This window comes from Moschus berezovskii, chromosome 22 (genome assembly GCF_049115385.1).
Source record: "Moschus berezovskii isolate FMDL1 chromosome 22, NW_MosBer_1.0, whole genome shotgun sequence".
Taxonomy (NCBI): Eukaryota; Metazoa; Chordata; class Mammalia; order Artiodactyla; family Moschidae; genus Moschus; species Moschus berezovskii.
Window position 1 is genome coordinate 12,026,570 of NC_142481.1, and position 139,969 is coordinate 12,166,538.

Consider the following 139,969-nt stretch of genomic DNA (forward strand, 5'->3'; position numbering starts at 1 on the left):
AAGAAGAGACAGGATGTGGGTAGTGAGAGAGCCAGAGGAGCCAGACGAGGCTCCCGCTTCTCTGGCATGGGCGACCGACGGGCACATGGCAACTGTCACCAAAAAGCAGGACCTAGAGCAGGGGGTCAGCCTGAGAAGGTCATCCGCTGGTTGGGATGCCAGCTTTGCCGTGACTGTGGGATACACAAGGAACAGTATCCAAGGGACAGATAGGGATTGGGCCTGGAGCCGGAGACAGAGCTGTAGGAGCTGTCAGCACAGAGACAGGCCCTGGAGACTTGAGAGTGGCTGGATTCAGTTGTTCCTTCACTCAGGGCAGCACCTTCTGTAGGCCCAGCGCTGTTGCAGGCACACAGTGCAGCGGACATCACAAGACAAACATATCAGACCTGTGGAGATTTTCTATTGGCGAGGAAAGACCGACAGATCAGTAAGTCAAATGTACGTCAGATGACGAGTGCTGGGGAGGAAATTACACAGTCGGGAGCGATGAGGAATGCGTCCAGTGGGAGAGGAGACAGTGGCAGGGGTTTTTTTTTACTTTTAAAAAGAAAAAAAATTATTTATTTATTTGGCTGAGTTGGGTCTTAGAGGTCGCATGCAGTATCCTTTAGCTGTGGGATGTGGGATCTAGTTCCCTGACCAGGGATGGAACTTGGGTCTCCAAGTGGAGTTGGTAGTGTGGAATCTCAGCCCCTGGACCGCCAGGGAGGTCCCAAGATGTTGAGGGTTTACCACAAGGATTGAAATTGTGGAGCTAGAGAGAACTGTTGGCTTGTAGTCAGTCAATTGGGTCTGAATTTCTCTGCCAATCATTACCTATGTGTGACATGTGAGCCATTGATTTTCGTGTCTGCATCTCGGTTTCCCCATCTGTCAAGCTGGGGGAGTTAACTGACCCTTTCTCCCAGTGTGATTGGGAGGATTCAGTGATGCCCGGCACAGAAAGAGCTTTGCTCAGCGTGGTAGACAGAATAACGGCCCCCTAAAAGTGTCACAGTCTTCCCTGGTGACTCAGTGGTAAAAAATCTGCCTGCTGATGCAGGAAACACAGGTTTCATCCCTGGGTTGAAAAGATCCCCTGGAGAAGGAAAGGGCCACCCACTCCAGTATTCTTGCCAGGGACATTGCATGGACAGAGGGGCCCAGTGGGCTACAGTCCATGGGGTCGTGAAGAGCTGGATGTGACTGGCCAGCTGAGTGCATGCACACACACAAAAGTTGTCTGCATCCTAATCCCCAGAACCTGTTCATGTGTCCTTTGCATGGAGAAAGGGACTTTGTGAGGGTTTTTAAAAATATTTCCTTATTTGGCGGTATTGTCTCTTAGTTGGTACATGCGATCTTCCGTCTTCCCTGAGGTGTGTGGGATCCTTTGGCTGTAGCATGTGAACTCTTAGCTGCAGCTTGTGAGATCTGGTTCCCTGACTCAGGTTCAAACCCAAACCCTCTGCATTGGGAGGGCGGAATCTTAGCCACTGGACCCCAGGGAAGTCCCTGTAAGGATCTCGAGGAGGGGAGATGGGCCTGGATGGTTTGGGGGAAGGTAGGGTCATCACAAGTTTCCTTATCTGGGAAGGAGGGAGACAGGAGCTGTGGGGATGGAACCAGAGGCCTGAGCGATGCCACTACTGGCTTTGGAGACGGAGGAAGGGGCCATCGCCGAGGAGGGTAGGGGGCTCAAGAAACTCAGACAAGACGAGGGAACGATTCTCCCCCAGAACATCTAGAAGGAGCGCAGCCCAGCTGACACTGGTTTTAGCCCAGCCTCGTGACCTCTGGGAAGTTACACAGCAGCTTCCTGTTCCAATGGCTCGCCTGTGAAATGGAGATGAAAATAGTTCCTGGCTCCCAAAGGAGTCAGCGGTCTTATAGGTATCACAGGTCTGCCACACCGTTTACACTTAGGTGCCGCCAAAGTGGCTGTGCATGGCGATAGTTGGCATTCTGTGTCCCGTCAGCTCCTTTCAGAAGTGGGGAGCCCCCCTTGCCTCATGAGGAAACTGCGGCTCAGAGAGGTTTTATGTGACCCAGGACTGCACAGCTTGGCAGTGGCAGGGCTCGATTTGAAGGCGGGCTGCCCTCCCCATAAGCCCAGGCTCCTTCCTCCTCTGTCGGGACAGTTCCCATGTGTAGCAGTGTGCCAGCAGTGTCTCCAGGCCACCTCCTGGCTGGGAGATAACATTGCAGATCGGGCCATCGGATGTTCCTTGCTGTGTGGGGTGGTGGACTAGGAACCTTTCTGGGTCACAGTCACTTTTCATTCTGTGAGCCAAAAAAAAGAGTCCTAGGGCATTTTCCAGGTGGTCCAATGGTTAAGAATCCTTCTTGCAATGCAGGGGACACGGATTTTATCCCTGGTCAGGGAACTAAGATTCCACATGCCCGGGGTCAACTAAGCTCAGTCACCCAAATGAAAAATCCTGCAACAAAGATCCCAAGTGTTGCAACTGAGATCCAAGGCAGCCAAATGAATAAATTAAAAAAATGGCCCCAGAGCGCTTCAGCCCCTGTAACTGCCTTCCGCCCCCATGTGGCCTGCTGCGCCTTTCTGTCAGACAGAATGCAGAGGCTTTGGCAGAAGCCTTGCTGCAGGCATCTCTTCACGTACTTTTGTCTGCCCTGGGTCTTCATCACTGTTATATGGGCTTTCTCTAGTTGCAGGGCATGGGGGCAGCTCTCTAGTTGCAGGGCATGGGGGCTGCTCTCTCGTTGCAGGGCATGGGGGCAGCTCTCTAGTTGCAGGCCGTGGGCTTCTCGCTGCAGGCATGGGACGTGGTCTTCAGTGGTTATGGCATGTGCACTCAGCCGTCGCAGCTCAAGGGCTCTAGGGAACAAGCGCAATAGTTTTGGCTCATGGGCTGAGTTGCTCTGTAGCGTGTGGAATCTTCCCAGACCAGGGATCAAAGCCCTGTCCCCTGCACTGGCAGGTACATTCTAACCCACCTTGCCATCAGGGGAGTCTGGCTCTTTTCTTCTTTCAGCACAGTCATTGAGCAGCCACATCCTGACTGGCAGTGACAGGGTGCCCACTATGAGCTGTGCCCTGTGGCCGTGGTATTTATGTGCATAAATCCTACATAGGGTGATCATCCCCAATTACAGATGAGGAATCTGAGCTTCCAAAAGCTGAGCTGACAAGGTGCTATAGCTAGTGTGGAGCAGAGCTGGGCTCAAGCTCACAAATCAGTAGTGAACAAAACCAAACCAGGCCCCGACCCTCAGGGAGCATCCACAGAATCCTATATGATTGCAGGCAGGGGTGACAGTTACACAGTTTGTCATAGCGCCATCAAGGAGAGCTTGTGCTGCCAGGTTAGAAGCCCTTCCAGCAGAGTTTGGTGGAGCCAGGAACATGGGGTCTAACATGTTGTGTGTATGTTAGCGGTCTGCTCCACCTTCCTGCTGAGAAGGTTCACTGGGAGCGCAGACCTCAGCTTGTTCATCCGTTCTCTTGTTGACGGGCCTCTGGACTGGTGCCACTATTTGGTGGTTGTATTTGTCCTTATCTCGCGGCTTTCAGGATCTTAGTTCTCCAAGCAGGAATTGAACCCAGACCCCAGCAGTCAAAGTGAAAAGCCCTCAACACTAGACGGCCAGGGACCTCCCCACCACTTTTTGACTACTGTGAGCACAGCTGCTGTGAACCCTCTTGTAGCAGCCTCTGTGTAGAACTCTCTTTGGGGTAACTATCTAAAAGAGTCAATTGCAGGGTCTTCAGTTAGATCTAGGACTTTCCTGTTGGCTCAGTGGTAAAGAATCTGCCTGCAATGCAGGAGACATAGGAGAGGCTAGTTCAACCCCTGGTTTGGGCAGATGCCCTGGAGGAGGGCATGGCAACCCACTCCAGAGAGTCTCATGGACAGAAGAGCCTGGTGGGCCGCAATCCACAGGGTCACAAAGAGTCGGACATGGCTGAAGTGACTTAACATGCAGGCAGATTTGTTTTATCTATTGAAATGGACTGGTTTCCAAAGTGGGTGTTCCACTTTCCATCTCCTCAGCAGTGTGTGAGCTTCACACCTTCACTGATACTTCATATTGCCAGTCTTCATTCATTTATTTCGCTGGGCCAGGTCTTAGTTGCAGCTGCTCATGGCAGCGGGATCTAGTTCACTGACCAGGGATCGGAGCCGGGCCCCCTACATTGGAAGTGCGGAGTCCTAGCCACTGGACCACCAGGGAAGTCCCACTAGTCTTTTAACTGACAGGCGTTCAATTTGAACCAGCACTTTTTCCACCTTACAGAGTACATTCTAACCAAGGAGGTTTTCCTTGAACTCACATTCTTATCCTAAAGGTGCTAGGGAATTCTCTGGCGGTGCAGTGGTTAGGACGTCACTCTCTCATTGCCAGGGGCCCAGATTCAATCAGTCCCTGGTTGGGGAACTAAAATCCCACAAGCTGTGCAATGTGACCAGAAAGAATGATAATAATAATAAAATAAAGGTCCTATCGGTTGTAAAAAGTTATTCTGTAGCACGTTATTGTTTGAAAAGTTCATTTAAGCAGACAATTCAAATCAGACAGCCAAAACTGAAAAATAATTAGAGGTGCTTTGTGGGTAGGCAGGAAAGAGGTTTTTAGAGAGAAAACATAGCAATTATTTAATTGGCTTGAGCTTGAACTTTTTAAAGTCAGCAGTTTTATTAGGGTATCGTTCCTTTACAATATTGCGATACTTTCCAATGAGCGGCAAAGTGAATCACCTATGCGTATGTTATACCCCTCACTGCTGGATTCCTCCCCATTGAGGTCTGCACTGAGCCCTGAGCGCAGTGCCCTGTGCTGCACAGTAGGTTCTCATCAGCCGTCTCTGCTGTTCAGAGTATTAGGGGTATACAGATGCCAGCCCAGTGTCCCAGTCCACCCCACCTCCCTGGAGCTTAAACGATTGCCTTACTTCAGAAAATCGAGGGACTTCGCTCTTCACGATTAGTTGATTTCATTTTCTTAGATGTGAGTTCATCAACTCTGGCTTAAATTTTGATTGGTTTACTGAAGCTTCCTTAGACTTTAGAGTCACCCAGTCTAATGGCCTCCTTGATTAAAATTTTACATAAAATCAACTGTCTTTGGGGCAGTTAAAAAAAAGAAAACAACTTCTTGGCAAACAGATTCAGATCAGAATTCCAGCTTTTAATTATGAGAAGACTCAATGCATTTTTGGCTGAAACTGTATCTAATCTGGTATGTGGATCTTTATTATTCCTGTCTTATCTACCTGGAAAACGGAATGGTCCGCTCAGGGCTTTATGTTTTCAGAGTCTGGAAACTCTTATGTGAGTAGTCTCCCATTCTCTTTAGCTTTTAAAAATTATTATTATGACAATTTCTGTGCCAGGTGTGACTGCAGCAGGTCGTCCTTGCCGTGCGTGCGCCCTCTCTGGTGTCGGCGGGTGGAGTTCACTCTCCTTGCGGGGTGTGGGTTTCTCATCAGGAAGGCGGTGCTTACTGCGGAGCACAGGCTTTTGGTGCCAGGAGTCAGCAGTTGTGGTGCCCGGCTCAGCTGCCCTGAGGCATGTGGAATCTTCCCAGACCTGGGATGGAAACTGAGAGCCCTGCACTGGCAGGTGGATCCTTACCCACGTACTTTTATATTGTGTGTCTCATAATACCAATTTGTTGTTGTTCAGTACCTTAGTTGTGTCTGACTCTCTGCAACCCCATGGACCGCAGGCTTCCCTGTCCTTCACCGGCTCCTGGTATTGCTCAAACTCATGTCTATTGAGTCAGTGAGTCCACAATGCCATCTAAAAATCTCACCCTCTGCTGCCCTGTTCTCCTTTTGCCTTCACTCTTTCCCAGCATCAGTGAAAATGGAAGTCGCTCATTTGTGTCTGATTCTTTGCAACCCCGTTGACTGTTCGTGGAATTCTCCAGGCCAGAATACTGTAGTGGACAGCCATTCTCTTCTCCATGGGATCTTCCCACCCTCGGGATCGAACCCAGGTCTCGGATTCTTTACGATCTGAGCCACAAATGAAGCCCTCCTAATGTCAAGGTCTTTCCCAGTGAGTCAACTCTGCACATCAGGTGGCCATAGTACTGGCGCTTCAGCATCAGTCCTTCCAGTGAACATTCAACCTAACGTCCTAACATTTACTTTAGGATTGACTGGATTGATCTCCTTGCTGTCCAAGGGACTCTCAATAGTCTTCCCCAGCACCACTGTTTGAAAGCATCAACTCTTTGGTGCTTAGCCTTCTTTATGGTCCAAAGCTCACGTCCATACATGATTGCTGCAAAAACCACAGCTTTCACTGTACGGCCTTTGTCAGCAGAGTGCTGTCTCTGCTTCTGAATACGATGTGCAGGTTTGTCATAGCTTTTCTTCCAAGAAGCAAGCGTCTTTTAATTCATGGCTGCAGTCACCGTCCCAGCAATTTTGGAGCCCAAGAAAATAGTCTGTCCCTCTTTGCAGTTTTCCCCCATCAATATATGCAATTGGGTGTCTGAGTCTGCAGTTTGTGGTTTCTACCGACCCTTAATCATCGCAGTCTGTTTCCTGATGCCTTATGGTGTGTGTGAGTGTGTGTGTGTATGTGTGTGTTAATTCCACTCTTGGGTAATATATGGGCGGAAATTCTTTAGGGGCTGGTCTGAAGTACGTTCCTCCAAAGAGGATCTGCCCTGGCACCGGATAATACTACATACATGGCTCCACTTAGAGTTTCAAGTTGGGTCTTTCCACACAGATCACTAGTTAGGATTTTGCTCCACATCGTTGACAGTAGAGATCATAGATGAGAATACTGCAGTGGTTGCCAGTCCCACCTCCAGGGGGTCTTCCCGACCTAGGCATCAAATCCAGGTCTCTTGCATTGCAGGCGGAGTCTTTACCATCAGAGAACCAAGGAAAGCCATTATTGGCTAGGCATCTGCAGAGAGAAGTTTTCATGTTCTCTCAAGGTCCGACTAGTCAAAGCTATGGTTTTTCCAGTGGTCATGTATGGATGTGAGAGTTGGACTGTAAAGAAAGCTGATCGCTGAAGAATTGATGCTTTTGAACTGTGGTGTTGGAAAAGACTCTCGAGAGTCCCTTGGACTGCAAGGAGATCCAACCAGTCCATTCTAAAGGAGATCAGTCCTGGGTGTTCATTGGAAGGACTGATGCTAAAGCTGAAACTCCAATACTTTGGCCACCTCTTGCGAAGAGTTGACTCACTGGAAAAGACTCTGATGCTGGGAGGGATTGGGGACAGGAGGAGAAGGGGACGACAGAGAATGGGATGGCTGGATGGCATTACCGACTCGATGGACACGAGTTTGAGTGAACTCTGGGAGTTGGTGATGGACAGGGAGGCTTGGCATGCTGTGATTCATGGGGTCGCAAAGAGTCAGACACGACTGAGCGACTGAACTGAACTAAACTGAACTCCTGTCCCCCCAGAGCTAAGGCCTCCCACTGGCTCCGCCCACAAGGCAGATTTCTCCTTCATTTCCCCACGCAGGAGAGCTCAGCTCTCTGCACTCCTGAGAGCTCAGGGACTTTCCTGAGGTGGAGCTCATGTTTTGTTTCCCTTTCTCTCCTGCCCCCACCACATTGTTGTTCAGTGACTAAGTCCTGTCCGACTCTTTGAGACCCATGGACTGCAGCACAACAGGCTTCCCTCCTCTTCACTATATCCCAGAGTCCACTCAGATTCATGTCTGTTGAGTAGGTGATGCCATCCAACCATCTCTTCCTCTGTCACCCCCTTCTCCTCCTGCCCTCCACCTTTCCCAGCATCAGGAACTTTCCCAGTGACTCAGCTCTTCACATCCGATGGCCAAAGTATTCCCACCACTGAGAGCCCTTTGAAAATCAATCTCTGTGCCACCTGGAGTCAGTGACAAGGCAGACACCAACATCAGTGCCACCCATTGTATGTCAGGGTCCCACCAGGAGGCTGAAATCACAGCAGTTAGTTTATCAGAGAGTTAATACAAAGAATGAGTAAGGAGGTGGCTCAGTCAGTAAAGAATCTGCCTTCAATGCAGGGGACACAAGTTGGATTCCTGGCGTGTGAAGATCTAGAGGAGGAAAGGGCAGCCCAGTCCAGTATTCTAATTCCATGGACTGAGGAGCCTGGCGGGCTACATTCCTTGGGGTCGGAAAGAGTCCGACTTCCTTTAGAAACCACTACCATTGAACTAAAGAGGTCGGAGACGCAGGTAGAACACAGAAGCAGGTGCTGGGAGCAGCCAAAACCCTTAGGGTTGGAGGAACAAAAGGAAGATGTTGGAATTATTGAAATGTGGGTGTTTTGAAGCTTGGAGGTGAACCCTTGAGGCTGAAACTCAGATCCTGAGGAGGGGGGGATCCCCAGCTGGTTCTCGTCTTACCCTGAGAATGTGCAGTGAGGCTAGTTATGTAGGTCCAAGGACGCTGCAAACTGGTTTCACCTGAGCGACCGTGTCCAGATCCTAGCTGCCAAAGACGCAGCAAAGCACACCTGGGGTACTGCTCACGTGTCCTTCAAGATCCCGCCTCCCTCCGCCAGCCTCCACCGCGCGCGCTCTCGCTCTCTTGCTCTCTCTCGCTCCCCCTGCTGGCGGAGCCTGACGAGGAGCAGCTGGAGATTAAGAGTTGTGCCCAGCATCCCAAGGCATCCAGGGCGCGCGGCGCCGTCCTGCTGCAGGCCCTGGACGAGATGCGCGCGGACACCGAGGCACTGCTGCAGCCGCAGGTGGCCGCGCAGTGAGAACTGGGCTGAGGGCCGGGGCTTCCGGGTGTGCCCAGGGTCCCAGCTGCCTGGCTCTGCCAGGGGCGGAGGCCTCAAGACCCGGTGAGAGGGAGAGGGCACCGGGTCCAGACTCTAGCATGGGATGTCTGGGCCTGGATCATGGAGCGAGGGGTCGGCCAGTCAGAATCCTGGGTGCTTGAAGGGAATGAGGGCTCCGACTAGGGGTTGGAGTGGGTGACGTCTGGTCACCAGGATTCCTGGGTCTTGAAGGGAAATAGAGTTCTAGGGTCGGGATATCTGATTTCTCTGGGGACCATCAGACTGTGCAACTCCTCAAGGGAGTGGAGGGTTTGGACTCCTGGAATGGGGCTATCTTGGTCTCTCAAGAGTAGAAACTAGTTCTAATTGGTGTCTAGTCCCCCTGTGGAGGAGGAGGTGGAAGTCTTGATTGTTGATGAAGACGGTCTCTTTCACAGTGGGGATTCTGACTTGAAGGAGGGATCTCTGAGTTCCGCACAGAGCTGAACTCCTTGGGCTTCTGAGCCACAAAGGGTATAAGATGTAGGTTTCTGGGGTTGGGGGATAGGCCTGCATCCAAAGTGGGCTTTAAATCTTCACTGGGGGAAAGACGGTTCTCTGGAGTCTCAGAACTCCTGTCTCTGCAGAGGGCTGTGGTCCTTGCTTCTTAATTCATGGCTGGTGGAAGGTCTCCATGGAGAGGAGGGAACTGGGATCTGTGTGAGAGAACTGGAGACCCATTGGTCCCTCTTGGGGAATAGGAATTCCATCTGTGTTGCCCTAGGGCCAGACAGCTCTTTGCCAATTGGGGTGGCCTTTCACAAGTGGCTCAGCCAGTGGCATCTCCCTGCAGAGTTACCGTGAGCATTCCAGGTAGGCACGCTTGTACCTGTATTCTCTCTCCTACACAGTAATAGACTTGCAACCCCTCCTGGACGCCTGGAACACGGGACACTTAAACTTCAGTCTCCCCCTTTGCCTTTGCTCAGGGTGCCCTCCTCTCTGACACCATCTCTGACTTGGCCCTGTCTCACCCTGCGCTTCCGTGTTCCAAATTCCATCTACCCTCCTGCCAAGAGGCCTCCAGCCTGGATCAAATCTCAGCAAGACCCGGGTTTGTTTTCATGTGTCACTGTCCATTGTGCTGATCTCATTCACATAGCTGCATATCGGCACCCTTGGGTGTCACGACTATCTTTTGGAATCAGTTCAGTTCAGTCCATTCTAAAGGAGATCTTTTGGAATGGTTGCCTTTTAAATCATGACTTTTAAAAGGATTGAATTTTAAGCTCTGGAGGCAGCAAGTTGGTAGCGAGGCATCTGTCTCTGGGAGCATCCAAACAGAAAAGACTGAAGACTCCCATGTGGAGGGATCACTTGCTGCCCTCAGGGTGAGTTCACGGAGCACCTGCATGCCGGCAGGCCCTTGAAGGCAGAAATTCAAGGAAAGAAATTCAGTGTTGCCACTGGCGGAGGCAGAGGAGGTCCAAAAACCTTATCAGCTTCTCTGAATATCCTGTGTGTCTGGATAACGATACATTTGTGTCCATTGAGGTAAGGAACCATGAAGCCCGGAGTATCAAGGGTGGGTTTGCCTGTGGTGTTTTTTGGAGGAGTGAATATAAAGTAGAAATTCTGTTCTGGGTCTGTTCTTTGGGGTTTCGGCGGGGTGGAAGATGCTTGGGATTCCTGGGTCTGAGGAAGGAGGGATCCAGGATGAGGACTCCAGGGTCCCTGGAGAGGAGGGATGGTGGGGTTGTGTGTCCTGCACACCCCCAAACTGCCGCAGGGACCTTAGGTGCACTTGGGTTCTGTGCCCCTGAAATCTGCCATGAGAAGGACATTAACCAGGGAGTCACAGATCCCAGAAGGCTCTGGAACACCACGAAGGAGAACTAGAGTCCACCTCCCAAACTGGAGCCAACCCCACCAGCTCCAGCGCACAGCCAGAAACAGAGCCGCCCCAGATACCTACAAACACTTGGGAAGAAGAATGTTTCTTTTTACAGGTTTCAATTTGGGCGTTGTTTGTTACACACATTACTACAGCATGAACAGACTAATACAACTTTGTTGTTTTAAATCACTGAGTTTAGGGACTTGTTACTGTAGCATAATCCAGACTATCCTGATAGACGCCAAGGTCTAGCAGCTGCCAAACCTGGCTACTGAGGAAGTAGTAGCTATTAGGATGGTAACTATCCAGACACATTGTATCCAGAAGCCACACTGTCCTAAGGAGCTAGTGCAGTGTGCTCAGCCACTGAGTAGGGTCTGACTCTTCGTGACTCCATGAACTGTAGCCTGTCAGACTCCTCTGTCCAAGGGATTCTCCAGGCAAAACTAGTGGAGTGGGTTTCCAAGACCTTCTCCAGAGGATTTTACAGACCGAGGCATCGAACCCATGTCTCCCACATTGGCAGGCAGATTCTTTCCCGTCTGAGTCACAAGGGAAGCCCCTTAAAGGTGCTAGGCACTGCACTAAGTCCTGTTTTCATTTTCTTTCATTTGACTCTTAAAGACAGCCCTTTAAGGTTATAGGTATTAGATCCTCATTTTACAAACATGAACTCTGGGGAAAAAGCAGGTTAACTAGGAGAGGTGATCATGGACTCTGGAGTCGGACCCTCCCAGCTGTTTGACCGACGGCAAGTGACGCCACAATCCGTGTCTCAGTGTGTTCCTCTGTAAAATGGGGGCAATACTTCCAACTTCCCAGAGCTGTGATTATGAAATGAGGTACTGCATGGAAAACACTTAGCATGGGGACCAGGTAGGAAGGAATCCCTTAAGAAAAGGTAGCATGTTCCCTTTGTTTCTTCCAAAGAGAGGGTTCCCAAGGGTTCAGACCCCTTCTTTTTTGCATCCGATCTCCCCGAAATGCATCACATCACAAAGACTCAGGATTGTTCTGTTAACTTGTTTACTTTATAGACACATGGGAAACGTAGAAATTTCTAGAACCGTAGCTGAGAACGAATGGAGACCAAACACCACACGGGCCTCAGTTCTTCACTCAGCCTTGCCAGCAGCCTGGGGGCTTGGGAGACAGCCGGCCTTCTTGATGGTGAACAAACGAGCGCCTGAGGGCACCAGGGTCCCAGGCTTCGTGTGGCAGGCGGTCTCCGTACCACAGCCCCGGGCAGCAAACTTGTCACCTGCTGGAGGGGATTTCAGACTACAGTCAGGATCGCCAGTGCCTCCCCCCTGCCAATGCGGGGGTCATAGGCCCAGCCACCTTCTCCCCCAGATCTCTGGAGCCACTCTCTCCCTTAGAATCTGGAAGAATGAGGCTCCAGTTCTGGGACTCTCTGGAGCCCCTGTGCCTGCCTCCCGAATTCCAGGTGCCCCTTACCAGGCTGCACGATGCCAGACACAGCGACACAGCGGGTTTCCTTGCCAACGCAGAGCGCCTCCTCAGTCGGGGTGCACGTCTCCGTAAAGGCAGCGATGCAGGAAGGACACCGAAGGCCGTTCTCTGTATGGTTTCTCACGAACGCTGAAGAGCAGGGTGGAGGGTACGGGAATCCGAGACGTTAGTCCCCTTCCCAGTTAGTCCCTTTCCCAACCTCACAACCACTCAGGGGACAGCAGTTGCTAACCGACACTGCATTTTCAGAAAACAATGTTTATTTGGCTGCATTGGATCTTAATTGCGGCCCATGGAATCTAGTTCCCTGACCAGGGATCCAACCCCCGCATAGGGACATGGAGATTTAGTCAGTGGACCACCAGGGAAGTCCCTGGACACTGCGGTTTACAGGAGAAGAAACCAAGGCTGAGCGCAAGGAAGAGCTCGCCCCTGGCTACAGCGCAGCTCAGTGGCAGCTGCGCACAGCGGCTCTGGCGGGGGAGGGGCGGGCAGGGAGGGACTCCCGCGTGGGGCTCGGCTGGGGCTTACCGGGCAGGGGGTCCTGGTTGCAGCCATCCTTCTGGCAGCAGCGCCTCTTGGAGCCCATGTAGTTCTCAGGGTTCGAGGTGATGCCAAAGAATCCTGAGCCACACTCGCTGGATTTCGCACAGCCCTTGTAGCTGGTCACCGTCAAGGAGCCCTCTGCAGGATGGCTGCGGGCAGGGGACTCAGTGGCCCCTGGTCTGGACCCTTGCCCTGGGGTGTCTCCCCCACCTTATAGTTGCCCCAGCCCACTGCTATCTAGAGAGGTCTCTTCCAGCTCCCCAAATTCAGACCCCTTTTCTGCCTGGGGCATGGTCTGAATGGTTCATTATGTATGCAGCCATCCTCCCCCTGCCCCCAGGCTGTGCTGGACTCTCCAGGGTGGCCCTTTCAGCCCCAGGGCCACCCCACTGCCATCCTGCAGGGGTTGCCCCTAGAGTGGTCTTTTCCAGACCACCTGTGACTACCCCCATGCCTGTGTGAATAGTCTCTTCCAGTCTTCAGCCTTCTCCTGACCCCTGGAATGCCTTCCATCAAATGCTAGGATGGGGCTGCCATCCCCACCCACTGTAACACCCATTTCCTTCTCCATCTAAGGTAGACGCTTCCAGATTTCCCAGGGTCTCTCCCCAGACTTCCTACCTATGATCTCTTGCTGTCCTGCTTGGCTACTCTCAGGTCTTGCCTGAAGTGGTCTCTTCCAGTCTCCCTGGCCTTCCCCTTCCCCACCAGAGAAAGGGTGGTCTCCTCCAGGCCTGGGCTTTCTGCTCTTACCCCTAGTGCTTGGGTGTGTGGGTGCTCTGGTGTGCCTGATTCTTTGCGACGTCATGGACTGCACCCAGGGATCACCTGTCCTTATAGGTCTCTCTCTTTATGACAATATTGGGACTTCCAAGGTGGTGCAGTGGTAAACAACCCCCCTGCCAATGTAGTAAATGCAAGAACGTGGGTTCCATCCCTGGGTGGGGAAGATCCCCTGGAGGAGGAAATGGCAAGCCTCTCCAGTATTCTTGCCTGGAAAATCCCAAGGACAGAGGAGCCTGGTGGGCTACAGTCCATGGGGTCGCAAAGAGTCAGACACAACCGAGCTCACACCCAACTCAACCAGCCCCAGTATCTCCCTCTTTCTCTTGTCAGAACAGTCACTTGCAGCCCGCATCTCTGGGAGACCCCTCGCTGCCCCAGTGAATCCACCTGACCACATTCTTTGCAATTCACCCAAGTCTGCTGTACACCCACCCCTTCACCTTTCACGTCTTAGATTTCCCCTTTCTCTGGATGTCACTCTTCCCCCATGTCCTTGGCTTCCCTCATTCCTTCTTTGGTGAGAAGGCCTGTATCTGCACTTCCACATCCTCTCTTTGACGTTTCATCTTCAGAAATCCTTGGCAACAGTGGTTTCTGTCATTCCACCGGATTCTCTGTTCACCACCCACCTAGAGATCGCCTTTCCCTCTTTCCTGACATCATCATCACGCAAAGGTTCCTCCCAGCGCATGGCGGTATCTGCCACCGAGAAGGCACACCCCACCTCCCCAGGATCTGATACCAGCCCCTGTCCACTTACTTCTGTTGGTCTCAGTCATGACAACTATGCAGGAGTCTTCATCCGGGGCACAAGTCTGCAGTTTTCCACTGCAATTGGGACCATCACTGACACACACCTCACAGCTTAGTGGGTACCCTGCAGTTAGAGAATGGGGCTCTGCTGAAAGATGCCATAGTCTGTGGGCCATGACTCCCGAATCCAGACGGGGACGGGGTGGGGGGGTCTGAAGGAAGAATGGCTGGTGTTTCCCTGGCTCTTCAGGGGTGGGACACTGGCCGCTGAACAGGGATCTGTCGAAGCTCGGCAGGGATGCCACGGTGCTGTGAGCAAAGCTGCTTTCTGGGGCAGGGCTGAAAGCAACTCCGATCAGGGAGCAAGTTTAATTACAAGGCTGGGCACTTTGGATGCTAGACCCCCTGATAAAGCTTGGGCACCCTGAGTGGACTTGTTGAAGCTATCCATGGATTTAAATTTTATTTTTAAATGTTTTTCTTTTTTCAATTGTTGACTGTGCTGGGTTCCTGCTTCCTGTTGGTTTTCTCTGGATGCAGTGAATAGAGGCGACGCCCTAGTTGCCGTTGTGGGTTTCTCATTGGTGCTGGTTTCTCCGGTTGCAGAGCACAGGCTCTAGAGCATGGGCTTAGCAGTTGTGGTGAAGGGTCTTAGTTGCCCCAATGTATGTGGAAGCTTCCTGGTCCAGGGATTACACTCATGTCCCCCATTTTGGCAGGCAGATTCTGCACTGAACCACTGGGAAAGTCCTTCATGGACTTTTGTGAACCTTCAGGTCCAGCTGGTTCTCGGAAGTGAGATCACCTTCCTTGTGGGTACCAGGCTGTGTAAGTCTGGTAGGCGGTGGGAGCTCAGGCAGGGATACTTGAAAGGAGATCTGTATCCCAGCTCAAGAAGAAAGATCGAGGACTAAGAGGATAAGGGTCTGGACTCCTTCCTCTGAGAGAGGAGGCAGCTGGAGGCCCAGACACAAGTCATCTGGGTCCTGGGGAAAGTGGAGCTGCCTGAACTCCTCCATCTAAGGGAGGAGGACACTGGGGACCTGAACTGCTTAGAGTCCTGGGAGAAAGGAAATCTCTCACCCTCGCCTCACTTTTTTTCATACTAATGAAAAACAGTTATCACACTAATCATAGTCTTATCTGATTTTCTAGAATTCAGGTGTCTTATTTTAAGACACACCTAGGACACAGGGAGCAGAACCCATCCAAACCCCTCCTTTCTCAGAGATTTAAAGCCACATGTTTTTTTAGCTCCTCCTCCCTTGGGGACCCAGGCTTTCTCTCCTTTACCCTCTGCCTTCTCCATGAACTTCGATTCCCAGGACACCTCCTCTTTCCCTTCTCCCTCCAGGACCTGGCAGAATGTTCTCTCATAGTCCTGGTTTTGAGGGTCCCAGGAGTCCAGAGCCCTAGTCACTTACCCAGACCCAGGAGGGTGCAGAGCAGGGCAGAGGCCAGCAGGAAGGTCTCGGGTTTCATGGAAGGCTTCATGATGGATGGATGAGTGACCCTGCAGGCCCAGGTCCCCAGCTGTTCTTATAGGAAGCTGAGAAGGGGCGGGTCTGGACCTACCTTACCCCTAGGCTAAGAAATGATGATGTAAGTCCTGGGGGTAGGTCTCTGCAGCTCTGAGTGGGAGAGATGGAACCAGAGTCTACAAGGAGCAGTGGCATCTCGTGCCCAGCCCCCTCCTCCATGCAGCCCCAGGCATCTGGGTTTCCAACCCTCTCTTCCATCACATCCCACTGTCCCGGCCCTCACCCCGTTTTTGTCTAACCTGAAGCCCACGATCAGAATCAGTTGTTTCCTGTAGGGTAGATCAGCTGCTAGGACCCAGGTATCCTCCCCCTTCTCTCCTTCCCCAAGGAGGTGCCCAGTGTGGGTGAGGCCCTACCTGTGAGCGCCCAAAAATCCAGGCTTGTTCTGCCAGGGCATGCTTGGCTCATACTCCCTTTCCTGTGTTTGGTCTGTCTCCATTTCTGACCCCACCCCAGTATGTACATGGGTCTCTAGGAAACTGAACAGAGGGGTGCTTGTTCAGGGCATGGGGATGGTAGGGGACAGAGGCCCAGAGTTCACATTGGAAAATGAAGGCTGGGTGTGTGTCTGGTTCGGGCACATACTTTGTGTTTTATTGAGGTCCTTTACATACTCTCTCTGCCTCAGGCCTGATCTTCAGGCATCAGAGATTTTCTCATGTGTGTGTGTGTGGGTGGGTGTATGTGTGTGTGTGTGTTGGACGTTGGGAGGGTAGCCAGCCAGCCAACCAGCCGTGGAGGGGATCCTGTTGCGGTAGGCTCCCGACTTCCTGAAAGAATCCACTCATGTTTGCTGGCCTCTTGATTTCCCAGATTCATTTGGGGCGCCGAGGATGGCGCATTTCTGCTGGGGACCAATCCTGCAGGCCAAGCCCGTTGCTAGGATAGCCTGGTGGGAAAGTGACCGGGAGGAGGGGCTAGAGAGCGGTTTGGCCAGAGCTAGGCGGGAAAAGCTCGTTGCTAGGGAACTCGGCGCCTCTCGCAGCTCTCCGGAGAGACGCACTAGGCATGCGCAGTGGTGACGTAACCGCCGGCGCGCCGCGGTTTGAAAGGCCCGAGCCTCGTGCGCTTGCGCAGTGAAGGCCGCACGGGCCGCACCCCCTGTGAGCCCCCTAAACTCAGACCTTCGTGCATCGTTTGGGTCAGGCGAAGCCCACACGACGTTGACATGCCGGAGATCCGCCTCCGCCATGTGGTGTCCTGCAGTAGCCAGGACTCGGTGAGGGACTGGCGTGGGGGAGGGCGGAAGAAGTAAAGGAATTCGTCAGCGGGTTGTAGGAGAACTTTTGGAGTCTCAAAGGTGTTGAAAAAGAATCCGTATGCGGGATTCCAAGAAAGAGCTTTACTGGGGTTCTTAAGAATTGCAGTTTGAGAGACACAGATTCCGGTAAACGGAGTGTTGGCAGAAGGAATCAGTGGCTTATGAGGACAGAGGTCAGCAGGTTGTTAAAGTGGTGTGAAGAGAATTCTAATTGACTTTGATAGACGTAAAGAACTATTTGGCTTAAAGAAGAAGCTGTCCTGAGTTACTGGAGGGTAAGGGTCTGATAAGTCCCTTGAGTTTCTGGCACATATTCTGGATGCCTGTGTGAATACAATAAGTGGTCAAAAGGTCAGATTCCACTGTAGCTGCGACCCGCTGGGTCAGAATTCCTCAGTGGTCACCCAGTCAGTCTTAGAGAAGACTTTTAGCAATAGGGACTTCATTTTGGTTTTCCTTTCAGCAAGGGGACTTTGTGGAATTCTAAGGAGGGTCATGGGAGAATTTCTGGGCGGCCATAGGGAAATCTGGAGAGATGTGGGATAGAGGAATTTGCTGAGAGAAAAGGAGGGTGTTTTGCTTCCTGGGAAGGACCAGAGGTGAATTTCCAGGGGACACTGTTGAAGGGGACTCCAGGTAGAGTGTGGGGGGATTTATTATTTTAACACTAGAAGGTTTTGTTTGTGGCATAGCGAGATAACAGTGCTGGGATAGTTTCAGTGAACAGCAAGGGACTCAGACATGCATATACATGTATCCATTCTTCCCCAAACCCCAGTGTGGGGGGATTAGTAAGGAAACTTAAACCTGGGTGATGTCAGAGGGCTTGAGAGAACTCTCAGGGTAATCTGAGAGCTGGGAACATAGCTCTCATCTCTGAACCCTAACCTTCCCTTTTCTACTCTTCTCTCCAGACCTACTGTGCGGAAAACCTTCTCAAGGCAGACACTTACCGTAAATGGCGGGCAGCCAAGGCGGGTGAGAAGACCATCTCTGTAGTGCTCCAGGTGATTCTGCCAGCTGCACCCCCCCCCACCGTCTTTTCTTTTTCCCCCTCTCTGCTGGGTGGCGTGAGGGATCTTAGTTCTCTGATCAGAAACAGAGCTGGAGACACCTGCTCTGAAAGCTCAGAGTCTTAACCAGTGGACCCCCAGAGAAGTCTCCCTTCTTCCATCCCCTTAATAGAAATCTGTAGGTCCAGGGTCCAGACTCTACTCTGGAGTTAACTGGCAGTGAGCTGAGGCCCTTTCTCTTCGGTCCTCACCACCTCACCTGGATAATGAACAGTGTGTTCCCTGTGCCCTTAGCAGAGGAGATAGGTGATCCAAGGACTAGGCCAGGAATGAATCCATGTGTGGTCCAGGTAGGTTGCTGCTCTTTTCTGAGCTAATCATCCTCATTTGGAACAGAGTAAACCATTGCCACGCATTCTGCCTTCTAAAGGCCCTGGGCTTCAGACTGGAGTTGTCTCATATCATCTAAACCAATCAACCTCATTTTACAGATGGGTAAACTGAGGCCTAGGAAGGGCCAAAGTGAAGTGGCCAGTCTTAGTGATCATTGTGGAGGGCAGAGTGCTTTGGTACATGCCTGGTGAAGTTGGAGGGAGCAAAGGGAAAAGTGGAGTTTGACCCAGGATGGTGAGAGAATTCCCAACGGGCTTTTCCCATCAGGCCTAGGAAACTAGTGGGAGAAGCGAGCTAGTGTGGTCCCAGGTGCTGCCTGGATGTTCCCCTGTGTGATCTGGCTCTCCAGGGAGTTGGATGGTGTTGGAGCTGTTTTCACCCCTCATCCATGGCCGTGCTGAGACCTGAACCCAATGTGGGTGCTCTAGCCACGTTTTCTTGCTTCTTTGTGTCCGTATGTTGACTTCCTTTCCTTTTTTATTTATTCATATTTGGCTGCGTTGGGTCTTAGTTACAGCATGTGGGATCTCGTTAGCTGGCCAGGGTTGGGAACCTGGGCCCCTGCATTGGGAGTTGGAGTCGTAGCTACTGGATCACCTGGGAAGTCTCTGTCTTTAAGGAAAAAAAAAAATTTTTTTTTTTTTTTTAAATTTTTTGGCACAGCACATGACACTTTAGAGCCTTAGTTCTTCAGCCAGGGATTGAACCTGCCCCCCAGTCCCGTGCCCCGTTGGAGGCATGGATTCTTAACCACTGCACCACTTGGGAAGTCCTCAACTTCTTGATTTTGGCCACATTCATTCCTCCAATGTAAGGGTGTTTGTGGAGGGATTTGGGGGCCAAGGCCTCACGGATTGTGTTAAATATATTATTGTCTGTCTTACCCAGTGGTTCTGAAAATGTTTTGGTTCATAGACCTTTTTGCAAATTAGGGAGAAACTGAGAATTCTCTTCCCAGGGATTATACACAAAGCCACAAGATTTTGTGACTGATTTTTGGACTTTAAGTATCTCATAGTTTCTAATGTAGTACAGTCAGAATAGTGAGAGCTAACTATTTATTCACAGTTACAAGTGTTTGGGAATACCCTGGTGGGCCAGCGGTTAGGATTCCACTCCATGCCATGAGGCCCAGGTTCAATGCCCAACTTGAGAAAATGCCCCCCACCTGAGAAAAAAAAACCCTGCCAGTTACCATTCTAAATGACTCGTATAGGTTAGTTCATTGAATTCTCATAGAAATCCCATCACCTCATATCTGTCATTATCCCCTTGTATGATGAAGAATCTTAGCCCAGAGAGATTATACAGTTTGCCTGGAGCCAGTATTTTAAACAGAGAGATGCAGGTGACTGACAAGTTAATCTCAGGTGGAATTTAAGTCCCCATCTCTCCCTCTTACTGTCCCTGTGACCTCAGGCAAATGGTTTCATTTCTCAGAAGCTGTTTTCTCATCTGTCCATGGAAGATAATGTGATCCGAGCCCAGGGTTACCGTGAAAATCCGGTGACATAATGTTTGCAAAGCTGCCTTGTCACCACGCAGGTGTTTGTGTAAAGGGGGGGATTCATGTGTGTATTACTGGGTGATCCTGCTGGGCTCTTTTATGATCAGGAGCATCCTGTTTAATTCTGCACTGCTGTTTGAGTGGGAGTAAGAAGAGACAGGAAGTGGGACGTGAGAGAGCCAGAGGAGCCTGACCAGGCTCATATGGTCCATAACTCAAAAAAGCACAAAAGGGAGGTATACACTGAAAAGGGAGTCCTCACCACAGGCCACCTGCTTCAGTCCCCTCCTGCCCCATCCCTCCCATTCCTGCTAGCTAGGTCTTCCTTCCTGTGGCAGTCAGTGTGAGCAGGTTCTCACGTGGTTCCCCAGGTCACTCTGGCCACATGCAAGCATATGTATTCACCCAAACCCCCTTTTTTAAACTATGTATGGCAACCCACTCCAGTGTTCTTGCCTGGAGAATCCCAGGGACGGGGGAGCCTGGTGGGCTTCCGTCTATGGGGTCACACAGAGTCGGACACGACTGAAGTGACTTAGCAGCAGCAGCAGCAGCAGCAATATGTACATGGTCATCACCCTTGCTTTTTCAAAGAAACCGTATCTTAGAGGTCCATTGTCATGGCATCAAGTTCTACCTTATTCTTCTGAATGGTGCATAACATTGCCTTTCATGGATGTGGAACCTTGTTTTAAAATTTTAATTTAATTTTTAAATTTTTTGGCCACAGTGGGCAGCATGCAGTTTCTTAGTTCCCCAACCAGGGATCAAACCTGTGCCTCCGGCAGTGGAAGCTCGGAGTCTTAACCACTGGATCACCAGGGAAGTCCTTTCTCCTAACAGCTGATACTTACCAAACACTCTCTTCTTGAGATAAGATTCATGTAATGTAAGTTCATTATTTTAACCATTGAAAGTGTGTAATTCAGGGGAATTGGTATTTTCACAGCGTGCAGCATTCATTACAGCGTCTAATGCAGAACATTTTCATCACCCCCCCAAAAAAAAACCCAGAACCATTAAGTGGTCATTCCCTATTACCCTCTTCCCACAGTTGCCCTTAGCAACTGCTGATGTATGTTTTTAAATAGCAAAAACCATGAAATTCAGTTGTTTATTTTTTAATTTTTTCACTCATGAATTTATGGAATTAATCTGAATTTAACATTGCTGCTGTATATTTCAATCTATACTTGATATTAACCTTTTTAACCTTTTAAATAGCAAAACCCATGAAATTCAGTTGTTTATTTTTTAATTTTTCACTCAAATGAATTTATGGAATTAATCTGAATTTAACATTGCTGCTGTATGTATCAATCTATACTTGATATTAACCTTTTTAACCTTTTTAATATTTAAATCATAATACTTATATCCTATATTTAAAAAACTATATGGTTATTTTAGTTTAAACTTCTATTTCTGATTTTTTTAAAAACTTGAAGTAGAGTTGATTTACAGTGTCATGTTACTTTCAGGTGTATAGCAGTGATTTATTTATACATGTGTGTGTATCTATATTGTTTTTCAGATTCTCTTCCCTTATAGGTTATTACAAAATATTGTGTGTCATTCTCTGTGATACGCAGTAGGTCCTTTTGGTTATCTACTTTATACTAGTGTGTATGTGTACCACTGATGTACTTTCTGTCTCTCCGAATTTGTCTGTCCTGAACGTTTCATATAAATAAGATCATGCGATATACCACCTTTTGTGTCTGGCTCCTTTCACGTAGTTTTTGGGTTTCCTCCATGTTGAAACTTGCATCAGACCTTCATTCCTGTTTATAGCAGAATACTGTTTCATCAGCTCAGATGGTGAAGAATCTGCTTGCAATGCAGGAGACCAGGGTTCATTCCCTGGGTCAGGAAGGTTCCCCTGGGCAAGGGAATAGCAACCCACTCCAGTATTCTTGCCTGGAGAATCCCATGAGTGGAGGAACCTGGAGGGGTACAGTCCATAGGGGTCACAAAGAGTGGGACCTGACTGAGTGACTCATACTTACATTTTCATTGTTCCATTGTAGGGAATCATACCATATATATCCATTCATATGGACATTTGGGTTGTTTTCATATTTTTTTAATTAGAAATTTTTTGTTTTTCATAAGAAAGAAAAGGGAGCATCTGTGTGTGTTTAAAGTAGAGCTAGTGGCCACCTCATGTGACGAGTTGACTCACTGGAAAAGACTCTGATGCTGGGAAAGGTTGGGGGCGGGAGGAGAAGGGGACGACGGAGAATGAGATGGCTGGATGGCATCACCGACTCTGTGGACATGGGTTTGAGTGAACTCTGGGAGTTGGTGATGGACAGGGAGGCCTGGCGTGCTGTGATTCATGGGGTCGCGGAGAGTCGGACACGACTGAGCGACTGAACTGAACTGAACTGAGTCGTATGTGAAATAAGAATTAGTCTTTAAAATACAAAGGTGTGTGTCCTACTGGATGGAGGGTCCCATGCTTTTATTGTGGGCGAGGCAGAGGTATTGAGTCTTGGTTTCTTTTTTGTACGTGCCATGTGGCAGTGGGATCTTAGTTCCCTGACCAGGGATTGAACCCAGGCCCCCTGCGGTGGAAGCTGGGAGTCCTAACCCCTGGACCACCAGGGAAGTCCCAACATGTTGAGGTTTTACCACAGGATTGAAATTGTGGAGTTGGAAAGCACCGTTGGCTTGTAGTCAGGCAGTTGGGTCTGACTTTCTCTGCCAGTCATTACCTGTGTGTGACATGTGAGCCATTGATTTTCCTGTCTGCATCTCGGTTCCCCCATCTGTCAAGCTGGGGACCCTTCCTCCCAATGTGGGCGTGAGGATTCAGTGATGCTCAGCACAGGAAGAGCTTTGCTCAGCGTGGTAGACAGAAAAACGGCCCCCTAAAGGTGTTGGTCTTCGATGGTGACTCACTGCTGATGCAGGAAACACAGGTTCCATCCCCGGGTTGGAAAGATCCCTGGAGAGAGAAAGGGCAACCCACTCCAGTATTCTTGCCAGGGACATCGCATTGACAGAGTAGCCCAGTGGGCTACAGTCTGTGGGGTCACGAAGAGCTGGACGTGACTGGCCAGCTGAGTGCGCGCGCACACACAAAAGTTGTCTGCATCCTAATCCCCAGAACCTGTCCATGAGTCCTTTACTGGGAGAAAGGGACTTTGTGAGGGTTTTTAAAATATTTGCTTATTTGGCGGCATTGCATCTTCGTTGGGGCATGCGGGATCTTCCGTCTTCCTTGTGGTGTGCAGAGTCCTTTGGCTATAGCGTGTGAACTCTTAGCTGCAACTTGTGGGATCTGGTTCCCCGACCAGGATTCAAACCCAAATCCTTTGCATTGGGAGGGCAGAGTCCTAGCCACTGGACTCCAGGGAAGTCCCTGTAAGGATCTCGAGGAGGGGAGATGGGCCTAGATGGTTTGGGGGGAGGCAGTGTCATCACAAGGGTCCTTATCAGGGAAGGAGGGAGACAGGAGAACCAGTCAGAGGAGCTGTGGGGATGGAACCAGAGGCCGGAGCGATGCCACTGCTGGCTCTGGAGATGGAGGAAGGGGCCGCCGCCCGAGGAGGGCAGGGGGCTCAAGAAGCTCAGACAAGACGAGGGAACGATTCTCCCCCAGAACGTCTAGAAGGAACGCAGCCCAGCTGACACTGGATTTAGCCCAACCTCGTGACCTCTGGGAAGTTACACAGCAGCTTCCTGTTCCAATGGCTCGCCTGTGAAATGCAGATGAAAATAGTTCGTGGCTCCGAGAGGAGTCAGCGGTCTTACAGGTATCACAGGTCTGCCATGCCGTTTACACTCAGGTGCCACCACAGTGGCTGTGCGTGGCGATGTTTGGCATTCTGTGTCCCGTCAGCTCCTTTCAGAAGTGGGGAGCCCCCCTTCCCTCATGAGGAAATTGCAGCTCAGAGAGGTTTTATGTCACCCAGGGCTGCACAGCTTGCAGTGGCAGGGCTCGATTTGAAGGCGGGCTGCCCTCCCCACAACCCAGGCTCCTTCCTCCGCTGTCGGGATGTTCCTGTCTGTAGCAGTGTGCCAGCAGTGTCTCCATTCCAGCTCCCAACTGGGAGGTGACATTGCAGATCTAGCCATCGGATGTTCCTGGCTGTGTGGGGTGGCGGACTAGGAACCTTTGGGGGTCATAGTCACTTGTCATTCTGTGAGCCAAATAAAACAGCCCCAGAAACTTTCCTGGTGGTCCAGTGGTTAAGAATTCTTCTTTCCATGCAGGGGATACAGGTGTGGTCCCTGGTCAGGAAACTAAGATCCCATGTGCCTTGGAGTAACTAAGCTCGGTCATCCAAACAAAGGATCCTGCAATGAAGATCCCCAGTGTCACAACTGAGATCCGAGTTAGCCAAATAAATAATAATTATAAAAGCCCTAGGATGGAAAGTAGGAGATTGCTTCAGCTCCTGTAGCTGCCTTCCACCCCTGCATGACTTTCTATGCGTTTACGTCAGGCGGGACTGTCAGAAACTTTGGGGGAAGACTTCCTACAGTCAGCTCTTATTTTTGGCTGTGCCGGGTCTTCATTGCTTTTGCGTGGGCTTCCTCTAGTTGTATTGAGCAGGGGCTCCTCTCTAATTACAGTTTGTGGGCTTCTCTTTGCAGTGGCTTTTCTTGATTTGGAGCACGGGACACAGGCTTCAGTAGTTATGGCACATGGGCTCAGTATTTGCAGCTTAAGGGCTCTAGAGCACAGGCTCAGTAGTTTTGGCTCATGGGCTTAGTTGCTCTGTGGCATGTGGAATCTTCCCAAACCAGGGGTCAAACCCCTGTCTCCTGCACTGGCGGGCGGATTCTTATCCCCCGAGCCACCCGGGAAATCCAGCTCTTTTCATCTTTCAACAAATAGTCATCGAGCAGTGATTAATAACACTTCCTGACTGGCAGCCACAGGGTACCTGCTACATGCCATGCCCTGTGAATGTGGTTTTTATGTGCATAATCCTACATAGGGTGATCATCCCCACTTTACAGTTGAGGAAACTGAGGCTCCAAGAGCTGAGCTGACAAGGCCCTATAGCTAGGGTGTGGCAGAGATGGGACTCAAACCCAGAGTCCATGGTGATCCAAACCAGACCAGGCCCCTACCCTCAGGGAGCATCCATGGGATCCTGTGTGATTGTGGGCAGGAGCAACTGGTGTGCCCTTTTTCTGCAGAGCTCCACCAAGGTGAACTCTGTGGTGCCGGCTTGGAAGCCGGTCAGGCAGAGTCTGGTGGAGCCGGGAACGTGGGTGCCAGGGCATAGGCAATCGGTCAGTGTCTATTTTCCAACTCTGACTCTACATCTTGTGCTGTGTGCAGGGGACACTGTGGCAGCCTGCAGCCCTGCCCCCTCTGTCACCGAGTTGACTTGGCAATGAGACGAGGTGGCCCGGATGGGGGTTGTCTGTCTTCTGAAGTCCCATGGGGAAGCCCGGTGGGGCACGGGGCAGAGCAGCACTGACCTGGGCCTTGCCTCTCCTGCAGTTAGAGAAGGAGGAACAGATCCACAGCGTGGACATCGGGAATGACGGCTCGGCCTTCGTGGAGGTGCTGGTGGGCAGCTCGGCCGGAGGCGCCGGGGAGCAGGACTATGAGGTAAGCTGGCCTTGAGGTGCGCCCCCAGCTGATCTCTGCCCCAGATGCCTCCGTTGCTGCCCCAGGGTTTCCCAGGCCCAGGGCCACCTCAGCCCTTGAGAGGAGCTCAGGGCTCAAAGAGATAAAGAGCTGACCCAGGTGATAAGCTGTGTGCCGAAACGGCATCACGGTTGCGGAAAGAACCAAAGGCATTGTGTGTTTTACTGCTCGGGCATCTTAGTGGCTTAGCTGGTAAAGAACCTCCCTGCAGTGCAGGAGACCCAGGTTCAGTCCCTGGGTCAGGAGGATCCCCTGGAGGAGAGCATGGCAACCCACTCCAGTATTCTTGGGCTTCCCAGGGGGCTCAGTGGTAAAGAATCTGCCTGCAATGCAGGAGACCCAGGTTCAGTCCCTGGGTGAGGAAGATCCCCTGGAGAAGGGAATGGCAACCCACTCCAGTATTCTTGCCTGGAGAATCCCATGGACAGAGGAGCCTGGCGGGTTACAGTCCATGGGGTCGCAGAGAGTCGGACGGGACCGAGAAACTAACACTTTCCCTTTCCCTGCTTGAGAGCAAAACTACTTTTATGTCCCAGAACTTCTCCAAGATGTCCCGGCAAATTGACATTTCAAATTGCTTGAGGCGCCTCTGTGAGCTACTGGATTCGTGACAAATGTGCACGAGTCTTTTGCTGTATTACGAATATTTTAAATGTTGACCCAATCCCTTTTTTTAAAAACCAGTTGAATTAATTCAAGCAGGACTGGGGAGATCATAGTGAGCCAGCTGGTGAGTCAGCCAAACGTTTTGGGGAAAAATAAACATATTGTGAAAAAGAGAGTTTATAATTTTAAGTGAACGAATCTGTTTTCTCCAAGGAATGGTTTTTTCCTTGCAGTGAGAAATTGTTTTTAATTGAGGTATATTTTGTGTATAATAAAATGCACAGGTCATCGTTCTGACAGATGTACATACCTGGGTAACCATCCCCCAGATCGAGACATAGAACACTGGACTTCCCTGGTGTTCCAGTGGTTCAGACTGCCTTCCAACGCAGAAGTCCTGGGTTCAATCCCTGGTCAGGGAACTAAGGCCCCACATACTTTGGAGTGTGGCCAAAAAAAAAAAAAAAAATGACATAGAGCATCACGGGCCTACCTGAAAGCTCCCTTATGTCACTTTGGGGTCACTTCTCCCACCCTCAGCTCAGGCCACCACTACCTCTTTTCTGTCACTACAGACTAGTTTTGCCTTTCCTAGAATTTCATATAAATGGTGTTACAATATGCAGTTTTCAGGTATTTTTTTGTGTGTGGCTGACTTCTTTTACTCTATACTGTTTTTTGAGGTTCTGACATATTGTGTGTGTGTCAGCAGTGTGCTCCACCTTACTGCTGTGAAGTTTCACTGGAAGTGTAGACCTCAGCTTGTTCATCCGTTCTCTTTTGACGGGCCTCTGGACTGGTGCCACTTTTTGGTGGTGGTTTTTGTCCGCACCTCACAGCTTTCAGGATCTTAGTTCTCCAAGCAGGGATTGAACCCAGACCCCAAGATTGCAAAGTGCAAAAGAGTGAAAGTGCAAAGTCTTCTCAACACTAGACCGCCAGGGAACTCCCTGCCACTTTTTGATTATTATGAACACAACTGCTGTGAACCTTCTTGTACAAGCCTCTGTATAGAGGTCTCTTTGGGGTAAATACTTAAGAGTTGAATTGCAGTGTCTTCAGGTAGATCTCTGTTTTAACCTTATTAGAAGTGGATAGTTTTCCGGAGTAGTTTTTTCCATTTTCCATTCCCTTCAGCAGTATATGAGCTCCACACCCTTGTTTATACTTGATATTGCCGATCTTTGTTTATTTTGCTGGGCCAGGTCTTAGTTGTGGTCATATGCAGCATGCAGGATCTAGTTCCTTGACCAGGGATCAAATCCGGGCTTCTTGCATTGGAAGTGCAGAGTCCTAGCCACTGGGCCACCAGTGAGGTCCGGCCAGTCTTTTCAATGAATATGTGTGTTGAATTTTATCAAGTACTTTAACATCATACAAGGTACATTCCAACCAATGAGGTTTTCCTTGAACACACATTCTTATTCTAAAGGTTCTAGGGGACTCCCTGGTGGTCCAGTGGTTAGGATAGGAGGGCATGGCAACCCACTCCAGTATTCTTGCCTGGAGAGTCCCATGGACAGAGGAGCCTGGAAGGCTACGGTCCATAGGGTCGTGAAGAGCTGGACATGACTGAAGTGACTTAGCTAGCACGCACACATGGCGGTCCAGTGCTTACGATGCCACTGTCATTGCCGGGGCCCAGATTCAATCGATCTCTGGTTGGGGAACTGAAATCCCACAGGTTGTGCAGTGTGATGAAAAATAATAAAATAAAGGTTTTGTAAGTTGCAAAAAGGCAAATTGATGGCACGTTATGTTTTAAAGAGTTTATTTAAGCAGACAACTTGAATCCAAAACTAGGTAGCCAAAACTCAAAAATGATTAGAGGTGCTTTGTGGGTGGGCTAGGACAGAGGTTTTTAGAGAGAAAACAGGAAAGCAGAGCAGAGCAATTATTTAATGGACTAGAGTTTGAACTTTTTTTCCACTAATTTTTTTTGGAGTATAGTTGCTTTCCAATATTGCGTTAGTTTCCACTGAGCAGCAAAGTGAATCACCTGTGTGTATGCACATACCCCTCACTGCTGGATTCCTCCCCGTTTAGGTCCCCACTGAGCCCTGAGCGCAGGGACCCCTGTGCTGCACAGTAGGTTCCCATCAGCCGTCTTTGCTGTACAGGGTATCAGGGGTATATGTCTGTCAGCCCAGTATCCCAGTCCACCCCACCTCCCTGGAGCTGAAACGATTTTCTTACTTGGGAAAATCGAGGGACTTGGCTGTTCACAATTAGTTGATTTCATTTTCTTAGATTTGAGTTCATCAACTCTGGCTTAAATTTTCATCGGTTTACTGAAGCTACCTAAGGCTTTAGAGTCACCCAGTCTAATGGCCTCCGTGTTTAAAAGTTTACATAAAATCAACCATCTTTGGGGCAATTAAAAAAAGTTCTCTCTTCTTCTTGGCAAACAGATTCAGATCAACATTCCACTTTTTAATTATGAGAAGAGCCAGTGCATTTTTTTGCTAAAACTGCATCTAATCTGGCATGTGGATCTTTATTATTCCTCTCTTATCTACCTAGAAAAGTGGAATGGTCAGCTCAGGGCTTTACGTTTGCAGAGTCTGGAAACCCTTATGTCAGTAGTCTCCCATCCCCTTGAGGTTTTTTTAAATTTTATAATTTATTCATCATTTTTGGCTGCCCCGTGTCTTCATCTCTGTGCGCGGGCCTTCTCTAGTTGCACTGAATGGGGTTTACTCTACTTGTGGTGCACGGGCTCAGTAATTGCGCTCCTGTGGCTCAGTTGCCCCGAGACGTGTGAATCTTCCCAGACCTGGGATCGAAACCTTGACCCCTGCACTGGCAGGTAGATTCTTAACCACTGGGAAGTTGCACACTTACTTTTATGTTGTGTGTTTGATAATATCAATTTGTTGTTGTTCAGTCGCTAAGTCCTGTCCGGCTCTTTGCGACCCCATGGACTGCAGTACACCAGGCTTCCCTGTCCTTCACTGTCTCCCAGAGTTTGCTCAAACTCATGTCCATTGAGTAGGTGATGCCATCCAACCATCTCATCCTCTGTTGCCTCCTTCTCCTCCTGCCCTCAGTCTTTCCCAGCATCAGGGTCTCTTCCCATCAGGTGGCCAAAGTATTGGAGCTTTAGCTTCATCCTCAGTCCTTCCGGTGAGTAGTCAGGGATGGTTTCCTTTAGGATTGACTGGTTTGATTTCCTTGCTATCCAAGGGACTCTCAAGAGTCTTCTCCAGCACCACAATTTGAAAGCATCAATTCTTTGGCTGAGCACCTTCATTTTGGTCCAGCACTCACATCCATTAATGACTACTGGAAAAACCATAGCTTTGACTAGACGGACCTTTGTCAGCAAAGTAATATCTGCTTTTGAATACGATGTGTAGGTTTCTCATAGCTTTTCTTCCAAGGAGCAAGTGTCTTTTAATTTCATGGCTTCAGTCACCATCTACAGTGATTTTGGAGCCAAAGAAAATAAAGTCTGTCACTGTGTCCAGTTTTTCCCCATCAATATATGCAATCTTTGTGTGTCTGAGTCTGCAGTTTGTGGTTTTTGCTGACCTTAAATCATGGCAGCCTATTTCCTCATGCCTGCACTCATCTCACACTCTAGTAAAGTCATGCTCAAAATTCTCCAAGCCAGGCTTCAGCAATATGTGAACCGTGAACTCCCAGATGTTCAAGCAGGTTTTAGAAAAGGCAGAGGAACCAGAGATCAAATTGCCAACATCCGCTGGATCATGGAGAAAGCAAGAGAGTTCCAGAAAAACATCTATTTCTGCTTCATTGACTATGCCAAAGCCTTTGACTGTGTGGATCACAAGAAACTGTGGAACATTCTGAAAGAGATGGGAATCCCAGACCACCTGACCTGCCTCTTGAGAAACCTGTATGCAGGTCAGGAAGCAACAGAACTGGACATGGAACAACAGACTGGTTTCAAATAGGAAAGGAGTACGTCAAGGCTGTATATTGTCACCCTGCTTATTTAACGTATATGCAGAGTACATCATGAGAAACGCTGGGCTGGAACAAGCACAAGCTGGAATCAAGATTGCTGGGAGAAATATCAATAACCTCAGATATGCAGATGACACCACCCTTATGGCAGAAAGTGAAGAGGAACTAAAAAGCCTCTTGGTGAAAGTGAAAGAGGAGAGTGAAAAGTTTGGCTTGAAGCTCAACATTCAGAAAACGAAGATCATGGCATCTGGTCCCATCACATCATGGGAAATAGATGGGGAAACAGTGGAAACAGTGTCAGACTTTATTTTTTTGGGCTCCAAAATCACTGCAGATGCTGATTGCAGCCATGAAATTAAAAGACGCTTACTCCTTGGAAGGAAAGTTATGACCAACCTAGATAGCATATTAAAAAGCAGAGACATTACTTTGCCAAGAGAGGTCCATCTAGTCAAGGCTGTGGTTTTTCCAGTGGTCATGTATGGATGTGAGAGTTGAACTGTGAAGAAAGCTGATCACCGAAGAATTGATGCTTTTGAACTGTGGTGCTGGAGAAGACTCTTGAGAGTCCCTTGGACTGCAAGGGGATCCAACCAGTCCATTCTAAAAGAGATCAGTCCTGGGTGTTCATTGGAAGGACTGATGCTAAAGCTGAAACTCCAGTATTTTGGCCACCTCAAGTGACGAGTTGACTCACTGGAAAAGACTCTGATGCTGGGAGGGATTGGGGGCAGGAGGAGAAGGGGACGAGAGAGAATGAGATGGCTGGATGGCATCATCGACTCGATGGACATGAGTTTTGGTGAACTTCGGGAGTTGATGATGGACAGGGAGGCCTGGCGTGCTGTGATTCATGGGGTCGCAAAGAGTCAGACCCGACTGAGCGACTGAACTGAACTGAATGGTGTGTGTGCGTGTGTGTGTTAATTCCACTCTTGGGTAATATATAGGTGGAAGTTCTATGAGGGCCTGGTTTGAATACATTCCTCCAAAGAGGATTTGCCCCACCCAGCACCTGGTGATACTACATACATGGGGCCACTTACATTTTAAACTTGGGTTTTCCCACTCTGATAACTAGTGTGGACTTTTGCTCCAAATCCTTGAGAGTAGAGCTCTCAGGCAAGAATAATACTGTGGTGGGTTGCCATTCTGTTCTCCAGGGCGTCTTCCCAACCTGGGGATCGAACCCAGGCCTCTTACATTACAGGCAGATTGTTTACCATCAGAGCTACCAGGGAAACCCATCTGGGGATAGGAGTCTGCAGAGAGAATTTTTCATCTTTTCTCTTCTGGGAGAGAGCTCTGGCCAGAGCTAAGGGCTCCCACTGACTCTCCCCACAAGACACGTTTCTCCCTAATTTACTCATGGAAGGAAGGTTCAGCTCTCTGCACAGGGGTGTTTCCTGAGATGCCTTTCTTCCTGAGTTGGAGCTCACACTTTGAACTCCCCGTTCTCCTTGCTTACATTACTAAATGTTGTTGTCAGTCACTAAATCCTGTCTGACTCTTTTCGACCCCATGGACTGCAGCACGCCAGGCTTCCCTGTTCTTCACTGTCTCCCAGAGATTGCTCAAACACATATCCATTGAGTCGGTGATGCCATCCAACCGTCTCATCCTCTGTCACCCACTTTTCCACTTGCCCTCAGTCTTTCCCGGCATCAGGGTCTTTTCCACTGAGTTGGCTCTTTCTATCAGGTGGCTGAAGTATTCCTACCACATAGAACCCTTTGATTCAGTCAGGTTCTGTGCCACCTGAAGTTGGTAACAAGGCAGACACCAACATCTGTGCCACCCACTGTATCAGTCAGGGTCCCACCAGGAGGCTGAAATCACACAGGTTAGTTTAACAGAGAGAATTAATATAAACAATTAGTAACAAAGTATTGAACTAAAGAGGCCAGAAGACACAGGTAGGGCACAGAAACAACTGCTGGGAGCAGCCACCGCCGTTAGGGTTGGAGGAACAAAAGGAAGAGGTTGGAATTGTTGAAATGCGGGTGTTTTGAAGCTTGGAGGTGAACCCTTGGGGCTGAAACTCAGATCCTGAGGAATGGGTGATCCCCAGCTGGTTCTGGTCTTACCCTGAGAATGTGTGGTGAGGCTAGTTCTGCAGGTCCTGGCATGCTGCAAACTGGATTCACCTGTGCAACTCGCCCCACCCCACCCCCACCCCCAACCCCCCTGGAAGAACTGCTGCACAAGTGGCAGCAAAGCACACCTGAGGTGCTGTTCACCTGACCTGCAAGAATCCACCTCCCTTCTCCAGCCTCGCAGCCTCTCTCTCTAGCTCCCCCTGCTGGTGGAGCCTGCCAAGTAGCAGCTGGCAATTAGAAATGTCCCCAGCATTCCACGGAGAAGGCGATGGCACCCGACTCCAGTACTTTTGCCTGGAGAATCCCATGGACGGAGGGGCCTTATAGGCTGCAGTCCATGGGGTCGTGAAGAGTCGGACACGACTGAGCGACTTCACTTTCACTGTTCACTTTCATGCATTGGAGAAGGAAATGGCAACCCATTCTAGTGTTCTTGCCTGGAGAATCCCGTCTATGGGGGATTCTGCTGTCTATGGGGTCACACAGAGTTGGACACGGCTGAAGTGACTTAGCAGCAGCAGCAGCAGCCAGCATCCCAGAGCTGAGGCACCAGTGTGGAATTTTTTTTTTTTTTCTTAAAAAAAAAGTTTAAAAATATTTTTTCTTCTTTTTTATTTTTTCCATTATATTACTTTATTTTTTATTTATTTGCTTTTTTATTTTTCAAAGATGGATCTGAACTGAGAAACGGTCAAAAATTTTTTTAAATTAATTATTTATTTGGCTGTGCCAGGTCTTAATCGTGACACACTAAGATCTTCAATCTTCATTACAGTATGTGGAATCCAGTTCCCTGATCAGGGATCAAACCCAGGCCCCCTGCACTGGTAATGCAGTCTTAACCACTGGGCCGCCAGGGAAATCCAGAGACAGTCAATTAATAGTGGGTGTATCGCCCCTGTCTCTTTGGTTTCTGGGCTGTTCCTTCGGGCCCTAACACTTCCCTTCTGCTCCCTCAGTCATGCATTTCTGAAAGGTCATTGTGAATATCCTCTGCTGGGAGCCCACCGATCTGGGAGGGTTCCCAAGGCTGTGCAGTCCTCTGCATGTCCAGATATGGAAGACTCTGGAAGAATTTAGAGAAGGGTGGTTTAGATCTGGGAGTAGAAGGATCCCTCTGGGGCCTGTGTCAGGGAAGGACTGACAGGACACCAGGAAGAAGAGAAACGTCTAGAAGCCTCGAGGAACACTGAGATAGAGCTGGATCTGGAGACCCCCTAGTCTCTGCTCAAGTCCCTGCGCTCTTCCTGTCCCTAGGAGGTGTCATTGCCACCAGCCAGGCCTGGTCCTTAGCCACTCTGCCTTTTCCCAGGTCCTTCTGGTCACCTCGTCTTTCATGTCCCCTGCCGAGAGTCGCAGTGGCTCGAACTCCAACCGCGTTCGTATCTTTGGGCCTGACAAACTGGTCCGGGCAGCAGCAGAGAAGCGCTGGGACCGAGTCAAAATTGTCTGCAGCCAGCCCTACAGCAAGGTACCCAGGGCAGGAGTGGGGTCCTTGGTCCCGCGCCACGGGAGAGGCGAGAGGCTGATATTGAGTCCCCGAGGGCTGGGAGGGCCGGACAGTCCACCTCCCCCTGCGTTCTCTGAAATTGGTTTTTCGTCCTCCCCATATAGGAATCTTGGTTTCCTGGAGGAAGATTGGGAAGGGTGACCCGCAAGATCTCACGGGAATTGGGAGGGGGAGCTGCTGACTTGTGGGAGACATGTGGCTTCTTAGAGCGGGGCCTCAGAGTTGGCATCACGAGATCTGGAGTCAGAACGCTGGTTTAAAACCTGGCTGCTCCACTCCTTAGCTCTGTGATCTCGGGCTAGTGACTTAACCTTTCTGGCCATCCTGGGACCCAGGTTCCTTCCATCTCATGGCTCCATATCCACCCAGCAGAGGAGGAAAGAGCCGGGAGCATTTCTGAGTCACGGAAGTGGCACACGGCCCTCCTTCCCATTCCATGGGCAGAAAATTGGCAGGCAGAGTGGCTTTGCCTAGACACCCTGCAGCCTTTGCCAGTTGCTCTGAGGCTCAAGGGCTGAGCACGTAAAGGGCTTTGGGCTGAGCCTGACCCCAAGTTAGGGCTCAGTAACAGCTTGCGGTTATCATCCTTGGTGTGATCAACCGGGCAGCTCCTCAGATGTGTGTATCCATTGGAGGGAAAGAATCAGGAAGGGGTTTCTCTAAACGAAAGGGATGGGGGCCAGGCCTTTGTCCTTGGCCAGACTCCCTGACTCCCACCCTTCCTCTCCCAGGATGCCCCCTATGGCCTGAGTTTTGTACGGTTTCACAGCCCCCCAGACAAAGACGAGGCCGAGGCCTCACCCCAGGTAAGCTCTGCCTGCCCCTGCCCAGAGCCTTCTCCCCACCTCTTCATCACCTGCCAACAGCCCTCCCACTGCACTGACCTTGTGGGACCTTAGAAGGTGACCAAGCTTGGCCAGTTCCGTGTGAAGGAGGAGGATGAGAGTGCCAGCTCCCTGAAACCTGGGGCTCTATTCTTCAGTCGTATCAACAAGACACCCCCAGGTGAGAACGGAAAGCCTGGGTCCTGAGCAAGTAAAGGCTGGGGGCCTGGATCTTGGGCCTGAGGGAATGGGGCTGGACCCCTGGGTCACTGCTGGGTCTTGGGAACAACACTTTGTGACCCATGGATAGGAGGGAGCCAGAAGGCCTGAGGGTCCAGCCCCCTCAGCTGGGACCCACTTTCTTCCTCTGCAGTGGCAGCCAGTGACCCGGCAGGACCCAGCTATGCAGCAGCTACACTACAGGCCTCCAGTGCCGGCTCCTCAGCCTCCCCGGTCTCCAGGGCAGTAGGCAGCACCTTCAAGGTGAGATCACCAGACCCTGGGGGGTGGAAAAGGAGGAGAGGAGCTGGAAGCCTCAGCAAAATCCACCCGCTCAGCCTCAGGAGTCCCCCAAAGGCAAGAGGAAGCTGGATTTGAACCAAGAAGAAAAGAAGACCCCCAGCAAACCACCAGCTCAGCCCTCACCACCTGCCCTCAAAAGACCCAAATGTGAGCAAACTGGATTCCTTGTTCCCACAGAGGGTCTGAGGGTGGAGGGGTGGGGATCCTGGGTCTGAGGGAAGAGGGCCTGGGGGTCTGAACTCTGGGTCTGAGAGAGGAGAGGTGGGGGTGTAGCCCTACATTTTCTAACTGAATCCACTCTCTGACTTCCCCAGTGCCAGCTCCAACCAGAACCCCAGCCACTCCCCCCACCCCTGCCCCAGCACGAGGGGCAGCACCAGGGAGGCCCCGAGGAGAAGGCGCTGAGCCCAAGGCCCCCCGCGCAGGCCCGCAGGAGCTGGGGAAGATCCTCCAGGGTGTGGTGGTGGTGCTGAGCGGCTTCCAGAACCCCTTCCGCTCGGAGCTCCGGGACAAGGCCCTTGAGCTGGGGGCCAAGTATCGACCGGACTGGACTGCAGACAGCACGCACCTCATGTAGGCCCGCATCCCCTCCCTCACTCCCCGCGGCCCCTTCTCCGGCTTCTGCCATCTGCTCCGTCTCGCTCGCTCTCTGTCACTTCACCTCTCTGTATCCTCTGCCCCTTGTTCTCTTTTCTTCCCTCCGCCCCTCTGTCTCTCTCCCATGTCCCTTGTCTCTTTGCTGTTGCCGCTCAGACCACCCTCGATTTTGCTCCCCACCAGCTGCGCCTTTGCCAACACCCCCAAGTACAGCCAGGTCCTAGGCCTTGGAGGCCGAATTGTGCGCAAAGAGTGGGTGCTGGATTGTCACCGCATGCGGCGGCGGCTGCCCTCGCGGAGGTGAGGGTCTCTGCACATGTGTGGTTTACACACACACACCCCTACCCTGCCCCTCATCCCCGTGCCGGGTAGCGCCAGGGAGGGATCTGGGGAGAAATCAGGCTGTGGCCTGCCAGCCCAGGGTCAGCCGACTTCCCAGAGGAGGAGGGGCAGGGCTGGGAGATGGGGAGGAGAGGGAGGGCATCCCCGGGGGTCCCAGGAGGGCTCTGGGAAGTCTACTTAGCAAAGGAAAAGGCTGCAGGCTGGAGAAACAGTGTTCACAAAGGCTCAGGGCGGAGAATGAAGTGTTGGAACCTATTGACATTCATTCATCTGAAACCCCTGCTTGGTGTCAGGCTGGGCTGCCCACTGCTGGACCCCAGACATCAGTCCCTCCTTTCGAGAGCCTCTGGCTTTGATGAGGGGCCAGACTTACTGTGAAATACTTTGGAGGAGGGCCCACAGGGAGAACTGCAGTGAGCAAGGGTTCTTCAAGGAGGAGAAGAGGTTCGCCAGGCTGAGCAGAGGCAGAGGAGCCGAGGCTGGGTCATCCTGGTGTCTGTTGGGAGGAGGGGCTCCTTTAGCAGTCTGAGCCCCTGGACCACCAGGGAAGGCCCTGCCACTTTAAGTCTTCTGAGTTTCCCAAGAGCCATGGTTCTACAGTGAGGGTAATGTAATGTTAGTCGCTCAGTCATGTCTGACTCTTTGCAACCCCATGGACTGTAGCCCGCCAGGCTCCTCTTGTCCGTGGAATTCTCCAGGCAACAATACTGGAGTGGGTGGCCATTTCCTTCCTCAACAGTGAGGGTAACTTACCCGAAAAAGGCGTCACCAGTTGGAAGCGACCATATCACATGCAAAAGGGTCTTAGTGTGGGGACCAGGGCAGCGTCGCCAACAGGTTCACTTGCTTCTGCTGCGTACACACTCTGCCCTGTGATTTGGGGCCACTTGATTCATCTCTCTGGGCCTCCATTTCCTCATCTGTAAAGTGGGGCTAAAAATAGCACCCGCCTCAGGATTCAGCGACTCTGAACCTGTCAAATGTTCAGAACAGGGCCTGGCACATAGGAAATTTGCTTTTGAGATTTTTCCCTTAATCAGTAGGCGTTCTCCTAATGAGAAACTGATGCATGAAGGAGAGAATTATTTCTGATTTTTTTTTGTTTGTTTCATTTCTGAAATGAGACATTTCTTCCCTCAGAGGGAGGGGAAGCCAGGGATTGCCATGGTCTATGGTGTGGGTGGCTGAAGGTCCACGGGGCCCTTCTGGAGCTGGGAGAAGGGGCAAGCCAGGAGGGAGACCACGACTGCACCCTGAGGATTTATTTATTGATAGTAAATGCCAGCGCCTGCTGCTTCTTAAGCCCCCCTCCCCACCTCCCCTGGAGGACACATCTGCTGTTGGTCTGAGGCCCGATCCCTCCCCCAGGTACCTCATGGCTGGGTCAGGCTCGAGCAGCGAGGACGAGGGGGGCTCTCACAGCGGCGGCAGTGGGAATGAAGCCCCCAAGGCTCCCCGAAAGGTCCATGCCCCCTGCCCAGCACGGGGGAGGGTGGAGTCGGGGAGCACATGGTACCCCAAACTCTCCTGTCTCCTGCGGGCACACACACCCTCATTGCCCCTTCCCTCTTCCCTGACCCACCCTCCCTCCTCAGCGCCCCCAGACCAAAGCCAAGCCCCCTCAGGCAGCAGGACCTAGCTCTCCCCAGAGACCCCCAACCCCAGAAGAGACCAAACCAGCCTCACCAGGGGCCCAGGAAGATAATGACGACACTGAGGCGGAGCAGTCAGGTCAGAGTCTGAGGGAGGAGGGGCTGGAGACCCAGACTCCCTCATCTAGAAGGGGAAGGAGTTCCAAGTCTGAGCTCCTGGGTCCAGCGAGATGGGGCTGGATCCCAGACAGTGGATCTGGGGGGCGGGGAGGCTGCCCCCTCACCTGCAACTGGATCTGGGGAGCGATTGAGCTGGGGGTTGGGACACCCCATCTGTGCTAGGTGTGAGACTGGGAGGTAGGGGCCTTGAGCTGACTAAAGTCTACTCACAGAAGGACAGGACAACGGGGCAGAAGACTCTGGGGACACTGAGGATGAGCTGAGAAGGTAGGGTGGGGCTGGGTGGTCAGGGTGGCCGTGGCTGTGGGTGGAGGGGGAGCCGGTCTGCACACTCCTCCCCCACCCTTCTTGGCCTCCCCAGGGTGGCCGAGCAGAAGGAAGAAAGGCAGACCCCTGGTCAGGAGGAGAATGGCGAGGACCCGTACGCGGGATCCACAGATGAGAACACGGACCACGAGGGCCCCCCGGAGTCTCCCGATCTGCCAATTCCCGAGCTCCCAGGTGGGAACCCCTCCCTCCCGATGGGAGGTTTGGCCCTGTCACTTCTCTAAGGTGACTTGCCCCAGGCCCCCTGGGATGGCTGCTGCCCACTCTGACTTGTCTCCCAGGCTCCTCACCCTCCTCCCTGACTTTTGCCACTTCCGTATCCTCTTAGGCCTGTTCCCTTCCGGTCAGCGTACTTTCCTGTCTGTCCCGTCCTGACTTCCGCTGTGACCACCTCCCTCACAGTCCAGCCCCCCGCCAGACCCCCTTTAGCTTCTCACCCCCTGATGACAGGGACCTCCCACTCCCTCAGCTTCAAGACCAACTTGGGGGCTTTAAGAATCTGCAGGTACCCCGGCTACACCCATGGGTTCAGCTTTGTCGGTGGGGTGGGGCTCAGGGAACACAGATGCACTGATCCCTGTTGGGACCCGCCTCGCTATTCATCACCAGACGTGGGGGCAGGCGTCGGAGCCTCTTCTGGTCAAGAATGAAAAGAGAGGGGCTCCCCGGGTGGTCCAGTGGTTAAGACTCCAAGCTTCCTGTGCAGGGGGCTCAGGTTTGATCCCTGGTCAAGGAACTAAGATCCCACGTGTGGCGCGGCGCAGCCAGAAAGGAGAGAGAATGAAAGGAGAGCTGGGCAGTCAGAGGCTCTGAGTGGAGGTGAGGGTCAGTGGCCACTGGAAAAAGCCGTTTCCACCTGGTTCCTCACAATGATGGGCAGGAGCATACTCTGATCCTCCTCCAAAGCCCCAAAGTTGTTGGCAACTTAACAGAAAGTCATGTTAAACTGGAACAATCGAAGTGGCAGGGTGTGAAATTTCCAACCTGGACCAAGTTATGGAACTGATTGACCTGGTGTAAGAAACACGTTGCCACTAATAGTAATTGTATCTTTTACCATTAATATAAAACCCCATTAGGCCTGCCTGGAGCCACTGCTTGTCAGGGATGGCTTCTGAGTCAGGGTGTCCACGGACATTCCTCACCCCATCCAGCTGCAGCGCCGGCCTTCCTGTCCTGTCTGCAAGTGTCCCGTGGCTCCTGGCTGGCACCCCTGGACTCCAGGGGTTCACGTTGGCTCTCCCCGCCCCATCTCTCCCCTGCAGACTTCTTCCAGGGCAAACGCTTCTTCCTTTACGGGGAGTTCCCAGGGGACGAACGGCGGACGCTCAGCCGTTATGTCACAGCCTTCAACGGGTCAGTCTCCAGGGGCAGGGGGTTGGGAGGTGGAAGGTCGTGGGGAGGATGGAGAAGGGATGTATCCTGAGGGTCGACACAGGCTGTGGAGCTCCGTGCCAGCCCTGCTCACTGTGCTGGGCCCTGGATGCATAGCTTCCCTCACCGCACCCCCAAACTCCCCATCCCCGACCCTTCACCTCCACTTCCTCGTCTCTAAAGTGAGGCTCCTCACCGCCCTTCTGAAAGGATTGGTGCTGGCAGGAGCTGGTGATTTCAGGGATACGGCGAGCCTGGCACGTGGAGAGTGGGAGACCCACGGGTGGCCCCCAGGGACACGGGTGGGCATGGAGAGAGGACGGCCTCTGAGGGTGGTTGGGGAGGAGGGCGTCAAGAGAGCGGACGCCGATTCCCCACCAGGGAGCTGGAGGACTACATGAGTGAGCGGGTCCAGTTTGTGATCACTGCGCAGGAGTGGGACCCCAGCTTTGAGGAGGTGAGCCCCGGAGGGGCAGGGAGAGGGAGGCCCAGCCTGCGCCAGCACATCCCCCCACCCGCTTCCTGCTCACACGTTCCTGCCGGTACCCTTCCCGCTGCCCCCGCCCCTTTCAGGCCCTGACTGACAACCCCTCCCTGGTGTTCGTCCGCCCCCGCTGGATCTACAGCTGCAACGAGAAGCAGAAGTTACTGCCCCACCAGCTCTACGGCGTGGTGCCCCAGGCGTGAAATGTGTGTGCACACACACGGACGCATGCCCGCACACACACACCCCCACACGAGTTTAATAAAGGAGACTTGGCTTGGAGCAGCTGCCCCTCCCGCTCGCGTCTCTAACCCCCAGCAGGCGCCCTGCTTTCTGGCTCACGCTTGGTTCCACTCGCTTCCGAAGGCCGGGTCTTTGGGCCACCTGCTAACTCCTGTCCGGGGCCTGCAAACGACGGGGCCTGATTGGGAAGGAGCTCCTTGTTACTCTCCCTGGTGCCGCCCCACCTTGGCAGCAGGTGGCAGGGGACTGGGAGTCTGACACTCAGCACCACCCCTCAGCTGGTTCGGATTCCCGGAACCATTCCCGTATCTCAGTTGTCCCTCTGGGGGTGCTGGGCTGCAGGCTGGGATGCTCATGGGGAAGCCTCCCTCAAAGTCTCAGCTCCCCTGGGCCAAGACGTCTCCCTTTCTCCAGGGCTCTCAGAAGTATCTGTGAAACCATCCCCAGCCCGGTTTGACACCTCATTTGGGAGAGAGAACTAGGGAAGGGGCATTTAAATCACCTTCCACAAATCCCAGACCCCCTTTAAGGCTCCACCATATTTAAGGTGGGAACTGACTTGGATGTTAGAGAATCAGGGTAGAAGGTGGGGGTGGAATGGGGGACTTATCTGGTGGTCCAGTGGTTAAGACTCCGTGCTCCCGATGGAGGGGCATGGGTTCAATCCCTGGTTGGGGGAGATCCTGCATGTCATGTAGCACAGCCAAAAAAATACTAAACAGAATCAACACAACCACCTTTAGGATTTCCCTGGTGGTCCAGTGGTTAGGACTGTGCAATTCCATTGCAGGGAAGATGGGTTCAATCCCTGGTCAGGGAACTAAGATCCTGCATGCCATTCGGTGTGGCAAAAACAAAGCAAAAACAGCAGCAGTGAAATGAACAATTCACTTCCTCAGTCACCCCGGCCACAGTTCCAGTGCCCACTGGCTGCTGGTCTGGACAGTGCTGATGGAGAGCCTTCCCTCACTGTAGAAAGCAGAAGGACAGGGCAGCCCTGCAGTGCAGTGCATGGGAGCCTAGAAACTCGAACTTCATCCTAGGGAGGGCAAAGGGCAGGATCAGAGCTGGGGAGCAAATGACCACAAACTTCGTGTCTTGAAAGGTTACAACCTAGATTTGGGGTCCGAAATGGCTCTCACCAGGCTAACCATCAAGGCGCAGGCAGGGCTCTGCTCCTCCTAGGGCTCTGGGAGAGAATCTGTGTCCTTATCTTTCCTAACTTCCAGCCCACAACCCATGCCCCTTCCATCTTCAAAGCCAGCAACGGCCAGTGGAGTCTTTCTCATGCTGCCTCACTGACACTGACTTCTTGGGATTATGCTGAGCCCACCTGGATAACCTGGGATAATCTCCCAGTTTTAAAGTCAGCCCGTTAGCAACCTTCCTTCCTTATGCTGTCTTTGAATGTTTTATTCATTTCTGACTGTGCTCGGTCCTCGTTGCTGTGTGGGCTTTTCTCTTGCTGCACCAAGTAGGGACTCCTCTCTCGTTGAGTTGCCTGGGCTTCTCGTCGCGGTGGCTTCTCACTGCTGAGCACAGGCTCTGGGGTGGGCGGGCTTCAATAGTTGGGGCACATGGGCTTGATAGTTGCGGTGCCCAGGCTTAGTTGCTCTGAGGCCTGTGGGATCTTCCCAGGTCAGGGGTCGAACCTGTGTCTCCTGCATTGGCAGGTGGATTCTTTACCACTGAGCCATCAGGGAAGTCCCCTTCAGTTGAGTTCAGTCGCTCAGTCATGTCCGACTTTTTGCGACCCTAATTCACCTTCACCTGTCCATAGGTTCCAGGCATTAGGCTTTGGGCTTTTTTGGGGGGTCATTACTCTGCCAACCACACCCACCATGTGTAAGACACTGGGGCTCTGGTGCACCAAACGAGACATGAGTCCCTGCTCTCATGGGGCTGACATTCTGCTGGGGGTCAGAGACGGCGAGTATCTTGCAGCGTGGTGATAAACCCTGTGTGAGCAGAAAAAGCTGGGTGGGGTTATCCAGCAATGAGAGTGACAGGGTCATGGGGAAGGCATCTCAGAGCACTCACCCATCAGCAGGGACTCGGAAGAAGTAAGGGAGGGTCTGGGGGAACCATTCCAGGCAGAGGAAAAGTAAGGCAGGAACACATGCAAGGAGCAGCAGGGCATTGGGATGTCAGAAAAACGGGACCCACCCAGACCCAACGCTGTCCCCTTGTTTGTGTCCGTGCTCAGTCCTGTCTGAGAGTTAGGCCTCGAGGAGCTATTGTTTGAGCTCAGATCTGAAAGGTGGGGAGGATGGAATGCGAGGTGGTTTGTGGAATCTCCAGCATCAGGGGCACGATGCGTGTGCGTGCTCAGTCCTGTCCGACTCTGCGATCCCATGGACTGTAGCCCGCCAGGCTCCTCTGTCTATAGGAATTCGCAGGCAAGAATACTGGAGTGGGTTGCCATGCCCTCCAGGGGATCTTCCCCACCCAGGGATCAAACCTGCTTATCGTGCGTCTCCTGAATTGGCAGGCCGGGTTCTTCACCAATAGCGCCACCTGGGAAGCCCTGTCCTCTTGTTTGGGTGTGACCAAATCCCATCTCTCCAGGAGTCAACTTTCTGGTCTAGACAAGCTAAGGTTGGACCAGATGGACACATCCCAAATGAGTATGTGTCCTTGAGATTTGGATAGCGGTGTGGTTGCTTCCAAGAAGATCTGCCAAGACAGACTCCATGGTAAACATGGACACAGGCCATACTGCCGGCTTCAGAGGAGAGATCCTGCCCCTTGGCTGTCCTTCCCCCAGGGCCTTGCTGAGCAGCCTGCCATCCTGCGGCCCGTGGTTTTCATTTGTCTGGAGCCTGATGCTGGAGATTCCACAAACCACCTCACATTCCATCCTCCCCACCTTTCAAATCTGAGCTCAAATAGTAGCTCCTCAAGAAGACCTTTCCTAACACTCTATCTAACAGCATATGCCAGGTATACACTCATAACGAGCTTCTCTGGTAGCTCAGCTGGTAAAGAATCCACCTGCAATGCAGGAGACATAGAGATGCGGGTTTGATCCCTGGGAAGATCCTCTGGAGGAGGGCATGGCAACCCACTCCAGTATTCTTGCCTGGAGACTCCTATGGACAGTGGAGCCAGGCAAGCAACAATCCATAGGGTTGCAAAGAGTCAGACACGACTGAAGTGACTTAGCATGCAAACACTCATAATACTGTATCTTTGGACTTCCCTTGTGGTCCAGCAGTTATGACTGCATCACCAAAGCAGGGGGCATGGGTTTGATCCCTGGACAGGGAACTAAAACTTTTGGTGGGGCCAAAGAGAAAAAAAAAACCAGCCCTTATGTATCTTTATCATAGTTGTAACTTGGTTTGCTTATGATTAGATTCACCAGTCTTTTCCTTTACAATTTATACTTTTTGTGTCTTAAAGTTTCTCTGTCTCTGAGGTTACTAAGATATTCTCTTTTATTCCCATCTAAATGCTCCAGAGTCTTGTGTCTCAAACTTAGATCTTAAATCACTAGCAACTTCATTTTTGTGTATGCTGTAAGGTGGAGAGCTGTATTCATTTCTACACTGCTGTAACAAATTACCAAGATCACAGGATTTAAACAATACAACTTTATTTTCTTTTTTAAGTTATTTTTTATTGGAGGCAAATTATTTTACAATATTATATTGGTTGGTTTTGCCATATATTGACATGAATTCGCCCCGGGTTTACATAAGTTCCCCCTCCTGAACCCCCCTGCCACCTCCCTCCTCCCTTTATCCTCCCTGTGGGTCATCCCCACACGCCATCCCCGAGCATCCTATAACATGCATCGACCCTGAACTAGTGATTCGTTTCACATATGACAACATATGTGTTTCAATGCCATTCTCCCAAATCATCCCACCCTCACCCTCTCCCACAGAGTCCCAAAGACTGTTCTATACATCTGTGTCTCTTTTGCTGTCTTGTATACAGGGTTATCATTTGCATCTTTCTAAATTCCATATATATGCGTTAGTATACTGTATTGGTGTTTTTCTTTCTGGCTTACTTCACTCTGTATAATAGGCTCCAGTTTCATCCACCTCATTAGAACTGATTCAAATGTATTCTTTTTAATGGCTGAATAATACTCCATTGTGTATATGTACCAAAGCTTTCTTATCCATTCGTCTGCAGATGGACATCTAGGTTGCTTCCATGTCCTGGCTATTATAAACAGTGCTGCGATGAACATTGGAGTACATGTGTCTCTTTCACTTCTGGTTTCCTCCGTGTGTATGCCCAGGAGTGCGATTGCTGGATCATATGGCAGTTCTATTTCCAGTTTTTTGAGGAATTTCCACACTGTTCTCCATAGTGGCTGTACTAGTTTGCATTCCCACCAACAGTGTAAGAGGGTTCCTTTCTCTCCACATCCTCTCCAGCATTTATTGCAATGTGGACTTTTGGATAGCAGCCATTCTGACTGGTGTGAAATGGTATCTCTTTGTGGTTTTGATTTGCATTTCTCTGATTATGAGGGATGTTGAGCATTTTTTCATGTGTTTGTTAGCCATCTTTATGTCTTCTTTGGAGAAATGTCTGTTTAGTTCTTTGGCCCATTTTTTGATTGGGTCATTTATTTTTCTGGAAACAACTTTATTTTCTTACAGTTCTGGAGGTCAGTAAACCAAAATCAATCTAAGTTGGGGTAAAACTTGGTGATGTCTGGGCTGTGTTCCTTCTGTCTTTTAAAATTTATTTTTATTTATGTATTTAAATTTTTATTTTGCTGTGTTTCTTCTGGAAGTTCTAGGGGACAATCCATATCCTTGCCTCTTCTAGCCTCAAGAAGCTGCCTGCATTCCTTGACTCGTGGCCCCCCATCACTCCAGTCTGTGCTTCCACTGTCACATCTCTGGCTCCTCTGCCTCCCTCTTTCCCATGTAAGGACCCTTGTGATTATATTGGGCCCACTGGAATAATCAGGATAATTTCCCATCTCAAGATGAGATCCTTTGTCATGTATGCAAAGTCCCCTCTGCCGTGTAGAAGCCAACACAAACTCAGGTTCCAGGGATTAGGACGTGGACGTCTTTGGGGGACCATTATTCTGCCGACCACAGGGTCTCATTTAATTTTCTTATCTCTCAGCTCATTTGCCGATTAGCTATCCTTCCCTGGCTTGTCTATGGCTGGGACTGGCAAACTACAGTCCACGGGCAGAATCTGCCCACCAGCTGTTTGTAAATAAAGTTTTATTGGAACACGGCCACGCTCATCCTTATATCCTGTGTTTGTCTGCCTTTATGGCACAGCAGCAGAGCTGGGTAGTGGTGGAAGAAGACGCTGTATGGCCTGCAAAACCTAATAAGATCTACTGCCAGGCCCTTTACAGAAAACATCTGCCAACCTTTGAGTATACAGGTGGGGAGCATCTCCTGACAGGACCTTGTAAGCACAGGTCTGTTTCTGAGCTCTGAGTGCCCTCCCTCCAGCCTCATTACAGCTGTGTAATCATTCTTCGTGGTGTTGGAGAAGACTTTTGAGAGTCCCTTGGACTGCAAGGAGATCCAACCAGTCCATTCTAAAGGAGATCAGTCCTGGGTGTTCATTGGAAGGACTGATGCTAAAGCTGAAACTCCAATACTTTGGCCATCTCACACGAAAAGTTGACTCACTGGAAAAGACTCTGATGCTGGGAGGGATTGGGGGCAGGAGGAGAAGGGGACGACAGAGAATGAGATGGCTGGATGGCATCACCAACTCGATGGACATGAGTTTGAGTGAACTCTGGGAGTTGGTGATGGACAGGGAGGCCTAGTGTGCTGTGATTCATGGGGTTGCAAAGAGTCAGACACGACTGAGCGACTGAACTGAACTGAATCATTCTTTGGAGGGGGGGAGGTGAGGCTCCCCTACTTGTTCAAAGTGGACTTGGCTTCTTTACCTTTTTTTTTTTTTTAAACCTATATGTTGTACAGTGCTATTTCTAGACAATATTTGGCTACACCAGAAGATAGTGGAGGACAGGGAAGCCTAGTGTGCTGCAGTCCATGGGGTCGCAAAGAGTAGGATACGACTTAGCCACTGAATGACAACCAGGTCCTAGTTGCAGCACGTGGGCTCTTTGATCTTCATTGCAGCTTGTGGGATCTAGTTCTCTGACCAGGGATCAAACCTGGGCACTCTGCATTGGACACATGGAGTCTTAGCCACTGGACCACCAGAGAAGTTCCTTGGCTTCTTTCTCTTGTTTTTGCAGCTCTGGCTGGTGTCCACCCCCCTCACTAGACCAGGTCTGTCTTGTTCACTGCCCTGTTCCTAACACCCTGTGCAGGGCCCAGCTCACAGTACCTGCCTAATACATGTCTGGAGAATGAAGAGCAGTCCATTGTTAGCTCAGTCATCCTTGTTTTATAGCAGGAGAAACAGACTCCAAAAGGGGAACCATCTTTGCCCAAAAAGGTGCTTGTAAAGGCCTTATAATACTCCCATTTGGAAACTCCCTGGCAGTCCAGTGGTTAGGACTCAGCACTTTCACTCCAGCAGTCCCTGGTTGGGTAACTAAGGTTGCGAAAGTTGTGCAGTGTGGCCAAAATTTAAAAAAAAAAAAATTCCCATTTTATAGATAAGGCATCTGAGTCCAGAGAAATCACACAGCTTGTCTGAGGCCCTGAGGCTTTTAAGTAGCAGGTAAAAGATGGCTCCAAATCTTGGGCTTAAAATTTTTTTATACTACTGGTAGTACACCCTTTGCGCTTGCCTTTATGATTTAGTATACCTTGGGAATTCTACATGTCAGTACACGCAGAGCTGACTGTCCCCCCTGCAGCCACGTCTTCCATCGTGTGGCTGCACTGTAATTCCTCAGCTGGTCCCCTATCAATGGGCACTCAGGTTATTTCTCATCTTTGGTACTGCCTTTGTACTGCAGTGAACATCCTTAATCTTATACCCTTCCCCCCCCGCACCAAGTGCTAGGATATATTCTTAGACGTGGAATAGCTGACATGAACATAGACGCATTCAAAGTTCTTTATACCTATAGTCGGGGGTTCCCTGGTGGCTCAGACGGTAAAGAATCTGCCCACAGTGCAGGAGACCCGGGTTCAATCCCTGGGTCAAGAAGATCCCCTAGAGAAAGGAATGGCTACCCACTCCAGGATTCTTGCCCGGAGAATTCCATAGACAGAGGAGCTTGGTGGGCTACGGGAATCCATGGGGTCGAAAAGAGTCGGACACGACTGACACACACACACACACACACACAGTCAGTGGCCAAAGTGGAGGCACTAATTTAAACTCACAACAAGAAGGAAAGCTTGTCTCCACACTCCTCAGCAGCACACAATGCTAGCAGCAGTTTACCTTTTGCCGTACAAATAGGTGGGGCGGAAGCCAGAGCCAAGAGCTTTCTAACCACACCTCCAGGTCCATGGTTTGGGACTCAGTGCAAACTCTTACGGATGTCACTTTGCTTTCCCCCAAACAAGGGATTCCTCCGCCTCTAAGTTTGAACCCAGTGCGGGGCAACTTCCCCTCCCTCCACCTGGAAGAGGCAAGTCCATACAGCCTGGCTTAGAGATGCCACTTCTTTATTGACCGGGGCTGGCAACAGAGGGAGCCAGTGAGCCAAGAGAAGAGCTCACTCCCGCTCCCCGGGGCTCTCCGCCTGGTGGTGGCTGCGCTGGTGAACCAGTAGGAGGCGTCTCTGGCCAAACGCCTGGTCGCAGCTGGAGCAGCGGTGCCGCGCGGTGGCCTGGCTGCCCGGCGCGGTCGGGGGGTCGTGGCACAGGCGATGGGCCGCCAGTTTGGAGGGGAATGAAAAAGCCTTGGGGCAGTGTGGGCAAGGATAGGGGCGGGCGTCAGTGGCATGGTGCGTGTGGCGGTGGGCCGCCAGCTTGGAGGGGTAGCAGAAGGACTTGGGGCAGTCGGGGCATGGGTAGGGGCGGGCAGGCGCGTGGGTCCAGAGGTGGGCTGCCAGCTTGGAGCGGTGGCCGAAGGCCTTTGGGCAGTGCGGGCACGGGTGCGGGCGGGCGCCGCTGTGCGTGAGGCGGTGGGCGGCCAGCTTGGAGGGGTAGGAGAAGGCTTTGGGGCAGTCGGGGCACGGGTGGGGGCGGGCGCCGCCGTGTGCCAACCGGTGCGTGGCCAGCTTGGACGGGTACGAGAAGGCCTTGTCACAGTCGGGGCAGCGGTGCGGGCGCTGGGGCGGGGGTCGCCGGCGGGGTCGGGAAGGCGCCCGCGTGGAGGCAGCGGGCTCTGGAACAGACTGGCTGGGCTTCTGCGGCGGGCCCTGGTCGGGAGCTAGGGGACAGGAGGGTTGGTGGGCTCCAGAAAGCAGCAAACGCCCTGAATCTAGACCTGACTCACCGTAGACCTTGACATTCTAGTGTATCTGGACACCTCCAGGGTCATATTGAGGTTCCCCAAATGGCTTGATCCTGTTCCTCACCCACTGCCATGCATCCTCCTAAGGCACGCTCCAGAGTTACGTCGCTGGAACCCCAGACCTAAGCTTTCCCAAAGCCACCAAAGTGTCCGTTTCCAGTATCCTCCCGAGTGATAACCCTGAAATCCCTACAGAGGATCACTGAGGTCCCCCAAAGACAACCTGGAGGATCCCCCAGAACGTTGCGTTCTGGGGATCTGAAACAGTTATCACCCTGGGCCCTCAAACTGTCACCCTAAGGTTCCCACAATACGTGACTCTCTTGGCCCCAATTCCTGAAGAACGCCCCCTACCCCGGGTGGAGACGCCCTCACCTTCTCCTTTGGTCACAGGCTCCTTGTCAGTGGGACTAGGCTCCACGCCCCCGGCCGCAGACTCCGCCTCTCGCTCCAGCATCCTGCTGGCCCAGAAACCTAGAGGGAGGACCTAGGGCGGAAGACGGGGCGACGCCTGGGGTTATCAGGCTGTTGGGGATAGGACTGAGAGCCCATATTCTGGGGTGAGTTTGTTCAGGAGCAGGGGCTTTCACGTCGGGTCCTAGAAGGCGAGGGTGGGTGGAGCCTAAGGGCGCAGTGGGCGGGGTTACGCAACCCCGACCCAGAAGCAGTCCGTTTGGAACCTAGTCCCTGCGATTGAGCCTTTCAGTGGAGTGGGCGGGGCCTCTACAACTTTGACTCCCAGCCGCCCCGGGCGCGGAACAGGCGGGGCCTAAGCCCAGGGTGGGCGGGACCGGCTGCGGATGGGTGGAGCTATACAATTACGACCCGAAGTCGGTTGCTTAGCAACTCTGTCCCAGGGGAGGGGCCTACGCGCTCAGTGTGCGGGAATTCACACCCAATAGGTACCTGTACCAGCTCTTGGCTCAGTCTCAGCCCATTGACGCCGCGTGCACCGCGTTTCAACCCCGGAGTGGAGCTGGAGACGTGGAGAGGAGAGGAGAGACCTGAAGGAAGACACAGAAAGAGCGTGGCTCGTGTGTTGCGATCCAGAGACCCATAATGGACTTCTCCTTCGAGATCGCAAGCGTCCGAGCCTACACGCACCCCTTGGGGTCATGGCATTCGGGCATCAATGCACCCTCCCAAGGCTCAGGCGCCTATGCAGCCCCTCCGGAACCTATGCATCAGGACCCCAATGGGTCCTTCTCCGGGAACCGTGGCGTCCAGGCCCCACTCCACTTCCCGAAGACCCAGGTGTCTGGGCCCGAACCCCTGCCCCCTCACCTGCGGACGGCCCCTCCCTGGGGGCGGGGCTCCGGGCCCCTCCTTTGGCAGCCGTGGCCACTGCTGCGCTGCCTTCGGATGCTGGGGAGCTGCACCACCCGGCGACGGGAGGGAAAAGGAGGGAGCGCGCGCGAGCTGCTGGGCCCAGCCTCATTTCCATCCCCTCCTCCCACGTCGGGCCGGTGGGGGCGTCAGTTCGCATGCGCAGTCGCGGCCCGCGGGGGCTGCTGCGGAGGAGATGGAATGGAAGGAGTGGGTGGGTGCGCCAGGCCAGCGAGTTGGCGAGCAGGCGCAGAGCTAACAGGCCGAAGGACCGGAGGAAAGTGTCCTGCGGCTTGTGGGGCCTACGGTGGCTGACTGGAGTCAAGCACGTGCAGGAGTTAACGCGGGGAAACCTAACTCGGAGATCACTGAGACAGCCTTCTCTTTTTATGTTCCCCTTCTTTTCGAGAATTCCGCTGGGAGCTTGAGTTCCGTCTCGCGAATCAGTTTCGAGAACCCGCCTCCTGTTTTCCCCTGCAAGGCACTGGCAAGGAAAGGGTAGCCATTTCCTCGAGAGAGGACGGAAGCAGGACTCCGGGCTCAGAGGGAGCTGGTGCCCAGTGAAAATCACGTTATTTGCACAGCGCCCGGCACTTTTCGCCGTTGGGTGATTCAGGATTCTCAGCCCCTCGCATCCCAATGCTAAGGCCCTGGGGCAGGGAGGGCGGCAGTGTCCACGTTTCCCGGGCCCCCACGTTCCTGGCTGGAGCTCCTGATGCTAGGCCCAGGGTGGCTTGCTTGGCACCGTTACGTGACGGTGCACCTTCCCGCCCCGCACAGGAATGATGGTGAAGTGCCCATAAACTACCCCCGCATGGGTGGGTCTTCAGTTTGATAATCCACAAGATCTGGCAAACCCTGGCAGTCATGGGAGTTATAAGGAAGGATTATTTGGGCTCATTTCCCCACCCACTCCTCCCAGGTGATTTCTGAAGCTATATACCAGGCCTCCTATTCCATAAAAATCTTTTTATTATGCTTGGTTTGTTTGAATCAGTAAACAAGATCCACACGTTGGATTTGTTTGCTGCGAGTCTTTAGTCTCTTTAACATTTTAAAAGGTTCATTTAAAAGGTTTAAAAGGTTACTGCATGGAAAATGGATCATCGGGAGGCAGAGTGGAAGACAAGTCAGTGAGCCGGCTGTTATATATTAATTATATTATTAACTATTAAAAATAATATAATTTTGTAATACTTGTATTATCATTACAACATCTGATCTTTTGTATCAGAAATTGTCCTGAGTGCTTTATAGATGTTCATTCATTTAATCCTGACAGCAATTTTCTCAAGAGGAGGCGCTACTACAATAAAAATGATGCACAGTGGGACTTCCCTGGTCTAGTGGCCTAGTGGTTAAAAATCTGCCTGCCAATCCAGAGGACCTGGTTTCCATCCCTGGTCCAGGAAGAGCTCACATCTTTCTTAACTTGCTGTGAGACAGCTAAGGCAATGTGCTGCAGCTAGTGAGCCAGCCCTCTAGCGCCTGCGCACTGGCGACTAGAGAGTAGCCTCCACTGGCTGCAACTACAGAAAGCCCATGCGGAGGAACGAGGACGTCATGTGCCCCAAGGAAGACACAGCACAGCCAAAAATAAAAATAAATACATTCTTTTTAAAAAATGAGGCACTGGGATTTCCCTGGTGATCCCCTGGCTTAAACACCATGCTCCCAATGCAGGAGGCTCAGGTTCAAACCCTGGTCAGGGAACTAGATCCCACATGCTGCAACTAAGAGCCTGCACGCCACAACTGAAGATACTGTATACTGCAACTAAGACCCAGAACAGCCAAAAAAAAAAAAAAGGCACTAAGACTTATTCAAGCAGAAAGAAGCAGCGCCAGGATTTGAACCCTTGCAGCCTAACCCTGGAATCCATGTCATTTACCTTCTTGCTTTGCTGCCTCTGTGACTGGGGCAGAGGGCATGATGATGGGAAAGTGATCTGATTGGAGAGGTTAATTCAACAGGGCTTAGTAATGAATGGAGAGGAAGTAGTAAAAGGAGGAAGGAGTCAAGGATGATGATGAAATAAGGAGAGCCACCTCCCTGGGAGCACAACACCTAGAAATTGTTCTGTGCCAGGTGATCTGCCAAACTTTGGCAAGCGTGCACTCATTTGATTTTTTTCTAAATTGAAATATAGGTGCTGACAATAGTATATAAATCACAAGTTTATAGTGATTCAGTTTATTGAATATAAAAGTTATATTCCATTCATCATTATGAATATTGGCTATATTCCCCATTTGTATAGTATATCCTTGTAACCTATCTTACACCTAATAGTTTATGCCTCTTAATCCTCTACCCATGTAATGCCCCTCCCCACTTCTTGCTCCCCACTGGTTTGTACTTATCTGTGAGTCTGCTGCTGCTTCTTTTTTTTGTTGTTGTTGTTACATTCAGTAGCTTGTTGTATTTTTTAGATTCCACATATAAGTGATATCATGCAGTATTTACCCTTTTCTGTCTGATTTATTTCACTTAGCAGAATGCCCTTCAAGTCCATCCATGTCGCTGCACACAGCAAAATTTTCATTCTTTTTTTATGGCTGAGCAGTGTTCCATTGTATATATACACCACATCTTCCTTATCCATTCCTCTGTGGCTGTATATTTAGGTGGCTCCCGTATCTTGGCAATTGTAAATAATGCTGCTGTGAACATTGGGATGCTTGTTATCCTCACAGGGAGGGAGGAACTATTTTCAGCCACAATTTACAGATGAGAAAACAGAAGCCCAGAAGAGGTTAAGTTTTGAGCCTGTTGTCAGCAGTTGGGAAGAGTGATGCTAGTTTCTAATGCTTAGGATGCCTCACAGCTAACTTTATAAAACCCCCAGAGTGCATGCATTCCTTCAAGGGACAGGTAACAGTCTAGAGATTCTGCAAGAACAGTTAATGGGCCCCAGGGCTGAGGAGGTTTTATTTGGTGCATTCTCACAGTAAAGTGCCTGAGGGTCTGTGCTTCTCCCAATGTGCCTCCCTTGACCTTTGAGTATTTCCCTGTGTTTTGTTTTTCTGATTTTTAAAAAAATTAAGGAGGCAAGAATATAAAATGGACAAAAGACAGTCTCTTTAACAAGTGGTGCTGGGAAAACTGGTCAGCCACTTGTAAAAGAATGAAACTAGAACACTTCCTAACACCATACACCAAAATAAACTCAAAATGGATTAGAGAGCTAAATGTAAGACCAGATACTATAAAACTCCTAGAGGAGAATGTAGGCAAAACACTCTCTGACATAAATCACAGCAGGATCCTCCAAGACCCACCTCCCAGAATATTGGAAATAAAAGCAAAAATAAACAAATGGGACCTAATTAAAATCAAAAGCTTCTGCACAGCAAAGGAAACTCTAAGCAAGGTGAAAAGACAGCCTTCAGAATGGGAGAAAATAACAGCAAATGAAGCAACTGATAAAGGATTAATCTCCAAAATATACAAGCAGCTCCTGCAGCTCAATTCCAGAAAACTAAGTGACCCAATCAAAAAATGGGCCAAAGAACTAAACAGACATTTCTCCAAAGAAGACATAAAGATGGCTAACAAACACATGAAAAAATGCTCAACATCCCTCATCATCAGAGAAATGCAAATCAAAACCACAATGAGATACCATTTCACACCAGTCAGAATGGCTGCTATCCAAAAGTCTACATGCAATAAATGCTGGAGAGGGTGTGGAGAAAAGGGAACCTTCTTACACTGTTGGTGGGAATGCAAACTAGTACAGCCACTATGGAGAACAGTGTGGAGATTCCTCAAAAAAACTGGAAATAGAACTGCCATATGATCCAGCAATCGCACTCCTCGGCATACACATGGAGGAAACCAGAATTGAAAGAGACACATGTACTCCAATGTTCATTGCAGCACTGTTTATAATAGCCAGGACATGGAAGCAACCTAGATGTCCATCTGCAGACGAATGGATAAGAAAGCTTTGGTACATATACACAATGGAGTATTTTTCAGCCATCAAAAAGAATGCATTTGAATCAGTTTTAATGAGGTGGATGAAATTGGAGCCAATTATACAGAGTGAAGTAAGCCAGAAAGAAAAACATCAATACAGTATACTAACGCATATATATGGAATTTAGAAAGATGGTAACCTGAACCGTTGGGAAATAGATGGAAAAACAGTGGAAACAGTGTCAGACTTTATTTTTTTGGGCTCCAAAATCACTGCAGATGCTGATTGAAGCCATGAAATTAAAAGACGCTTGCTCCTTGGAAGGAAAGTTATGACCAACCTTGATAGTATATTAAAAAGCAGAGACATTACTTTGCCAACCAAGGTCCGTCTAGTCAAGGCAATGGTTTTTCCCGTGGTCATGTATGGATGTGAGAGTTGGACTGTGAAGAAAGCTGATCGCCGAAGAATTGATGTTTTTGAACTGTGGTGTTGGAGAAGACTCTTGAGAGTCCCTTATACTGCAAGGAGATCCAACCAGTCCATTCTAAAGGAGATCAATCCTGGATGTTCATTGGAGGGACTGATGCTGAGGCTGAAACTGCAATACTTTGGCCACCTCATGCGAAGAGTTGACTCACTGGAAAAGACTCTGATGCTGGGAAAGGTTGGGGGCAGGGGGAGAAGGGGACGACGGAGAATGAGATGGCTGGATGGCATCACCGACTCTGTGGACATGAGTTTGAGTGTACTCCGGGAGTTGGTGATGGACAGGGAGGCCTAGCGTGCTGTGATTCATGGGGTCGCGGAGAGTCGGACACGACTGAGCGACTGAACTGAACTGAACGTGAACCCTGTATACGAGACTGCAAAAGAGACATAGGCATATAGAACAGTCTTTGGGACTCTGTGGGAGAGGGTGAAGGTGGGATGATTGGGGAGAACGGCATTGTAGCATGTATATTATCATAAGTGACCAGTCCAGGTTCGACGCATGATACAGGATGCTTGGGGCTGGTGCACGGGGATGACATGGAGGGAGGATATGGGGAGGAGGGAGGTGGGAGGGGGGTTCAAGAAAGGGAACACATGTACACCCGGGGCGGATTCATGTCAATGTATAGCAAAACCAACCAATATATTAATGTAAGGTAATTTGCCTCCAATAAAATAAATTAAAAAAATTAATTTGTAGTTTATACTGGAGTACAGTTGATTTACAATGTTGTGTCAGTTTCAGGTACACAGCAGAGTGATTCATTTATCCGTATACACATATCCATTCATCTCAGATTCTTCTCTTACATAGGTTATTATAGAGTACTGAGTAGAGTTCCCTGTGCTATACAGTAGGGCCTTGTTGTTGACCTATTTTATATGTAGCAGTGTGTGTATGTTAATCCCTTATTTATCCCTCCCCTCAACCTTTCCCCTTTGGTAAGTATACATTTGTTTTCAAAGTCTGTGAGTCTGTTTCTGTTTTGTGAATAAGTTCATTTGTATCATTTTTTAAGATTCTACATATAAGTGATAGCATGTAATATTTGTCTTTCTCTCTGACTTACTTTAGGTAGTACGATAATCTCTAGATCTATTCACGTTGCTGCAAATTGCATTATTTCCTTTTCTATGTCTGAGTAATATTCCGTTTTATTTATGTACCTCATTTTCTTTATCCATTCCCCCAGCTGATGGACATTTAGATTACTTCCTGTCTTGGCTGTTGTAAATAGTGCTGCAGGGTACATTGGAGTACATGTATCTTTTCAAATTGTGATTTTTCTCTGGATGTATGCCCCCGGAGGGGGATTGCTGGATCATGTGGTAGTTCTATTTTTATTTATTTATTTATTTTTGTAGTGAAGTGAAGTTGCTCAGTCGTGTCCGATTCTTTGTGACCCCATGGACTGTAGCCTACCAGGCTCCTCGGTTCACGGGATTTTCCATGCAAGAGTACTGGAGTGGGTTGCCATTTCCTTCTCCAGGGGATCTTCCGGACCCAGGGATTGAATCCAGGTCTCCCGAATTGTAGGCAGACGCTGTTTTAAAAAAGGAACCTTTATAATGTTCTCCACATAGTAGTTCTAACTCTTCCAACAGTGTAGGAAGGTTCCCTTTTCTCCCCACCTTCTCTATCATTTATTGTTCATAGACTTTTTGATGATGGCCATTGAGGCCAGTGTGAGGTGACTGTTCTTTGTTTCTCTGGGTCTTACTGTCTCCTCTCTTCAGTCTTTCCAAACTCGCCAGCCTGGCTCTGCTCAGCGCCGCCCTCGGTCCGGGCAGGCAGCCGCGGCTCCTTTAAGGCGGGCCCCGCCCCGGCCCTGCCCCTCCGGGGTCAGCCAGCGGAGCACCCGGCTTCCGCGGGCATTCGTCCTCCGCTCCGTCCCCACTCTGCCTCGGGCACGATGGCGGGGTCTGCACTGAGGGTCGCCGGCCGGCGGCTCAGTCAACACACAGGGTCTGGAGTCCCCGTTCTCCTACGGCAGGTTCGCTGTGGCTGGACCCGGGAGCGAGATTACTGGGTCCTGAGTGGGTGCAAGGGCGGAACTCCTGGGTCCTTTAAATCCGGAGAGATACCCTGGCCCCAGTCCTGGATCTTTGAGGAGAGGGTGTGGGGCTAGACTCTTGCGTCCTTTAAAGGTGGTGGTGGTGGTGGTTCTGGAATCCCCTGGGCTTGGGACCGGAATCTTGCTTCTATTTCAGAATGGGTGGTGGGGACCCAGATTTGGGGACGGATGGATGTTGGGATTCATTGATTTAGACAGAGTGAAGTGCAGGGGTTCCAGACTCCTGACTCCTGGAGTAAAACGGGTCTGGAGTTTCTGGGCCGGGACCTTAGGAAGACAATCGAGTTGAGGCCTGGACTCCTGGGTCCGCAATGGGTGGAAGTCCGATTCTGCGCTTTCAGCTGTACCCACCCCGCTTCCCAGATGTTTGAGCCCAAGAGCTGCACCTATACTTACCTTCTGGGGGACCGAGAGTCCCGAGAGGCGGTTCTGATCGACCCGGTTCTGGAGACAGCGCAACGAGATGCCCAATTGATCAAGGAGCTGGGGCTGCGGCTGCTGTATGCGGGTCAGTGTGGAGCTCCTGGGGCCTGAGGGTGCGGGGCCCTAGCTTGGAGCTGGAAGCCGGAGACCCAGACTCCTGGGTCTCAGGGTGGGCGGGGGCGGGGTAGGGGGCGGGGGGCTGGGAATCCCGGGTTCTCTCTGTGCCCTCCTGGACCTGGCCCTCCTCTCTCTCCCAGTGAATACCCACTGCCATGCGGACCACATTACCGGCTCCGGGCTCCTCCGGTCCCTACTTCCCGGCTGCCAGTCTGTCATCTCCCGCCTTAGCGGGGCCCAGGCTGACTGGCACATTGAGGATGGAGACTCCATCCAGTTCGGGCGCTTCGTGAGTTGGATGCTGGGTCTAAGAGGGTGGTGGCCTGGACTTCTTGGGCTAAAGGGAAGGGGGGATGGAGTCCTGGGCTTCTGAGACCTGGGGTAGGAGGGGCCGCCAGGCCTGAGTTCCTGATCCCTGAGTTTCTGTCTCTGGGAGGAGGGCACCATAAACCCAGGTGGAAAAGTGGGCCAAGAGTCTCTGGCAGGTGTGTCTCTGACCGAGCCCCTTAAGTCAACAACACTTAAAGAGTTTTCTGTAACCCTGTGGCAACTCCTTTGGCCTTGGAGTCTCATAATATTTGACTGGGAGCTGGAATTCCAAGGTCACCGTTGAGGGAGAGACCCAGCCCTGGCTTCCTAGAATCATTGATGGAAGAAGGTTCATCCAGTGGCCCAGAGCAAGAAGTAACTAGGTTGAGGCAAGAGAGGTGCCTCGGGTGCAACACTTAAGGAGGCGCTCATTCTCATGGTTGTGAAAAGACAGGGCTGGCACCTTCAAGTGGGTGCCTCCTTAAATGTTGCGCCCCTTTAGGAGCCTGCTTGCCTCACCCTGACTCCAGCCCCGCTATTGCCTCACACAGCAATGGTCTGAAGATTCCTACCTCCTTTTTTTGCTACCAGCAATATCAGCAGGGTTCCGGCCAGAATTTTAACCCAGGGCAATATGATGGGTGAGGAGGGTGCTAGGGGGAGTTGCCCTCAGCGGGAAGGGGAAACAGCTGGCAGAACTCTTTTCTGATCAGAGTTGCTAAAGGCTGTAGAGAGTTTGGCTGGCTTTGTAGACAGAATGTTAGGTGACAGGGTGAGGACTTTGCCTCCAGGTTTTGCTAAAGGAGGTCAGTTTATCCGAGTCAGAGGGTTTTGCGGAAATAGGGTCTGTGTGTGGGATTGGAAGGTTTATTATTACTTTTTAAATTTAATTTTTATTTTATATTGGTGTTTAGTTGATGTACAGTGTTGTGTTAGTTTCAGGTGTACAGCAAAGTGATTCAGTTACCCATTCTTTTTCAGATTCTTTTCCCATATCAAGTTATGACAAAATATTGAGTAGGGTTCCGTGTGCTATACAGTAGGTCTTTGCTGGTTATCTATTTTCTATGTGTTAATCCCAGACTCCTAATTTAGGATCAGAGGGTTTAGCTCCACTGGTTACCGCCTCTTTATTTCAAGTCTTTTCCTGGAAGGAAGTAAAAAGAAAATGCATTGGACATTTCTGTACACTGTGCTTAATAGGCAGGTTCTAACAAGCATTAGAGGTGTTAGAAACAGTTGGAGTTATGTGTCAAGGTGAGCCCTTTGTTATATTGGATGAGTGATGTTTTCAGTTAATCAGTGTGGAAGGCTTTAGCTATGGAAGATTGTTTTAGTGCTTTTCTTTATTTGGTTCTGTGGAGCAGCCTGCAGGATCTTAGTTCCCTGATCAGGGATTAAACCAGGGCCACAGCACTGGGCTTGCCTTGTGGCTCAGCTGGTAAAGAATCCACCTGCAATGTGGGAGACCTGGGTTCCATCCCTGGGTTGGGGAGATCCCCTGGAGAAGGGAAAGGCTACCCACTCCAGTATTCTGACCTGGAGAATTCCATGGACTGTATAGTCCCATGGGATTACAAAGAATCGGACATGACTGAGTCACTTTCACTTTCACTTTTCACAGCAGTGGAAGCATGGAGTCCAAACCACTGGGCCACCAGGGAATTCTCAGTGCTTGTTTTTTTTAAACAGCTTTATTGATGTTGGGGCTTCCCTGGTGGCTCAGAGGTTAAAGCGTCTGCCTACAATGCGGGAGACCTGGGTTCGATCCCTGGGTCGGGAAGATCTCCTGGAGAAGGAAATGGGAACCCACTCCAGTACTCTTGCCTGGAGAATCCCATGGACGGAGGAGCATGGTGCACTACAGTCCACGGGGTTGCATAGAGTCGGACACGACTGAGTGACTTCACTTTCACTTTATTGATGTAGTTCGCATACCATCCAGTTCATCCATTGAAAATACATAGTCAGTGACTTCGTATATTCGCACATCCTTCACCACAATTCATTTTAGAATATTTTCATCACTCCAGAAAGAAGATTCTACACCCCTTAGCTGTCACCCCAGTGTGTCCTTCTTTCACTCCCATGGCTGTAGGCAACCACTAATCTGCTTTCAGTCTCTAGATTGGCTTATTCTGGATATTTCATAGAAATGGTGTCATACAATATGTGGTCTTTGTGACTGTAACACTTACCATAATTTTTCAAGGTTCATCCATGTTGTAACATGTATCCAGTGTTTCCTTTCTTTTTATTACTGAATAATATTCCATTGTATGGATATATCACATTTTATTTATTCATCAGTCGATGGGCAGTTAAATTGTTTCCACTTTGAGGGTATTATGAATAATGCTGCTATGAATATTCATGTATAGGTTTTGTGTGGGTGTATGTTTTTATCTCTCTTGGGTGTATACATGGGATGGAATTGCCGGGTCATATGCTAACTTTGTTTAACAGTTTGATAAATTGTTATCAGAAACTGTTACGCAGGGCTTCCCTGGTGGTCCACTGGCTAAGACTTTGCATTTCCCATGCAGAGGGCACAGGTTCGATCCCTAGTCAGGGACCTAAATCCCACATGCTGTAACTAAGAGTTCACATGCCTCAACCAAGATCCAGTGCAGCCAAATAAATAAATTAAAAAAAAAAAAACTGTTACCCAAAGTATCTGCACAACTTTATTTTTTTCCAATTGATCTTTTAAAAAAATGTGTGTGTGTGTGTTAGTCACTCAGTTGTGTCTGACTCTTTGCGACCCCATGGACTGAGTAGGCCACCTGGCTCCTCAGTCCATGGAATTCTTCAGGCAAGAATATTGGAATGGGTTGCCGTTCCCTTCTCCAGGGGATCTTCCCAACCCACGGACTGAACCTGGGTCTCCTGCATTGCAGGCAAGTTCTTTGCCATCTGGGCCACCAGGGAAGCCCTTAAATAAATATTTTTTAAAATATTTATTTATTTGGCTGTGTTGGGTCTTAGTTGAGGCATGTGGGCCCTTTTATTATGGTCCACAGGCTTCTCTCTAGGTGTGGCATGTGTGCTCTGGAGCTCATAGGCTCACTAGTGGTGGCACAGAGCGTAGCTGCCCTGAGGCATATGGGAGCTTAGTTCCCTGACCAGGGATCAAACCCACATGCTCTGCATCAGCAGGCAGATTCTTAACCACTGGACCACTGGGAAAGTCCTGGCTGTGCCATCTTATGTTCCCGTCACCTGTGTGAAGGTTGCAGTTCCTCCACATCCTCGCCAACACTTTATTATCTGTCTTTATGATTATTCAGCATTTTTGTTTGGTTTTCATCTGAGTTCTTTATAAACCTTTGGAGATTGGCACTTTTCTTCCCCTCTCACTTCCCTCCCCTCCACTTTAAAAATTTTGATTGTAACATGCATATTATAATAATAAGGGCTCATATTATACATGTGCAGCCTGGTAATTTTTTACATATGTCTATATTGGAGTATCCACTGCCCAGATCCAAATCATGCCCACTGGCCCAAAAGTCTTCCGTGTCCCTTCCCGGCCACTGACAGTCACATGAAGGGACCATTCTGACTTATTTAATCAGACTAGTTCTGTCTGCTCTGGACTTGATAAACAGGGATCCGTGTGCACTCTTTTTGTCTGCTTCCTTCACTCTGCATACGCTTCTATATAATTGTAGTTCTTTCCTTCTGTGTTGTATAGCAGTAGCTGGCACACTTTTTCTGCCCAAGACCAGATAGTAAATCTTTTGGGTTTTGCAGGCCACATGATCCCTGTTGTAACTACTTAATTCTCCTCCTGCTTCTTAGTTCCTAGGGCTTATAAAATCAAGTGGCAGCCCAAAGGTGGTGCATAGTTTGCAGCCCCTGCTGTACAGCATTTTATCATGTGAATTGATGACAGTTTATATCTATTATCCTTTTGATGGTTGATTTCAGTTTTGGCCTATTATGTATAACACTGCTTTGAAGATTTTTGAACATCACCCTCAATGGTAATGGTGGGCATTACCCTCAATTCCAGGGAGTAGACTTCCTGGGTCTTAGAACTGACACATATTTAATTTCAGTAGAAACCACCAGTTTTTTGAACTGGCTGTAGATTTTATATTCACAGTGGGTCACATTTGGATAGTTTCATTGTAGAATGGACTTTCTGTTTTATTAAACAATGATTGAGACTTAAACCTTCCAGCAGCTCCCATGAGGGGCAGCAGATTCCAAAAGTTAGTCTTTCCTGTTACATATATTGATGTAGCTTCTCTGATAACTCAGTTGGTAAAGAATCTGCCTGCAATGCAGGAGACCCCAGTCCGATTCCTGGGTCAGGAAGATCTGCTGGAGAAGGGGTAGGCTACCCACTCCCGTATTCTTGGGTTTCCCTGGTGGCTCAGCTGGTAAAGAATCCGCCTGCAATGTGGGAGACCTGGGTTTGATCCCTGAGTTGGGAAGATTCCCTGGAGAAGGGAAAGGCTACCCAATCCAGGATTCTGGCCTGAAGAAGTCCATGGGGTCACAAAGAGTCGAACACAACTGAGCGACTTTCACATATTGATGCAGAGAGGGTGCTGCTCAAGATACTAATCCCCAGGTCCCACTTAAGAGATTCTGATTTAATTGTTTGAGGCAGACACCAGAAATCAGTAAATTTTAAAACCTCAAGGGTGATTCTCATTTGGCCCACCTGAGGATTTCAGTGGTTCTTCCTATTTGGAATGAAATATTGTGGAACAAATCTGTGTGCTGTGCTTAGTCGCTCAGTCGTGTCCGACTCTTTGCGATCTCATGGATTGTAGCCAGCCAGGCTCCTCTGTCCATGGGATTCTCCAGGTAAGAATACTTCAGTGGGTTACCATGCCCTCCTCCAGGGGAACTTCCCAACTCAGGGATCAAACCCAGGTCTCCCACATTGCAGGCGGATTCTTTACCGACTGAGTCATCAGGGAAGTCCAAGAATACTGGAATGGGTATTCTCCAGGGGATTCTCCAGGGGATCTTCCCAACCCAGGTACAGAACGGGGGTCTCCTGCATTGCAGGTGGATTCTTTACCAGCTGAACTACCAGGAAGCCCCAGAACAAGTCTAACCCCCACCACCAACATTTTTATGAAAATCTTGCAGCATACATAAAAGTTGAAAAAACATTTACAGCATATAGCTCTATCTATCCATCACTTTGTCTTATTTTTTTAAATTGAAGTATAGTTGGGTTACCGTATCTTGTTAGTTTCATGTGTACAGCACAGCGTCCATCTTATTTTTGATGCATTTTTAATGGTCCTCGAAGGAAATGGCAACCCACTCCAGGACTCTTGCCTAGAAAATTCCATGGATGGAGGAGCCTGTGTGCTACAGTCCATGGGGTCCGTAAGAGTCGGACACGACCGAGCGACTTCACTCACTCACTTCACTCAAGCAGAACAAATTAATTTTTTTCGCAAAAGAAAGGAAGAAAGTTTAGCTGGTGAAACTTCAGAGTATTTAGCTACAATGGAAAATGACATTTTAGATCTTCAAGTTTAGCGGGTATGGAAACAGCAGTTGGTTATACCGTGACCAAGCGCTTTTTAGATAACAGAGCAGAGCAATGAACTTGGGAACCAAATGGGAAAAGGGTAGCGCTTACTTGCCACCAGGGGGCAGTGCGGGCCATGGGAACTGCCAGGCGAAGGAGCCTCGTGCTTGCGTGCATCTCTTGTGTTGAGTTTCGCTGATGGTTTTGTAAGGCACCACATCTGCAGGAAGGACTTACCAGGTGTGATCCTGACTGACTTCAGAGGCTAGGTCATAACAGGCAGTTGGTGGCGCAGTGGTAAAGAACCTGCCTGCCAGTGCAGGAGGCATAAATGTGGGTTCTATCCCTGGGTGGAGAAGATCCCCTGGAGAACGGCATGGCTACCCACTCCAGTTTTCTTGCCTGGAGAATCCCATGGACAGAGAAGCCTGGCGGCTGCAATCCATAGGGTCTCAAAGAGTCAGACGTGACTGAAGCCGACTTAGCACGCACACTTATGCAGGAAATAGGCGAAAGGGCAGCTGTGGAGCTGTATTACGCCGTTGATGCATCATGAACGGGAAGAATAAATTTTTGAAAAGAATGTGGGGTTAGGCAGGTCCCACAGAATCTCTGCAGAGGATTACTCAGATTTCAGGAACAGGTGAGGCTGGGCTAAGTCACCATGTTAGCTGCCCCCACCCACAACTTTTTATTTTTAGTATTTTCAAAACTGTAGTAAATCAAAAGAATAGTACAGTTAATAGTCTCATATCTTTTCTCTGATGTTTACCAGTTGCTGACATTTTTACTACATTTGCTTTATTTCTCTCTCTTGTGTATATATTAATACTTTTTTCCTCCTTTTGTAGTCAAAAGCTAAATTGCAGACTCCCCACCCCCACCCCCAAAGACTTCTAAGATTGTTTTCCTATATCAGCAGTTCTCAAACTCAAACGTTTTGATTTGATGATTCCTTAACCCTCTTAAACATTCAGAAAACAAAGATCATGGCATCTGGTCCCATCACTTCATGGGAAATAGATGGAAAAACAGTGGAAACAGTGTCAGACTTTGTTTTTTTGGGCTCCAAAATCACTGCAGATGCTGATTGAAGCCATGAAATTAAAAGACGCTTGCTCCTTGGAAGGAAAGTTATGACCACCCTTGATAGTATATTAAAAAGCAGAGACATTACTTTGCCAACCAAGGTCCATCTAGTCAAGGCAATGGTTTTTCCCGTGGTCATGTATGGATGTGAGAGTTGGACTGTGAAGAAGGCTGATCGCCGAAGAATCAATGCTTTTGAACTGTGGTGCTGGAGAAGACTCTTGAGAGTCCCTTATACTGCAAGGAGATCCAACCAGTCCATTCTAGAGGAGATCAATCCTGGATGTTCATTGGAGGGACTGATGCTAAAGCTGAAACTGCAATACTTTGGCCACCTCATGCGACGAGTTGACTCACTGGAAAAGACTCTGATGCTGGGAAAGGTTGGGGGCGGGAGGAGAAGGGGACGACAGAGAATGAGATGGCTGGATGGCATCACCGACTCTGTGGACATGAGTTTGAGTGTACTCCGGGAGTTGGTGATGGATAGGGAGGCCTGGCGTGCTGTGATTCATGGGGTCACGGAGAGTCGGACACGACTGAGCGACTGAACTGAACTGAACTGAACTAACCCTCTTAAAAGTTATAAAGGGCCTCCCTGGTGGCTCAGATGGTAAAAAAATCTGCCTGCATTGTGGGAGATGGGGGTTTGATCCCTAGGTTGGGAAGACCCCCTGGAGAAGGGAATGGCTACCCACTCCAGTATTCTTAACTGGGAAATCTCATGGACAGAGGAGACTGGTGGGCTACAGTTCATGGGGTTTATGGAGGACCCTAAAAAGCTCTTGTTTACCTGGATGCTGTCTGTTAATATTTATTGTATTGGTTATATGTCAATCATATCTCAGTTTTAAAAAGAAAACATAAGTATTCCGATATGCAAAAAACATTTACTGTATCAGAAGTTGAAACTGAGACTTTTTTAAAAGCACAAGAATACACAAGCACCCAGCTGTCAGAGTGATGACATCATCACAGGTTATGTAGCTTTTGGAAAACTCCACTGAATTCTCATGGGAGTGAAAAAGGACAGAAGACCTCTTCACACCATTATAAAATCGTTTAATAGTTTTGATCTTGCAGACCCTGAGTGTTCCCTCTACGATAGCACCTTGAGAACCATTCTTTTTTAACAAAATCTCTGTCATGTCTAACAACATAGACAATAATTCTTAAATAGTTCTGAAATCTAGCCCATGTTCAAATTTCCCCAGTTTCTCAGGAATCATTTTTATCAGTTCAGTTCAGTTCAGTCTCTCAGTCGTGTCCAACTCTTTGTGACCCCATGAACCGCAGCACGCCAGGCCTCCCTGTCCATCACCAACTCCTGGAGTCCACCCAAACCCATGTCCATTGAGTTGGTGATGCCATCCAACCATCTCATCCTCTGTTGTCCCCTTCTCTTCCTGCCTTGAATCTTTCCCAGCATCAGGGTCTTTTCAAATCAGTCAGCACCTTGCATCAGGTGGCCAAAGTATTGGAGTTTCAGCTTCAACGTCAGTCCTTCCAATGAACATCCAGGACTGATCTCCTTTAGGATGAGCTGGTTGGATCTCCTTGCAGTCCAAGGGGCTCTCAAGAGTCTTCTTCAACACTGCAGTTCAAAAGCATCATTTTTATAGCTATTATTTTATTAAATAGGACCCAATCAAAGTTCATACATGGCATTTGGCTGGTATGTGTATTTATTCTCTTTTAGTCTAGAACTCAATGTACATGAGTTTGAGCAAACTCTATGAGATAGGGAAGGACAGGGAAGCCTGGTGTGCTGCAGTCCATGGGGTCTCAAAGAGTTGGATATGACTAAGCGACTGAACAAGTCTAGAACAGTTTAATACCCTTTTTGCCCCATGACATTGACTTAAAAAAAATTGATTAATTAGTTTTGGCTGCAATGGGTCTTCCTTGCTGGGTGTGGACTTTTGCTAGTTGCAGTGAGGAGGGGCTACTGTCTAGTTGTGAAACTTGGGCTTTAGAGTGTGTGCTCAGTAATTGTGGTTCACAAGCTTAATTGGCCCTCAGTCTGTAGAATCTCCCCAGAGCAGGGATCGAACCTGTATTCCCTGCATTGACAGGTGACTTCTGGACCACCAGGGAAACCCTGGACATTGACTTTTGAAGCTCCCAGCCTGTTCTCTTGCAGAATATCCCACTTTCTGGGTGTGTCTGGTTGTTTCTTCCTGGTATCATTTAACTTGTTCTTCAACAACTTCCCTTTGCTATTAACTGAAGTAAAATGCAGATTATTTCTGTATTGGATGATGTGAAGTGAAGTGAAAGTCACTCAGTCATGTCCGATTCTTTGCGACCCCATAGACTATACAGTCCAGGGAATTCTCCAGGCCAGATTACTGGAGTGGGTAGCCTTTCCCTTCTCCAGGGGGTCTTCCCAACCCAGGGATCAAATCTAGGTCTTCCACATTGCAGGCAGATTCTTTACCAGCTGAGCCACCAGGGAAGTCCTATTGGATGATAATAATAATGAATAACTTAATAATAGTTAATAAAGGTTGAGTGTTTGTTTCTCACTTAGCATTGTGCTAAGCTCTGGAAGTACATTTTCTCAGTGTGTAGCTCACAAGACTTTGGGAATCATATATTACTTCCTGGAAACAGGTGTTGCGGGTGTGTGCTCTGTTTATGGAGAATACCCACTGCATAATCAAGTTGATTACTCATGCTTCAGGCTGTAGTCTCTCTACTGTCAAGCCTTCCTTTTTAAAAGGTTGATTTATTTTTGGCTGTGCTGGGTCTTCGTTGCTGCATGGGCCACCCTCTAGTTTCAGTGCCCCGGCTTCCCATCGCAGCGGCTTCTCTTGTTTGCAGAGCACGGGCTCTAGACGCGAGGGTTTCAGTAGTCGCTGCACGTGGGCTCAATGGTTGTGACTCCCAGGCTCTGGGTGACTCATAGGCTCAGTAGTTGTGGCACAAGGGCTCCATGGCACGTGGGATCTTACTGGATGAGGAATCAAACTCATGTCTCCTGCATTGGCAGGAGGATTCTTCACCACTGAGCCACCAGGGAAGCCCTTCTCTCAGTCTTTTTTTAAAATTTGAAGCTACAAATATAAGGGTCAACAGCAAATTCAGACTTTTAATAACTACTGAGCAGTCCAAAGCGTTACTATGGCTGAACCTGGTTCTTGACCCTCCACTGTGTCTTTTCTGACAGATAAGTCTCATTAAACCTTCCTAACCATGTAGTAGGGATTCCTTGATGACTCAGGGGTAAAGAAGCCGCTGCGATGCAGGAAATGCAAGTTAGATCCCTGGGTCTGGAAGATCCCCTTGGAGAAGGAAATGGCCACCCACTTCAGTGTTCTTGCCTGGGAAATCCCATGGACAGAGGAGCCTGGTGGGTTACAGTCCATGGGGTCGCAAAGAGACGGACACGGCTTTGTGACTAAACAACAACATCCCTGTAGTGAGATCAGAAGTATTTTCCCGTTTTACAGAGAAGGGAGTGCAGAGAGGAAAAGTGTCTTGCCCAAAAGTTACACTGAGAAAGTTGGCTGAGCGAGGATTTGAACCCAGGAGGCTTGGTGGTTCCACTAGATCAGTATTTTAGAATTTTCAAGCCTTATTATTACTTATAATATAGAAATTATTGTATGTCGGGCATTTTTAATTTTTGGCTGTGTCACTTGGCTTGTAGGATCTTAGTTCCCTGACCAGGGATCAAACCCCGGCCCTTGGCAGTGAGGGTGTGGAGTCCTAACCACAGGACTGTCAGGGAATTTCCTGAGCATTTTTAAACGCTTTATATACGGGAAATAATTTAATCCTTATATTAGCCCTATGAAGTGGGGCCCATAATTACCCCCATTTTACAAATGAGCAGAGTAGCCCAGAGAGGTGAAATAGCTTGCCCAAGGTCACACAGCTAGTAATAGCAGAGCCAGACGTGGAGCCCATGTCATCTGGCTCCAGGGACTGCTCTTAACCACTAATCCATGCGCTTTCACTGAGAGAGAAATATTTTACATCTGGGGTCAGCACTGAAACCTCAGCTTCATGAAATACCACTTACCTTCCTGTGTACCAGGCATTCTGAGATTTCCCACCTTATCCCACCCCCTCCACTTCACTCGTTAGGCCTGCCCCGCTTTTTTGGTTTTGCTCATGGTTATGTCTGTGAGACCCATCCATATCGTCATGTGTAGTTTGTTCCTTCTCATCCCATGCCTCAGTTTCCTCATCTGTAGAGTGGGGACAGGAATGACACTTACCTCGTAAGGATGTGTGAGGTCTGAATGAATTCAGTCAAGTCCTTAGAGGAGAGCCTTGACAAAGGAAAAGGAGTCAACCAGGATCGTAAAGAGTAGGTAGACCAGACTGATGGGAGAAGAGGGAATGGCAGGGGCAAAAAAGTGTGGAGAAGCCTGATGTTTTCTGGAAATGACTGGGATTCACAGTAGCTGGGGAAAGGAGGATGTCATAGGACATGGGACTGGAAACGTGAGCAGCCACCAGAGCAGGGGCTGAAGAGCTGGAACTCTGTCCTGGGGCCACTGGGAGCCTGGGAAAGGTTTTTTGTTTTTTAATTGTTGGATTGAAAACCAATTATTTATTTTTAATTGGAGGATAATTGATTTAACATATGGTGTTAGTTTCTACCGTATATCAACATGAATCAGCCATAGGAATATATGTGACCCCTCCCTCTTGAACCCCCTCCCCCAGGAAGGGTTTTGAGCAGAGAGGGACAGAATTGGATCTGGGTGGTAGAAAAGCTCCCTCAGGTCATGTAGGAGGTAGATTGGGGGCTGGTAGGCCAGGGAGGAGGCTGGTGGTTGGCCCAAGCAGGCGAGGCCTGGGATGGACAGGATTATGGGGGTTGATAGAGATGGTAAATTCTGGATTTTCCAGAGAGGGGAAAGATAAATAGGGAGGCTGACCATTAGCAAAGGCACCTGTGACACAGACTTGGTCATTAAGAGCCTAGAAGATTTTGATCCCTGTGGCAAGCAGGATTGTGTTCAACTTATATTAAGATTTTGCTTAATTTATACACATCACATAATTAATATGCCATATACTGTTGACCCTTGAACAACTCAGGGAGTTAGGGCCACTGACGCTCCCCACATTCAAAAATCGGGGTATATCTTAATACAGTCGGTCCTTCTATCTGTGTTTTCTCCACATCCATGGATTCGCTAAGCCAGATTGAGTAGTACCGTAGTATTTACTACTGAAAAAAAGTCCTCCTATATATGGACTTGCACAATTCAAATCTGAGTTATTCAAGGGTCAAGCATATATGCTTTAACTGTTGTTTAGTCGCTCTGATTCTTTTGCAACCCTGTGGACCCAGCCAGGCTACTCTGTCCATGGGGTTTCCCAAGCAAGGATACTGGAGTGGGTTGCCATTTCCTTCTCCAGGGAATCTTCCGGACCCAGGGATTGAACCCCAGGTCTCCTGCATTGCAGGCAGATTCTTTACGGCTGAGCCACCAGGGAAGCCCCTATATGCTCTAATTACTGGTTGTTTACAACTGACACCCTTCTGATTGGCCAATACCCATGTTATTTGTTGTTGTTCAGTTGCCAAGTCATGTCCAACTCTTTGTGGCCCCATGGATTGCAGCACGCCAGGCTGCCCTGTCCCTCACCATCTCCCAGAGTTTACCCAAGTCCATGTCCATTGAATCGGTGATACCATCCAACTAATGCATCCTCTGTTGCCCTCATCTCCTTCTGCCTTCAATCTTTCCCAGCATCAGGGTCTTTTCTAATGAGTCAGCTGTTTGCATCAGGTGGACAAAGTATCGAAGCTTCAGCTTCAGCATCAGACCTTCCAAAGAGTATTCAGGGTTAATTTCCTTTAGGATGGACTGGTTTGATCTCTTTGCTTTCCAAGAGACTCTCAAGAACCTTCTCCAACACCACAGTTCAAAAGCATCAATTCTTCTGTGCTCTTCCTTCTTTATTGTTCAGCTCTCACACCTGTACATGACTAATGGAAACACCATAGCCTTGACCATATGGACCTTTTTCAGCAAAGTAATGTCTTTGCTTTTTAATACACTGTCTAGGTTTGCCATAGCTTTGTTATAACCAAAGTTGAATATTTTGAACATTTCTCGTGAATATCCATCCCCTTTTTTAGTTCAAAAGATTTCCATGCTTTTTGTTTAAAAAATTCAGAGTATGGAAACATACAAAATAAAAAGTGAAAGATCATCCCTCCACTACCAAAAGGCAATATTAATTTGAGGGGTCAGGGGATGTGATTTTGCCCACAAGATTTTGCAAGATTTGTAATTTCCCTTTGCACTTGTTTTGCATTGTCCATATACCCTAGTGCAGATGAGCTAAGAAGGTGTTTGGCAGACAGTAACTGAAAAAACCATACGTGGCTTGCACAAACAGTTTCACTTTTTTCTATAACAGGAAATTTGGAAGAAAGTAGTTATTCTCTGATTTGTCAACATCATCATTTGTGGGATTGATTATCTTGGCTTTTTTCCTTCATGTTTGCAAGATAGCTGCTGCAACTCCAGCCATCACATCTTGTGTTCAGAGCCAGATGAAGTGGAAAGGGCAAGTGCCAGTCCCGTTTTATAAGGAAGGGAAAAGCTTTCTCAGAATTGCTCAGGATACTTGCTGAGATCTTATTGGCCAGAGAACTGTGCCAGAGGCCACCCTGGCTGTCAGGGATTCTGGGAAAGTGCTTCTGCTGGCACACTGATGCCCCAAACCAAACTGGAGATCTGTGAGTGGGGAAGGTTAAAACAGACATCAGGTGTGGATACAGAGTCTGCACATAGCGTCCTTTGATAATTAGCAGATGACCGTCCTGGACAAGGATGCTAACTGGTGGGAGGAGCCTCTATTAAGAGTGGAGGAGTGATACGTGAGTGGAAACTAATCTTATAAGTGATTGCTAGATCACTGGGGTAATAATTTTTTTTTTCTGACAGTTGCTTCACTGAGCTGGGTGTGGGAATTTAGATAATTAGGGCTCCCTGGGTGGTGTTTTTGTGCTCATGTGTCAGTTGTTCTTAACAGCAGAGCCTTAGTAGTGGGTTTGAGAGGTCAGAAAATATGTGCATTTGAGATGTTGCTAGACGCTGCTTAGCTGCCGTCTAAAATGGCTATTCTGAGTTGTACTCACATCCCAGAGGATGAAAGGGTTTGTCTCAAACACCCTGAGCAACTCTGACAGTTGCCAATCTGATAAATGAAAAATAAAGGTTTTAAACTTTCGATCTCTCTCTCCCTGCCCTTTTTTAAAGGGGATCAAACATCTTTTCAGATGTTTGTTCCCTCTTCCCTGAATTGCCTGTTCTTTTATTTAGCATTTTTCTTTGGGGGTTCTTATTGATGTTTAGGAGCTATTCAGCTATTCTGGTTTTATAACACTTTCTTATACATGCTGCTAATATTGTCTCTGAGTTTCTTTGTTTTGTCACTCTGATTTTGTCCTTTTCTATAAAGAAGTTAAACTATATGGTCCCTGTTTTTCCTTGTGGCCTCAGGACTTCCTACTGTGCTTAGAAAAACCTTTTCTACCTCGATTTTATATATATATACATATATACTATATTATACATGTAAAATGCATAATGTTATATAAACATTAATATAATATATATCTATGAATATCGATCTATTCTTTTATATTTGCTTCTAGAATTTTTGGGGTTTTTTAGTGTTTAGTTTATCCTGAATTTTGTGTTTTATTTTTGATTACAAAATGACATGTTCACTGTAAAACAAAAAGATAATATAGGAGGAGTCTAAAGAAAAAAATATTTTGAGTTAATAATTTTTTTTAAATAGACATTGTTTAAGTTGCTTTGTAGCCTGTTTTTTTGCACTTACTGGCTAGTAAACATATTTTCATGCCATTAAATATTCGTGTATAGCATCATGAAATTTTATTTCAATGACATAATTTTAAACGACTGTTTAGTATTTCATATTTATTAGCGTGCTTATCTTTTTCTTACTGATATGGGAGATCTGTTCGTACATAAAGTATACTGACTACTGTCTGGTATGTATGTGCTACAGAAATATTTTGCCAGTGTGTTATTTGCCTTTAAATTTTGTTTATGATGTTGTTGCCATTCTGAAACCTCAAGTTTATTAAAATTCAAACCACTTATCTTTCCCTTAATGATTTATGCGTTTTAAGATGAATGTTCTTCTCCCACCAGAGATCATATATCCCGTCGGCTAAAAGCTTCATGAATGAACTTCTTGGCCAACCTTCTATTTGTTTGTATCTTTATTGTTGTCTTAGTTTTATGATTTTATTTCCTTATTTTAAGTTTGTAATTCATTGGAGGTTTACTCTGGAGTGACATTTGAGTCTAGGATCTAACTTACACTTTTTTTTTTTTTTTATCAAAAAAGGTTATCTAAATGTGGCCCTGGGATGAGATGGGAGCATCTGAGGCCAGTTTCACCATAAGAGTAAAACCATAGGCTTACTGGTGACTCTGTACTTTCCTTCTCTGCCAGGCCTTGGAGACCCGGGCCAGCCCTGGCCACACCCCTGGCTGTGTCACCTTCGTCTTGAATGACCACAGCATGGCCTTCACTGGAGACGCCCTGCTTATCCGAGGGTGTGGTCGGACAGACTTCCAGCAAGGTCGCAGGCCCTTTTCCCTGACCCAAGATTTTAGTATGGTTTTATGAATGCCAGGATTTTAAGTGTCCATTGTAAGAATGAATGAACGCATGTTAGACTTTTAGGGGATCAGTATTAGACTCAAGGAGTTTAGCTGTCTAGGAGGTGGTTAGATTCAGTGGTTTAATTGCTAGGGGGTGATGTTACACTGGGCTTCCCTGGTGGCTCAGCAGTAAAGAATCTTCCCGTCAATTCAGGAGACTCAGGAGGTGCAGGTTTGATCCCTGGGTCAGGAAGATCCCCTGGAGGAGGAAACTGCAATACACTCCAGTATTCTTGCCTGAAAAATCCCACAGGCAGAGGAACTTGACAGGTTACAGTCCATGGGGTTGCAAAGAGTTGGACACCATTGAGTGTCGCATTCACAATGTTACATTTGAGGTTTAGCTGCTGGGGGCAATTACATTAAGGAGTTTCCCTGGGGGAAGGGTGTTTAGTTTCATAGTGTCAGGGTTCAGCTGCCCTTTGAGTATGTGTGTAAATGGGATGGACACTAGATTGGGAGGATTCAGCCACCCTGCAGGGCGAGGTTGGAAGAGAGAAAAGAGACAGCATTAGTGAGCTGGCTGTGGGTAGCCACGTCCCCAGGCTGCTTCTTGCTTTCTCTTTCCTTATCTTTCCATCTTAGTCTCTGTCTTTTTCTCTTTGAAGCTCCTAATCTTCCATTTATTTTTCCCCAACACAGTCATGAGATCAAAGGCTGAAAGAAAAGATGGCAGAACATTCTGAGAGGTTTGCCCCTGTCCCAGCTTAGGACTCAGAGCTTCATGTCAAAACCATGGCTCTATCCTCCTCCTTGGCTTCATGTCTTCAATTTCTTACCTTCTAGTCCACTTTCCCTGCCCAGAATCCTTTCTTAGCATCCCCAGAGTGAGGGGACTTGGTGCTTCAGGGTCCTATCCTAACATTCTTTACAGTCATGCTGAATTCTTACCATTCCCCAAGTCTTTGCATGTGCTGTTCCACTTGCCTAGAATTCCCTTCCCTCTCCTTCTCTACCCAAATGGCTACTGGCAGAAAATGAGGGAGAAGGTTTAGCTACAGTGATTTTTCATCCTCCTGTCTTTTTCCTGAAGGGAAGCGGTTTGGGAGCTTCTCTCAACCTGTTGCTCCACTGACCTCTGACTTTTCCTTCTCCAGGCTGTGCTAAGACCTTGTACCACTCAGTTCATGAAAAGATCTTCACTCTTCCAGGAAACTGTCTGATCTATCCTGCTCATGATTACCACGGTGAGGGCTTCCTGGAGGAGGTGTGGGATTTATGTAATTTAGCATTTGAGAGGGAGCACTGAAATGCTGTAATCCTCTTGTGGCTTGCAGACTACAATTCCCAGGAATTTCTCTGGCCAAAAAGATCAAGTGCTGAGGTGTACTGAGGGTAAATGGGGAAAATATAACGCTTAGAATTCGGGAAGGTATAGGCTTTCCTGGGACTTCCTTATAGAATGTAAGGAACTGGGAAACTACATTTCCCATAGTGCTCATTGGCTAAGGGGAAAGCAATCTGTTAGTCCTGGGCCAGAAAGGTACCCTGAGGCCTCCTGGGAAATGTAGTTCTGGGAAGCCAGAGGCACTGGACAATTTGACATTCCTCTCACTCCCTTGGCCATTAGGGCTCACAGTGTCCACTGTGGAGGAGGAGCGGACTCTGAACCCTCGGCTCACCCTCAGCTGTGAGGAGTTTGTCAAGGTCATGAACAAACTGAACCTGCCTAAACCTCAGCAGATAGGTGAGTGGCTGAGGATCTGGACTCCTGCATCTGAGGGAAGGAGCTGGGGGTCTGGACACCTGGGTCTGAGGGAGGAGGTGCTGAGGGTCTGGACTCTTAGTTTCTCAAAGAAGAAGAGCTATTAGGATGTCTGGGTCCCCAGTGGGGCAGAGGGGAAGCCAGATGGTCTGCTTGGGCCCCTTTGTTCCACTCTTGACTTCTTCGTTTCAGACGTTGCTGTTCCAGCCAACATGCGCTGTGGGATCCAGACGCCCCCTTCCTGCCCGCTTCCTGACCGGCCCTGACTCAGTCGTTCACAGCACTAGATGGGGTGAGGGGAGTCGTGCCGTCACTGGGGCCTCTCTCCTCTTCCCCTCCCTTACCAGCCCCTCATGCTTCTCAAATAAAAATCTTTTTTTTTTCCTCTCCTCTGAATCTGATTTCTGTTTTCTGGGGGAACCAGTGGGTTTCTGGGCTGAGGTATCTGCGGTTAGTTCTGGTTCCTGGAGAGGTCAGGGAGCAAGGCAGGATAAAGGTCCTGGGAGCCTGGAAGGAGGAGATTTTTGTAACTCATAAGAAAGAAGCAAACAGATATGTGGGGCAGGGTTTCTCAGCTCCTTGGATTAGAACAGTCTTGAGTTTAAACCACCTGCCCCATGAGACCCAGAATAAAGTACTTCAATTCTCCCAGCCTCAGTTTCCTCATCTGTAAAATGGGAATAATAGAAATAATAATAGGGTGTTGTGATGATCCAATGAGTTCATATACATGAAGTGCTTGGCACACTGCCTACACAGCAGATTTCCTATCAGTGTTAACTATTATTGTTACTATCTTTTGGAATGATCTCTCAGGGACTTCCTGGCTTGAATGACAGTAAGCCTAATGGTAAAGATGATGGATTTTCCAGAGAACAGGTACAACAGATACTCACATTAACAACATGTGTAGACTCTGGGTGCGCTTGCCCCCCTCAGCCTGTTTCCTGACTATAAAATGGAGATAGTGATTTCTCTGTAAGCTGCTGTAAAGATGAAATAAATTAATGTGTATAAAATGTTTATACTTTATATAGGCAGCTCCTGACATCCAAAAATCCTTTCTCACATAGCAGTTATTTTCCTGTTTTTGCCCAGAGAGGAAAGGGTCTGGCTGAGACCTTTAACCTCTGCCCTCCTCCCATAGCAAGGTGGGGGGGCCACACTTCCCGCTGTCTCTGGGCGGGCCTATGACTCAGCTCAGGGCACCCCCTCCTCTTGTCCAGCTCCCCAAACCGGTTGGGGCCCTTCTAAAGTGCTCATTAGAGGGGAGAGTCCCCTACCTCCATTCCCCTCCTCCTCTCAGGAGTCTCAGGGTCTGGGCATTAGGGAGGCGCTTTTACACAGGTGACCAAGGTGCCTGGCCCCCCGGGGGCAGGACTGGGGGCGCTGGAGGCAGAGCTGGGGGGTCGTCATGCTGGGTTTTCCTAGGGTGGGGCCGGTGGGGCCGGTGGGGCCGGGATGGCCTGATGCCGCGGCTGCGGGCTGCGGGCGGGGCACGCTGGTCGCTCCCTCCTCCCTCCAGAGCTGTTGGACCTGTTGTCCCCCCCTCCACTTCCGGGCTGCTGGGGAGGGGGACCGAGCAGCCTGCCTCTCCTCCCTCTTCCCCAGCCACCTGTCCAGTGGGCAGAAACTGCTGCGCCGGAGCGCAGAACGGAGCGCGCCGAAGCCTGAGCCGGTGAGGGGGCCGGGGCTGTGAGGGTCGCGGGGGCTGGAGTTCTGGAATCTCGATCCCGAGGAGCCGAGGACTCAAGGCTCCTGGTTTGTCCAGAGAGGGAGACCAGGAGACCGGACTCTCGGATCTCTGGGTGAGGCGGCCGGGGCACGGCTCCCTTACACAGGAGGGTCAGAACTGAGACTATGGGGCTCCAGAGAGGACAGGGCGGAACCCAATTCCTGAGTCCGCGAAGCAGATGGTGATGGGGTCGCTCTAAAGTGGTCCAGGGGGATAGTCGGGGGCGGGTGGGAAAGTACAAGGCTCGACACCTGGATAGCAGGGAGACGCCGGTGGGGGGCGTACTAGGACCCGGGTTCAAATTCCGGTCCCGCCTCTTGGGGCGTGACGCCCTAGGAGCCACGAGCCCCGCCCCTAGAAGCTCCAGGCCCCGCCTCTGGAACGTTCAGTCCCATCCTTTGAACTCTCAGGCCCCGCCTCTGGAGCGCTCTCCGGAGCTTTCGGGCGGGACGCGCCGGCCCCCTGGGCCACGCCCCCAACGCCTCCGGAACCCCAGGCCCCGCCCACCCGACGGGAATTCTCAGCGGCCATGGGGACGCGGAGCAGCCCGGACCTGGGGGCCCCGCCGCCGGCGGTCCCGGAGTGCGGCACAGAGGTCCGATCTCAAGGGGCCGCCAAGCCCCGGGCGCACCCCAAAGACTCCCGCGAGCGGGAGGCGCCCGAAGCCCCGGCAGAGCCTCCGAGCGGCCAAGGAGCTGAGCAGCAGGCGAAGGAAGAGGAAGAAGTGGGCGAAGGCAGCAGCACCGAAAGCAGCCACGATGCGGTGAGGGACCCGGGGGGCGAGAGTCACGGGGTGGGGGGGACCCAGAGGAGCAGACCCGAGCGAGTGACAGAGACACAGAGCCAGGTGCAGGGAAACCAGATAGAGGCCGAGAGACGGGGAAACCGGGAGACAAAGATCCACAGGAGTCAAGGGACACTGAGAGACCGGAGACAAGAGACTCGGAGAGTTGAGGATAGACACAGACAGAAACCCAGAAACAAAGATGCTCAGAGAAACAGAAAGAGAGTCAGAGAAACCTTGAGACAGCGAGATACCCCGAGGGAGAAAGAAAAATAGCGATTCAGAGACAGAAGACAGACTGAATCAGGAAGATGAAGCCCAGAGAAAAGGGGGAAAGACTCAGAGACCCGGGGAGAGAGAAGGAGATGCAGAACCTTCGAAGACGTGAGGCCAAGACAATGGGAAACGGCATCCTTGAGTCGGCGTTGTGCCCCCTCCCCGGACTGCGAGGCCCTGAGCCACCTCCTGGAGGCGAGCGGTCATCGGACCTGCACCCTCCCCGCCTCGGATAAAAGAGCTTGGTGGCTGAGGGTCGCTAACTCAGACTACCACCCCCACCCCCCGCCCCAGGGACCTATTTAGTGACTGCAGGGGGCGAGTCCTCCCCAACTGACTAGCCCTCTCCAACCTCAGGCGGAGGCTCAGTCTACAGTTCAGACCCCGGCCACGCCCCCCGCACCCGCTCTGTGTGGAGAAGGGGTGCGAGGGGCGGCGCGGCGGCTTCGCGCGCAGCAACTGGAGGCACTGACTCGCGTGGCTTTGATGGAGCAGCGAGTGAAGGAGCTACAGCGTCAGAGGAAGGAACTGAGGATCGAGGTGAGGCTGCAGACCCCTTGGGAAGTCTGGCCCCAACTCGTGGGGAACCCCGTCAGGCCAGGCTCCCAGTCCTTTACAACCATGGGAGCCGAGTCTCAGGCCTCCTGCTCCATACCCTCTCCGAATCCAGGAGTTCGGATTCCCAGGTCCTTTGCTCAGACCCAGGTGTCCGCGCGCCACCGCCCCTTCCTTACTCTCAGACACAGGCCTCTGGGTCCCAGCTCTTGCCTTCTCTCTGCAGATGGAAGTGGAGGTGGCCCTGCTGCGGGGTGAGCTGGCTGGAGAGCGAGTGGCCGCTCGGCGGGAGGAGGAGCAGCTTCGCGAGCTGCTAGGGCAGCAGGTGGACTCAGAGAAGGGCGGCCAGGAGCAGCGGGAACAGGTGTGTTTGCCCGGCTGGATCTTCATCGGCGGTTCTCTTCCTTGTTGGACAGACATTCCTGTGGTGCTCCTGGGACCTGGGGCCAGGGTTACACCCCCGTTCCCCAAGCCATGATACCGGGGCTGGGGGTGGGCAGTGGTGGGGACCTATGCTTCTCTCTGTTTCCCTCCTCCCTCCCTCCTCCATGACTTTGGGGCCTGACTCACTGGGGCGTGTTCCTTTGCCCCATCTCTCTTTGCTCTTTGAATGTCATTTTGTGAAAAATGTCAAACCAACAGAAAATAGACGGTTGCCATGTGGTGTACTCCCCAGTTCAGCTGCGATGAATCCTCCATTCCTGTTTCGTGTCCTCCAGTTGGCTTCCCGGTCCCTAGATTTGAGATCCAGTACCAAACATCATGTTGACAGTAAATGCTTTAGTTCTTTAAGAACTCTTTTAAGAGAACATCACCCCTATGTCATTATTACATCTGAAGAGTTACTATCTCATCTCCAGTCAGTTTCCATGGCTCCCAGACTGATTAAATGTATAAGACGGATCAGATTCAGATGTGCTGTGGTGCTTTTTGGGCACTGGGCCAGAGGGACGTTGTCTCTGATTCTCCAGACCTCAGTGAGGTCACTCTGATCCCTTCGGAATAGTTATTTACCTAAATGCTTTAACATCCATTGGTGGTCTTTGCTTGACCAGAGAGTGCTGCAGGTTGGAAAATGGTAGCTTTGTAATTCTATCAGTCTCTCTCTTTGCCCTTATCTTACATATTGGAATTTCCTGGGGTTGGATCCTGAGTCTTCAGTTACCCCAAAGAGCCCATATTTCTCCCAGCCCTGATTTCTCTTTCAAAATCTCGACCTGTGTGTCCTGATTTCTAGGATATTGGTTCCTAGATGCTCCTTCTTCCCCTAGGACCTGGGTTTCCAGACCCCAGCCCCTCCTCCCTCAGACCCATGAGTCCAGATCCCCAGTCCCTCCTCCCTCAGACCCAGGGGTCCAGGTCCCCAACCCCTCCTGCCTTAGATCCAGGAGTCTGGCCGCTTCTCATTCACCATATCCAGTGACGACCTCAGCAACTCCCTTTTCCACACCGTCCCCATCTCACTGTCCCTTTGGTCACCAGGCCAGAGTCCTCCTTATCTCCCGCCCCAAGCCCGTCAGTCACCATGCCCTGTTCCTTGTGCTCCCCGACTCTGTCTTGCTATTCTGTCTTGTTTATATCTGCCCTGCCTAGACCTCGGGTGAGGTCACATTCTTTTTTTTTTAATTGTTATTATTTATTAATTTTTGACTGGACTCGGTCTTCGTTGCTGCGTGCAGGCTTTCTTTAATTGCAGTGAGCGGGGTCTCCTCTCTGGTTGTAGTTCTGGGCCTTCTTGTTGCTGTGGTTTCTCTTGTTGCGGCACTTGGGCTCTAGAGTTCAGGCTTCAGTTGTTGACCTGCGGCATGTGGGATCTTCCCAGACCAGGGATTGAACCCATGTCCCCTGTGTTGGCAGGCGGATTCTGAACCACTGGACCACCAGGGAAGTCTAAGGTTTCATTCTTATTGCCCGGAGGACTCAGGAAGGAGCTGGTCTTAACCCCTCGAACCTATCTCCCAGAAAGATGATCCCACACTCTGATCCTACTCCAGCCTTTCAATCTTTCCATGACTCCCCACGGGCCCCAGATAAGTGTTCCTCAGCCTGGAGGTCCAAACCGCACCTGAGCTCCATCTTGTCTGCCTTTCCACTGTCATCTCTCACGTGTACTCCCCATCTCTTCCCTCCACCCACCTTCTTTCTTCTTGACCACAGTCTGCCCCCACACTTCCTTTCCTTTTCTCTTTTATTAAGTATTTATTTTTATTTATTTATTTGGCTCTGCTGAGTCTTAGTTGGGGCGTGGGATTTTCAGTCTTCACTGTGGCAGAATTTTTTAGTTGTGATATGCAAACTCGTGGGCTTCCCTGGTGGCTCAGGTGGTAAAGAATCTGCCTGCAATGCAGGAGCCCCAGGAGACACTGGTTTGATCCCTGGGTCGGGAAGATCTCCTGGAGGAGGAAATGGCAACCTACTCCAGTATTGGTGCCTGGGAAATCCCATGGACAGAGGAGCCTGGTGGGCTACAGTCCATGGGGTGCAAAGAGTCGGACACAACTGAAGCAGTTTAGCATGCAGGATGCCTGCAAACTCTTCCTTGTGGCATGTGGGATCCAGTGTCCTGAGCAGGGATCGAACCCAGGTCCCCTACATTGGGAGCTCAGAGCCTTAGCCAGTGGACCACCAGGAAAGTCCCTCTTGTACGGTTCAACTTCCATTCATTTGTACCATGCTGTTCCCTCAGTCCAGAAAGCCCTTCCAGCCCTCTCCAGCTCCCCAGGTCTCAATGCTTCCTGGTTTTTGTGGCTCATCTTAAAATCTTCACATCCAGGAAGCCTAGGCTTACCCTGGTAGAAATTGTTCCCCCCATTCTGGGTTCCCATAGAATCTGTGTTTTACTGCCCTGATTTTCCCAGGCTATAACTGGCTGTGTCCCCTGCTGGAGTACAGGGCCCAGGTCTGACCCCCTTCTGGGTCCCCATTATCAATCACCAAGTCTTGATATGTTTAGCATTCATTCTCTTATTCATTTCTTTTTAAAAAATTTATGGAAGAATAGTTGATTTAGAATGTTGTGTTAACTTCTGCTGTACAGCCAAGTGATGCAGTTATATATATATATATATATATATATTCTTTTTTTTTTGCCATGTAGCTCAGCATGTGGGATCTTAGTTCCCTGATCAGGGATCTAACCCATGCCCCCTGCAGTGGAAGTACACTGGACGGAGGGAAAGACCCCTCATATTCTTTTCCATTACAATTTATCACAGGATATTGAATACAGTTCCCTGTGCTATACAGTAGGACCTTGTTGTTTATTTATTCTTTGTATAATAGTTTGCATCTGCTAATCTCAAGCTCCCAATCTATCCCTCCCCCACCCTACCCCAGGCAACCACAAGTCTGTTCTCCAGGACTGTGAGTTTGTTTGTTACATAGATTAGTTAATTTGTGTCAAATTTTAGATGCCACATATGATTATTATTCTATGGTATTTATCTTTCTCCTGACTTACTTCACTTGGTATGCTAATCTCTAATTCCATCCATGTTGCTGCAAATGGCATTATTTTGTTCTTTTTCATGGCCAAGTAACTTTTCACTTTCACGCATTGGAGAAGGAAATGGCAACCCACTCCAGTGTTCTTGCCTGGAGAATCCCAGGGATGGCGGAGCCTGGTGGGCTGCCGTCTATGGGGTCGCACAGAGTCGGACATGACTGAAGTGTCCTAGCAGCAGCAGCAGCAGCAGCAGCAATATTCCATTATATACGTGTACCACATCTTTATCCATTCATCTGTCCCCTTCTTCATTTCTTAAAAAGCTGTTTATTTGGTCTGCTCTGGGTGGGCTTGTACAGCATGAACCAGAAAGACAGGGTCCCTGCCCTCACAGAGCCAACACCCCAGACTTGGAGCAGGGGCGGGGGACTCCCCAGCCGAGGAGGAGCTTGAGATCTGGCTGGCCTCTGTTTCCCTCCCTGTGCTCAGGCCGAGGCTAAGAGCCTGGTTGCTGTTGATGCAGGAACAGAGGCAGCTGAGCCAGGAGCGGGATCGAGTGGAGGGTCTTCGCCAAAGACTCCAGGAGGCCCAGGAGCAGCTCCACTCGCAGCCCGAAGACCAGCATGAGCGGCTTCTGCAGGGAATGCAGGAGGTAAGGGGACCCGGTATCCAGGCCACTCAGGACCCAGCCATCTGGGCCCTCAGTCCCCTCCTCCCCCACCCACCTAGGAGCTCAGGCCCCAACCCCCTAACCCGCAGGACTCCAGAGTCTAGATCCTCAGTCCCTCCTCCCTCCTTGTCCAGGAGTCGTGGTTCCAGCCCTCCACCCTCCTTGTTGTTAGAGGTCCAGGCCTCCAGTCCTTTTGTGTTCCCTCCACAGATGAGGGAACAGCTGGACGTGGCCCAGCGTGCCTACGAGGACCTGGAGTTCCAGCAGCTGGAGCGCGAGAGCCGGCAGGAGGAAGAAGATCGGGATAGTGCTGGGGCCGGGGCGCCAGACCCCAAGGTCCAGGAGCTCCAGGCCAGTGTGGCTCAGCACAGGGTGAGTCGGTCCAGGCTGGCCCTGCTCCCTCGCCATTGCCCTCTGGCTCCTCCACTCGCGTATCTCGTTCCTTCTCTGTCCTGCTGTCTTCCCTGTGTCACGTTCTTCAAAACAGTCATGATGGTCGCTGATGTTTACTGAGCATTGACCATGGGCCGGGCACAATCCTAAACACTTCATGAATATTAAGTCACTGAATCCTTACAACCGTCCTGGGAGACAGGTCTTCATATCTTTTCCCCCATTTTCTAAATGAAGAAACTCAAGGTCAAGGTGCTCAAGTTATCTTTTCCAGGGTCACTTAGTTCCCAAAGGATCGAACTGGGATCTGAACCTGCTAGCTCTTCGCCACCGCACTCCCCACGTCTCAGCCCTCATCTCAGATGATGCTCCCACCAGTCCTTTCTGGGACCTTCACTTTCAAGGGTCTGAAAAGTCCTGCTGGTAAAAGCCACAGGTTTGACTGTATTTTGGAGAAGGAAACGGCAACCCACTCCAGTACTCTTGCCTGTAGAATTCCATGGACAGAGGATATGGTGGGCTACAGTCCATGGGATCGCAAAGAGTTAGACACGACTGTGCGACTAACTTTCAACTTTTGACTGTATTTAATACGAAGGTTCCCAGAGTTTCGGATTAGAAAGTTCTGATATGGGTCTCCTTTCCCCACCTCTGTTTCTGGACGTTTCCCTGTCACTCTTTTCCTGTTCCTGTGTCACGGGCTCTGTCTGTTTCTGTTCTCTGTCTGTCTTGGCTCTTCTATTCTGTATCTTTTCCGGTTTGCCTTTGTCTTTCCCTTTCTCTCTGTTTTTTTTTTTAATATTTATTATTTATTTGGCTGTGCCGGGTCTTAGCAGGGCTGTGCATGATCTTCGATCTTCGTTGCAGCATGTAAGAGCTTTATAGCTCAGGCGTGTGGGATCTAGTTCCCTGACCAGGGATCAAACCCAGGCCCCCTGCATTGCGAACCCAGCGTCTTAGCCATTCTACCTCCAGGAAAGTCCCTCTCTCTCTCTGTTCTTGGCAATGTCGACTTTCTCTGGGTTTCTGTCTTCCTCAGCCTCTAGATATGGGAACCTCCATCCCTCCAGCTCACCCCAGATCTCTTCTAGGCCCTCAAAGGGGAGAAGGGCACTAGCAACGGTTAACGCTGAGTCCCCCATGCCCTCCCAGGCACCCAGATGCCAGGGTCTCTGTCATGGGGTGGAGCAAACCCTAGGCTGTCAAGGAGGGCCTGGTTCTGTGGGTACCAGCCGGGGACCCGGGGGCAGCTGAGTAACCCGGGCCCTGGCGGGTGCCCCACAGCGCCGAATCCAGGTCTTGGAGGAGCAGCTCAAGTCACTGGGGGAGCAGATGGCCGCTGAGAGCCGGGGGCTGAGCCGGAAGAAGGAGGAGGCCCTTCAGGCCCTGACGCAGGTCAGTTCACCACAGACACCTGTCTTACATCCCCACTTCCTGCTGGGGCATACCGTTGCCTCGCCTGCACCCCATATGTCCCCTGAGGTGTAGGAGTTGCTCATGTCTTACCCTCCCCAGGAACGGAGCCGACTGCTCGAGCTTAACTGCCTTCAGGGAACCCCTGGCGGGGACTTCTCTGAGCCCAGCCAGGCTCTCACCAAGGTATGGAGATTTCATGTGCCTTTCAGCCCCCTCCTCCCTCAGACCCAGGAATCTAGGCCCCCCACCTCCATTCTCCCTTGGGATCCCACCATTCTCAACCCCTAATCCCTTTTACCCCTGGGCCTCAGGAGTGCAGACCTCCAGAGCCTCCTCTTCAGAGAACCAGCAGTCTCTGCCCACAAGTCCTCCCTCCCTGCGACCACATTCCTGCTCTCTTGGCACCTTGAGCCTTTCCTTTTCCATCCAAGAAATGGGCTGGCTCTGGAGGCCTGGGCCACAGCATCCTCGCAGCAGGCATCCATGCTCTGGAGGCCAGAGCATCCTTGCAGCGGCCCTCCACCCCACTCCTTCTCCTGCAGCTCCTCTTCACCCAGAAGACAGACCGCCAGTTGCTGGTTCTGCAGGATCCCACTGCCCACACGGCCGCCACCTCCTCCTGCCTCTTCTCTGTTCACAGCTCCCTCCAGGTGCCCACCCCCTCCCCCCAAATACCTCATCACCCGGGGGGTCTTGCTGGTCACTGTGGCTTTCTCTGCTGTGGGCATGGGGGAGACAGGGAGGGAGAGGGGAGGCTGATCAAGTCATATTTTTTAACTTTGACCAAGCTCCAGCTTTATTATTCTTTTTCTTTCTTCTGCCTGACATCCTACCTCTCCTCCCCTGGAGAAATGGAACCAGGCCCACCCAGGTGTTAATTTTATTTATTTAGTTTTAAAAAGATTTATTTGTTTATTAATTTTTGTCTGTGCTGAGCCTTCGTGGAGTCGCTCGGGCTTTTCTCTAGTTGCAGCGAGTGGAGGCTACCTTTCATTGTAGTGCCTGGGCTTCTCATTGTGGTGGCTTCTCTTGCTGCAGACCAAGGTCTCTAGGTGCATGGGCTTTGGTAGTTGTGGCACATGGGCTTAGCTGCTCCTTGCCATGTGGAATCTTCCCGGAGCAGGGAACGAACCTGTGTCTGCTGCATTGGCAGGTAGGTTCTTAACCACTAAATCACCAGGGAGGCCCCCAGATGTAAATTTTAAAAGCCACCCAACAGAGCATATTGATAATCAGTCCTCCTCTCCCCAGCCCAATGAGCCCTGGCCCTCCTCCTCAGAACCGGGCAGCTATTTGTTTCTTTTTCTTTTTCAGTATTTGTATTTATTTGGCTATTCCTGGTCTTAGTTGCAGCATGTGGGATCTAGTTCCCTGACCAGGGACCAAACCCGGGCCCCCCTGCATTGGGAGCAGGGAGTCTTAGCCAGTGGGCCACCAGAGAGGTCCTGGTAGCTATTTGTTTCTTTCTTCCAGATTTTCTGAAAAACGGGGTTCCAACTTATGAATGGGTTAAAACATTTATTGGATATGTTGCTACCAACTTTAAATGAAATAGAGTAGACAGTGGCAGAATGCTGTGCCTGGAGGTAGGGCTATTGGATGGATGTGGGGTCAGCGCTGAGAAAGGGTGAGCGCTTGTTCTATCATGTAAATGTTTTTTCAAAAACACGTGTATTAGCTACTAGTTGGCTTTTTTCTTTCCAGCTCAAGACTGCGGTGGAGATTTTTTCTTTTGAGACATTTAGAGGTGCCCTTCCTTTTCAGTGGCTCTGTAATAATGATATAAACAGTAACAATCATAAAGACTGCTAACATTTGTGAAGCCTTTTTTTTTTTTTGGTGGAGTCTGTCGTGTGCCAGGCACTGTTTTATTTTATGAATTAAAAAAATATTTTTTTTTCTTTTGGCTGTGCTGGATCTTCCCTGTGGCCCACAGGCTCAGAAGTTGCTGAGTGTGGGCTTAGTTGCCCCAAGGCTGTGGGATCTTAGTTCCCCCTGTCCCCTGCATTGGAAGGTGGATTCTTAACCACTGGACCACCTGGGAAGACCCCAGGCACTGTTTTAAATGTTTATGTGGATTCACTCATCGAGCCATTGCAACAACTCTACAAGCTGGGTTCTTCTTATCATTTTATAGGGAAGAAACTGAGACAGCTGAGGTTTCTTAGCCAGCTAGTGTACAGCAAGGCTGGGATTTGAACTCAGCAATCTGCGTTCAGAGCCCATGCTCTGAACCACTCTGAGCTTCTGTGCACACACAATTCTGTGTGGGCGCCTGGAGCTCCTCTCTCTGAGGATGGCAGATGGAGTTTTCGCAGTTTAAGCAATGATGTTATGAAGATCCATGTCTGACTATCTTTGTACCCACAGTAATGACAGAATATTGTTGTTGCTGTTGTTAGTTGCTCAGTCGTATCCAACTCGTTGTGACCCATGGACTGTAGCCCGCCAGGTTCCTCTGTCCATGGGATTTCCCAGGCAAGAATACCAGAGTGGGTTGCCATTTCCTTCTCCAGGGGATCTTCCCAACCCAAGGATTGAACAAACTTGGGCCTCCTGCAGTGCAGGCAGATTCTTCACTGTCTGAGCCACCAGGGAAGCTCAAAAGTTAATATTAATAAATTAACTACATTGTATAATATTTACCTGTTGATTATATTATCTTATATGCAACATATCTTAATAGTAACAATATAATATTAATATATTATTAACTATTGCTAAAATAGTAAGTGATATTAATATTTAAGAGCTTAATGTAGGCCAGGGTCTGCTCAAAGCCATCTTATCACTTTGAACCACACGGAACTGTTATTTGAGGGTGAAAGTCGCTCAGTTATGTCTGACTCTTTGCAACCCCATGGATGCAAAGCCAGTTCCTTCTGACCAAAAAATAAAATTTTATATTAGGTGCGTATAACCAGTCCATTCTAAAGGAGGTCAATCCTGGGTGTTCATTGGAAGGACTGATGCTAAAGCTGAAACTCCAATACTTTGGCCACCTCATACGAAGAGTTAACTCACTGGAAAAGACTCTGATGCTGGGAAGGACTGGGGGCGGGAGGAGAAGGGGATGGCAGAGAATGAGATGGCTGGATGGCATCACCAACTCTGTGGACATGAGTTTGAGTGAACTCCGGGAGTTGGTGATGGACAGGGAGGCCTGGCGTACTGTGATTCATGGGGTCGCAAAGAGTCGGTCATGACTGAGTGACTGAACTGAACTGAACTGATACAATTTCATACATATATATTATTGAATTATATATTCATGAAACATATAATTTCTGGCTCCTCTGTCCATGGAATTCTCCAGGCAAGAATACTGGGGTGGGTTACCATTCCCCTCTCCAGGGGATCTTCCTGATCCAGGGATCAAACCCCAGTCTCCCACACTTCAGGCTTCTTTACCGTCTGTGTCACCAGGGAAGCCCATTTGAAGGTGAGAAACAGTCAAATACTGACAGTTTGACATGCTTCAACTTAATATATTTTATATTAAAATTATATGTTTCTTGACTATATAATTCAATAATATATGTTATATATGTATGAAATTGCATATGCACCTAATATAAAACTGTTTCTTTTGGTCAGAAGGAACTGTAGTAGTGGGTCCTATTATTGTCCAGGTAAAGGGTTAGCAGAGCTTTTGTAACTTTCTAGCTGGAAGCCTGAGAAAGGTGGATTGTCAGCTCTGTTGCCAGGCAACGTGCCTTAGGGTAAATATGACCCTTCTAATTAAATTGCATATCTATAAAGACTTTGTGGGAAGCCCGGCCCAGTCCTGTGGAGTCCTTACCTGAGTTAGTGGCATCTGTGGACACAGAGGCTCTAAGGCCAGGTGGGCCCTGTGTCCACTGACATGGATCCCACACCCACCTTGCATGTGGGTGTCACCAAGTGTCTGGCGCTTGGACACTGGTGGCCGTGCCAGGCACTCTTCTGTGTATTTTGCATGAGGTCAGTGCATGAATCTTTGCATTAGCTATGGCAGGGCGGCAGGACCTTGCTCACTTTACAGAGGGGGAGTTGCCCTGAGAAGAGACGTGACTTGCTAAAGTCACACACCCAACGGAGCGGCAGAGCTCGGTGTGAACCAAAGCTGCCTGATTCCTCAGCCTGTGCCTTTCAGAGACGAGGGTTTCTCAAGGAAACTTCAGAACCCAAGTGGGCACCTGGTTAACACGAGCACATAGGCAGTGACGAAGGATGATGAAGAGCTTGTATGTGAGTACTTGCTAAAGTTGTCTGACTTTGTTCAACCCTATGGACTGTAGCCTGCCAGGCTCCTCAGTCCATGGGATTCTCCAGGCAGAAATACTGGAGTGGGTTGCTATGGCCTCCTCCAGGGGATCGAACCTGCATCTCCTGAGTCTCCTGTATTGCAGGCAGATTCTTTAACCCCTGAGCCACAGGGGGAAGCCCCACAAAGAACACAGGGAGTGTTTGTTTACTCAGCCAGAGAAACAGTAGACAAGCAGATAAATGTAGGGATTAACAAATCACTCCTCCTTGCCCCTGTCCCTCTGTCCCTCCAAGTCCTATTAAATCCTTCTCAAATTCCACCCCTTCTTTTCAGGATCATGTGATGCCTAAGAGTACTGACTATGCTGAGATTCTAGTACCTGTTACGCCACTTCCTATCTGGTTGACCTGAGATACGGCTCTGTGCCTCAGTTTACTTAGCTGCAAAATGGGAATAATAACAGCATTCATTGGCTAATGCATTAAAGTACTTGGTGTGATGCCTGGCACATAGCAGGTGCTTAGTAAATGTGGGCGCCTGTTACTCTGGTTATATAATGATTGATATTATTATATTTTTTAATGAGGGAAGAGCAGCTTTTTTAAACAAAATTCATTTTTGGCTGCATTGGGCTAGTTAGTTGCAGTACTCGGACTTGTCTCTAGTTGTGGCTTAAGGGCTTAGTTGCCCCGCAGCATGTGGGATCTTAGCTCTCTGACCAGGGATTGAATCCATGTCCCCCGTATTTGAAGGTAGATTCTTAACCATTGGACCACCAGGGCGGTCCTTGATTGATACTATTATAATTATTATAATTCTTATTCCACCCACTGCCACCCTCATTTCTGGTTTTCATGACCTTCTACCAGCCTCCTCACTGATTTTCTCCACCTTACTTTTTGGCTCCCAAACAACAGCCAGAGTGATCTTCATCCCTCCTACTTCAGCCCTTCCCCCCAAAAGCCTTCCATGGTTCCCCCAGGCTCCTTGGCGTGGCCCACAAGTCCTTGTGTGGTCTGAACCCTGCCCACCTCTCACCATCCCCCTCCTTGTACTGACTCTGTTCAGCTGCAGGGGCACTGACCCCCCCAGCACGCCATACTTGTTCCTGCCTCAGGGCCTTTGCACTTGCTGATCCTGCCTCCTGGAACACCCTTCACCTCAGTCAACCCTGGCCAACTCTTATCCTTTGGGCCTCAGGGTCAGCGTCCAGAAGGCTGTTCCTGGTCTTCCAGTGGCAGGTGATCCTTTCTTATATTGCCCTTTTATAACAGTCTTTTGTAACACTCTTCACTCACAGCAATGTCAGATGATGTGCATCGTGTGTGATGACTCATTTGGCCCCTTGAGGATTCCCAGGTGGTGCAGTGGTAAAGAATCTGCCTGCCAGTGCGGGAGATGCAAGAGACCCGGGTTCAACCCCTGGGTTGGGAAGAGCCCCTGGAGCAGGAAATGGCAACCCACTCCAGTTCTCTTGCCTGGAAAATTCCACAGACAGAGGAGCCTGGCGGGCTACAGTCCGTGGAGTTGCAGAGAGTTTGACGCGACTGAACACACACACACACGCGCGCGCGCACACACACGTCACTCAGGTACACACACACACACCTCACTCAGGCCCTGCAGTGTCGGCCCCATGCAGACAGGACTTGGATCTCTCTTGCCAGGGTGTGTTAGTAGCCCGCCAGGCTCCTCTGTCCATGGAGTTCTCCCAGGCAAGAATATTGGAGTGGGTTGCCATTCCCTTCTCCAGGGAACCTTCCTAACCCAGGGACGGAACTCTGGTCTCCTGCACTGGCCGGCAGATTCTTTACAGTCTGAGCCACCAGGGAAAACCGAGCCTCTCTTACCTATGTGCTTCCTCAGTGCCAAGTTCTCTCAGCTGGGAAGTGCTGGGAATATCAGTTGAGGGAAGGGAAGAGTGAAGAGTCACAGTAAGTTGGGGCTCATTTTCATCTTTTTGAAGTGGTTTGACCCTTTCCTGACTCCCAGGGCTTCTAGAAGCTTAAATGGGTCTGTGGCATGCCACAGACACTTAGGCAAAGACTAAGCACTTGATAAATACTGGTTATTATTTTTATTATTTATCTTTTGAACAAAGCTGCGTGGCATGTAGAATCTTATTCTCAAACCAGGGATTAAACCTGCACCCGCTGTAGTGGAAGTGCCGAGTCTTAACCACTAGACCGCCAGGGGAGTCCCATGGTTTTGTGTTTGTGTATCTGTGTGTGTGTGTGTCTGTGTGCTCAGCTGTGCCCGACTCTTTGTGACCCCATGGACTGTAGCCCGCCACTCTCCTCTGTCTATAGAATTTTCCAGGTAAGAATACTGGAGTGAGTTGCCATTCCTACTCCAGGCGGTCTTCCGGACTCAGGGATCAAACCCTGGTCTCCTGCATTGACAGGCAGATTCTTAACCACTGAGCCACCTGGAAAGCCCAGTAGTCCCATGGTTGCTATTTTAAAAAACGTTTTAAAATAATACAGACATAGAGAATCACATCGAGCACACGCACAGATTCATGATTATTAATGGGAACACTCGGGTGACGGCCCCAGGTGTCAGGTCACGACATACCCCCGCTCAGTGGTGACCCCTATCGGTCTCCCGGAGAATAACCACTAGCCTGACGTTTATCTTAGTCTTCTTACATTGAAAGTTCCATAATGATGTTCAGTGTTTATCGCTAAACGCTATAGTTTAGTTTAACTTTGTGTGTGTGTGGCTATGGGCTTCCCTGGTGGCTCAGACGATAAAGAATCCGCCGGCAATGCGGGAGACCTGGGTCCGATCCCTGGGTTGGGAAAATCCACTGGAGGAGGGTATGGCAACCCACTCTGGTATTCTTGCCTGGAGAATCCCCATGGACAGAGGAGCCTGGCGGGCTACAGTCCATGGGGGTCTCAAAGAGTCGAATAAGACTGAGCGACTAAGTGCAGCGCATCTTTTTTAAATATCCTAGAAAACAGACTCCCATTTCTTTTGTTTGGTGAAGAAACCAGGCAGTTGCTCTGTAGTTTCGCAGGCAGGGTTTGCTGATTGCATCTGTGGGGGTCAACACCACCTTGCTCTGCCTCTTTATTTCCTGTAAAGTTGAACGTGGGGGGCTGAGTAGTTGCATGACTGGCATTTTGGCAAGTCATCCTGGGAGCGTGTGTCTCTTTTCTTGTGGCATCCATTGATTGATTTCCTGGAGGTCATGAGTGGGAAAATCCCATCTGTCATTACTTCATTTATTGTTTTTTTTTTTTTTTAATTTAGTTAAAGAAATCTTAAAAAAAAAAGTTATTATATTTTGGCTGCCCGCTCAGCATGTGGGATCTTAGTTCCCTGACCAGAAATGGAACCTGCACCCCTGCATTGGAAGTGCAGAGTCTTAACCACTGGATTGCCAGGGACACCCTCTTTTTTCGTTTATTGATTGACAGTGTTTTCTAAAGAGGGACTTGCCTTTATTGATTATTTGGTTACCCAGGGATATGGTTTTTGTAGGAAAAGAAAGTGCTTGACGATTGAACTTCATTCACCTACCTTCAAAATAAAGAGTAGGTTCCAATTCAATTTTTCTTTTAGTATTAACACGTGAATTACATATATTTGATGAGTTAAGATCTTTAGCAGTGAGCATACATATTGGTGGGCTTCCCTGGTTGCTCCTTGGTAAAGAATCTGCTGGAAATGCTGGAGATGCAGGAGACTTGGGTTTGATTCCTGGGCCAGGAGGAGGGCCTGGCAACTCACTTTAGTATTCTTGCCTGGAGAATCCCATGGGCAGAGGAGCTGGCGGCCACAGACCATGAAGTTGCAAAAGAGTCTTATTCGACTGAAGCAACTTGGCACGCACGATATGTGTTGGTTCTCAAATTACACAACTTATTTATTCTTATTATTTTTTGTTATCCAAGCAGAATTTTTGCTGTTTTTTTTTTTTTTTTAAGAAATGATTTCCGTTTGCTTTCTTTGTTACTCTCAAATAAGTTTATTTTCATTTAGGAGGTAGTTATTTTATTATTTTATTTTGAAATGATTTAAGACTTACCGGAAAATTGCAGGAGGAGTAGAAAGAATTCCTGTATACCTGTCACCCAGATTGTATGACTAACATTTTACCACATTTGGCATTTGCTTTATCATTCTGTCTGTACACACACACCCACATGCACACACACAGTTCATTCTTTGCTGAAGCATGATTCCCCTTTACCCCTAAATGCTTCTACTTTTTATCATCTGAGGTCAAGGCCATTCCAAGACGCAACCACAGCCCACCAATCACATTCAGGAAGCTAGCATTGAGACAATACTATTTAAGTCCACAAATGTTATTCTTTTTTTTCTTTAATTATCTGATTTTGGCTGTGCTGGGTTTTCATTGCTGCTCTTGGTTTTCTCTAGTTGTGGTGAGGGGGTTGCTCTGGAGTTGAGGTCTTCTTATTGCAGTGGCTTCTCTTGTGGCAGAGCATGGGCTCTCAGGCGCATGGGCTTCAGTAGTTGTGGCAGGAGGGCTCGGTAGTTGTAGCTCCCGGGCTCTAGATCTCAATGACTGTGGCACACAGGCTTAGTTGCTCCCTGGCATGTGGGGTCTTCCTGGACCCGGGATGGAACCCATGTCTCCTGCATTATTAGCAGGCGGATTCTTTACCACTGAGCCACCAGGGAAGCCCTTGTTATTCATATTTTTGTCAATTGTCCCACAAATATTTTTTGTTAGCAAAAAACAACAACAAAAAATTTTTTTTTCTGGCCCAGAAACACAGGTTGCACTTGGTTGTCATGTTTATTTTATTATTTTAAAAAAGAATATTCCTCTTGTTCTGAGTTCAAAGGGAGGACATTCAGAGAAAAGATCTTTCTTGCCGCTGTTTCCATCCACGCAATTCACCTCCCAGGGGTAGCCTGGGAAGACAGTGTCTCCTGTCTTCCCAGAGATGCACTGTATTTTTTTTTAAAAAGTATTTATTTTTACTTATTTACTTATTTGGGCTTCCCCGATAGCTCAGCTGGTAAAGAATCTGCCTGCAATGTGGGAGACCTGGGTTCAATCCCTGGGTTGGGAAGATCCCCTGGAGAAGGGAAAGGCTACCCACTCCGGTATTCTGGCCTGGAGAATTCCATGGACTGTATAGTTAATGGGGTTGAAAAGAGTCGGACACAACTGAACGACTTTCATTGTACATTGGATATTTACTTATTTGGCTGTGCTGGTCTTAGTTGCCACATTCGGGATCAGTTTCCCTGACCAGGGATGGAACCCAGGCCCCCTCCATTGGGAGGTCAGAGTCTTTACCAGGGAAGTCCCCATACTCTACTGAAACAGTCAGGCACATATACACTCTCCCCCTCTTTTTATGGGTAGGCGTTATCCTCTTTGCATTCTCTGTACTTGCTTATACCTTAAACATTATTTTCTAGCTGATGTAAACAGCATCCTTTGCCTTTTATCTGCTTTGGGATTTTCCTCCACGTGGATGATCTCAGGTTTATCAAGCCTGTCTCCTTTTGATGGGCACTTAGGTGGTCTCCTAGGTGGTCTCTTTCTTACTTAGGTAAGGAGTCTGCCTGCAATTCAGGAGATGCAAGAGGCTCAGGTTTGACCTCTGGGTTGGGAAGATCCCCCGGAGAAGGGAATGGCTACCCACTACCCCCCCTTCCCCCCAAGTGCAACCCCCTGGTGGGCTCCAGTCCATGGGGTTGCAAAGAGTTGGACACGACTGAGCGACTAACATCTGCGGGAATTAACCTTGAAATCAGGTCATTTTGCACATGTCTGAGTGTACCTGCAAGATACAGTCCTAGAGGTGGAGTTGGGGCTCAAAAGTTTTATACGTTTGTCATTTTGATTTTATTTCCTTTCTTTTTTAAAATTCATTTTATTTTTCTTTTTTCCCATTTTTAAAAAAGAGCCAAACGGACCTCCATAAAGTTTTTTTTTCCAATAAAACAGCCCTCAGCCTTGTGGGTGGAGAAGGCAATGGCACCCAACTCCAGTACTCTTTCCTGGAAAATCCCACGGACGGATGAGCCTGGTGGGCTGTAGTCCGTGGGGTCACACAGAGTCAGACACAACTGAAGTGACTTAGCAGTAGCAGCAGCAGCAGCAGCCTTGTGGGAGAATGTCTGGGTTTCCCACATCTCCACCAATACAGTGGGCTTAAAAAAAAAACAAAACAGTTTTATGTAGATCTATAATTCACCTACCCTACAATTCACCCATGAAAAGTTTTTCAGTGGTTTTCAGTGCAGTGTTAGAGTTGTGCAAACATTACTATCAGCAATTTTAGAGAATATTCAGGAGGGAATGACCACCCACTCCAGTGTTCTCGTCTGGAGAATCCCCATGGACAGAGGAGCCTGGCGGGCAACAGTCTATGAGCTTGCAAAGAGTTGGACAGGACTGAAGTGACTGAGCACGCATGCACAAAGAAACCCTGTACCCTTGAGCCATCACCCCTCAATTCCCCTCTCCTCCCAGCCCCTGGCAACCACTGTCTCTCTGGATTTGCCCGTTCTGATCAGTACACTGTGTGGTCCTTTGTGACCTACTACATTCACTCAGCATTGTGTTTACAGTGGCTTTCTGATCCATGCCAATGAGATGGTGGTTTCTTTTTTTAAAAAAATATTTATTTTTTTGGCTGCTCCGGGTCGCTCAAGGATCTTCGATCTTCGCTGGGGCATGCAGGATCTTTAGTTGCCACCTGAAAACTCTTAGTTGCAGCATGTGGGACCTAGTTCCCTGACCAGGGATTGAACCCAGGCCCCTTGCGTGGGGAGCTCGAAGTCTTCACCCTTGGACCACCCGGGAAGTCTCAAGATGGTGGTTTTCCTTGGCGGTTCTCCGATCTAATGGTGGAGACTGAGCATCTTTTCCTGTGTGCCTGGGCTGTGTGTGTTTTCAGGGCTCCATTGGCCTCCAGAGGACTGGAAGCCTGTCCCGGAAGAGGGGAGAGAGAGCCAGTCAGAGAGGATGCCCCCGGCCTCTGTCACTCCATTGTACTGGTGAGTACCAACTTCACCCCACGCACCCTCTTCTCCCATCACCACCCTCCCTGCGCACAGGATGGAGAAACCTGGATGCCCCCATTGGGGGAGAGAAAGAGAGGCTTAAACTAGGAAGCATCCCAGCTCCTTGCCCCGGCCCTTCTCCCCGCAGGATCCCTGGAGGCCTCGGCCCTCCCGCCTGAAGCTGGAGACTCCGGGAGACACCCTCTCTATCAGCTGCTGAACTGCGGCCCCAGGAATAGGTGAGACGTCAGGGAGAAGGTGGGGAGATGGGGGAAGAGACTGGGCTCCTCTCACCGCCCCGTCTCCGTTCCCTGCTTCCAGCTGCGGGGCCTTCTACCCAGACATTGCCCGAATGGAGCAGCTCCTGCAGCAGGCTGTGGCGGAGAGGGAGCGGCTGCTCCAGGCCAGGGTGAGACCCAGCCCCTCCTTCCTCGGACCCAGGAATGCAGTACATTTCCCCCACTTCTTGTTGGTTTGCAGTCTCGTTGACACTTTCTTTCTGCACCCACAGGAAGGGACAAGAAGAAGCAAGGAAGGTTCCTCAGGCCCCCCTGTACCTGCCATCATGGTGAGTCTCGCCCCTGTCCCCACTTCCCCTGGCCTCTGCCCTTTGACATTTCACCCTCCCCTGTCCTCCAAAAAGTGTCCTGGGCTTGGCAAGGGAAGGGGAACTCTAAAGACCTAGTTTCTGTTCCCATCAGGGTCATCTGAATCCATGGTATGTAACATGCTCAATTCTCTGTGCCTCGGTTTCCTCTTCCGTAAGTGGGTGCCGGTGTCAGCAGTTACTGCAGTATGAGGGTAACCACAAGCTGAGGCTTTTAAATAGTATTTAAAATTTTATTTGTTTGATTCTTAGAAAACAACAACAAAAAAAACCCTTTTTGCTTAAGAAGTATTCAAGCATGTTGTTCAAAGGTTGACTAGATTAGTAGCCGCCCATGTGCCCACCATGCAGTTCACGACCATTGTTCGGTCGCTCAGTCGTGTCTGACTCTGTGACCCCGTGGACTGTAGCCTGCCGGGCTCCTCTGTCCATGGGATTCTCCAGGCAAGAATACTGGAGTGGGTTGCCATTTCCATCTCCAAGGGATCTTCCTGACCCAGGGATTGAACCTGCGACTCTTGCATTGGCAGGCAGCTTCTTTACCTCTGAGCCACCAGGGAAGCCCTCCATGTTGTTCCAGTGATTATCAATATTGAATCTTATTTTACTTACTGACTTTGTTGTCCTGGACCCGCACTTACTTCCCATTCTGCAGAAGAATATTTTAAAGCCAATTCCAGATATTTTATCATTCCCTCCATACATCACTACGTACCTACTATATATATATATTTAACGTAAGTTCTACTGTCACAGCTTATGAAATTATTACTAATTCTGTAACATTTTAATACATGGTCCATATTAACATTTGGTGAGCACTTCCTCTCTGGAAGCCTCAGTTTCCTCCTCTGTGAAATGGGGACAATAATGGGTTGTTTTGGAGAGGCAGTAAAGTGATCATGATCACTTGGCACAGTGCTGGCCACAGAGCAGACCTTCAATACACAGTGATCACTTAGCATTACTGTGTGGAGTTGGCAGGATGGCCCAGTGGGAGCCCTTTTAACTGCCCCTTCCCCTCCTGTGCGTTCCCCAGCTCCTCCCCCCACCCCCTCCTCACTCTCCCTTGTCTCCATGCAATTCGTCTCACCTCTATTTCTCATCCTTTCTTGCTTTGGCCTTACTTCAATGTTTTCAGCCCTCAGTACTCATAGTGTGGTCCATGGACCAGCAGCTTCAGCATCCCTGAACTTCATTCCCCTCCAGACCCCCACCCTGGAATGACTGAATCCCAGTCTGCATTTTAACAAAATCCCTAATTGTCTCCAAATTGTCTCCAAAATATATTGTGATAGTTGGTTATTCAAATCTGGACCCAAACAAAGCACACATAGTGCCTTTAGTAAAAATGTCTTAAATCTCTGAGATTGAGTCTTCCTTCCCTGCTTTTAAAAAAAATGCCATTTATTGGGTGGAAAAGTCATTTATCTTGTGGATTCTCACACTCTGAATTTAGCTGACAGCTCCTCATTAAGCTTTTATTTCTACTAAGAATATGAATACTATTTTTTGTTACAACATACACTTTGTTTATTTTTGTGGCCTCCCCGTGTGGCATGTGGGATTTTAGTTCCCCAACCAGGTATTGAACCCATGCCCCTTGCAGAGTGCCAGCCACTGGACCACCAGGGAAGCCCCTACAGCAAACACTTTAGAATTTGGGAAAGTGAAGTTCTCCCAACCTGGAGGCACAAGTGTTTTCTGTCATGGAGGATAAAACAAATCTGTGTTTATACTTTTCCACATACACTGATCAAACTGCATTTGGTGAATTGATGTTCCTCACAAACAAGTACATGGTTCCCAACCCGTTTCTGGTTCTCTCCAACATTAGGCCTTTCCTTATTCATTTCAACGTAGTATTTATGGAGTGCCTGTTTATGGTGGCCTTCCCAAGTGGCTCAGGGATAACAAATCCACTTGTCAGTGCAGAAGATGCAGGAGTTTCCGGTTCCATCACTGGGTGGGGAAGATCCCCTGGAGGAGGGCATGGCAACCCACCACAGCATTCTTGCCTGGAGAATCCCACAGACGGAGGAGCCTGGTGGGCCACAGTCCATAGGGTCGCAAAGAGTCGGACGTGACTGAGTGCCTGAGCACGCACTGTGTGGTAGACCCTGGGTGACAGCAGAGTGACAATCCCTGCCTTTTGGAAGCTGGCATTTATCAGGGGAGGGAGATAGAAAGCAGCATCAATTAAGTAAAATTAAGTAAAACAAGTAGCATGTCAGGTGCTGGTAAGAGCCGGGAATAAAATAAAGCAGGAAGGCTGGTGGAGCCTTCCGGGTTGTCAGGCGTAAGCTCTGGCTCATTAAAAATGAAACACTCCTGCTGTGTAGCACCATCATTTATTAACCTGTCCCCTGCTTACTGCATTGTCCCCATCCCCATCCCCACCCCCTCACACCTCAGGCTGCCTTCTCGTGTCTGTGAGCAAGCATGTCCCTGGGGTTTGCGCCTGGGAGTGGAATCACCAGGTGACAACAGCGTGCTCATCCATGAAACAGCCCTATGAGGAGGGTGCTGGGATGAGGCAAAGCAAGACTTGGAGAGGGGCAGGTGTTCCCTGGGGGTGACACAGGTGGGCAGTGGGGGAGCTGCCAGTCCCAAGCCCATCCCTCCTCTCCTTGACTGGGGCCTGGCTCCACCCATATCCTACCTGGGTGACCTTGGTGAGTCACTTCCTCTTGAAGAGCCTCAGTTTCCTCCTCTGTGAAATGGGGACAATAATGGGTTGTTTTGGAGAGGCAGTAAGGTGATCATGATCACTTGGCACAGTGCTGGCCACAGAGCAGACCTTCAATACATGGTGATCACTTAGCGTTACTGTGTGGAGTTGGCAGGATGACCCAGTGGGTGCCCTTTTAACCACCCCTTCCCCTCCTGTACAAGGCTTCCCTTGTAGCTCAGTTGGTAAAGAATCTGCCTGCAGTGCAGGAAACCCGGGTTCGATCCCTGGGTTGGGAAGATCCCCTGGAGAAGGAAATGGCAACCCCCTCCAGTATCCTTGCCTGGAAAATCTCATGGACAGAGGAGCCTGGTGGGCTGCAGCCCATGGGGTCGCAAAGAGTCGGGCACGACTGAGCGACTAACACTTAAAAATTTCCCCTCCTGTGCGTTCCCCAGCTCCCGCCTACCCCCTTCTCCTCACTCTCCCTGTCTCCATGCAATTCGTCTCATCTCTATTTCTCATCCTTTCTTGCTCTAGCCCTACTTCAGTGTTTTCAACCCTCAATACTCATAGACCAGTACTCAGTATTGAGTACTGGTCCATGGACCAGCAGCATCAGCATCCCTGAACTGAATCCCAGACTGTATTTTAACAAAATCCCTTAGGGGTCTGCTTGCATGCTGGAGTCTGAGGTCTCAGTGTGACCTTGGGGAGCATATACCATTCTTTGCGGGAAGCATTCAGGAAGAATAGGTTTGATCAGGCTAGACCTTGTAACAGTAGACACTTTGATTGCCTTCATTCTGCTCCACTTTATGGCCACCTGAGATGACCACTCTGCCTGGGGAGTCCTGGCTCATCAGCTCTGGCTGTGTGACTTGGGCCTGTGACTTAACCTCTCTGAATCTTGGTTTCCATGTCTGTAAAATGGGGAGAATGACGTACCTGCCTCCTGAGGAGAAGGAGGGCAAAGAGATTATAAAGTGTGTGTGTGTGTGTATTTTAGCACAAGTAATGATCACCAGTTTCATCACAGCAAGAATGCTATCTACAACAATAATAATACTGGAATCAGCGCTCTCATTATAACCATTCACTATCTGGTTCCTCTTTTTCAGATACAGTAGATGAGGGCTTACTGGGGTTTACCACTTTTCTAACACACCTCTGGTATTTCAGGGTGAGCGCTAAGGTCAGGAAGACCTGGGTTCACCCCCCTGCTCTGTCACTTAGAAGCTCTATGTGACCTCAGGTGGATTATTTCTCTCTGTACCTCAGTGTGCTCATCTGAAAAACGGGACTGACAGTAGCCTTGACCCAAGAGTGGCCACTGAGGGGAGTTGAGGAATGGATGCTGGTAAAGCCCTGGGCAGTGTGTTAGCCAATTGGAGTAGCTGTCAGAAATACCATCTTAACCGTCATTGCCAAAGTTAAAGGCTGTGCTGGTCCTTAAACTTGAGCTACTCCGACAGGCTCCCCTCGCAGGTCCAGGCTATAGACTTCCCTCCCAGCTCTTGACCCTATGACATCACAGCCCCCTTCTCTTCCCTCCCCAGGCCCCGCCCGCACCCCCATCCAGCCCTGCTGGCCCTCGGGTCTTGGATCTCCGGCAGCACCTGGAGCGCTGGGGCCACAATCCGGAAAACTGCCCGCACTTACGGGTATCCGGGGGCTGCTGCCGCGGACCCCTGGTGAAGATGGGTGGCCGTATCAAGACCTGGAGGAAGCGATGGTTCTGCTTTGACCGCCAGGCCCGCCGCCTGGCCTACTACGCGGGTAAGCCTAGCCCCGCTGCCTTAGGTGCCTGGGCCCCCAGGACTGTGAAAGAGACCACTCCAGACCTGCACCCCAGAGGCTGCCCCACCCCTAGGTCTCTTCTCAGGTCCAGGTATGTGGCTGGACCCCCTGTTGCTTCCTCCTTTAGTGACCCAGTCCTCATCGGGTATCCCTTGTGCACCATTCTAGCTCTCCAGACCCCAGTTTCCCCATACCCAGGAGGAGCATTATCAGTGGCCAGCCCCCAGATCTAGGGTTCCAAGCCTCTTCTCCTTCCTCTCTAGGGTAATTGATGATTCTGAACCTCTCCTTGAGTCTCTGCCCTTCTCAGGGGTCAAGGGACTTGGGGACCTAGGATTCCAGCTCCCCAGACCCCACCTCCCAGCCTTATCCAGTCACCACACCAGTCTCCCAGCGACATTCACTCACCTCCTAACCACAGCGCTTTAGGGACCTTCAGATTCTATCACCGTGCTCCTCACCCCAACCCCAGTCTCTGGACTTGGGCTCAGAGACTCGTCTTTCCCTTGGTACCCTCCCCCACAACCCCAACCCATCTCTCACTGACTCTGTTTCTCACTCACCCCCCTCCATCAGACAAGGAAGAGACCAAGCTCAAAGGTGTCATCTACTTCCAGGCCATCGAGGAAGTCTACTACGACCACTTACGCTGTGCCTTCAAGGTGAAACTCCTGTTTGGTGCTGCCCTGCCCTCATGGTTGGAGCCCCCCCAGTCAAATCTTAGCTTATCCCCTGGGGAAAGGCTACCCACAACCCCTACTGTCAGGGTACTCCATCCAGCACAGGAAACCCAAACAGGTCATTTCACTGCAGGGACCAAAAATTAAGAACTCAGTCTCCGGCTTTCAGCCGCAGTTATTTTTCTTGGAACAAAAGTTTGAGAGCAGAAATTTGGGAAACTCAGATGCCAAGTCAAGAATAAATGATTGAATTGGGTGAGGTGGGGAATGAGAGGATCATTTCTTAGCATCTTCTCACAATTGCCAAATGGGAATGGGTCCCCGTGGTGTCATATCAGATTTATTTTTCCCCAGAGAATTCTAGAATTGGAACGTTTATAAAAGTGCAGTGCCAGAAACTGATACAATGTTTAGAAAGCTCTGGAGAGTAACTGTTTCTTTAGAGCTTGGGTTGGAATCCCAGCTGTGGGACATCAGAAAAGTGACTTTCATTCTCCAGCCTCAGTGTTTTCACCTGCAGAATGGGCACTCTTAAACCCATGTCTCCAGAGTTGAGGTTAAAGACAGATAATGGACATAAAGGGTTTACTTAATTTGGGGTTGGCAAGTAGGTACTCGATAAATAGCTTGTAGACTAAATTTTTCCCAGTTACAAACCAGGGAGACCTAGATTTGGAAGAAGGGAAATTTGAACGCTTGTATTCCTAATATTTGGACTTCCTAGGGGACTTAGTAGGGCTCCCCTGGTGGCTCACATGGTAAAGAATCCACCTGCAATGCAGGAGACCTGGGTTTGATCCCTGGGTTGGGGATATCCCCTGGAGGAGGGCATGGCCACCCACTTCAGTATTCTTGCCTGGAGAATCCCCATGGACAGGGAGCCTGGCAGGCTACAGTCAATGGCTCACAAACAGTTGGACATGACTTAGCGACTAAGCACAGCACAGGGGGCTCAGTGGTAAAGGATCCGCCTGCGGTGCAGGAGACACAGGAGACACAAGTTCAGATTCCTGGGTCGGGAAGACCCCCTGGAGGAGGAAATGGCAACCCACTCCAATATTCTTGCCTGGGAAATCCCTGGACAGAGGAGCCAAGCCTGGCAGGCTACAGTCCTTGGGATCACAAAAGAGTCGGACACAACTTAGCAACTGAACAACAGCAACAATTTCTAATATAGGAGAAGGTAGAGCCGGGGGATCGGGACATGGGTCCTTCCTTTAAATTCCTCTTGCTCCCATAATTCTCAGCGCCTTCCTGTGTCAATTCATTTAACCCTCATAACCCATGGAAGTAGGTAGCATCATTTAGGAGGACAGGTCCGCATACATTCAGGGAGTTTAAATTACTTGTCCAACCCTGCTGCTGCTGCTGCTAAGTCGCTTCAGTCGTGTCCGACTCTGTGCGACCCCATAGACGGCAGCCCACCAGGCTCCGCCGTCCCTGGGATTCTCCAGGCAAGAATACTGGAGTGGGTTGCCATTTCCTTCTCCAACCCTACACAGCCTGTAAATAGCAAGGTTGGAATTTGAACTAGGGTGGAGTCATATCTGTTCTCTTAACCACCTTCACTCCGCAACTTATTCCAGAGCCCAAACCCTCGCCTAACGTTCTGTGTCAAAACCTACGAACGCCTTTTCTACATGGTGGCTCCCAGCCCAGAGGCCGTGCGTATTTGGATGGACGTCATCGTTACAGCGGCTGATGAGAACCACGCCCCCTGATTGACCACACCCTCTGGGGGAGGTCTCAGTGAAAGCTCCGCCCCCGCACACTGCCTCGAAGCCACGCCCACTGCCGGGAAACCTGAGCCCGCCTGTTTGTAACTCTCCGGGGAGTTTTGTGGGTTTGATGGCTCGGCTGGTCTGAGCCGCGACTTTTCCGGTCTGCAGGTGCCTTCTCCGGATGGGAAGCCAGCCCCTCGGGCTCTGCCCGGGGCTGGAGGAAGATTGCAGGGGCGGGAAGGAACTATTTATTGTTGCTCCTGTGATACCTAATTAAACATGAAAGAAAACAGTTTGCTGAGGTTCCCAGCACAGACGTACGGGACCCCTCGACCCCTAGGCAAGGCATCTGAGTTACAGGTACCCAAGACAACCAACCATCCCTCAGCTGGTTCTACCCTTAAGGAATGGAGGTCTTCAACCCCATGGTCTTGGATGGGAGCAGGGGGTGGGTGTAGAGAGGTGTGTGGCAACTTTGTTTTTTCAGTTTGTGGGTCCACCTGCTTCCACCCTTTTGGACCTGACTGGGCAATTTCTAGGCAATTGGCAATTTCTAGGAACTCCTAGGTTCCTGCCTTCCAGGCCTTGGCACATGATATTCCCTGTGCCCTTCCCTTAACCAGCTAGCTCCTTGTTCTTAGCGTCTTAATTGGATTGTCGCCTTCTACAGGAAGCCCTTCCTGACTCCCCCACCTGGATCAAACATACCCTCTCCTTTGAGCTCCCCTGGGCTACAGTTCATTGGGTCACAAAGAGTTGGACACGACTGAAGCAACTTAGCAGTCACGCACGCACGGTCCATTCCTGAACATCCTGGGTCATCATTGGTGATGGATCTATGTCCCGACAGACTGGGAGCTCCAAGAAGACAGCCAGGGCTGTCCTGGTCATAGCTGTACTCCCAGCACCATAGGGCATATTTCATTCCATGAAAGGGAAAAAAAAAATTATCCTTTCACCTGTCAGTCTTGGTAAATAATATACCATATGTTCCCTTTGCTTAGTCACCTTTCCCCACTCCACCCTACTCCTCATCATTTAGGTCATAACTCAGATGGTTCCTTCTCCAGGAAGCCTTCCCTGATTCTTCTGACTGAGTCAGATGTTTCCTCAGGGCTTCCCGTCCCAGCCCTGATCATTCCGCCTGCACCTTCCCCACTGGAGCCTTGACTACTCTGGGTCATCCGTGCTCATGAGTGTGTTTCATGTGCTGGGTGGGGGCTCCAGGAGGCAGGGGTTGACCTGTTTCCATCACTACAGAGTCCTTGGCACACAACAAAGGGTCCATATGCCAACTAGGTGTTGAGGGAATGTCTGATGGTTGAATAAATTGATGAGAGAGATGCTGAGGATGGGGTGGTGGTGAACAGGACAGACAGAACTTTTCACCTTTAGGTCTCACCCAAGGTGTCCCCTTGGAAAAGACCCTGATGCTGGGAAAGATTGAGGGCGGGAGGAGGAGGGAGCGACAGAGGATGAAATGGTTGGATGGCATCACTGAGTCAATAGACGTGAGTCTGAGCAAACTCCAGGAAATAGTGAAGGACAGGGAAGCCTGGTGTGCTGCAGTTCATGGTACGCAGAGTCAGACACGACTGAGTGACTAAACAACTACAACAGCAGCAACAAGGTGTCCCCTCCTTCAGGAAGCTCTCCTTGATCCCTGGTGGGCTTTCACAGTCCCTTGGGCTCCCCAGATATAACCTTGACCCCCTTAGGCTGTCCCTGTGTGGAATAGGCCTTTTCCTCCCTTAAACTTCTCTGGAACTAGGCTTTCAATTCTTCTGGTTCCCATCGCCTCCGGTCCTGGGTGTCCTATCCCAGGATTCCTTAGTTATCCTCCTGAAGCCCCAGAATGCAAACAACCCAAACCCCAGGCCTTTGGGGACCCCAGCTGTTCCTTGGCCTCTACCTCCAGGTATGAGATATCTGGATCTTTGGATTATTTCATCCCTCAGCCCCTCTGCAAACTGGGTTTCCTTACAGGGACCAGCTTCCCAGGCATGTGACTCATGGGGTTGACAGGTCCCTGTGTTCAGAAGAGCCCTTTTGGATTTAATCATCTGCAATTGCCATCTGGAAATTCTTAATTTTGCATTTGAATTTGCATTTTGGAAGTGAAGTCTGAAGGGACATGGAGCTTGATCTGGGGGGATTGGGGCCTCGGCTCAAACAAAGTCCCACACCTGTCATCTCCCACCTCCCTGGGATGGGTTCTGTCTGCCTTCCCCTCCTTGCTCCTGCCCTGTGACCTCTGCCATCCACAGCCCTGGCAGGGGCCTGGGAGCCCACAGGAGAGTCAGACACTTGTGTCTCCTACATCTCAGGTGGGGCACAGCAGCGGGCACCTGGTGAAAGGGGAACCCAGCAACCGGAATGCTTTAGTTGTGGGGCAGGGTCTCTAAAGACCTGTGAAGGTCTGTGCTTGTCCCACGAGTATCCCTGTGCACAAGGGAACATGACATTAGACTTTAGACCAAGGGAACATGACATATGGGGTTGGGAGAGATGGAGAAAGAAAGAAAAGTAGCATTTATTTAAATTTTTTTCCTTTGGTCATGCGATGCAACATGTGAGATCTTAGTTCCCACATCAAGGATGGAACCCACAACACCCCCTGCAGTAGAAGCTCAGGGTCTGGACTGGACTGCTAGGGAAGTCCCCAGTATTTCTACTTTAATACCTTTCATTACACTCTTTCCTGCCCTTTGAACCAGGTCCCCATATTTTCATTTTGCACTGAGCTCCGCAAATTATATAGCCGGCCCTGGCTCTGACCCCTCCTCTTCTCTGACACATCCCAGAGGGAGTGGGTCTGAGGGAGGCTGGGAACATCACCGGGCCCAGAGCCTACCCTTCCCCAGGGGACAGGAAACCCATAGTGCAGATGGCCCCAGGCTTGTCTGACGCCCTGGCATGACCTCCAGGGCTGGGGACCTGGTGCCTCCACACTGACCCCTCTGTTCATCTCTCTGGGAAACAGATTCTCAACCTGTTTGCATTGACCCCTGTGGAGGAGAGCTGGGGAGAGTCATAGAGTAGTTCTAAGTACAGATTCTGCGTTTAAACCTCGCTCTGGTCACAGGCCATGTTGCGGGGCGGGGGGCCGGCTGTCAGCACCCAGGATGAGGGCAGGCCTGAGCAAGAGGAGACTCCCCACCCTGGGTCCCACTCCCTCCCAAGACGCCAGCTCTTCTGGTCTGGCCAGTTGGGGTTCCTCCCTGAAACTCTCCCACGCAGCTGGGGCCTGCAGGGCCTCCTGCTCTGGAGCACACAATAATAATTGTGCTGTCGCCCTGCCTCACTCCATCCCTCAGGAGATAGGGGGTTTCAGACCCACTTGGCAAAGGAGGCAGCTGAAATCCAGAGAGGGAGATGGTGTGGCTGGAGGTCACAGAGCGAGAGGAGGGCAGAGGCAGGGGTAAAATTTTAGTCTGTCCGACTCCAAACTTGAAATTTTGTCCACTGCCTCGATCCACCACGAGAGACTCTCCTCTCTTTATTATAAGACACCTCAGAGGCTCAGAGAGGTGAAGACGCTTAGGTAGGGTCACACAGCAAACCATAAGTAGTGCTGAGATTCCAAGGCTGGGAGGCAGGAAGGTAGGGGGCAGTGCTGAATGACTTCACAGTCACTCACTTTCTCTCTCTGAGCTGCGGCGTGATGCCAAGTGACCCAGCCTAGGTGACTGAGGTGCTAGTCATTGTTGGCAGTGTGTGTGTTAGGGGAAGTACCCCATGGGGTCCAGGGAATGGATACAAATTTTTATGAGCACAGCCCCTATTTTCCTGCCACAGGTAAATCTCATCATCTATTAGTCAGGAGAAACAAAGGAAGATTAAAGCTGTAGCTTTAAATAATAATAGAATATAAACAGTATGTAATATACATAGTCACTTATATTAGTTTATATACGGGGATGTTTAGTCACTTTGTGGTTTGCCCAGAGTTCTTATTTGTTTCTGTGTTCAGACATGGGAGGCAGTGGTCCTGACTGTGTCTCCCTCCATCATGGTCTCAGTGAGGGCCTCATCTGCGTGGGTGCAGGGGTGGAACAGAGCACCCAGGCCTCCAACTCCCAGTCACAGGGTTGTTGCTGTCTTTCTCACCCGGGAGACGGCCCTGCTCCCTCCCTGGTCTCCTGCCCTCCTTTTCTCGCCCCTACTATAGTCTTTTTCATTTTTTTACAGAGGCCACAGTGGCATTCCACCCTTCCTTTACAGTTTTCTTTTTGTAAATACTGGAGAAGGAAATGGCAACCTACTCCAGTATTCATGCCTGGAGAATCCCATGGACTGAGGAGCCTGGTGGGCTACAGTCCATGGGGTTGCAAACAGTCGGAGATGACTGAGTGACTTCACTTTTCTTTTTTACTTTTTTTTAATACAGTTTTGTTTTTTTTTTTTAAAGATTTTTTCGATGTGGACCATTTTAAAGTCTTTATTGAATTTGTTACAATATTGTTTCTGTTTTTTGGCCATGAAACGTGTGAGATCTTAGCTCCTCAAACAGGAATTGAACCCACACTCCTTGCATAGGAAGGCAAAGTCTTAACCACTGCACTGTCAATAAAGACCCTCCCCTTTCCTTTTGGAAGAATAGTGTACATACAGTAAAGTGCATAAATATACAGCATATGGCTTGGTGATTTTTAAATATTTGTAGTTACATGTGTAACCACTACCCAGATGAAGACAGGAGGAGCTACTTACTATTACTCTTTTGGGGCAATACCTTCCTAAAATGACCCCAATTTCTATCACCATTGATTTGCTTTGCCTGTTCTAGAACTTTCATAGAAATGGAGTCACATGATATCTTTTATTTAAGACTTCTTGAGCTCAACATAAAGTTTTTGAGATTCACGTTGCTGCCCAGACTAGTTCAGTTCAGTTCAGTTCCGTCGCTCAGTCATGTCCGACTCTTTGCGACCCTGTGGACTGTAGCCTACCAGGCTTCTCTGTCCATGGGATTCTCCAGGCAAGAATACTGGAGTGGGTTACCGTTTCCTTCTCCAGGGGATCTTCCTGACCCAGGGATCGAACCCGGGTCTCCCGCATTGGAGGCAGATGCTTTAACCTCTGAGCCACCAGGGAAGCCCCTAGTTGGCCCATTTTCATTGCTGGGTAATTCCTTGGGTTTAGTGAATTCATTTCTTGAGAAGTTTTTGCATCATGTGCCAGACTGACATCAAAAAGCAAATCTGATTGTGTCCCCCAGATGTCGACCCCCAGAAACATTCTCCATCTTTCTTCAAATTAACTCAGATCTCTCTGCAGGGCTTGGCATGCCTGGAAGAGTGTGACCCCGCCTGGCTCTTGTGCCTTAGTTTCCCTCTCATTCCCCTCACCTTCTGAGCTCCAGGGACACTGCTCTCCTCTCTGCGGTTGAATGGTCCATGTTGCTTCCCACCGAGGGCTTTGCCATGTGCTCTGCCCCCATCCCGATCTGATTCACTGTTTCAACCTCCAAGTCTTTAAGATGATCAGGCAACTCAGTGATTTACATCTCCAGGGATGCTTCCTGATCAGCCCCCTGCTTCTAGACTCCACACCTCCTTTCACCTCCACTTCTTCCTTCATTGACTTGGCTGGAAATAACAATTTGGATGATTATTTCATTCATATCTTTCTCCCCCATCAGAAAGTGACCTCTGGGAGGACCAGCACTGGTTCTGTTTAGTCTCCAGCATCACCCGACCCCAAACCTGCACTCATTCAATATTTACTGGATGCTGAGCGTTGAGTGGACCCCTTCTGTGAGCCTCAGACCCCAAACACATAGACTTTCTCCTGGGAACTGCCAGGGAAACTTGACTCCCGCCCTTTCCCGCCTTGGCAGCTGTGGGTGACGACGCACCCAGGGGCGGGTGTCACGCCCCACAGCGGACGCTGATTTGGCCCGGTTGGGCAAGGCCAGGGTTGCCTGGGGGGAGGTTACTCATCCCGGGCTCAGGTAAGAGGGCCTGCGTTGGGAGGCGGCACACCTAGGGGGGAAGCCGAGAGAGCAGGACGGAACCATGGACCCCGCCAGGAGAGCAGGCTCCTGGGCAGTGATCTGGACTACTGGCTGGCTGCTCCTGCTGTCGCTGCTGCTCCCAGAAGGTGAGTCTGTTGCCAGAAAGGTGTGGAGGGGGCACCGTGGGAGCTCTAAGGAAGAATCTGCCCACCCCCACCCCACCCCCACCCCCCGAAGAATCTCCTGTCCTGAGCAGAAGGAGCTGTGGGGAAAATTCTTCCACCTAGAACAGAGGGGTTGTGGGAAAGATCACCTGCCTCGGTGGGGGAGGGTGTGCTCTAGGAAGGATTTGCTACCCTGGGCAGAAGGGACTGTGGAAACTTTCTTCCATCCTGAGTAGACGTCGAGGGTTGGGTGAGGGGTGGTGGGGAGGGATGTCTCACCGAATGACTTGACTGTGGGTAAAATTCTCCCATCCTAAGTGGAGAAGTGAAAGAAGGAGTCCCCCCATTTAAGTCAGGGTTCCCCCACCTTGGGCATAAGGGGCTGTGAAAAAGACACTCCCACTGTAGGCATGAAAGGGACACAGTGTATCTCCTGATCTCAGATTTGCGGCTACATTTTCCTTGTCCCTGAGGAGGGCATGCAATCCACTCCAGTATTCTTGCTTGGAGAATCCCTTGGGCAGAGGAGCCTGGCGGGCTACGGTCCAAAGGGTAGCAAAGAGTTGGACACGACTGAAACGACTTAGTACGCACACATTTCCTTATCTCCCTGCCCTGGAAAAGGATGTGCGGTACAGTTGCACGGGGGTGGAGGGAGTGGGAAGGACTATTTCTTCTTTGCGGGGGAGACTTCAGTTGGGATCGCTCAGTTCTACTTGCCTCTGCACCCCCAGGAGCGAAGGCCCTGGAGTGTTACAGCTGCGTGCAGAACGCAGATGATGGTTGCTCGCCCCAGAAGATGAAGACGGTGAAGTGTGCACCAGGCGTGGAAGTCTGCACAGAGGCTGTGGGGGCCGTGGAGACTAGTGAGTGGGACCTCCTGGTCCTTACGTACTAGCTTCCAGCTCCTCCATCCGGGCCCCGCCTCCTTATAGTCCAGCCCCTCCTTCTGACTTTGGCCACACCCACTCGAACGCACCCCCATTCTTCCCTTTCAGTCTGCAAGGGACTGGGCCTTTCAACACACCTACACCTTTAGGGCTTAGAAACGTGAGGACTGAGCGCCGCGCAGGGGTGAGGTGACCTGGGAGAATCCAGATCTGGGACCTCGTCTCCTTCAAGGGCACAGCCTGGCTCACTGAGATCTCGCTATCTCCTTCTGACCCTTCCAAAATCCTCTCCACCCCAACCAAGCCTCCCCCATCCAATGGGGCCCTTGGTGATGGAGACCCACCCTAGAGATACTCTCCTAGGGTCCCAAGGCTGAGGTTCCGGGTCCCTCTGACCCGCCCTTGTCTGAGGTCACAGCTCCTAGGAGGCTCCATCTATCCTGTGCCTTTTTCGTCAGTCTCAGGTTCTTTCTGATGTTGCTTTCCAGGTGAGACTCCCTGTGGTCGTGCCCTTTCTTATCTCCACTCTTGCCCCATCCCAGCTTTTGTGTACAGTATCTGTCAGCTTCTCTGTCCCCTCATACTCAGATCTCTCAGGTCTGCTGTTCTTTCCCCTCATATCTGCTCTTTCTGAACCCCCTCTCCCCGGTGCTCCCACCTTGGCCTGCCCATCTTCTGGGGCCGATCTATTCGAGGCCCCGCCCAGAGGCCCCGCCCCTCTGACCCCGCCCCCTTCCCTCTTCGCAGTCCACGGGCAATTCTCGGTGGCAGTGCGGGGCTGCGGTTCGGGAATCCCCGGCAAGAATGACCGCGGACTGGACCTTTACGGGATTCTGGCCTTCATCCAGCTGCAGCAGTGTCCCGAGGACCGCTGCAATGCGAAACTCAACCTTACCTCGCGAGCGCTCACCCCGGCAGGTCGGTGGGGGCGGAGCCACAGGCCCGGGGGCGGAGCCACGCCTGGGCCGAGCGAGCGGCTGGGGGCGGCCGCAAGCAGGAGGCGGGAAAAATCCGCAAGGACCGGGGGCGGGGTCACGCCCTGGGGGCGGGGCTAGAGGCCGAGTTGCGTGTCCGTCGAGGGGCGGAGACGTGGACTTGAGGGACCACGAGCAGGTCCGTGCTTCCTGAACCCCCTACACCGCTTCCTTCCTCCTCGCCCCCCTCGCAGGCAATGAGAGTGCCTACCAGCCCAACGGCGTCGAGTGCTACAGCTGCGTGGGACTGAGCCGCAAGGAGTGCCAGGGCAGGGCGCCGCCTGTCGTGAGCTGCTACAACGCCAGCGACCATTTTTACAAGGGCTGTTTCGACGGCAATGTCACCTTGACAGCAGGTGAGCGGAGCTCCAAAGCACCTGGCCTGCACGCGTCGTGGTAGCCTTTTCTGAGGCTTCATGGGTGGTAGGTAATAGTACCCCTTTACCCAAAGGGCTCCCTCACCTTCCCACGCCTTCTGGGAACCGTAGGCCTCAGTTGGTGGCTTGTCCTAGAGCATCATGAGAAATGCAGTCCTATTCCCAGGATAGCATGGGAATAGGAATACTTTTGTCCCAGAGTTTTGGGGGAAATATGTTTTCACAGAGGCTTGCCAGGTGCGGAGTGGGAGGATGTGCAATGGGAAATGTATTTAAGTCTCTAAGCTCCTGCCCAGGCATCGTGGGGAATCTAGTCCTTAAAACTCAAAGATTAGTGTCTCCTAATACTTTGTCCCACCCCAAAGTATTAGGAGAGATGTGGTTCAGCCTCCAGGTCTCTGCCTCAGGGAACCATCTGAGTTCTTCAAATCCCATCCTCTGCGAGGTGTATTATGGGAGATGAAGACCCTGATGCTGGAAAAGATTGAAGGTGGGAGGAGAAGAGGACGACAGAGGATGAGATGGTTAGATGGCATCACCGACTCAATGGACATGAGTCTGAGTACACTCTGGGAGTTGGTGATGGACAGGGAGGCCTGGCATGCTGCAGTCCATGGGGTTGCAAAGAATCAGACACTACTGAGCAACTGAACTGAACTGAGTTCTGACTCTCAGACTGAATTTTGGCAACGGTGGAGTCAGGGGAGGAAGAGGGAGGCAATGCTCTTCTCTTTCGTCCTGTTGAGAGGTGTTGTATCCCAGTTCAAACCTTTCTTCCAAAGCATTGTGGGACTTGTAGTTCATTCTACACATTTTTCCTCTTAAGTCCTATGGGAAATGTGGTCTACCAAATACAAAAGACAGTGGGACAGTGTTTCTCAAAGTGGGGCCCAAATGGAGACATAGGGATTAATGGATGCAGAGCCCTTCCGTCCCCTGTTTTGGATGTTCATGATCTCATGTTGCCCCTATGTTTCGTTCTGGCTGTGCCTACCCGCTACCCCAACCATGGACCTACCCGTGTCTCTCTCCTGCAGCTAATGTGACCGTGTCCTTGCCTGTCCGGGGCTGCGTCCAGGATGAGTTCTGCACCCGGGATTCGGCGACAGGCCCAGGGTTCACGCTCAGTGGCTCCTGCTGCCAGGGGTCCCGCTGTAACTCGGACCTCCGCAACAAGACCTACTTCTCCCCTCAATTCCCGCCTCTCGTCTTGCTGCCCCCACCTCGGTCCACCACCCTGGCCCCAACCAAATCTGGCAGTACTTCCACCTCTGCCCCATCCTCCACCGTCACCACCAAAGCTACCCCAGTCCCCACCACCACCCGCTCCACCACCAAACCCATCACCCCAGCTCGGACCAACCAGACTTCTCCACAAGAGGTGGGACGTGAGACCTTCCGGGAAGAGGAAGCTAGCTTGGCTGGAGGTGCTAGTGGCCACCAGGACCGCAGAAATATGGGGCAGTACCCCATTAAGGATGTGACCCAGAGTAAAGGCTCTGCGGCTCCTTGGGCGGGATGGATGCCTCTTCTATTGGCTGTGGCTGCTGGCGCCCTACTGTGAGCTTTTCCACCTCTTGCCCTACTTCCTGGGCCCTGGATACCTCCCTTTCTATTACTTCTTTTCCCACCCCCTGGACTGGGCTGGCCCAGCCCCTGTTCTCCCCAGCTTTTGCTGCACTGGTTTGCAGCTTTGGGACACAAAGTTACCGTTGTATATATATATATATCCTGCCGGGATGTTCTAGCTTTTTGAGGGCAGCAGCTGTATCCCCCGCATCTTTGTCTCTCCCTGGTGTCCTCCTGATGCTTAGGACAGTGGGAAGTCAGAGCCGTCCCAGAGAAGGAGGGAGAGATGGTAATAAGTTCTCGGTTCTCTGTTCCAGCCAACCTGGAATAGGAGAGGCAGTGGGGTTGAAGACTCTGCCCCCTGCCCCCCAGGCCCCTCCATCTTTGTGGGAATCATTTTTTTTTTTTGGCATCTTCTCTTTTCTAGACTGTGAGCTCCTCAAGAGCAGGGCCCGTGCCGTGTCTGGCACATAAAGGCTTCAATAAAAGTTTGATTACTTTGTATAGTGTTTTGTTTTAAAATTTAAAAAAAAATATTTATTTGACTGTGCCTGGTCTTAGCTGTGAGGGATCTTTGAGTTTCGGCATGTGGGATCTAGTTTCCTGACCAAGGGTCAAACCTGGGCCCTCTGCCTTGAAGGAGTCAAAGTGTGTGGAGTCTTAGCCACTGGACCACCAGGGAAGTCCTGTGTAGTGTTTTATAGGAGTTATTCCTAGTTCACTGCTGACACCACACTTGTGGGAAGTTGACCAAGGGTGGGAATGCCAAGATCGAGATAGAGAAACTGAGCTCCAGAGTTACAGCTCCGGGGGAAGTCGCGTTTGAACACCTTTCACCTCCTGAGTTGAGCAGCGCACGTGGGCTGGCCCACCCGGGGGGAGGGAGACCGGTGAGACCACTGAGCACTGTGGAGGAGTGAATGGGACTCCTGGCAATGCTTGGGAGCAGAGGGGAGTTTTGTTTCATGGGTTTACCTACCTTGCTGTCTATCTGGTTTCTTAAGAATCATTGCACAACACAGGGAATATAGCCAATATTTTTTTAATAATTGTAAATGGAAAGCAATCTTTAAAAATTATATAGGAAAAATTAGCCTAGCTTCACGATGAAAAGAAAAAAAGAATCATTCAGTGGCTTGGTCATGGCATCTCACCTGTCCGAAGGGCTGGCAGGTGCTGCTGTCAGTCTTTGCTTCCTGTTGGGAACTTGGGGCCTAAGCCTCACCACTGCCTTCTCCAATCAGATGAAAGGTTGGGGGGCCAGCGAGGAAAAGCCTGGCTTGGGAAGGAGAAACTCTGGCAGGCTTCCGGACTGCCTGACAGAGGGGGACCAGATGCGCGGATTAGTGAGATAGTAATACTGGGAATTCGCTGGCAGTCCTGTGGTGAGGACTCCATGCTTGCTTGCTTTCTTTTTTTGACTGCACCGCATGGCATGTTCCCCAACCAGGGATTGAACCTGTGCCCTCTCATTGGGAGTGTAGAGTCTTAATCACTGGACCACCAGGGAAGTCCTAAGGACTCTGTGTTTTCACTGCAGAGGGTGGGGCTTCAATCCCTGGTGGGGGAACTAAGATCCCAAAAGCGGTTTGGGGCGGCTAAAAAAAGTAATATTGCTGATATTACCATTCATAATAGGGAGTATGTGAGTTAATAACAATAGTTAATAGTGATTATTATAACGAAATAGGGAATAAGAGCCTGAGCAACAAATAATACCAGTATCAGTAATGGTAACTATAGTTGGGAATATTGGTCCTTTAAAAGAGTCTTACCAGATGCCAGGCTTGGGCTAAGGTTGTGTGCATCCATCTCATTTAATTTTTCATATAATTCTTAGATGGCATGATTTGGGGAAATGCAGGCTAAGAAAAGCAAAGTAATTTAACCCACAGCAAGTCATATATTTATTATGTACCAGGTAGTGGATTAAAGGCTGTGCTTGGATTAACATGTTTAATCGAACCAATCATCCTGTGAATTAAGTATTGTCGTTCAGTTGATAAGTCATGTCCAACTCTTTGTGAACCCATGGATTGCAGCACACCAGGCTTCCCTGTCCCTCACCATCTCCTGGTGCTTGCTGAAACTCATGTCCATTGAGTCAGTGACACCATCTAACCATCTTGTCCTCTGTCATCCCCTTCTCCTGCCTTCAATCTTCCCTAGCATCATGGCCTTTTCCAATGAGTTGGCTCTTCATATCAGGTGGACAAAGTATTGGAGCTTCAGCTTCAATATCAGTCCTTCCAATGAATATTCAGGGTTGATTTCCTTTAGGATTGACTGGTTTGATCTCCTTGCAGTCTAAGGGACTCTCAAGAGTCTTCTCCAGCAGCACAATTTGAAAGCATCAGTTCATTGGTGCTCAACCTTCTTTATGGTTCAACTCTCACATCTGTACATGACTACTGGAAAAGCCATAGCTTTGACTATATGGACCTTCGTTGCCAAAGTAATGTCTCTGCTTTTTGAATTAAATATTAATGAATTAAGTAGTAATCATCTGGTTTTTATAAGATGAGGAAACTATGCCCAGAGAGGTCGAGTAACTTACCTTATGTCACCCAGCTAATGGAGTTCAAGTTTGAACCCAGGCTGACCAGCTTTATAGAGCATGATCACAAGCGCTTTAACTTTTCCTTCAGCTTAACTAAACTTTAGATAGACTTTTCCTGCTTCTAAATCACTGTACTCCCTCTCACCCTCATCCCTTCCAGAATCCAGACAGCCTAACCACAGATGCCCCGACCTCCTGTTTCTTAGAGTGTGTACTTTAGAAGACTTGTCATCATAAATTGTTTGTCCTTTTGAGATGTATGCTTGTGTGCTAAGTCACTTCAGTCATGTCTGACTCTTTGCAACCCTATGGACTTTAGCCTGCCAGGCTCCTCTGTCCAAGGGATTCTCCAGTCAAGAATACTGAAGTGGGTTGCATATAAATCTCTAAAAGCCTCTTGCCAGTTTTCCAACCCAGGAACTGTCATTCAAAAGGACCTGGGATCTATCTCTGACTTCAGTGGGGACCTTTCTCCAAGTTGTGACTCTGCACCTTATCCTGAAGTTGCAAGAGTTTCCTTTTCCCTTGGGTGAAGACAATTAGCAAACAGAGATGACCTGCCACCCTTACTTCCCACCCTAGTTCTTAAAAACTCAACTGTCTGTGTTTTCAGCCAAGTTGAGTTCAGACTGAATTCTAGCCTCTGTTTCTTAATTGGAATGCCTTTTTTTTTCCTTCTATTTTTTGGCCATGCTGTGAGGCATGTGGGATGCACTGTGTCTTAACCACTGGATCACCAGGGAAGTAAACCTTATTGGAACATCTTTTTTTTATTATTACTCTTATCTAATTTTATTTATTTTTGTATTTATTTGGCTGCTTTGGGTCTCTGTTGCTGTATGTTGGCTTTCTCTAGTTGCGGCGAGAGGGGGCTACTCTTCAATGCAGTGCTTGGACTTCCTGTCGAGGTGACTTCTTTTGTTGCTGAGTGTGGGCTCTAGAGCACGGGACTGACAGTTGTGACCCCCAGGCTCAATTGCTCCATAGCATGTGGGATCTTCCCAGATCAGAAATTAAACCCACATCTGCATTGGCAGGCAGGTTGTTTACCACTGAGCCAAGAGGGAAGCCCTGGAACACCTTGGAATGAAGATTGTTAACTTATCCTGTGTGATTTTCGCTTTGACAAACAAGACCGAATAACCAGCGTGTTACACTCTTTAGAGGTAACTGAGTCTGTATTTTCCATCTTAGTAGTATAAGTCAGAGGAATCCTGGGTTTCTGAGGGTGCTGAGACTGGAAATCATCCTTTTATCACCTCTCATTCTGTGGGGGTGGGAGTTTTCTAATTTTTGGAAGATGTTCCAAATTTGGGAAGTGGGTGCTGATGGATAATATTTTTCAAAAAGTAAAATCAGCTCTTACACAGATCCAGGATGTCCAAGATTTTGTTTAACTCACTTATGAATGAGAGGACCCTTATGTAAAATGTTACAACCAGTTCAAAGGAGAATTCCAACAGCACATGCATATAGGAGATCGGGAATGCTAAAAGAACTGGTCAGTATTCAGAGAGAAATAGTCAGCTATAATCTGCCAGGCAGGAATATTTTGCATTGCTATGAGTTTATATCATTTTAGTATTACTATCATAGTTAAATTTTTTTTCATTTGTTTGGATGTGGACCATTTTCAAAGTCTTTATTGAATTTGTTACAATATTGCTTCTGCTTTATGTTTTAGTGATTTGACTGCAAGGCATGTGGATCTTATTTCCCCGACCAGGGATTGACCCTGCATCCCGCTCCCCTGCTGCATTGGAAAGCAAAGTCTTAACCACTGGACCTTTAGTAATTAAGATAACAGAAATTTATTGACTCACAGTTTGGACCATTGCAAATAATTTTTGTCTGGTGAAGAAAATAATTTCTGACAGAATGACTTCTGCCCAGTAAACAATAAAGCCCCAGAGAGTAAGGTTTTATCACCCTGTAAGACAAGAATTCATTCTGAAGCTCATTTTTTAAAAGAGTCTTTTTATGTGGACCATTTTTTTAAAAAATATTTATTCGATTTGTTTCAATATTGTTTCTGTTTTCTGTTTTTTTTTTTAATTTGCCACTGAGCATGTGGTATCTTAGCTCCCCGACCAGGGATGGAACCCACATCCCTGCACTGGAAGGTGAACGGTCTTAACCACTGGACTGCCCGGGAAATTTCAGCATTCTTTCTTTTGTTCACTAAATATACTTCCATCTGGTCTATAGGCTTTTATTTATATATCTTTATATTTGACTCTGCTGGGTTTTATATTTGACAGTGCTGGGCACTCAGGCACCTTTTTACAGTCGGGATTCCGGCTCTCCCCTGGCTGGCTGTGCTCCCCAGGTTCCCCACACCCCCCCAGTTTTCCCCACAGGAGAGCTATGTGGGGGCTTTCTCTAGTTGCAGCTCTAGTTGCAGCGAGCAGGAGGCTACTCCTCATTGTGGTGCTTGGCTTCCCATTGTGGTGGCTTCTCTTTGTTTCCAAGCACTGGGCTCTAGGTGTACGGGCTCAGCCTAGTAGCCTCGAGGCATGTTCGATCCCTGCTCATCTACAGGCTTTTGAATTAACTGTATTCCCTGCATTTAAATCTCAGCTCTGTTACTACTCTATACTAGTCTTATCATTTGTAAAGTTAGTATCTAAACTTTATGGAATTTGGGTCCTAATCAATAATAAGACATATCCCTATTACCCACAGAGAATCAGATAATCCCTGAGTGGGTCTGTTTTATGTGGTTCCCCTTTTATCTTATTTCTAAGTTTTAGACTATCATGGCCCAACAGAAGTATATTGCAAAACACACTTAAATTTCAGTTCAGTTCAGTCGCTCTGTCGTGTCCGACTCTTTGCGACCCCATGAATCACAGCACACCAGGCCTCCCTGTCCATCACCAACTCCCGGAGTTCACTCAAACTCATGTCCATCGAGTCGGTTAAATTACATATGTAAATAACAATTTTCTAGTATTCATGTTAAACAGGTAAAAAGAGAAGATCCACTTCTTTTTTATATGATCTTTATAGTTAAAAATTATTTTACAGTGCATACATATTTAATCTTGAGAGTCCCTTGGACTGCAAGGAGATCCAACCAGTCCATCCTAAAGGAGATCAGTCCTGGGTGTTCATTGGTAGGACTGATGTTGAAGCTGAAACTCCAATACTTTGGCCACTTGATGCGAAGAGCTGACTCATTGGAAAAGACCCTGATGCTGGGAAAGATTGCGGGCAGGAGGAGAAGGGGACGACAGAGGGTGAGATGGTTGGATGGCATCACCGACTCAATGGACATGGGTTTGAGTGGACTCTGGGAGTTGGTGATGGACAGGGAGGCCTGGTGTGCTGCAGTTCATGGGGTCACAGAGAGTCAGACACGACTGAGCGACTGAACTGAATATATTTAATGTTATCACAACAAAACAGTATCTCTTCTTATACCATATTCTGAACAGCAACAGAAAACTGAAAACCTAAATCCAGTCTTTGGAACCAAATCTGGGCATCAAAATGCCTTTTCCTCATACTCTCATGTGTGCCCCATTTAATACACAATGGAAGTTCTATTGTAACAAACACAAGAGCGAACATTAAGTGTATTTGTTGTGTTCTCTCTTACCTGCGGCTGCCTTCCTAGGTGGCGCTGATGGTAAAGAGCTCGGTTCAATCCCTAGATTGAGAAAACTTCCCTGGAGAAGGGCATGGCGACCCACTCCAGTATACTTGCCTGGGAAATCCCATGGACAGATGAGCCCTGCAGGTTCCAGTCCGTGGGGTCACAAAAGAGTTGGGCACAACTTAGCCACTAAAAACAGCAACAAAAAAAAGGATTATAATCCACTGAATGAACATGAATTCATGACTACAGACTGATTTAAAAAAATAAAAAGGAGCAAAAGCACATTCTTAGAGTTACAAATTAAAGAATGATGTAGAAGGAATAATTATTGTAAAGGTCACCATTTGACAACCTTCATAATGACAATTCAAGCAAGATTCAACCATAGATGCTGTGGTATTGGTATTGTGATTTATAATAAGAAACCTATATTTGTCTTCATCCTGGTTTCTGACGTAGAGCTCCTAAAACATTTGGAAATTCCTAAGTGATAAGAGTGGTAACAGAGTCTTGATATTCATGATAAACCCCTTTCAACCACACCTGAGTTTATGCTTATGAGGTGACTTTTGGAAAGCACCTGAGGATGGGGGCTGGTTACCTGGGAACTCAACCATGTAATTAGAGAGGTTGGAATTTTCAGGCCCTCCTAACCCCCACCTCCCAGGAAGAGAGAGGGGCTGAAGGTTGAAATCAATTACCAGTGGCCAATGATTTAATCAATCATGTCTGTGTAATGAAGCCTCCACCCCAAACCCCAAAAGCCTCCACCAAAACCCCAAAAAAGATGGAGTTCAGAGAGCTTCAGGGTCGATGAATTGTGGAGGTGCTAGGAGGATGGTGTGTCTGGAACTCCCCCACCCGCTCCTGGTACCTTGCCTTGTGCATCTCCTCCTTCTGTCTGCTTTTGAATTAGATCTTTGCGTAATAAACCAGTAATCCAGCAAGTAAAATGTCTTTCTGAGTTCTTTATTAATTTTTTTTTAGGTTGATTATGTTGTATTTTCATTTTATTCAGTTCAAGACATTATATCCCCCCTCCCTTCTTCTTCCATTTTGGCAACACAGCATGCAGGATCTCTGTTCCCCAACCAGGGATCAAACTCAGGCTCCCTGCATTGGGAGAGAGGAGTCTTCACCACTGGACCACCAGGGAAGTCCCTCTCTGAGTTCTTTGAGTTGCTTGAACAAATTAACCAACACCAAGGAGAGGGTTGTGGGAACCTCTGAACTATAGCCCGTCAGTCAGAAGTACAGGTGACAACCCAGACTTGTGATTGACATCTGTAGTTGGCTGGACTGAGCTTGTAACCTGTGGAATCCGATGCTATCTCTCACTAGATAGTGTCAGAATCGAGTTACTTGCTTGTAGTGTTGGAAAAAAATATACAGGTTTAATCTAGTGGATTTAACCCTCCTTCACTGTTGGGGGGAATTTAAATTGGTACAGCCACTGTGGAGAACAGTATGGAGGTTCCTTAAAGAATTAAAAATAGAACTATCATATAACCCAACAATCTCACTCCTGGGCATACATCCGGGAAAAATCATAATTCATAAAGATACATGCACCCCAATATTCACTGGGGCTATTTACAATATCCAGAGTATGATATCATATGATATTTGTCTTCCTCTGACTGACTTCACTTTAATGCAATAATTTCTAGGTCCATCCATGTTGCTGCAAATGGCATTATTTCATTCTTTTTATGGCTGAGTAATACTCCATTGTATATATATGTGCATTTATATATATATATATGTATGTTACAGATGCAAACACTGAGGTACAAACAAGATTAAGTGCTTCCTCAAAGTTTTCTAGAACAGAGATTTGGACCCAGGGGGTCTGACCTCAGATGGTGCCCCTTAAAACAACTAGTTCACACGTCAGGTTTTGGGGGACATTGATGGGAAAGCCCTGCCCTAACTTCTGCATCTTACCATTTACTGCTGTGCTGTTCCACTAGCCACATGTGGCTACATATATCTAACTTTTTAAGATTCCACTTCCTGTTCTTTTAAACCTTTATTTATGATTTTGGCTGTGCTAGGTCTTCATTGCGGCTGGTAGGCTTTCTCTAGATGCGCTTGAGCGGGAGTTAATCTCTAGCCCCTGTTGCCCGGCTTCTGATTGCGGCGCCTTCTCTTGTTGCAGAGCACGGGGGCTCAGTAGTTGTGGCGCTTGGGCTTAGTTGTGGTGAGGCATGTGGGATCTTCCTGGACCAGGGATCGAACCCGTGACCCACGAATTGGCAGGCAGATTCAGGGAAGTCCTGTCCCTACATTTAACTTTAAATCATTAAAATTAAATTAAAAATGTAAATTAAATTTCTCAGTGCTCTTTGAGCGCTTGGATAACCACCTGTGGCCGTTGTATGAACAGTTTCAGACATAAAACATCCCATTATTACAGCTGTCAATGGCCATAAGCAATAGGCAAACTGTAATAAGAATAGAAAATTTGAGTTTTCATTTGAGCCAAACACAGCCATAGCCCAGGAGACAAAGATTCAAGAAGCACTTGGATTGTGTTCCGCTAGACTACAAAATGAGGGAGGCTTGTAAAAGCAAAAACCACAAAATTACATAAATTGTTTGTCAAGAGTCAGGACTGGAGCTGGCGAGAAGTAAGGGTGCTGTTTAAGCAAGGACTGGTTGGGATCCAAAGTGGGTTGCTTAGTTACAACAGGAGTTCTGGAGACCATAAGGTTGCAGCTGGCAGCTGCTAGTGGATATTGTTTTGAAAATGGCTGGAGGTATCCTCAAATCCAGTACAGTTCAGAAAATGCAGCTTCTCAAGTGATGCAGGAATGTGTCTGAGACCACATCCGCAGTGGCCACTCAGCTGCATTTTGAATGACTGAACCACAGTTACCCCATTTGAATTTTTAAATGCATTTTCTTTCATGGTTAAAGCAGATGAACTTCTTCTGATACACCACAAAACCTGCTGTTTTAATTAGCATAAAATTTAAGTTAGCTTGGGAATTCCCTGGTGGTCCAGTGGTTAGGACTCTGCGCTTTCACTGCTGAGCGTCTGGGTCCGATACCTGGTGGGGGAACTAACAGCCCATGTGTCAAGCAGCGAGTCCAAAAAAAGAGAGTTTGTTAGCTCATATATAAGCCAGAATGAGTTCCCGGAATCTCAACATGTGAAAATTTCTTCCATCACGGCACTGGACCCTAGTGGATAAGCTGGAAAATGTGGATAATTTCAATCCCCATGGCAGAGGTGATGTTGATGAGTACTGGGGCCCCGGTTAGAGGGTGTGTCAGCAGCAGACTGGGGGAAAATGTAGCCAGGTGGACATTTCCTCTCCCACTCTTAGCTTTAATCTTTATTATCTTTTTTTGCAGGATTTTTTCATCTGCCCCCATACGCCTGTTATTTTTTCCTACCCTCCACCCTCCCTCTGACATGTCTGTCGTCAGCATAAATTCAGTTGTTAGGCTATTGTAATCCTAATTGCTTTGATCCATATCCTGATGAATTTCCAGTGGGCTGAATCAGAATTATTTTTGTGCTAGAATTGTGTCTCTCCTTAGTTTGCTTTAGGTTGCGTGCATGCTAAGTTGCTTCATTCATGTCCATCTCTGTGCGACCTTAGGGTCCTCTGTTCATGGGATTCTCCAGGCAAGAATACTGGAGTGGGTTGTCATGCCCCTTCCAGGAGATCTTCCTGACCCAGGGATCAAACTCGGGTGTTCTGCATTGGCAGGCTGGTTCTTTACCACTAGCGCAAGCTGGGAAACCCTTCTTTAGATTAGGTAAAGGAAGAAGATGAATGTGGAGTTTGAGGTGGAGAGATCTAGTTTGTATTCTATATTTATTACCTATGTGGATTTGGGCAGGTGACTTTACCTCTGTGAGCCACTGTGCCTCATCCTGTAAAATGAAGATCATCCCATGTGCTTCCTAGGGGTTAAAGTGAAAGTCGCTCAGTCGTGTCCGACTCTTTACAGTCCATGGAATTCTCCAGGCCAGAATACTGGAGTGGGTAGCCTTTCCCTTCTCCAGGGAAACTTCCCAACCCAGGGATCAAACCCAGGTCTCCCTCACTGCAGGTGGATTCTTTACTAGCTGAGCCATAGGGGAAGCCCAAGAATACTGGAGTGGGTCGTCTATCCCTTCTCCAGTGGATCTTTCTGACCCAGGAATCAAACCGGGGTCTTCTGCATTACAGGCAGATTCTTTACCAACTGAGCTATCAGGGAAGCCCTCTTAGGGTTAGCTTGAAAATAGTGATGAGTAGGTCTGTAACAGCCCTAGGTGGGTAGAACATTTCATGACTGGTAGCTGCTGTCATTTGCAGACACTTTGCTTTCTGTGTTCTGCACTTGTAATTCTTCAGGGCATTACAAACATCATATGGCCCAGAACACCACATTCAGAAGCAAGATCTGGGGTTTCAAGCCACTCGATTAGAAATCTACAAAGTGGGACTTCCTTGGTGGTGGTTAAGACTCGGAGCTTCCACTGCAAGGGGTGGAGGTTCAATCCCTGATTGGGGAAGTTCCACACGCCAGAAAAAACAAACAAAAACAAAAAAGAAATTTATAAGGTGGGAGTTTACAAGTGCCATCAGGAATCATGGCCATGGATTGAAACCCAAGTTGGAGTTGGAGTTTGTGGGCTTTATTTACTTACTACCTTGTTAGTTTATGTGAAAAATCTGACAATGTGACTTTGATGAATGAAAAAAAGTGAAAGTGAAAGATGCTCAGTCATGTCTTTGTGACCCCATGGACTGTAGCCTGCCAGGCTTCTCTGTCCCTGGGATTTCCCAGGCAAGAATACTGGAGTGGGTTGCCATTTCCTTCTCCAAGGGATCTTCCTGACCCAGGGATCCAACTTGGGTCTTTTGCATTATAGGCAGATTTTTTACTATCTGAGCCACCAGGGAAGCCCGTGACTTCAATAAAAACACACTTAAATGTGGTTGGTAGGAAAAAAAATCTGATAGGATATGCTCTAGCATATAATTAAAGAAAATCCAGAATATCCCTGTCCCTGCTTTTGAAAAAACAATCGTCAAGCCCTTGCAAGGCAATCTGTAGATTCCACCCTGTCCAACAGGACCTCCAGGGACCACGGAAATGGTCCTGTGATGTGCACTGTGCTAACAATGAGCTCTTGAGTGCATCTTAAAAGGTGGTGAATGAGAGACATCAAAGTTTTAATTTCATTTAATTTGAATTAAATTTAACCAGCCACTTGTGGCTTGTCACTACCTTGTTGCATAGCGAAGGTCTCGTTTGACAGCCTGAGTGCTGGTAAAAGTAGGAGGCTTGTTCTTGTAACTGGGTTGGATGAGCAAACAGTGGTTCCTGGTTTGGGATCTAAGCATTGACATAGTTTCTCCCTGATTATGCAAGTCTGTTCTTAAGGACTAGTCTCTGCTTTCAGAATCAGCCTGGCCACGGACTGGCCATTTAGTTTCTCTGAGCCTTGGTTTTCCAATCTGTCAAATGAGGGATAATCATATTCCTTTTGCAAGGCCTTTTGTGAAGGCAGCCTAAAATTCTAAGCCAGCCCCACCTTTTCTTGGCTGCGTGACCTTGGGCACATTACTTAACCTTTTTCAGCTTGAGTATCATTACCTTTAAGATGGGAGTGAATGTTACCTTCCTCCTAAGATTGTTGTGAGGATTAAGCAGTATTTGTCAAGTACTTAGAACAGTGCCCAGGGCATGATACAACCTATATATGTGTTTGCTCTTATATTAATAATATGCTTGTGGACAAAATTTGTAGGTCAGAAAATCAATTTCGGAAGTCTCCACCAGTGCTTTTGGAGTCTGTTTCTTTTCTCTGTGTCTTAGAATTTCTTTTTCCTGTGTTATGTTAACCATTTATAAAACCATATTTGATATTACCTTTTTTAAAAAAACTGAAGTTGATATACAGCATTACAGGCGTACATTCTTGTTTTCAGATTCTTTTCCATTATAGGTTATTACAAGATGGTGAATCTAGTTCCCTATACTGTACAGCAGGTCCTTGTTGTCTATATTTTGTATATAATAGTGTGTATCTGTTAATCTCAAATTCCCAATTTATCCCTCCCCCCTTTCCCCTTTGGTAACCATAAGCTTGTTTCCTGTGTCTGTGTGTCTGTTTCTGTTTTATAAATTTACGTGTTTAGTTTTTAGATTCCACATATAAGTGATATCATATAATATTTGTCTTTGATTACTTCACTTAATATGATAACCCATTCACTATTATATTAAAAATTTATTTTATTGAAGTATATTTGATTTATGTGTTATGATCTTTTTGAACAAGGCTATGCTTTGTTTCATTATGTGTTTATTTCAGTTTCACAAATATGTTTTCTACTGGTTTTGGTGTCAAATACATTTCTGACCCCAACGTGTTCAAACAAATTTCAAAAGCACTGCTGTAATAGTTTGAAATTGGAAAGATCTCAAAGTTGCTGAAAAGTTGCAAGTACAGTACAAAGAAATTATTTTTCCTAAACCATATAAGAATGAGTTGCCAAACTTATGCTCCAACACTTACAGATATTTAATGTGTTTCCTACAAACAGGATCATCTCTTACATAACCAAAGTATAACCTCAGAAATAAAAACATATTAGCAGTGATGAATTACTACCATCTCCAAAATCACTGCAGATGCTGATTGCAGCCATGAAATTAAAAGACGCTTGCTCCTTGGAAGGAAAGTAATGACCAACCTTGATAGTATATTAAAAAGCAGAGACATTACTTTGCCAACCAAGGTCCGTCTAGTCAAGGCAATGGTTTTTCCCGTGGTCATGTATGGATGTGAGAGTTGGACTGTGAAGAAGGCTGACTGCCGAAGAATCGATGCTTTTGAACTGTGGTGTTGGAGAAGACTCTTGAGAGTCCCTTATACTGCAAGGAGATCCAACCAGTCCATTCTAGAGGAGATCAATCCTGGATGTTCATTGGAGGGACTGATGCTAAAGCTGAAACTGCAATACTTTGGCCACCTCATGCGACGAGTTGACTCACTGGAAAAGACTCTGATGCTGGGAAAGGTTGGGGGCGGGAGGAGAAGGGGACGACGGAGAATGAGATGGCTGGATGGACATGAGTTTGAGTGAACTCCGGGAGTTGGTGATGGACAGGGAGGCCTGGCGTGCTGTGATTCATGGGGTCGCGGAGAGTCGGACACGACTGAGCGACTGAACTGAACTGAACTGAACTGAACTGAATCTTCATGCTGGGATTTCCCAAGTGGCTCAGTAGTAAAGAACCTGCCTTCCAACGCAGGAGGGGTAGGAGATTCGGGTTCTATCCCTGGGTCAGGAAGATCCCCTGGAGAAGGAAATGGCAACCCACTCTAGTATTCTTGCCTGGAAAATCCCATGGGCAGAGGAGTCTGGTGGGCTACAGTCCGTGGGGTCACAAAGAGTCAGACATGACTGAACGCTAATTTTTATGTTCCATTCAAGTGTCCCCCGTTGTCCCAGTAATGGTGTCTACAGCAGAGGTTCCAGTCTAGACTCTTGCACTGCATTTTGTTGTCATGTCTCTTTTGCTTCCTTTAGTCTGGAAAGTTTTTCATTCTTTCCTTGACCTCCGTGACTCTTGTGAACATTACGAGGCCAGTTTTGGCTAGGATGTCCATGAATTTGTGTTCATCTGATATCTTCTCCTGATCAGATTCTAGTCATGCGTTTCTGGCAGGAAGGTCACAGAAGTGATGTTAGGATCTTACATCCATCAGGATGTTAATGCTAAAGTGGAGCCTTTCAGCCTTCTCCACTGTAAAGTTACTCTTTTCCTCTTGGTGATTAATGTGTTTTCTGGGAAGGTCTTTTGGGGTCATGTAAATACCCTGTTTGTCGTCAAAACTCTCAATTTATTCATTTATTTAGTCATATCAGGATAAACTCATAGTGTCAAAGGACTGTAATCTATTACAATCACTGTTTCTTTTGATGTTCCAGTTGTTCCCAATTTGACCTGCCCTTTCCAGCTGGTTCCAGGTCATTGTGGCCTGTTCCCCTCATCCTGTTTTCTTTTTTTTCATTTTAGAAGCTAAGTGATTAAAAAAAATTTTTTTCAATTTGAGTAGAGTTGATTTACATTGCTGTGTTAATTTCAGTTGTACAGCAAAATGAATCAGTTATACACACACATATGTGTGTATACATTTACTAACATATATACATATATATTGGGCTTCGCCGGTGGCTCAGTGGTAAAGAATGCAAGAGATGTGGGTTCGATCCCTGGGTTGGGAAGATCCCTTGGAGGAGGGCATGGCAACCCACTTCAGTATTCTTGCCTGAAAAATCCCATGGACAGAGGAGCCTGGTGGACTACAGTCCATGGGGTCCCAAAGAGTCAGACACGACTTAAGTGACAGAGCACGCACATACATATATGTATATATACACATTTATTTGTATATATGTACATATATTGATGAATGGATGCCTATAGATCCCCTGGAGAAGGGAAAGGCTACCTACTCCAGTATTCTGGCCTGGAGAATTCCATGGACTGTATAGTCCATGGGGTCACAAAGAGTCGGACATGAGTGAGTGATTTTCACTTCACTTCACACATGCCTATGTATACACACACACACACACACACTCTTTTTTAGAATATTTTCCCACATAGGCCATTACAGAGTTCCTTGTGCTAAACAGTAGATACTTGTTTGTTATCTATTTTGTGTGTCCCATCATTCTTTACACATTCTTTTGTTTCCTGGCACAGCAGGGAATGGCAACCCACTACAGTATTCTTGCCTGGAAAATCCCATGGACACAGGAGCTTGGAAGGTTACAGTCTATGGGGTAGCAAGAGTCGGACACGACTGAGCGACTAAGCACACACACACACACAGCACAGCAATATAGGCTCGCCTTATGTTTGCTCTGTCCCAGTTCTAGAAGTAGTCTTTATCCCAAGAAGCCCTGATCTATTTCACTGGAGAGTGACATTTAGAAACCAAGAGTTTGAAGTTACATGTGGTCATTACTATTGGCTCTTACTGCATCCAGGCTCTCTCAGTGGGCAGAGATAGGGAATGTGTGTGTGTGTGTGTGTATAGATATAGGTTAGGGAGACATTCTTACATGAACAATTTAAAGAGATAGAGGAAAGCAACAGAATGGGAAAGACTAGACATCTCAAGAAAATTGGAGATATCAAGGGAACATTTCATGCAAGAATGGGCATGGTAAGGAAAAAAAATGGTAAGGACCTAATAGAAGCAGATGAGATTAAGAAGAGGTGAAAAGAATACAAAGAACTAAACAAAAAATATTGATGACCCAGATGACCACAATGGTATGGTCACTCACCTAGAGCCAGACATCCTGGAGTGTGAAGTCAAGTGAGTCTTAGGGAGCATTACTACAAACAAAGCTAATGGAGATGATGGAATTCCAGCTGAGCTATTTAAAATCCTAAAAGATGATGCTGTTGAAGTGCTGAGCTTAATATGTTAGCAAATTTGGAAAACTCAGCAGTGGCCACAAGACCAGAAAAGGTCAGTTTTTGTTTTAGTCCGAAAGAAGGACAATGCCAAATTATGTTCAAACGACTGTACAATTGTGCTTATTTCACATGGTAGCAAGGTTATGCTCAAAATCCTTCAAGCTAGGCTTCAGCAGTACATGAACCAAGAACATCCAGGTGTACTTGCTGGGTTTAGAAAAGGCAGAGGAACCAGAGATTTACATCTACATTTTTAAAACAGATTTTTAAACTTAAAACATACCGATATGGGTTTCTTTACTCAATCTTTGATGAGAAGCCTAGGCTTTTCTTTTTTAAAATTTTTATTGAAATACAATTAATTTACAATGTTGTGATAGTTTCAGGTGTACAGCAAAGTGATTCATGTATACATACATGTGTTTGTATATATAAACAAATATATATATATATATATACACTTTTATATATTCTTTTCTACTATAGGTTATTATAAGATATTGAATATAGCTCCCTGTGATTTACAGTAGGTCCTTGTGGGTTATTTACTCCATATATAATAGTGTGTATATTTTAATCTCAAACTCCTAATTTATCCCTTCCCCTCCCCCACTTTCCCCTTTGATAACCTTATGGTTGTTGTCTATGTCTGTGAGTCTATTTCTGATTGGCAAATAAGTTCATTTGTATCCTTTTTTAAGATTTCACATATAATATATAATATTTGCCTTGCTTTACTCAGTATGATAATCTCTAGGGCTATCTGTGTTGCTGAAAATGGGATTACTTCATTCTTTTTTATGGCTGAGTAATATTCCACCTGTATTTATTTCTACATCTGTCTTTCTATATTGAAAGTCATGAGTTTATGCTATCTCCAATTCCAACCCAGCACTATGGGGCTCATTCTGGGTTCTCCCTTTACATCACTGTAGCTCACTTTTCTGGCAGTGAAAAAACTGGCTCCTGTGCTCTTGATATGTTTACCTATTTTCTGGATCCTCCTGAGAGTAACCAGTCTCTTATGGCTGCCACTGCCTGCTCCCCTAGGCCCGGGGGTGGATTCCCTATTCTATCTGAGCACTGACACCCTATTCCTGGCTACTCCAACCCCTCTTCCAGACAACTACTTGTTTGTGCTGAGGAAGGGAAAGGAAAGGAAGAGATCAATGTGTTTAAAATAGAATAGGGACTTCCCTGGTCATCCAGTGGCTAGGACCAATGCAGGGGACCTGGGTTCAGTCCCTGGTCAGGGAACTAGTCCCACAGGCTGCAACTAAGAGTTTGCATGCCCCAGCTAAAGAGCTTGTGTGCCACGATGAAGACCCAGAGCAGCTAAACAAATAAATATTTTAAGAGCTTCCTTTCCTTATAAAATAAATAGATTATTGTTTTGCTCTTCCGATTTCTACTTAGAAGCCCCTAGCTATTCTTTCCTTCCTTTTCTGTTTCTTGTTATCAACACTAGGTTCCGCGTAAGTTAAGTGTTCTTTTCCTGAACTGGACATATTTTAAAAATCTTTTGAGTGCGATGCTCACTGTAACAGAAGTCAGAGAAAAAAGGAAAAGGAGGTAAAAGAGGAAGAAGATGAAGAGCAGCAGAATCTAGTTACATAAAAACAGCACGGGGAAACGATACAACCTGTGTGTGTGTGTGCTGTGCGTGCCCTCAGTCCTGTCCTACTCTGAAACCCCGTGGGCTGCAGCCCACCAGGTTTCTCTGTCCATGGGATTTTCCAGGCAAGAATAGTGGTATGGGTTGCCATTTCCTTCTCCAGGGAATGTTCCTGACCAAGGGATCAAACCCATATCTCCTGCATTGGCAGGCAGATTCTTTACCACTGAGCCACCTGGGAAGCCCTGACATAATCTCATCCCTGTATTTTTCCTAAGATTGGACCTTTGAGGTCCTTGTTTGTGCTTGAGAAATGGATTTCGACATCAGGCAGGGCTTTTTGGGGATGAGGCGGGTGTGACAGGGGACAGAGGGAGAGACTGCCCGAACTGGTCTTGCTGGTTTCTCTTCTTCCCAAGTTTGTGTTTTTAATGAAGGGCTCATTTAATTTCGGTTACATAAATAATACACGAATACCTTCTCGCTGTAAAAACATTCAAACAATATATAGAGAGAGCAAAAAGCCCTTTTGAGAAATGGGCAGTCAACCAGTGACAGAGGGAGGAATTTGGAAGGCAATGTGGAAATATTTTTCAAAATGATGAATGCACATCACTTTTGACTTGGCAGTTTTCCTCCTAGGAATTTATCTTACAGGCATGGATCATACAGCCAGCACGAGGTCTGCCCAAGTGATACTAATTACAGTAATGTTTGTAGTGGCAAAAACTAGGACTCTCCTAAGAGTTTATTAAGAGGGGGCTGGTTAAGTTAATTATGGCACATTCAGACCGTTTGATGCTCTAAGGGCATTTGAAAAAACAAACAAACATGAGGCACATATAGAGTTTTGTAAGAAATTAAAACTGTGTATAGAATAATAATGCAAATATTCAAATAGAGTCCGTGGCTAAAGGGGGAAAAAAAAACACGAGGCACATACTATGTATTAGTCTGGAGAAACTTTGAAGATAATCTCAAGTTAAAAATTAAAGTAAGATGCAGAATTGTATGCCACCATGGTGTTAAATGGGTTTCCCAGGTGGCGCAGTGGTAAACAATTCACCTGCCAACGCAATAGACTGCGGTTAGATCCCTAGGTCGAGAAGATCCCCTGGAGGAAGAAATGGCAACCCATTCCAGTATTCTTGCCTAGAAAATCCCATGGACAGCGGAGCCTGATGGGCTACAGTTCATGGGGTCACAAAGATTCAGACATGACTGAGCACGCAGGCATCGTGTTAAAAAAACGATCCATGTGTGAACACTTGTATATGCCTAAAACACCTCAGGAAATTCACACGAGGCAATAACTAGTTCTGACTTGGAAAGAAATTGGGTTGCCACGGAATGGGCGTGGGAGGAGATTTTCCCATCCTTCCTGATTCATCCTTTCTATTCTTCCTGTGTCTTTTCTGAGCCTCAGTTTCCCCATTTGGAAAGGAAGGGTCATGACAAGGGACACTGGAGTTCTCTTTCTGGAGCTGGCACAGAATGGCTCTTAGTGAGAGGCCTTGTCACCCCCTTACCTCCACCCCCCAATCTGGGGCGTCACAGAGAACTCACTCCAACTTTCTGCTTTATCTGGTGATAAAGAATCACCAGCACCTCACTGTTTTTAGCATCATTATTTCCAATAATGCCAAGACATGGAAGCAACTTAAGTGCCTATTAACAGGTGAATGGATAAAGAAGACGTGGAATATATTGGAATATTCAGTTCAGTTCAGTCGCTCAGTCGTGTCCGACTCTTTGCGACCCCATGAATCACAGCACGCCAGGCCTCCCTGTCCAGCACCAACTCCCAGAGTTCACTCAAATTCATGTCCACAGAGTCGGTGATGCCATCCAGCCATCTCATTCTCTGTCGTCCCCTTCTCCTCCCGCCCCTAACCTTTCCCAGCATCAGAGTCTTTTCCAGTGAGTCAACTCATCGCATGAGGTGGCCAAAGTATTGCAGTTTCAGCTTTAGCATCAGTCCTTCCAATGAATATTACTCACCCATAAAAAAGAAAGAACTATGCCATTTGCAGCAATATGAATGAACGTAGAGAATCTCATACTAAGTGAAGCACATCAGACAAAGACAAATATTATATGATTTCACTTAAATGTGGAATCTAAACTGTGACACAGAAGAACTTATTTACGTAACAGAAAAAGACTCAGACACAGAAAACAAACTTCACCAAAGGCGGGGGAGGGGTAAACTGGGAATGTAGATTAACAGATGCACCCTGCTATGCATAAAATAGATAATAAGAATTTTACTGTCTAGCATAGGGAACCATATTCAGTATCTTGTACTAAAAGTTAATGGAAAAGAATAGAAAAGAAGAATATATATGTGTGTGTATAATGGAATCACTTTGCTGCACACATGGAAATAACATAATGTGTAAATCAACTGTACTTCAAAAAAAAAAAAAGTCAGTAGCATTTGCAGCCATCATTCCGTAGTCAGATGCACAAGGGGATTTTCTTCATTTTTTGGCAACCTCTGGCAAGTAAGGGGCAAGATAACCCAGTCCTTTCCAGTATCTCTGCTTTCCCACATTCACCCTCAGGCTTGGGTCCCACTGTGGGTTTCCCCTCCAGGAGCCTCAAGAACCATCAGGGTTCTGTCTCTGCAGAGACCTCTGGTGAGTGAGGAGCGGGCTCCTGTGCTGTCACTCACCCAGCCTAATAAGTGACCTGTGTCAGCCCATCTCAGTTCTACATGGCAGGAGCTCCACTGCCTGGTCCAAAATCCTGCTCCTCCACCCGTGTGTGACTTTGACCGAGTCCCTTCTAGCTTTCTGCGCCTCAGTTTCCTCATCTGTAAAATGGAAGAAGACATCCTAATCAGCCACTGTGTCTAGACCTGCTCTGTCCAAGAGGGTAGCCGCTAGCGATCCAGCCTTTTAAATGTGGCTGTTCTCGACAGAGGTGCGCTCTCAATGTAAAGTAGGGACTGCATTTGGAGACTTCGTGTGTGTATGGCTGATTCTGATCACAGTGCCCGTTGTCCTGCTGTTTGCGCTGCTCGCTGAACCCAGGGTAGGCAAGGAGAGAGTTAAGAGGCTGGAAGAAAATGCAAGAAGTATTTATTCACTCCTGGCTGCTACAGCAGCCCTAGCAGCAGACTCGCTGTATTCGCTCTTCTCATGGCTGACCCAACAGACACAGCCCTGAGGCAGCAGTAACGCGGCCCCTTTCTAGGTGGAGCTCACATATCCCTTCAGCCCGCAGCAGCTCGTAACCAAGCGAGTACCTCATGATGCGCATGTGCAGTGCTGCAAATGATCTCGGCTGTTACACAGTCATTATTTACAAGATGTGGGGCCAGAGAGCCTGAATGCGCTCTCTTAGCTAACTTGCTCTCTCCTCACAGTATAAAAAAAATAAAAGCATGTACAGTAAGACATTTGTAATTTCTATGTTGATCACATTCTAAAGTGATAATATTCAGAATGTGTTGGATTAAAGTATGATTTATTTCACCCTTTTCTTTTTGCTTTTTTAAAATGTAGTTACTAGAAAATGTAGAATTACACTTGAATCTCACCGTTATAGTTCTGTTGGATGGTGCTGGTTTAGAAGAACTGTGGGCACCAGAACATTAGCTGCTACTTCAAGTAGCCTCAGAGCCCATTTTTTGTTCTGACAGTCACTGATTGATTTTCTCCACAGCTTTATTGAAGTATAATTGACAAAAATTGTATGTGTTTATGGTGCACAAAATGATGATTCGATATACATATACATTGTGAAACAATTACCACAATCAGGCTAATAGTGAAGGACAGGGAAACCTGGCATGCTGCAGTCCATGGGGTCGCAAAGAATCAGACATGAGTTAGCAACTGAACACCACCACCACCTCATGTAGTCACATTGTGTATGTGTGTGAGTGGTGACTTACTCTTTAGCGATTTTCAAGTAAATAATACATAGCATTAATTAAAGTCACCATGCTGTGTGTTCATTCAAAAAACTAAGATCATGGCGTCCAGTCCCATCACGTCATGGCAAATAGATGGGGAAATAGTGGAAACAGTCACAGACTTTATTTTCTTGGGCTCCAAAATCACTATAGATGGTGACTGCAGCCATGAAATTAAAAGACGCTTGCTCCTTGGAAGAAAAGCTATGACCAACCTAGACAGTATATTAAAAAGCAGAGAAGTTACTTTGCCAACAAAGGTCTGCCTAGTCAAGGCTACAGTTTTTACAGTGGTCATGTATGGCTGTGAGAGTTGGACTATAAAGAAAGCTGAGTGCGGAAGAATCGATGCTTTTGAATCATGGTGTTGAAGAAGACTCTTGAGAGTCCCTTAGACTGCAAGGAGATCCAAACAGTCCATCCTAAAGGAAATCAGTCCTGAATATTCATTGGAAGGACTGATGCTGAAGCTGAAGCTCCAGTACTTTGGCCACCTGATTCGAAGAAATGACTCATTGGAAAAGACCCTGATACTGAGAAAAATTGAAGGCGGGAGGAGAAGGCGACAATAGAGGATGAGATAGTTGGATGGCATCACCGACTCAATGGACATGAGTTTGAGCAAACTTCGGGAGTTGGTGATGGACGGCAAAGCCTGGTGTGCTGAAGTCCATGGGGTCACAAAGAGTCAGATACGACTGAGCAACTGAACTGAACTGATGCTGTATGCTAGATTCCCAGAACTTAATCATCTTACAAAAACAAGTTCATCCCCTTTGACCAATATATATCCATTTGCCTGATGGTTATTTTTGATTGTTTTTTTGTTGGTTGGTTGGTTTTTTCATCTTCTATTTATTGAGTGTGAGCAGGGAAACAAGCAGATACCGATCCCAGCCCTCAGGAGCTTTGTGGGTTGTTTTTTTTTTAATGTATTATTTATTTATTTATGGCTATACTGGGTCTTCCCTGTTGCTCGGGCTTTCCTCTAGTTGCAGAGGACAGGGGCTACTCTCTAGTTGTGGCAGGCAGGCTTCTCATTGTGTGGCTTCTCTTGTTGTGGAGCACAGGTTCTAGGGCACCCAGGCTTCAGTAGCTGTGGCTCAACGGCTTAGTTGCTGTGTGGCGTGTGGGATCTTCCCTGATCAGGGATGGAACCTGTGTCCCTTGCACTGGCATGCAGATTCTTTACCACTGAGGCACCAGGGAAGCCCAGTTGGTTAGTTTTTAGATTATGAAATTAGGACAGATGGCCAGCATTTACAAATTCTGTTGTGATTCTTGAATATCTCTCAAATCTACTCATTTCTTCCCTTTCTACTGCTTGAGTCCGGGCTACCTCTTCTCTTGCCCGCTCCCGCTGTTTTCCAAGATTCTGTGCTCCGGTCCGCTTGCGGTCACCAATCCTGATCCCAACAATTAGTCCTTCCTTACTTCTGGGCATCTGGGAGGATCACCCTTTCCTGCGTTAAAGAAACACGTGCCCACGTGACTTGCTGTGGCCAATGAAATAAGAGCGGAAGTGACGCGGGATGCTTCAGCGTGGAAGCATTTAAACTTAAATGCGTCTCCATTTTCTGTGTCCTTGTTGCTATGACCACCAACCTTTGAAATGGAAGAGCTTTTGTCAGCCGGGGTCATAGTGTGAGGACGACGTGGAACAGTGAGGAATGATGCTCACAAGGAGAAAAGCGTCTTTGAGCCACCGAATTCTGGAGCCGTCTCCGCAGCATAACCTAGCCTATCCTGACAGGTGCGTTCCTCACCCTCTTCACTTGCCCTGCAGTTGGAATCTTCTGCAAATCAGGTCGAGTTCACTATCACCTTTTCATGACTCCCAGCACTGTCAGGAGATGGTCCAAGTGCTTTTTGTGGCCCTACCTACCCTTCTACGTGATGCAGACTCCTTCCTGCCTCTTACACCTCTCCCCCACCCTTATTTACATTTGTATTCTAGTTGGTCTGAACTTCTGTTTCAGTTCAGTTCAGTTCAGTCGCTCAGTCGTGTCCGACTCTTTGCGACCCCATGAATCACAGCACGCCAGGCCTCCCTGTCCATCACCAACTCCTGGAGTTCACTCAGACTCATGTCCATAGAGTTGATGATGCCATCCAGCCATCTCATTCTCTGTCGTCCCCTTCTCCTCCTGCCCCCAATCCCTCCCAGCATCAGAGTCTTTTCCAATGAGTCAGCTCGGCGCATGAGGTGGCCAAAGTATTGCAGTTTCAGCTTTAGCATCAGTCCTTCCAATGAACACCCAGGACTGATCTCCTTTAGAATGGACTGGTTGGATCTCCTTGCGGTCCTGTTAACCGGAAGTGTTATGCTCACTTCCTGGTTTTTCTGTGCGCTGTTCCTTCCACCCAGAATGCTTTTCCCGTGTCCTGCCCTCTCTCTCTGTCTACCTGGCTGACACCTACTCCTCTTTTGAGACTCACCTCAGATATCCTCTCCAACAGGAAGCCCTCTCTGACCTCCAATCTGGCTCAGAGGCTTCCTTTGGAACTCCCACAGTCCCTGGGCTTCCTCTATAACTGTTCTGATCACTCTAGATCGTCTCTCTTTGAGGAACAAGTCTGTCTCCACCACTGGAGTCCCTTGAGGGCAGGGCTGGGTGAAGAGGAGGGTTTCAAGAAATGTTTGTTGAATTAATATTAAATAAATTCAGATGTTAAACAGAGCTCTCTGCACAGGGTTTCTGAGAAGTGGGGTAATGTCTCTTCTGCTGTTTTCCCTTCATTTCTCTGTGGGAGCCTTTCTTCTGATCCAGCACTTGACAGCTGGCATAATTCATTCCTGAATACTGCAGGGAAGTGGCTGTGGTTTCTGTGGAAAGTCCCAGAGAAATTCTTGTTTTCTTGGATCCTCTAACCAATTCTATAGAAATTTCTTTGCTGAAGCCACCCTCATCAGCTTTTATTTTTACATTTTCCCCAACCTTTTTAATGAAAATTTTCAAACATAGAGAAAATCTGAAATAATTTCATGGTGAACACTCATCACCTAGATTCAAAGATTACCATTTAATGTTACTTTATCACATGTCCACTCACCTTCCCATCTCTCTGTCTATCCGTTACTCCCTCTGATTTTTCTTTTGCCTTTCAAAGTACACTTCTCTCTCAATGCTATCCCACGTGTAAAAATAATGAGTGTTCAATATTTATTTTCTGTTTTATTTTACTTACTTTTTTTTACTTATTTAGATTTTACTTTTCATATAGAGTTTAAATTGGAGAAGGCAATGGCAAGCCACTCCAGTACTCTTGCCTGAAGGATCCCATGGATGGAGGAGCCTGGTGGGCTGCAGTCCATGGGGTCGCTACGAGTCAGACATGACTGAGCGACTTCACTTTCACTTTCACACATTGGAGAAGGAAATGGCAACCCACTCCAGTGTTCTTGCCTGGAGAATCCCAGGGACGGGGGAGCCTGGTGGGCTGCTGTCTATGGGGTCACATAGAGTCGGACACGACTGAAGTGACTTAACAGCAGCAGCAGCAGCATAGAGTTTAAATACAGCAAAATACACAATCTTAAGCACTCTTAGACTTAAGCCAAGCATGTCGATCCGTGCTAACCAGATTCCTATCATGAATCAGAACCTTACCATCTTTCAGAGGGTAGGACACTTTCTGGGTCAATTTCTGGGTTTCAGAGAGGAGTAGGGGAAGTGGGGGTAATGTGGTGGAAAGTGGGAGGCCAGACTTTGAAGACCCTCTAAGACCATGATGAGTATGTCAACTAAAAAAAGATGTACAACTGGAGAGTTGTGGGTTAAGTTTTATTTGGGGCAAAATGAGGACTGAAGCCTGGGAGGCAGCATCTCAGATAACTCTGAGAGATTGCTCCAAAGCGGCAGTGGGGGAAAGTCAACATATAAGGTTTCGGTGAAGGGGGAGTTCAATGCCAGGAAGCACTCATTTTACAAAAGTTTTCTGTTAGTCAGGAGGATCTGATGTCACCATGAAGGGCTTCTCTAGATATGAGGAGATGTAAGGATTGAGATCATAAAATCTGTTCCTGAAAACATTCAACTCTCTAAAGACCTGTCCCACCAGATTCCCTAGAGCACAGAGTGCCTAACTCCACCCTGAACTCCCTCGGGGTTGTTGAAGTTCAACAGCTAGAGGCAGATGGCAAATGCCTTTGTTGTTCAGTTGTTGGGAGTGCTCTTGGTAAGTGCCAATTTGTAGTTGACAAGTAGTTTAATAATAAGATTAATACAATTGATGATGATGATAATATACTGGATATTTTTTGTTTGCTCTCTTTAGATCCACTATGATAAATGTTGGGAGGTTAGTCACTATGGACTACCCTGGGCTTTTTTTTTTAAATATTATTTATTTGGCTGTATAGGTCTTAGTTGTGGCATGTGGGATCTTGAGTTTCGGCAACTCTTAGCTGCAGCATGTGAGATCTAGTTCCCTGACCAGAGATTGAACCTGGGCCCCCTGAATTGGGAGCCTGGAGTCTTAGCCACTGGACCACCAAGGAAGTCCCACCAGGTGCTTTCTTGACCTCTAGCTTCCTGTTTGGGTTGTCCAATGGGGGCACTGACAAGAGATCGAAAGGAGGGGTGTTTATGCCTCCAACACCCTGCTTGATGTGGGAGTTGCCTCCAGTTGTTTGTATCCTTCCGCCCAAGGCCACAGCTACTGTCTGGGGGTCCACTTCACACACATCTGTGTTCTTCAAGGCCTGGGGGTAATCCAAACTCTCATCTTTCCTGCCCTGAAGTGCTGCACCACCCTTGTGGTCTCCCTGCTCACTGCTCCACCTTTGTAAATAGTCTTTTTTTTTTTAATTGGAGTATAGTTGATTTAAAGTATTATGTTAGTAGTCGTGTCTGACTCTTTGCAACCCCATGGACTATAGCCCGCCAGGCTCCTCTGTTCATGGGATTCTCCAGGCAAGAATACTGGTGTGGGTTGCCATTTCCTTCTCTAGGAGATCTTCTTGATCCAGGAATTGAACACGTGTTGCCTGCTGGGCAGACAGATTCTTCACCACTGAGCCACCTGGGAAGTCCCATAATTCCCTGTGCTTTAGGTAAATCCCTATTGCTTATCTGCTTTATACATAGTAGTTTGTATCTGTTAATACTTCTAACTTATCCCTCTCCCCCCTCCCTTTCCCCTTTGGTAACCATAAGGTTGTTTTCTATGTCTGTGACTCTGTTTTGTATACAGATTCATTGTATTGTTTATCAGATTCCACATATAAACGATATCATATATGACTTTCTCTGTCTTAGTTCATTTAGTATGATAATCCCTAGGCTCTTTATTTTGCTGCAAATGGCAATATTCCATTCTTTTTTTGTGCCTGAGCAATGGTAAGTAGTCTTTTTATTAAACTCGAACCAGTCACTCAGTTTGGATTTGATGTCTGTTTTCTGTCCAGACTGAAGGATGCAGTAGCTAGCCATACTGAGAACATCCTAAGAGACACTGTTCCAACTTTACAGGAAACACTCTATTTAATTCACCCAATGACCCCGTTGGGGTCGTTGAAGAGGTGGCAAGAGTACACAGAAAAACTGTACAAAAAAGATCTTCATGACCCAGATAATCATGATGGTGTGATCATTCACCTAAAGCCAAACATCCTGGAACGTAAAATCAAGTGGGCCTTAGGAAGCATCACTATGAACAAAGCTAGTGGAGGTGATAGAAATCCAGTTGCGCGATTTCAAATCCTAAAAGATGATACTGTGAAAGTGCTGCACTCAATATGTCAGCCAATTTGGAAAACCATCAGCAGTGGCCACAGGACTGGAAAAGGTCAGTTTTCATTCCAATCCCAAAGAAAGTCAATGCCAAAGAATGCTCAAATGACCACACAATTGCACTCATCTCACACATTAGTAAAATAATGCCCAAAATTCTCCAAGCCAGTTTTCAGCAATGCGTGAATCGTGAACTTCCAGATGTTCAAGCTGGTTTTCGGAGGAACCAGAGATCAAATTGCCAACATCCGCTGGGTCATGAAAAGCAAGAGAGTTCCAGAAAAACATCTATTTCTGCTTTATTGACTATGCCGAAGCCTTTGACTGTGTGGATCACAATAAACTCTGGAAAATTCTAAAAGAGATGAGAATACCAGACCACCTGACCTGCCTCTTGAGAAACCTGTATGCAGGTCAGGAAGCAACAATTAGAACTGGACATGGAACAAAAGACTGGTCCCAAATAAGAAAAGGAGTACATCAAGGCTGTATATTGTCACCCTGCTTATTTAACTTATATGCAGAGTACATCATGAGGAACGCTGGGCTGGAAGAAGCACAAGCTGGAATCAAGATTGCTGGGAGAAATATCAATAACCTCAGATATGCAGATGACACCACCCTTATGGCAGAAAGTGAAGAAGAACTCAAAAGCCTCTTGATGAAAGTGAAAGAGGGGAGTGAAAAAGTTGACTTGAAGCTCCACATTCAGAAAACAAAGATCATGGTGTCTGGTCCCATCACTTCATGGGAAATAGATGGGGAAACAGTGGAAACAGTGTCAGACTTTGTTTTTTTTGGGCTCCAAAGTCACTGCGGATGGTGATTGCAGCCAGGAAATTAAAAGACGCTTACTCCTTGAAAGGAAAGTGATGACCAACCTAGATAGCATATTAAAAAACAGACATTACTTTGCTAACAAAAGTTCATCTAGTCAAGTCTATGGTTTTTCCAGTGGTCATGTATGCATGTGAAAGCTGGACTGTGAAGAAAGCTGATCGCCAAAGAATTGATG

The 139,969-nt window shown here is 48.7% G+C and overlaps 6 protein-coding genes across 9 annotated transcripts; 4 read left to right on the top strand and 2 right to left on the bottom strand.

The window, feature by feature from the left end:
- Positions 1–11,695: 11,695 nt before the first annotated feature.
- Positions 11,696–15,664, bottom strand: LOC129546738 (phospholipase A2 inhibitor and Ly6/PLAUR domain-containing protein-like). The gene is made up of 5 exons (XM_088830781.1): positions 15,567–15,664; positions 14,150–14,266; positions 12,589–12,741; positions 12,043–12,186; positions 11,696–11,845 (listed from the first exon to the last, which is right to left on the bottom strand). Exons 1-5 carry the CDS (start codon positions 15,634–15,636, stop codon positions 11,700–11,702), a joined length of 630 nt encoding a protein of 209 aa, XP_088686907.1. The 5' UTR covers positions 15,637–15,664; the 3' UTR covers positions 11,696–11,699.
- Positions 15,665–16,726: 1,062 nt separating this feature from the next.
- On the top strand, positions 16,727–40,152 carry XRCC1 (X-ray repair cross complementing 1). 2 transcript variants are annotated; one of them, XM_088830126.1, is made up of 17 exons: positions 16,727–16,902; positions 17,859–17,951; positions 25,328–25,438; positions 33,431–33,589; positions 34,360–34,434; positions 34,528–34,633; positions 34,826–34,935; positions 35,016–35,121; positions 35,289–35,547; positions 35,755–35,871; positions 37,282–37,375; positions 37,509–37,644; positions 37,898–37,952; positions 38,047–38,186; positions 39,278–39,368; positions 39,768–39,843; positions 39,960–40,152. In XM_088830126.1, the coding sequence occupies exons 1-17, from the start codon at positions 16,852–16,854 to the stop codon at positions 40,071–40,073; spliced, it is 1,893 nt and encodes a 630-aa protein (XP_088686252.1). In that variant the 5' UTR covers positions 16,727–16,851; the 3' UTR covers positions 40,074–40,152. The 2 variants fall into 2 exon arrangements, with proteins under 2 accessions (XP_088686252.1, XP_055267937.2); XM_055411962.2 differs by having other exon boundaries at positions 16,728–16,902; positions 35,010–35,121.
- Positions 40,153–44,287: 4,135 nt separating this feature from the next.
- On the bottom strand, positions 44,288–50,173 carry ZNF575 (zinc finger protein 575). Its single transcript, XM_055411998.2, has 4 exons — positions 49,741–50,173; positions 49,363–49,460; positions 48,832–48,943; positions 44,288–48,372 (listed from the first exon to the last, which is right to left on the bottom strand). Exons 1-4 carry the CDS (start codon positions 49,940–49,942, stop codon positions 47,714–47,716), a joined length of 1,071 nt encoding a protein of 356 aa, XP_055267973.1. The 5' UTR covers positions 49,943–50,173; the 3' UTR covers positions 44,288–47,713.
- Positions 50,174–56,045: 5,872 nt separating this feature from the next.
- Positions 56,046–74,505, top strand: ETHE1 (ETHE1 persulfide dioxygenase). The gene is made up of 7 exons (XM_055412019.2): positions 56,046–56,196; positions 56,641–56,785; positions 56,958–57,106; positions 72,200–72,329; positions 73,509–73,598; positions 73,982–74,098; positions 74,309–74,505. Exons 1-7 carry the CDS (start codon positions 56,116–56,118, stop codon positions 74,380–74,382), a joined length of 786 nt encoding a protein of 261 aa, XP_055267994.1. The 5' UTR covers positions 56,046–56,115; the 3' UTR covers positions 74,383–74,505.
- Positions 74,506–75,681: 1,176 nt separating this feature from the next.
- On the top strand, positions 75,682–102,415 carry PHLDB3 (pleckstrin homology like domain family B member 3). Of its 3 annotated transcripts, none has more exons than XM_055412020.2 (16): positions 75,682–75,794; positions 76,262–76,614; positions 77,269–77,451; positions 77,693–77,830; positions 81,435–81,563; positions 81,792–81,953; positions 83,259–83,369; positions 83,490–83,573; positions 83,933–84,040; positions 94,539–94,638; positions 94,793–94,883; positions 94,966–95,053; positions 95,156–95,212; positions 99,482–99,701; positions 100,299–100,384; positions 101,989–102,415. In XM_055412020.2, exons 2-16 carry the CDS (start codon positions 76,381–76,383, stop codon positions 102,121–102,123), a joined length of 1,926 nt encoding a protein of 641 aa, XP_055267995.2. In that variant the 5' UTR covers positions 75,682–75,794; positions 76,262–76,380; the 3' UTR covers positions 102,124–102,415. The 3 variants fall into 3 exon arrangements, with proteins under 3 accessions (XP_055267995.2, XP_055267997.2, XP_055267996.2); XM_055412021.2 differs by lacking the exon at positions 75,682–75,794 and adding an exon at positions 75,805–75,924; XM_055412022.2 differs by lacking the exon at positions 83,933–84,040.
- Positions 102,416–108,057: 5,642 nt separating this feature from the next.
- LYPD3 (LY6/PLAUR domain containing 3) lies at positions 108,058–112,560 on the top strand. The gene is made up of 5 exons (XM_055411066.2): positions 108,058–108,228; positions 108,981–109,112; positions 109,884–110,054; positions 110,305–110,466; positions 111,525–112,560. The coding sequence occupies exons 1-5, from the start codon at positions 108,144–108,146 to the stop codon at positions 112,049–112,051; spliced, it is 1,077 nt and encodes a 358-aa protein (XP_055267041.1). The 5' UTR covers positions 108,058–108,143; the 3' UTR covers positions 112,052–112,560.
- The last annotated feature ends 27,409 nt before the right edge of the window (positions 112,561–139,969 follow it).

Excerpts from the sequence above, each read along its gene's own strand:
- ZNF575 (XM_055411998.2), bottom strand. The coding sequence starts at position 49,942 with ATGCGAACTGACGCCCCCACCGGCCCGACGTGGGAGGAGGGGATGGAA. Across the intron at positions 49,461-49,740 it reads CAGGGAGGGGCCGTCCGCAG|GTCTCTCCTCTCCTCTCCAC; the intron begins GTGAGGGGGCAG and ends GTCTTCCTTCAG. Across the intron at positions 48,944-49,362 it reads TGAGCCAAGAGCTGGTACAG|GTCCTCCCTCTAGGTTTCTG; the intron begins GTACCTATTGGG and ends CTTCCGCCCTAG.
- LYPD3 (XM_055411066.2), top strand. The coding sequence starts at position 108,144 with ATGGACCCCGCCAGGAGAGCAGGCTCCTGGGCAGTGATCTGGACTACT. Across the intron at positions 108,229-108,980 it reads GTCGCTGCTGCTCCCAGAAG|GAGCGAAGGCCCTGGAGTGT; the intron begins GTGAGTCTGTTG and ends CTGCACCCCCAG. Across the intron at positions 110,467-111,524 it reads CAATGTCACCTTGACAGCAG|CTAATGTGACCGTGTCCTTG; the intron begins GTGAGCGGAGCT and ends TCTCTCCTGCAG.
- XRCC1 (XM_055411962.2), top strand. The coding sequence starts at position 16,852 with ATGCCGGAGATCCGCCTCCGCCATGTGGTGTCCTGCAGTAGCCAGGAC. Across the intron at positions 34,936-35,009 it reads CAGTAGGCAGCACCTTCAAG|CCTCAGGAGTCCCCCAAAGG; the intron begins GTGAGATCACCA and ends CCACCCGCTCAG. Across the intron at positions 37,953-38,046 it reads ACTGAGGATGAGCTGAGAAG|GGTGGCCGAGCAGAAGGAAG; the intron begins GTAGGGTGGGGC and ends TGGCCTCCCCAG.
- LOC129546738 (XM_088830781.1), bottom strand. The coding sequence starts at position 15,636 with ATGAAGCCTTCCATGAAACCCGAGACCTTCCTGCTGGCCTCTGCCCTG. Across the intron at positions 14,267-15,566 it reads CTGCACCCTCCTGGGTCTGG|GGTACCCACTAAGCTGTGAG; the intron begins GTAAGTGACTAG and ends CTCTAACTGCAG. Across the intron at positions 11,846-12,042 it reads GTCTGGCATCGTGCAGCCTG|GTGACAAGTTTGCTGCCCGG; the intron begins GTAAGGGGCACC and ends CCCCTCCAGCAG.
- PHLDB3 (XM_055412020.2), top strand. The coding sequence starts at position 76,381 with ATGGGGACGCGGAGCAGCCCGGACCTGGGGGCCCCGCCGCCGGCGGTC. Across the intron at positions 81,954-83,258 it reads CCAGTGTGGCTCAGCACAGG|CGCCGAATCCAGGTCTTGGA; the intron begins GTGAGTCGGTCC and ends GGTGCCCCACAG. Across the intron at positions 95,213-99,481 it reads CCCCTGTACCTGCCATCATG|GCCCCGCCCGCACCCCCATC; the intron begins GTGAGTCTCGCC and ends TTCCCTCCCCAG.
- ETHE1 (XM_055412019.2), top strand. The coding sequence starts at position 56,116 with ATGGCGGGGTCTGCACTGAGGGTCGCCGGCCGGCGGCTCAGTCAACAC. Across the intron at positions 56,197-56,640 it reads TCCCCGTTCTCCTACGGCAG|ATGTTTGAGCCCAAGAGCTG; the intron begins GTTCGCTGTGGC and ends CCCGCTTCCCAG. Across the intron at positions 74,099-74,308 it reads GCCTAAACCTCAGCAGATAG|ACGTTGCTGTTCCAGCCAAC; the intron begins GTGAGTGGCTGA and ends TCTTCGTTTCAG.